Source organism: Salmo trutta, chromosome 31 (assembly GCF_901001165.1).
Source record: "Salmo trutta chromosome 31, fSalTru1.1, whole genome shotgun sequence".
Classification (NCBI taxonomy): Eukaryota; Metazoa; Chordata; class Actinopteri; order Salmoniformes; family Salmonidae; genus Salmo; species Salmo trutta.
In genome coordinates this window covers 13,187,071-13,331,249 of record NC_042987.1, presented here as the reverse complement: position 1 = coordinate 13,331,249, position 144,179 = coordinate 13,187,071, and the positions used below count along the sequence as shown (strand labels likewise).

The 144,179-nt window shown below is 41.5% G+C and overlaps 3 protein-coding genes and 1 long non-coding RNA gene across 9 annotated transcripts; 2 read left to right on the top strand and 2 right to left on the bottom strand.

Moving 5' to 3' along the window:
• Positions 1 to 38,231: 38,231 nt before the first annotated feature.
• On the top strand, positions 38,232 to 86,677 carry LOC115169580 (uncharacterized). Its single transcript, XR_003870889.1, has 2 exons — positions 38,232 to 38,482; positions 84,970 to 86,677. It is a non-coding gene; the product is annotated as an uncharacterized LOC115169580 (long non-coding RNA).
• A 166-nt stretch (positions 86,678 to 86,843) lies between these two features.
• LOC115169579 (synaptosome associated protein 47) lies at positions 86,844 to 92,799 on the bottom strand. 4 transcript variants are annotated; one of them, XM_029725319.1, is made up of 6 exons: positions 92,559 to 92,799; positions 91,543 to 92,072; positions 90,779 to 91,278; positions 90,282 to 90,406; positions 87,631 to 87,826; positions 86,844 to 87,240 (listed from the first exon to the last, which is right to left on the bottom strand). In XM_029725319.1, exons 2-5 carry the CDS (start codon positions 92,046 to 92,048, stop codon positions 87,680 to 87,682), a joined length of 1,278 nt encoding a protein of 425 aa, XP_029581179.1. In that variant the 5' UTR covers positions 92,049 to 92,072; positions 92,559 to 92,799; the 3' UTR covers positions 86,844 to 87,240; positions 87,631 to 87,679. The 4 variants fall into 4 exon arrangements, with proteins under 4 accessions (XP_029581179.1, XP_029581182.1, XP_029581181.1 ...); XM_029725322.1 differs by having other exon boundaries at positions 90,282 to 90,403; XM_029725321.1 differs by lacking the exon at positions 86,844 to 87,240 and having other exon boundaries at positions 87,637 to 87,826; positions 92,579 to 92,799.
• Positions 92,800 to 92,954: 155 nt separating this feature from the next.
• Positions 92,955 to 97,251, top strand: jmjd4 (jumonji domain containing 4). Its single transcript, XM_029725317.1, has 6 exons — positions 92,955 to 93,537; positions 93,782 to 93,947; positions 94,282 to 94,407; positions 94,501 to 94,768; positions 94,916 to 95,062; positions 96,717 to 97,251. Exons 1-6 carry the CDS (start codon positions 93,285 to 93,287, stop codon positions 97,050 to 97,052), a joined length of 1,296 nt encoding a protein of 431 aa, XP_029581177.1. The 5' UTR covers positions 92,955 to 93,284; the 3' UTR covers positions 97,053 to 97,251.
• A 7,252-nt stretch (positions 97,252 to 104,503) lies between these two features.
• On the bottom strand, positions 104,504 to 143,925 carry LOC115169576 (gap junction gamma-1 protein-like). 3 transcript variants are annotated; one of them, XM_029725316.1, is made up of 3 exons: positions 127,836 to 128,164; positions 112,950 to 114,103; positions 104,504 to 104,591 (listed from the first exon to the last, which is right to left on the bottom strand). In XM_029725316.1, exons 2-3 carry the CDS (start codon positions 114,081 to 114,083, stop codon positions 104,565 to 104,567), a joined length of 1,161 nt encoding a protein of 386 aa, XP_029581176.1. In that variant the 5' UTR covers positions 114,084 to 114,103; positions 127,836 to 128,164; the 3' UTR covers positions 104,504 to 104,564. The 3 variants fall into 3 exon arrangements, with proteins under 3 accessions (XP_029581176.1, XP_029581175.1, XP_029581174.1); XM_029725315.1 differs by lacking the exons at positions 104,504 to 104,591; positions 127,836 to 128,164 and adding an exon at positions 143,802 to 143,925 and having other exon boundaries at positions 112,109 to 114,103; XM_029725314.1 differs by lacking the exon at positions 104,504 to 104,591 and having other exon boundaries at positions 112,109 to 114,103.
• Positions 143,926 to 144,179: the final 254 nt, after the last annotated feature.

The following is a 144,179-nucleotide window of genomic DNA, read 5'->3' as shown; positions in this document are numbered from 1 at the left end:
GCCAACAGCATTGGTCAACCTGGCTGTACTCTAATGCCAACTGGTGATAGGACCAACACTGCAAAGTTCAACGTTTTCAAATACTTGAGCGTTTGCTTGAGTCTGCCGGGAGTGCCAGCTGTGCGGGATTTGCAGTTTTTGGGACTTTTGTATTGATTTATTAAGGCAGGCAAGTTGAAATAGTTTTTATTCTCACGTGCACAAGTACAGTGAAATGTCTTTCTTGTTTGCTCTTTCCCAACAATCAATATCAGTAGTACCAGAAAACATTTATAAAAAAAAGTCAAGTAGAACAAAAACACATGAGAAATAAGAACACGAGAAGGTAAGTAAGCTATGTACAAGGTAAGTTCCAGGGTCAGTGCCAATACCATTATTTACAATGTGATACTGGAGTGGTAAGGTTAGATATGTATAGGGGTAAGGTGACTAGGCATCAGAATATATGATAAACAGAGTAGCAGCAGAGTATATGATGATTGTATGTGAAAGTGTGTGCGTGTGCGTGTGTGTAGAGTAAATTAAGTGTGTGTGTGTGTGTGTTGGAATGTCAGTGTGAGTGTGTGAATGCGTAGAGTGTGCATAGAGTGTGTGAGTGTGCATAGAGTCAGTGCAAATATAAAATAGAAGGGTCAATGCACATAGTCTGTGTAGCCATTCTGTTAGCTATTTAGCAGTCGTATGGCTTGGGGATATAAGTTGTTCAGGAGCCTGTTGCTGCCAGACTTGTTGCTCCGGTACCACTTGCCATGTGGAAGTAGAGAGAACAGTCTATGGCTTGGGTGGCTGGAGTCTTTAACGATTTTCCGGGCCTTCCTTTCACACCGCCTGATATAGAGATCCTGGATGGCAGGGAGCTGGGCCCCAGTGATGTACTGGGCTGTCCACACGACTCTCTGCAGTGCTATGCGATCGATTGTCCTTTTGCTTGTTTGATGGCTCTGCTGAGGTCGTAGTGGGACTTCTTGTTCATGTCCTCAGCCATAGCTTCAGGGTTGGCTGCGATAGCCCTGTGTGTGAAAGCCCTGTCCTTTAGCTTAGCGCCAACCTCTGTGTTAATCCAGGGCTTTTGATTGGGGAAGCAGCAAACTTTCACTGTGGGGACAACGTCGACGATGCATTTCCTAATGAAGCCAGGGATGGAAATGGTTAGCTCGTCGATGCTATCGGAGGAGTCCCGAAACATACACTACATGGGTAAAAGTATGTGGACACCCCTTCAAATGAATGGATCCGGCTATTTCAGCCACACCTGTTGCTGACAGGTGTATCAAATCGAGCACACAGCTGTGCAATCTCCATAGACAAACATTGGCAGTAGAATGGCCCATACTGAGGAGCTCAGTGACTTTCAATGTGGCACCCTCATAGGATGCCACCTTTCCAACAAGTCAGTTCATCAAATATCTGCCCTGCTAGAGCTGCCCCGGTCAACTGTAAGTGCTGTTATTGTAAAGTGGAAACGTCTAGGAGAAACAACATCAGCCGAAAAGTAGTAGGCCCGATAAGCTCACAAAACGGGGCCGCTGGGTGCTGAAGCGAGTAGTGAGTAAAAATCATCTGTCCTCGGTTGCAACACTCACTACCGAGTTCCAAACTGCCTCTGGAAGCAACATCAGCACAAGAACTGTTCGTCGGGAGCTTCATGAAATGTGTTTTCAACAGAGTGCATCACGGGTACTTCCTGCTTGAGGTTCTGCTTGTAGACAGGAAGCAGGAGTATAGCGTGCTTATGGGTAAAGTAACAGCAGTCTAGGACTTTTATCACCCCTAGTGGTGAAGGAGACGTGTTGCTGGAAATTGGGCATTATGTGTCTTAATGACGCAGAATTAAAATCACCAGCAAAAAGGAAGCAGCCTTGAGGTGCATTGTTTCCTGCATGTTTATAGCCTCGTTCAGTTTGTATAGTGCCAATCGTGTTGTTTTTCTTGTCCTGAGGTGGAATATATACAGCAGTCATGATAACAGCTGAAAACTTTCTCGGGAAGTGAAGGGTAGGCATTTGACCATCAGGTATTCCAAGATGGGTGAACAATGGGTTGAGACTTCCACTGCGCTAGAGTCAACACACCATTTGCTGTTTATGAAGAGGCATACCCCTCCCAATCTAAATTTTCCTGAATCCAATGTCCTGTTTCATTGGTGAATGGAGAATCCATTGAGTTGGATAGCCGTGGGAGGTATATTGTCCGAAATACATATTTCATAAAAGCAGAGAATATTGCAGTTACAAGAGTCCCGTTGATAGCAAATCTGTGATCTGAGGTCATTCATTTTATTATCAAGAGATTGGCCAATAAAATGGAGGGAAGAGGAGGCCGGTTTTCCCTTCGCCTTAATCTCACCAGGGCTCCCCCTCTTCTGCCACTTCTTCGCCTGCGTTTTCTCTTGGATAGCCCGGAAATTGGGTCGGAATAACAACAACAAAACAAAGACTGCCAATGTGAAGTTCAAAGTTCTTGTCGGTCATAAGAAATGATAGCAGATACATTTCATGCAAAAAAAAGATACAGGGTCAAAAGAATCACAAAATAGCAAAATTGTGTCGAAGCTCACAAGACGGCAACCGTACAGTACGGTGCCATCTTACTGCATGCATACTAGGGAAAGATGGGAACTGCTGGAAAGTATACAGCTTTCTATGGTTTGATTCGATTTCCCAGATTAATTAGATTTCAAATGGACATTCAGGCTGTTTCTCCATACATATTGTGTCTGGCCACTGGTCTGACTGTGTTTTTGTGTGGTGTGTCTGACAGCAAAAGCACAGTGAAGCACTTCTCTTATATGAACAGGCTCTGACAGTGAATGAGGACAGTCACGGGTTGGAGAGAGGCTGAAGAATATACTGTACTCAGGTGAGTGCAAACACACACAGACATGGATGCAAACACACACACACACACACACACACACACACACACACACACACACACACACACACACACACACACACACAAAAGATCCTTAATTTTTTGTATATGAAATGGGAAGCCTACACTTACCATGCCTAACAATCCTTATTCAATCTTATCTTACTACCACTTCTACAAAATAAATCAGAGTCACAGGAAGCCCATCTCTGCAGTCAACTCCAACACTCCTGGAACGGCTTCCAGTTTTTCCATCTCTTCACCCTCCTCACTTCCCTGTAAAACTCCACCTTACGCCTCATCTCCATGCCTTTGTGGAACAGACTGTGTTTCTCCTGCTCAGACAGGTGCTGGTTTTGTTAGCAGAAGTTGGACATGTTTAGGAATTTCAAGTACCACTCAAAATGCGAGATCTCTGAGAAATCCGTGAGGACCTGAAAAGCAACATCAGGATTGCACTGTACAGTTCTGCTCTAAGAGCAACAAAATCGGTGTCTAGTTGAACAGCAGTGCTGCTAGTTTACATGAGCTGCCCTTAGAACAGCAACATAAAAGATGACACAGCACAGTTAATTTCTTAGAGCAGCAGAAGGCCCAGTGGACTCAAACGGGTCTTAAAGCAGCGATATGTAGTTGACACAGCTCTGTTCTAAGAGCAGCAGACACAGTTTACTTGTGCTGCTCCTAGAACAGTAACATAAGATAACACAATACAGTTCTGCTCTTGGAGCAGTAGAAGACCCAATTGACTCAAACTGCTCTTAGAGCAGAACGATCTAGTTGACACGCTTCTGTTCCAAGAGCATGGCCAGATGGAAGTCACTCCTCAGTAAAAGGCACATGACAGCCCGCTTGGAGTTTGCCAAAAGACACCTAAAGACCCTCAGGCCATTAGAAACAAGATTCTCTGGTCTGATGAAACCAAAATTGAATTATTTGGCATGAATGCCAAGCGTCACGTCTGGAGGAAACCTGTCACCATCCCTATGGTGAAGCATGGTAGTGGCAGCATCATGCTGTGGATATGTTTTTCAGTGGCAGGGACTGGGAGACCAGTCAGGATCGAGGCAAAGATGAACGGAGCAAGGTACAGAGAGATCCTTGATGAAAACCTGCTCCAGAGTGCTCAAGACCTCAGACTGGGGTGAAGGTTGACCTTCCAACAGAACAACAACCCTAAGCACACAGCCACGACAACGCAGGAGTGGCTTTCAGACAAGTCTCTGAATGTTCTTGAGTGGCCCAGCCATAGCCCGGACTTGAAACCGATCGAACAGCTCTAGAGAGACCTGAAAATAGCTGTGCAGCAACGCTCCCCGTCCAACCTGACATAGCTTGAGAGGATCTGCAGAGAAGAATGGAAGAAACTCCCCAAATACAGGTGTGCCAAGCTTGTAGCGTTGTCACGACAGTGACGGATGGTGGCGCCCCTCCTCGGCCGGGCGGAGCTCGGCGGTTGTCGTCGCCGACCTACTAGCTGCCATCGATCCCTTTTTGTTTCACTTTCGTTTGGTTAGGTCTAGGTAGGCACGCACCTGTTTTGGGTTAGTCATTAGAAAGGGGGGGTTATTTAGGTTAGCGTAGGATGTATGTGTTTGTACGTGATTGTGTTGCTTGTCCGGGGTTTTGTGCTAGAGGAACGTGTACTGGGGTTTTTTCCCTCTGCTTGTGGCTTATTTTCATTGTTTGTACACCACCGCAGAATCATTTAAGGGCTGCGCCCCTATACTTTTGGCGACCACATCCAGTTGTTTTTTAATAAAGAAGTGTGGTCGAGAACTCTCTGTCTCCTGCGCCTGACTCTACCTCTCCTGTTGTTTTCTCCAGCCAGCTCGTGACAAGCGTCATACCCAAGAAGACTCGAGGCTGTAATCACTGTCAAAGGGGCTTCAAGAAAGTACTTGGTAAAGGGTCTGAATACTTATGTAAATGTGATATTGTCATTATGGGGTATTGTGTGTAGATTGATGACGGAAAAAACTATTTCATCAATTTTAGAATAATGCTGTAACCTAACAAAATTTGGAAAAATTCAAGGGGTCTGAATACTTTCTGAATGCTCTGAACAGTGGAAAAAGCCTCTGAGCGAATGAAACAGTCCCCCTCTGTCTATGTATGTGTAAGCCATCTATGTGATGCTGTCTGGTCAAAAAGAGTATGAAATTGTTTCCGCCTGTAGCAATGAATGCAAGGGAAGCCAGCGAGCATTTGTTCTCTCTTGATTAAAAAAAATATAAAAATAATATCAGTGTTGAGCGAAACTGAACAAGCTCAACGATGAATGGTCCTGTCGCACCATAAAAAAGTGTCAAGGGAAGCCAGTTTGGATTTGGATTCACTCCAATCATATCTAGAGCAATATGTAATTGACAGAAACAACTTGAATTGTTGCATCTCATTGTGTTGTTGTCCTCCAGTGGCTATCTAGCTAGCTAAAATTAGTCCTTTCCTAAATTAGCCATGGATGGAGATAGGGATTGAGACTTGTGGTTTTACTTAATTCTCCATACTGGCCAATGATTATAACAGTGATTCTGATCCAACGGCAGGTAGCCTAGTGGTTAGAGCGTTGGGCCAGTATCCGAAAGGTTGCTGAATCGAATCCCGAGCTGACAAGTTATCATGTGTGCTCCCTCTCTGCCCTCTAGGTCACCAGGCTGCTCGTTAAGGCGCACACCTGTCACCATCGTTTACGCGCATTAGCGCAATATGACACTCACCTGGACTCCATCACCTCCTTGATTACCTGCCCTATATATGTCACTCCCCTTGGTTCCTTCCCCAGGCGTCATTGTTTCAGTTTCATGTCTGTGCGTTGTTTGTGTTTCTTGTTTTGGTTTATGTTGTGTTTTTTCATTAAAACACTCACTCTCTGAACTTGCCTCCCGACTCTCAGCGCACATCGTTATACAATGTTAAAATCTGTCATTCTGCCCCTGAACATGGCAGTCAACCCACTGTTCCCCGGTAGGCCATCATTGTAAATAAGAATTTGTTCTTAACTGACTTGCCTAGTTAAATGAATAAACAATAATAATAAATAATAATAAAATACAGTATGCCCCTGGACGGAGAGGATGGAAGTTCAATATGTAGCTAGATGAAGAATGCTAATGTTACTTGCTAATGTTGCCCATAAAAGGAAGTTAGGCTAGCGAGCAAGCATTTTAGCCAGGCAGCCTAGGACAACAAAAAATAAAAGCATGTACTGTATGAGTCATAGACCGTTTTGTCAACATGAAAGAGATGAGGATATCATTGACGTTTCTCTATAAGTAGGGTGAGTCAACATATTTTTCTACTTGCACGAATGCACGCACACACACACACACACACACACACACACACACACACACACACACACACACACACACACACACACAGAAATCAGAACCATGGACATCCACATCATATTTAGCTTACTTTGATTGGACTAAATTGTTTTTGGTATCTTTTAGTTGTCACTGTATTAGACTAAGCAGAGGTGATTTGATGTTGAAATGTTGAAGTTGAAATGGTGCTGGAATAGTGGAAGCAGCTTCTGTTTTCTTTGCAACTTGCGGTAACTCTCCATGGTTCTAAATCAATAGTTATTTAGTAGTCTGAAAATGTCGGAAACATGAGTTGCTTGACCATGCTGTACTGTAGGTCATGTGACTGTTTTTTTTTTTTACATGTAATATGCGTTGTGGACAGAGGTTGCACTCCAGTTTTGTGATGAAGGTTGAATTTATTCTGCCACTGCGTCTTCTTATTGTCTCTGCCTTTAGGCCTATATATCACGGCCGTAAGGCATATGAACTAACAGGCAAACAACTCAATTATCACAACACATAGGTTGTAATATGGCTTTTTCTTCTGGCTTGGCTTCTCCAGTGATTTTACCAACGCACCACCACTGAAGATAACACAGTACAGTTCTTCTCTTAGAGCAGCAGAGTAGCAGTATCTATTGTGGTTGACACAATTATGTTCCAAGAGCACCGGCGCTCCCTGTTTCATTCATGGCTAGCTACAGTAGTTAGCCTGCAGGCTTAAATACTAGAAAGCTAGTAAACTAAGGTTAAACTAGCTAGCTAGCCCAACAGTTGCTAAGCTAACTAACTTTGGATTGCATCATATTTAGCATTATTTATTAATAATATATTATTGATTATTAATTAATTATTTAGACTAGCTGAAAACAGGACATGAATGTGCAAAATTAAGAACTTGTTAGCTATGTTCAATTCAGCTTTCTTGCTGCTCGCTCCTGCAGAATTGTATTTTTCCTCTTCTTACCTCACTTTTTTCCCTCAAATATTTTAAATACTGTCATATGATACGTCTACTCCCCCGCCTGCTTTGTTTGGTATTCCCGCCTCCATTTTCATTGGTTGCCTGATTCAACCAATCATAAACCTTTCGGCTCTGAGAACATGTTTGAGTAAGTAAAACTCCCATGAGCTGATCTTGCGTATTCAATAAACACAAATACTGCATTTGTAAAGTATCTCTGAGTGTTAGTGTGCCCCTGGCTGTCCGTAATTTTTTTTAAATTAAATAACATTTCATAAAAGGAATTAAATATATAGCATTTACTTCCCACTTGGCACAGATGTCAATTCAATATCTATTCCACGTTGGTTCAACATCATTTAATTGAAATGATGTGGAAACAACGTTGATTCAACTAATGTTTTCTTAGTGGGTTTTTACTTTTAAATTACTATTTGTTTACTTTTTCCACCACTGTAAAGTACTTTTATAATTTTAGAACTTTTATAATTTTACTCAAAGTATTTTGCTGGGTAACTTTCACTTTTACTTAAGTCATCTTTTATTAAGGTATCTTTACTTTTACGTATGACAATTGAGTAATTTTTCCACCACTGAAGAAAAGAGAAGTTATTGTTGTTTGAGTTCCAAATTCCAAGACACTAAAAGGTCCATGGATTGTTCTTTTGCGGTGCCATTTGAGTTCTTTGCCTTTGCAAACATGAAAATCACTTTAATAACAAACAGTTGCACATCCTGTATGTACATTTGAAGTCGAAAATTTACATACACTTAGGTTGGAGTCATTAAAACTAATTTTTCAACCACTCCACAAAAATGCGAAAAGTGCAAATAAATCCCAGAACAACAGCGAAGGACCTTGTGAAGATGCTGGAAGAAACCGGTACAAAAGTATCGACAGTGGCGGAAAAAAGTATTTGATCCCCTGCTGATTTTGTACGTTTGCGCACTGACAAAGAAAGGATCAGTGTATAATTTTAATGGTAGGTTTTTTTGAACAGTGAGAGACAGAATAACAACAAAAATATCCAGAAAAACGCATGTCAGAAATGTTATAAATCGATTTGCATTTTAATGAGGGAAATAAGTATTTGACCCCCTCTCAATCATAAAGATTTCTGGCTCCCAGGTGTCTTTTATACAGGTAACGAGCTGAGATTAGGAGCACACTCTTAAAGGGAGTGCTCCTAACCGCAGCTTGTTACCTGTAAAAAAGACACCTGTCCACAGAAGCAATCAATCAATCAGATTCCAAACTCTCCACCATGGCCAAGACCAAAGAGCTCTCCAAGGATGTCAGAGACAAGATTGTAGACCTACACAAGGCTAGAATGGGCTACAAGACCATCGCCAAGCAGTTTGGTGAGAAGATGACAACATTTGGTGCGATTATTCGCAAATGAAAGAAACACAAAAGAACTGTCAATATCCCACCGACATAAAAAAGCCAGACTACGGTTTGCAACTGCACATGGGGACAAAGATCGTACTTTTTGGAGAAATGTCATCTGATGAAACAAAAATAGAACTGTTTGGCCCTAATCACCATCGTTATCTTTGGAGGAAAAAGGGGGAGGCTTGCAAGCTGAAGAACACCATCCCAACCGTGAAGCACGGCGGTGGCAGCATCATGTTGTGGGGTTGCTTTGCTGCAGGAGGGATCATGAGACAGGAAAATTATGTGGATATATTGAAGCAACATCTCAAGACATCAATCAGGAAGTTAAAGCTTGGTCTCAAATGGGTCTTCCAAATGGACAATGACCCCAAGCATACTTCCAAAGTTGTGGCAAAATGGCTTAAGGACAACAAAGTCAAGGTATTGGAGTGGCCATCACAAAGCCCTGACCTCATTCCTAGGGAAGATTTGTGGGCAGAACTGAAAAAGCGTGTGCGAGCAAGGAGGCCTACAAGCCTGACTCAGTTACACCAGCTCTGTCAGGAGGAATGGGCCAAAATTCACCCAACTTATTGTGGGAAGCTTATGGAATGCTACCTGAAATGTTTGACCCAAGTTAAACAATTTAAAGGCAATGCTACCAAATACTAATTGAGCGTATGTGAACTTCAGACCCACTGGGAATGTGATGAAAGTAATACAAACTGAAATAAATAATTCTCTCTACTATTATTCTGACATTTCACATCATTCTTAAAATAAAGTGGTGATCCTAACTGACCTAAGACAGGGAATGTTTACTAGGATTAAATGTCAGGAATTGTGAAAAACTGAGTGTAAATGTATTTGGCTAAGGTGCATGTAAACTTCTGACTTCAAATGTATGTTTTCATACATACAAGGAAGATGTGCTGGGTATTTCTACTCCTTTACTTTCCAATTGTTGATACGCAGGGTTTTTTTTCACTCACTGCACTGATACAGAATGTTTTCTATTTTTGAGAAATATTTTTTTATATGATGTCTGTTCCGACAATGAGGCATTGAAACTGTGGGAACGAGATGTGTGGTGTTAGGTGTTTTCAATATATCAAAATGATACTGCCATAGCAACCATGTTTTACCTCATGTATGAGTGACATGGGGAAAATTTCCATTTCCTTTTTAGACATAATTTCTCATCCCAGCAGGGTCCCTATAGATCAGAGGCTGCCAGAGTGCCTGGTTTGAAGTGCAGGACTGTATTACACAATGTGTTTAGAAAACCTGATCGGGTTGCCAGGAAAAGCCCTTGTAACGATTCATTAGACAATTTTACGGCATAAAATAGGTGTTTACACCATCGAATATGATTCATCCCAGAATCAACAATAACAATGATCTATTCTCACCAGACTAGATGTCTTAAGTAGACTCCCTTGTCCTGAAGTACAGTACATACTATACATACACCATTACACAATGGCATGTTTGACAGAATCCAACTGATCATCTAACAGACGTGCGTGCATCTGCATATCAGTGGCCAGTGCACTTGTTTATGTCAGCCATATTGGGTGTAAAGCACGCAAAACAATGCAAGAGTATCTCGTAAAGTTGTGGCTACATGATGGAATTATAGTGGAATAGTTTCTGCCCACTTGGATTGGAGAGGGACACTAATGAGTTTTGGAACCAGCAGATGTTAAATTCCTTTGATGAAAGTTTGTCATTCTCTTTCATAATCACATTTAAAGATTTAATCAGATTAAGCAGCATTTACAATACACGCTTAGACTATCCACTTGTGTGGTCTCCCTACCCCAACTCCAAATTAAATCCTATTATTCCACATTTTGATTACAGGATAATACCTGTGGGATATCGTAACATTAATATATTAACATCCAAGTGACTGAGGCACATGATTTGCATGTGTGCTGCCTTTTACACCAAGCAAAACATTGGGGAATGCCTGGTCAGGCCATGCTACAGTAAAAGGCCTACATTTGGACTGAAGGGTTTAAAAAAGCTTTCAGCTGTCAATCAGTGTGTACTGGAGAGAGAATAGAAAGAAAGAGAGAGAGAGAATATGCCCAGGCCATCAGCAGTGCAACAGGCCCAACCCCCACTATTACACCCACCCAAGTCCCATCTTGCGACCTAAGAGGTATATAGCAGATGCTCAACATGCTCTGCTCACACCTACTGTGATGGTCTGGGCCTAAACCATACAAAAACGACACTATGGAACACAAAGCTTTTACTATCTCATTCTGAAATATACAAGGTCTGAGGTCATCTGCCTTTGCCCTAAAGAGTAGAAATCCAGACTTCGTCAAAGAAATTGGAAATACAGACATTGTCATCCTACAAGAAACATGGTATAAAGGAGACGGACCCACTGGTTGCCCTCTAGGTTACAGAGAGCTGGTCGTTTCTTATCCACCAAACTACCAGGTGTAAAACAGGGAAGAGACTCAGGGGGTATGCTAATTTGATGTAGAGCAGACCTAACCCACTCTATTAAATTAGTCAAAACAGGAACTTTTTACATCTGGCTAGAAATTAATAAGGAAATTATCTCAACAGAGAAAAATGCCCTCATGTGAGCTGCCTATATCCCCCCAATAGAATGATGACAGCTTCTCCATCCTAGAGCGGGAGATCAACAATGTCCTGGCTCAGGGACATGTACTAGTCTGTGGCGACCTAAATGCCAGAACTGGACATGAACCCGACACCCTCAGCACACAGGGGGACAAACACCTACCTGGAGATGACGGCATTCCCTCCCCCATATGCCCCTCTAGACACAACTACGACAGCATAACCAACAAAAACGGGTCACAACTCCTGCAGCTCTGTCGGATGCTGGGTATGTACATAGTCAATGGTAGGCTTTGAGGGAACTCCTATGGTAGATACACCTATAGCTCATCCCTTGGCAGTAGTACTGTAATCTGCTTTATCCTCTTGGACTTACCCTAGGATAGGGGGCGCCACAGCACATTTTGAAAAAAATTCGTGCCCATTTTAAACGGCCTACTAATCAAACTCAGAAGCTAGGATATGCATATAATTAATACCTATGGATAGAACACACCCTAAAGTTTCTAAAACTGTTTGAATGGTGTCTGTGAGTATAACAGAACTCATATGGCAGTCAAAACCCCGAGACCGATTGAAACAGGAAGTGGAATTCTGAATTGTGGACTCAACTTCACATCTTTGCCTATTAATCACACCGTGAGCTATGGTTCATTGAGCACTTTCTATTGCTTCCACTAGATGTCCCCAGTCTTTACAAAGTGGTTTGAGCCTTCTACTGTTAAAACTGAATGAATGAGACGCTGTGGAAATTGGTCACAGGGGGAGGGCCATCACCATTATGACGCCGGCGGCCCTGTCTACCCCCTACTTTCGAAACGTTTTGAAACACAATACAATCGTCCCCCTCGAATCTTATTGGCTCTCTTGTTGAAACAGGCCCTGAAGATTTATGTTATACAACGTTTGACATGTTTGAACGAACCTAAATGGGGGAAAAATGTTTTTTTTTTTTCGAAACGGCTGTCCCGTGGCCGACGGAGCATTTGGATACAGCCTTCAGACGCGCTAACAACAGCAAGCTAATGGAACATAATGGATAGACTTTTTCGAACGAAAATACATTTGTTGTGGACCTGGGATTCCTGGAAGTGCTTTCTGATGAAGACAACTAAAGGTAAGGGATTATTGACAATAGTATACAAGATTAGATGTGATATGCGATTGTTCCAAGATGGCGCCGAGCTGTATTTACTAGCTAATTTTCTGAGTATCGCATCCCCTTTTATCGCAAAGTGTGATTACCCAGTGAAGTTATTTTTAAATCTGGTATGACAGGTGCTTTCAAGAGATATTCATCTATAAATCTTAGAATGACAATATTACATTTTAAAAATGTTTTCGAATAGTAATTGAGTAAATTCTAGCACTGTTTCCCGGGATGCATTTAAGGGAAAATAGTTAGTCAACGTCAGGCGCCGATGTAAAATGCTGTTTTTTTATATAAATATGAACTTTATCGAACAAAAGAATGCATGCATTGTGTAACATGATGTCCTAGGTGTGTCATCTGATGAAGTTTGTAAAAGGTTAGTGCTGCATTTAGCTGTTTTTTGGTTATTTGTGATGCATGTGGTTGGTCAGAAAATGGCTATGTTGCTACTTTTACCCTGTACTCCTCTAACATAATCTAATGTTTTGCTTTTCCTGTAAAGCCTTTTTGAAATCGGACGACGTGGGTCGATTCAGGAGAGGTGTATCTATAAAACGATATGAGACAGTCCTATATTTGAAAAAATATATATATTAAATTTCGTTATGCTAATGTCGATAGGAGTTTTTCGCTGGATGTTGATCCCGCTTACGGGACGAGAGCATCAAGAGTTAACACTGACCTCAACCCAGAGACTCTTAAAGCATTCACAGTCAGTCTGCTGACACCCCTATCAGATCACAGCAAAATCACTCTACTTGAACAGAGCTATGATCAATCACGAGGCATCAATTTACCAAAGATTGGAAAGCTGCCGCGGTCATCCCCCTCTTCAAAGGGGGAGACACTCTAGACCCAAACTGCTACAGACCAATATCTATCCTACCCTGCCTTTCTAAGGTCTTCGAAAGCCAAGTTAACAAACAGATTACCGACCATTTTGAATCCCACCGTACCTTCTCCACTTTGCAATCTGGATTCAGAGCTGGTCATGGGTGCACCTCAGCCACACTCAAGGTCCTAAACGATATCATAACCGCCATCGATAAAAGACATTACTGTGCAGCCGTATTCATTGACCTGGCCAAGGCTTTTGACTCTGTCAATCACCACATTCTTATCGGCAGACTCAACAGCCTTGGTTTCTCAAATGATTGCCTCGCCTGGTCCACCAACTACTTCTCTGATAGAGTTCAGTGTGTCAAATTGGAAGGCCTGTTGTCCGGACCTCTGGCAGTCTCTATGGGGGTGCCACAGGGTTCAATTCTCAGGCCGACTCTCTTCTCTGTATACATCAATGATGTCACTCTTGCTGCTGGTGATTCTCTGATCCACCTCTACGCAGACGACACCATTCTGTATACCTCTGGTTCTTCTTTGGACACTGTGTTAACTAACCTCCAGACGAGCTTCAATACCATACAACTCTCCTTCCGTGGCCTCCAACTGCTCTTAAATGCAAGTAAAACTAAATGCATGCTCTTCAACAGATCGCTGCCTGCACCTGCCCGCCCGTCCAGCATCACTACTCTGGATGGTTCTGACTTAGAATATGTAGACAACTACAAATACCTAGGTGTCTGGTTAGACTGTAAACTCTCCTTCCAGACTCACATTAAGCATCTCCAATCCAAAATGAAATCTAGAATCGGCTTCCTATTTGGCAAAAAAGCATCCTTCACTCATGCTGCCAAACATACCCTCGTAAAACTGACCATCCTACCGATCCTGGACTTCGGCGATGTCATTTACAAAATAGTCTCCAACACTCTACTCAACAAATTGGATGCAGTCTATCACAGTGCCATCCGTTTTCTCACCAAAGCCCCATATACTACCCACCACTGCGAACTGTACGCTCTCGTTGGCTGACCCTCGCTTCATACTCGTTGCCAATCCCACTGGCTCCAGGTCATCTACAAGTCTTTGCTAGGTAAAGCCCCGCCTTATCTCAGCTCATTGGTCACCATAGCAGCACCCACCCGTAGCACGCACTCCAACAGGTATATCTCACTGCCCACCCCCAAAGCCAATTCTTCCTTTGGCCGCCTTTCCTTCCAGTTCTCTGCTGCCAATGACTGGAACGAACTGCAAAAATCACTGAAGCTGGAGACTCATATCTCCCTCACTAGCTTTAAGCACCAGCTGTCAGAGCAGCTCACAGATCACTGCACCTGTACATAGCCCATCCAACTACCTCATCCCCATACTGTATTTATTTATCTTGCTCCTTTGCACTCCAGTATCTCTAGTTGCACATTCATCTTCTGCACATCTACCATTCCAGTGTTTAACTGCTATATTGTAATTACTTCGCTACCATGGCCTATTTATTGCCTTACCTCCCTTATCCTACCTCATTTGCACACACTGTATATATACTTTTTTTCTACTGTATTATTGACTGTATGTTTGTTTATTCCATGTATAACTCTGTGTTGTTGTATGTGTCGAACTGCTTTGCTTTATCTTGGCCAGGTCGCAGTTGCAAATGAGAATTTGTTCTCAAGTACCCTACCTGGTTAAATAAAGGTTACATAATAAAAACATTTTTAAATACCTTGTTGTCAAGAGACTGGACATTGGCTAGTAGTATACTCGGGAGTGGTAGGCGATGTCCACGTCTACGGAGCCTGACCAGGTGGCCGCTTCTTCTGCAGCGCCGTTGTTTTAGGTCGACTACTGGAATTATATCCATTGTCCCGGGTGGTGGTCCAAACAGAGGATCTGCTTCATGAAAGTCGTATTCCTGGTTGTAATGTTGGTAAGTTGACATTGCTCTTATATCCAATAATTATTCCCAGCTGTATGTAATAAGACTTAAGATTTCCTGGGGTAACAATGTAAGAAATAATACATAAAAAAACAAAATACTGCATAATTTCCTAAGAACTCGAAGCGAGGCGACCATCTTTGTCGGTGCCATCTAAGCTCTGTATTGTTTTAGTGATTCACCATATTGAAGGTGTAGGCTCAGGTTATCTGGGTCTCTATGTTTTTGGTTTGGATAGGTTTTGCAATTTCTTTCTTCGGTTTTTTGTATTCTTCATCAAACCATTTGTCATTGTTGTTGATTTTCTTCGGTTATCTGCTGACATTTTTAGATTTGATAGGGAAGCTGAGACGTCAAATACACTGTTTAGTTTTTCTACTGCCAAGTTTACATCTTCACTATTCACTATTACAGTTTGTCCAGGTAATTGTCTAGAACATTTACATTTACATTTACGTCATTTAGCAGACACTCTTATCCAGAGCGACTTACAAATTGGTGCATTCACCTTACGATATCCAGTGGAACAAGCACTTTACAATAGTACATCTATATCTTTTTTGGGGGGGAGGGGTAGGGGGAGGGGGTGGGTTAGAACGATTACTTTATCCTATCCCAGGTATTCCTTAAAGAGGTGGGGTTTCAGGTGTCTCCGGAAGGTGGTGATTGACTCCGCTGTCCTGGCGTCGTGAGGGAGCTTGTTCCACCATTGGGGTGCCAGAGCAGCGAACAGTTTTGACTGGGCTGAGCGGGAACTGTGCTTCCGCAGAGGTAGGGGGGCCAGCAGGCCAGAGGTGGATGAACGCAGTGCCCTTGTTTGGGTGTAGGGACTGATCAGAGCCTGAAGGTACGGAGGTGCCGTTCCCCTCACAGCTCCGTAGGCAAGCACCATGGTCTTGTAGCAGATGCGAGCTTCAACTGGAAGCCAGTGGAGTGTGCGGAGGAGCGGGGTGACGTGAGAGAACTTGGGAAGGTTGAACACCAGACGGGCTGCGGCGTTCTGGATGCGTTGTAGGGGTTTAATGGCACAGGCAGGGAGCCCCGCCAACAGTGAGTTGCAGTAATCCAGACGGGAGATGACAAGTGCCTGGATTAGGACCTGCGCTGCTTCCTTTGTAAGGCAGGGTCGTACTCTGCGAATGTTGTAGAGCATGAACCTACAGGATTGGATCACCGCCTGTAGAAGAGATTGCATTTGTCATTGCCTAATTGTTTTTTGGTATATTTCCAAAGTATGTTGCTTCCATCTATAGCATTTATTACCTATAGCATTTATTATCTATAGCATTTATTATTATTATTCAGTTCCTTTGGCTTTGATTTTTAAATTTTTTATTTCACCTTTATTTAACTAGGTGAGTCAGTTAAGAACAAAGGTAGATGAAAGGTAGATGAAATTCAAGCAAGGTTTGCCTTCCTGAGAGACATCAGAGATTGTAACATTCTCTGTTTCACGTAAACATGGCTCTCTCGGGATATGTTGTCGGAATCGGTTCAGCCACCAGGCTTCTCCATGCATCGCGCCAACAGAGATAAACAGCTCTCTGGGAAGAGGAAGGGCGGGGGCGTATGCTTCATGATTAACGACTCATGGTGTAATCATAACATACAGGAACTCAAGTCCTTCTGCTCACCCGACCTAGAATTCCTTACAATCAAATGCGCCCATTTTACCTACCAAGAGAATCCTCAGTTATAGTCACAGCTGTGTACATTCTCCCTCAAGCAGACACCAAGACGGCCATCAAGGAACTTCACTGGATAATATGCAAACTGGAAACCATACAACCTGAGGCTGCATTTATTGTAGCTGGGGATTTCAACAAAGCAAATTTGAGAACAAGGCTAAATTCTACCAGCATATTAATTACGCTACACGCATTGGCAATACCCTGTACCACTGCTACTCTAATAGGCTGACCAAAAATACATTTAGGAATCTATGTTATTCAATTATTGCACCCAGACTGTTTGCGCACGTCAATGAGCATCTGAGTTGACAAGGGCTAAAATAGAAGTAATTCCTATTTCTGACGCAGATCGCGCTGCAAGTCCTGCCTCTCCCATCTCCTCATTCGTTTAGAGAAGCAGGTACCAATGTGCCATCTCCTCATTGGTTATACCCATGTGGGTGATTGAAAGACGAACTGTTGTCGGTTGTCGTGGTAATACTATGAAAGTTTAGATGCCAATCACCATATAAGTTAAATTATGAAAAAGCCTGGAAGGAGGAGATGACTAGAAACGATTCGGTTGACCGTTTTTATGTGTGAATTAATTGTCGGAGTAGAGGACCTTGTGCATTTCAGGTAAAATAACAACCTAATGTTTATATCCCAGGACAAATTAGCTAGCAACAGCAAGCTAGCTAAATAGGACAAATTAGCTAGCAAGTGCAAGCTAACTAGCTAAATTGCCATAAATATTTAATTATTTTCGACCTGTCCCCAAATGAATGTCATTGGTTCAGAGTTTGTTTTGATATTTTAACCTGCGTGTCATGATCGCATTTGGTGTAAGGGGACAAAATACATTTATGCACGATGGCGCACACGCGCAGCCGGTTGGGTTCCGTGTAACTTCCGAGATGCATACAAAGCCCTCCCCCGCCCTCCCTTCGGCAAATACGACCACGACGCCATCTTGCTCCTACCGTCTTATAGGCAGAAACTTAAACAGGATGTACCAGTGGCGAGAACCATTCACCGCTGGTCCGACCAATTAGAAGCCACGCTTCAAGATTGTTTTGATCACGTGGACTGGAATATGTTCTGCTCAGCCTCAGAGAACAACATCGACCTTTACGCTGACTCGGTGAGTGCGATTATAAAGAAGTTCATTGGAGATGGTTGTACCCACCGTGACTATTAAAACCTACCCTAACCAGAAACTGTGGATGGATAGCGGCATTAGCGCAAAACTGAAAGTGCAATCCACCGCATTTAACCATGGAAAGAGGTCTGGGAATATGACTGAATATAAACAGTGTAGTTTTTCCCTCCGCAGGGCAATCAAACAAGTGAAATGCCAGTACAAGGACAAGGTGGAGTCGCAACTTAATGGCTCAGACACAAGACGTATGTGTCAGGGTCTACAGGAAATCACGGACTACAAAAAGAAAACCAGCCACATCACGGACACCGACGTCATGCTTCCAGACAAACTAAACACCTTCTTTGCCCGCTTTGAGGATAATACAGTGCCACCGTCGCAGCCCGCTAACAAGGACTGCACTCCCCCTCTCCTTCTCCGTGGCTGACGTGAGTAAAACATTTAAACGTGTTCACCCTCGCAAGGCTGCTGGCCCAGACGGCATCCCTAGCCACGTCCTCAGAGCATGCGCAGACCAACTGGCTGGTGTGTTTACGGACATATTCAAACACTCCCTATCCCAGTCGGTTGTTTCCACATGTTTCAAGATGGCTACCATTGTTTCTGTACCCAAGAAGGCAAAGATAACTGAACTAAAGGACTATCGCCCTGTATCACTCACATCCGTCATCATGAAGTGCTTTGAGAGACTAGTCAAGGATCATATCACCTCCACCTTACTGACCACCCTAGACCCACTTCAGTTTGCATACCGCTCCAACAGGTCCACAGACGACGCAATCGCCATCACACTGCACACTGCCCTATCCCATCTGGACAAAAGGAATACCTATATAAGAATGCTGTTCATTGACTACAGCTCAGCATTCAATACCATAGTACCGTCCAAGCTCATCATCAAGCTGGAGGCCCTGGGTCTCAACCTCGCCCTGTGCAGTTGGGTCATGGACTCTGACGGACCGCCCCCAGGTGGTGAAAGTAGGAAACATCTCCACTTCGCTGACCCTCAACACTGGGGCCCCACAAGGGTGCGTGCTCAGCCCCCTCCTGTACTCTCTGTTCACCCATGACTGCTTGGCCATGCATGCCTCCAACTCAATCATCAAGGTTGCAGACGACACAACAGTAGTGGGCTTGATTACCAACAACGACGAGACAGGCTACAGGGAGGAGGTGAGGGCACTCGGAGTGTGGTGTCAAGAAAACAACCTCTCACTCAACGTCAACAAAACAAAGGATATGACTGTGGACTTCAGGAAACAGCAGAGGGAGCACCCCCCTATTCACATCGAAGAGACAGCAGTGGAGAAGGTGGAAAGTTTTAAGTTCCTTGGCGTACACATCACAGACAAACTGAAATGGTTCATCCACACAGACAGAGGGGTGAAGGCGCAACAGTGCCTCTTCAACCTCAGGAGGCTGAAGAAATGTGGCTTGTCACCAAAAACCCTGACAAACTTTTACAGATGCACAATCAAGAGCATCCTGTCGGGCTGTATCACAGCCTGGTACGGCAACTGCACCGCCCTCAACCGCAAAGCTCACCATAGGGTGGTGCGGTCTACACAACTCATCACCGGGGGCAAACTACCTGCCCTTCAGGACACCTACAGCACCCGATGTCGCAGGAAGGCCCAAAAAATCATCAAGGACATCAACCACCCGAGCCACTTCCTGTTCACACCACTACCATCCTGAAGGCGAGGTCAGTACAGGTGCATCAAAGCTGGGACAGAGAGTCTGAAAAACAGCTTCTCTTTCAAGGCCATCAGACTGCTAAACAGCAATCACTAACCCCAAGAGGTTGCTGCCTACATTGAGACCCAATCACTGGCCACTTTAATAACTGGATTACTAGTCACTTTATACAATGCCACTTTAAATATTGCCACTTTAATAATGTTTACATATCTTACATTACTCATATCACATGTATATATTGTATTTTATACCATATATTGCACCTTGCCGATGCCGCTTGGCCATCGCTCATCTATATACTTACATGTACATATTCTCATTCACCCCTTTAGATTTGTGTGTATTAAGTAGTTGTTGGGGAATTGTTAGATTACTTGTTAGATATTACTGTAATGTCGGAACTAGAAGCACAAGCATTTCGCAACACTCGCATTAACATCTGCTAACCATCTGTATGTGACAAATAAAATTTGATTTGATTTTGATACAGAAATACACTACGTAAATTGAAGGAGCAGCACGTCTGAAATCAGCTCAATGTAATTGAAGAATCTAACCACTTCTGGGAAAATGTAAAACTCTAAACAAACAAAAGGCCTGTGGGGTTGATGGTATCCTAAATAAAGTGATGAAATATACAGACCACAAATTCCAATTGGCTATTCTTAAACTCACATCATCCTCAGCTCTGGCATCTTCCCCAACTTTTGGACCCAAGGACTGATCGCCCCAATCCACACAAGTACAGACACATTTGACCCCAATAACTACCGGGGGATATGAGTCAACAGCAACCTTGGGAAGATCCTCTGCATTATCAGTAACAGCAGACTCATACATTTCCTCAGTGAAAACAATGTACTGAGCAAATGTCAAATTGGCTTTTTACCAAATTACCATACGACAGACCACGTATACACCCTGCACACACAAACAAACAAAACAAAACAAAGGCAGTCTTCTCATGCTTTGTTGATTTCAAAAAAGCTTTAGACTCAATTTGGCATGATGGTCTGCTATACAAATTGATGGAAAGTGGTGTTAGGGGAAAAACATACAACATTATAAAATCCATGTACACAAACAACAAGTACGCGGTTAAAATTGGCAAAAAACACATTTCTTTCCACAAGGCCGGGGGGTGAGACAAGGATGCATCTTAAGCCCCACCCTCTTCAACACATATATCAATGAATTGGCGAGGTCAGTAGAACAGTTTTCAGCACCCGGCCTCATCCTACTACAATCAAGTCAAATGTCTACCGTTTACTGATGATATGGTGCTTCTGTCCCCAACCAAGGAGGGCCTACAGCAGCACCTAGAACTTCTGCACAGATTCTGTCAGACATGGGCACTGACAGTAAATCTCAGTAAGACAAAAATAATGGTGTTTCAAAAAAGGTCCAGTTGCCAGGACCACAAATACAAATTCCATCTAGACACCGTTGCCCTAGAGCATATAAAAAACCATACATACCTCGGCATTAACATCAGCGCCACAGGTAACTTCCACAAAGCTGTGAACTATCTGAGAGACGGATCTTCTATGCCATCAAAAATGACATAAAATTCGACATAACAATTAGGATCTGGCTAAAAATACTTGAATCAGTTATAGAACCCATTGCCCTTTATGGTTGTGAGGTCTGGGGTCTGCTCACCAACCAAGAATTCACAAATTGAGACTCTACATGCAGAATTTTGCAAAAATATCCTCTGTGTACAACGAAAAACACCAAATAATGCATGCAAAGCAGAATTAGGCCCATACCAGCAAATTATCAAAATCTAGAAAAGAGCCGTTAAATTCTACATCCACCTAAAAGGAAGCGATTCCCAAACCTTCCATAACTTGTTATGGATAGGGGGCAGTATTTTCACGGCCGGATAAAAAACGTACCCGATTTAATCTGATTATTACTCCTGCCCAGAAACTAGAATATGCATATAATTATTAGCTTTGGATAGAAAACACTCCAAAGTTTCTAAAACTGTTTGAATGGTGTCTGTGAGTATAACAGAACTCATTTGGCAGGCCAAAACCTGAGAAGATTCCAAACAGGAAGCGCCCTCTCTGACCATTTCTTGGCCTTCTTGATCTACTCTATCCAAAACAGGGGATCTCTGCTGTAACGTGACATTTTCTAACGCTCCCATAGGCTCTCAGAAGGCGCCAGAACGTTGAATGATGACTTTGCAGGCCATGGCTGAAAAACAGTAGCGCATTTGGTAAGTGGTCGATCTGAGAACAATGAGACTGGCGCGCACGTTTACGAGACGACTCCATGTTTACATTTTCAGTCTTTGAACGAAAACAACGACTCCCGGTCGGAATATTATCGCTTTTTTACGAGAAAAGTCACTTAAAAATTGATTTTAAACAGTGTTTGACATGCTTCGAAGTACGGTAATGGAATATTTTGAATTTTTTTGTCACGAAACGCGCCGGGCGAGTCACCCTTCGTTACCCTTCGGATAGTGTCTTGAACGCACAACAAAACCCCGCTATTTGGATATAACTATGGATTATTTGGAACCAAACCAACATTTGTTATTGAAGTAGAAGTCCTGGGAGTGCATTCTGACGAAGAACAGCAAAGGTAATCCAATTTTTCTTATAATAAATCTGAGTTTGGTGAGTACCAAACTTGGTGGGTGTCAAAATAGCTAGCCCGTGATGGCGAGCTATCAACTCAGAATATTGCAAAATGTGCTTTCACCGAAAAGCTATTTTAAAATTGGACACCGCGATTGCATAAAGGAGTTCTGTATCTATAATTCTTAAAATAATTGTTATGTTTTTTGTGAACGTTTATCGTGAGTAATTTAGTAAATTTACCGGAAGTGTTCGGTGGGAATGCTAGTTCTGAACATCACATGCTAATGTAAAAAGCTGGTTTTTGATATAAATATGAACTTGATTGAACAAAACATGCATGTATTGTATAACATAATGTCCTAGGAGTGTCATCTGATGAAGATCATCAAAGGTTAGTGCTGCATTTAGCTGTGGTTTTGTTTTTTGTGACATTATATGCTAGCTTGAAAAATGGGTGTCTGATTATTTCTGGCTGGGTACTCTGCTGACATAATCTAATGTTTTGCTTTCGCTGTAAAGCCTTTTTGAAATCAGACAGTGTGGTTAGATAAAGGAGAGTCTTGTCTTTAAAATGGTGTAAAATAGTCATATGTTTGAAAAATGGAAGTTTTCAGATTTTCGAGGAGTTTGTATTTCGCGCCACGCCTATCATTGGATTTTGGAGCAGGTGTTCCGCTAGCGGAACGTCTAGATGTAAGAGGATAACAAAGCCATCACCTATCAAGAAATTAACTTGAAGAAGAGCCGGTCCTGGGGCTCTGTTCACAAACACAAACAGACCCCACAGAGCCCCAGGACAGCAACACATTTAAACCCAACCAAATCATGAGAAAACAAAAAGATAATTACTTGACATATTGGAAAGAATATACAAAAAAACAGAGCAAACTAGAATGCTATTTGTGCCACACCCTGATCTGTTTCACCTGTCTTTGTGCTTGTCTCAACCCCCCTCCATTTGTCACCCATCTTCCCCTTTATTTCCAGTGTATTTATACCTGTGTTCTCTGTTTCTGTTGCTAGTTTGTTTTGTTCGGCAAGCCTACCAGTGTTTTACCCCTGGCTGCTGTCTTTCTCTAGTTCCTGTTTTCTAGTTTTCCCGGTTTTGACCATTGTGCCTACCTTGACCCTGAGCCTTCCTGCCGTTCTGTACCATTGTCACATCACCCTGGATTATTGATCTCTGCCTGCCCTGACCCCGAGAATGCCTGCCGTTCGGTACCTTATGGACTTATCTGGATTACTGACCTCTGCCTGCCCTTGACCTGTTGTTTTGCTTGCCCCCTATTCTAGTAATAAACTTTTGTTACTTCGACACTGTCTGCATCTGGGTCTTCTCCTGAAACGTGATAATTTGGCCATGAACAAAGAGTAGACAGTGGCAGAATACCTGAACACTGTGGCTGACCCAACATTAAGGAAATCGTTGACTATGTACAGACTAAGTGAGCATAGCCTTGCTTTTGAGAAAGGCCGCCGAAGGCAGACCTGGCTCTCAAGAGAAGACACACACTACCCACAAAATGCACACTACCCACAAAATGAGGTGGAAACTGAGCTGCACTTCCTAACCTCCTGCCAAATGTATGACCATATTAGAGACACATATTTCCCTCAGATTACACAGACCCACAACATTTTTTAAAACATCCAATTATGATAAACTCCCATATCTATTGGGTGAAATACCACAGTGTGTAATCACAGCAGCAAGAATTGTGACCTGTTGCCACAAAAGGGCAACCAGTGAAGAACAAACACCATTGTAAATACAACATACATTTACGTTTATTTATTTTCCCTTTTGTACTTTAACAATTTGCACATCATTACAACACTGTATTTAGACATAATGACATGTCTTCATTCTTTTGGAACTTTTGTGAGTGTAATGTTTACTGTTCATTTTATATTGTTTATTTCACTTTTGTTTATCTATTTCACTTGCTTTGGCAATGTAAACATATGTTTCCTATGCCAATAAAGCCCTTAAATTTAAATTTAAATTAGTGAGTGAGTGAGTGAGTGAGTGAGCACTAAGCGAAGGAAGAAACTCCGCCACACAGCAAAGGTGTGAAAGAGGAGAACAGATGTCATGTTGTCTCCCATGGTGAGGTCACCTTGATGACTTTGACCTCATAAGCACGAGTCAGCAGGACCCAGCAGCCAAGGTCATAAATACAGGCCCGGGATTCAGAGACAGACATTACCCACTGAGTAGTGAATTACCTAATCTGGCAAGGCTGGGTATAGCCAGTCGACTCAGTTGCATGTTGTTTTGGTTGTGCCCAATGCCCACGCTGCTCGTTTTCTCACTGTAACTGCAACTCTGTGTGCTATGCTGATTTAATCACTCAATACACATTCAGGCAGGTGTACTATTGTGTATTGCACAGGTATAAGTGAAATTGAATGTAAAGTGTTATACATGAACACACATGTAAGCTCAAACACAACTATTTTCCCAACAATGCCCCAACAAACCCTTCAACAAAAGATTTTGGTAGCAAGCATTCCCATGATGTGTTGTCAAGATATTTGACTGAAAAGATAGTTAAGTCTGGAGGCCTGTTAGTTGAGAAATATGTTCTATACCACTACTTAAAGGGACTAGTATTGTTCCTTCAATTTCATCAAATATCCTTGACCTAATACAAATGAAATAACAAATAACAATGACATGTTGAACTACTCTGTATGCCACAACCTTAATTAGGAAATTGGTTTGACCATGTTTCCTTTCAGCCCTGCATTGTCTGGCCTTGATCAGCTGTGAAAAAACAATATTATTTTCTCCAGACTTTTGGATAGGCCCATTGGAAGACACAGTGATACACTGCCCACCATTGGTAAGAATGTATCATTACAATACACCACTACTATTACACCCCATATCCATCACCAAGCCCCAACAGAGGGTTCAAGGGGTCTGCTTTGTGTGAGCATTGTTGTCCTGAAATGACAAAGTGTTTAGGGACTCTACAGTCTGATGACGTGCACACCCAGCACTCTCACATTCTTCTTCCCCCTGTTGTTTTCACACACAAAAAATGACTGCATCAGCGGGCCGGGCAATCACGTCCCAAACAGCAGTCGTGGAAAAAGTACCCAAACCCCATACTTGAGTACAAGTAAAGATACTTTAATAGAAAAAGTGAAAGTCCCCCCGTAAAATACTACTTGAGTAAAATGTTTTCAAGTATTTGGTTTTAAATATACCTAAGTATCAAAGTAAATGTAATTGCTAAACTATACTTAAGTATCAAAAGTAAAAGTATAAATAATTTCAAATTCCTTATATTAAGCAAACCAGATGGCACCATTTTCTTGTTTTTTTTAATTTACAGATAGCCAAGGCCACACTTCAACACTCAAGACATAATTTAAAAATGATGTGTGTTTAATGAGTCCGCCAAATTAGAGACCATAGGGATGACCAGGGATTTTCTCTTAATAAGTGCATGAATTGGACCATTTTCCTGTCCTGCTAAGCATTCGAAATGTAAAGAGTACTTTTGGGTGTCAGAATGTAGTAAAGTAAAAGTAAAAGTTGTCAAAAAATATAAATAGTAAAGAAAAGTACAGATACCCCAAAAAGCTACTTAAGTAGTACCTAAAAGTAGTTTTACTTAAATACTTTACACCACTGCCAAACAGGTCAGCAGGCAATTCCAGTTGCTCAGCCGCTCAGAGCTCAGCCTCAGCCTTGGCCACATGCATAGAGGATTTATTAGAACCAGATGGGCTGTGCTCCCTTACAAGCTCGGCTCGGCGGAGGGAGTCAAAAAACCCTCGGCTGCTAGCTTCTCCCAGCCCAGACAGGCCTAGCTCTGGGGGAACAAACAGGAGGGAGGGAGAGAGCAGAGGTGCTGGTCCACCCATTTCCTTTCCTTGCCCTTCCCAGGCATGTCAGAGGGGAGCCAAGCCAACAAAAATCAGACATGCAGTGGCTTTTGGACAGGGCCAGGACTCAACCAGTGTGGTAGTTATGGATGGCAAGAGGGAAGGTGTGTGGTGAAGAGGGGCTGCCAGGCGGAATCAGACCCATGCCAAGGAGCTTCAAAGATCCACAAGGGAACTGAAAGAAAATAAAAAAACAGATAGCTCAAACTGAAAAGTCAGGTTAGAAGTTAGAAAGCAACGAACGCACTGTGCTGCGCTTGATTTTTTGTGACTTTCCCTGGACAGGAATGCAGTCGAGGCAGTGGTGGTGGTAGTGGTGTTGGAATCTCGTTGATGATAAACAGTGACAATACAAAAGACAGCAAAAGTGGTTGGGGTTGTGGTCGCTGACGTGAGAGAATGTCAGAGAGCTGGACTGTCAGAGAGCTGGACTGTCAGTACTCATAATGTTGTAGCGACCCACTAGCTCTATCATGTGGGGGCATCATGGGAAAAGTATGGGGGGAGGAGTAGCCACTAGGTCAGATAGCTGATAGGCCACTAGTTTTGGGGGTGGAGGGGGATCTGAGCATGAACGAGTCAGACGGTGACTGAATGGACCACAAAATAATGTCTCCTCAGAGTTCCACCAAGTTATTAGACTAACCAGATGCTTTTATTGTTTTGGGCAGCCCTCCTAAACCTCTGTTAGACTGTACTTCGAGGGCATTAAAACCTACTTCGCCGGTTCAACTTGTGCTACTATCTCCTCGTTCTTCTTGTTAGTTATCTAGCTAAGGAGTGGACCCGCTAACAGCAACAATATACTCTTTGGTTAGCAGATCCTGTATCTCTTTCTCTCCCACTTGCAAGGCTGATTCCTATCATGTGCCCTCCTTCCTCCAAATCCACTTTCTCCCATCAGTGTCAAATTCCTTCAATTATTGCCAGCACCAATTTACACTTGTTCTTACAATTCATTCACTTCTGGCCAGGCAGCCACCTGTTTCTCATTGGCTGGACATACTTCTGGTATCCCTCCACATCTCTTAGCTAACGCAGGCTCTAATAGTACGACTGGGACTAGGGTTGGCAGACATAGGTATAGGTCCGGGTGGTTTTCAACAGCACTTTTCTTACACTTTGCAGGACCCAAAATGAATTCATGCTCTGCTATCTAGTACAGCAATCTAGTTTACATAAAATCAGTATCGCAAGGAGTAAACACTATAGCCTAGCCTGCAATTGAAAACATACTGTATCTCCTGTTGTGATAATGTGAACAAGTGTTGTTTTATGGTGTGATGAGAATGGCACAATGTTTGAACACTGTATTCTATATTGTGTTTGATGGTCTACCTGCTTATGAATATCAATAACACATATGATTAGTAACACATATGATCAGATAGAAAATGTATCATTGCACAGTTTTGTTGCATGAGAAGCACAGTATGTTTCCATACATTTCACCACACTTGCCGTTGTCGACCGAGGCATAAGCCCTGTAAAGTTGCTTATGATTGGGTGGACCCATTTGAGATGGCTACAATGAGATGTAAAAGAGCTGGAATGAGCTTGGCTCAATTCTACCATCCTCCCAATGAGTCTCTGTGGCTTTGAGATATCTGCATGAATCGCAAGCAATATGTGTTACCCAAAGATGAATCTACAAGATGATTCATATTCTCCAGAATGGAGTGCTTCGGACCTAGGGCCAAACTTTATTTGCTCATTAAATTTCTTGTTTAAGATATTTCACAGGGACCCAAAATGTTTAAAATACATTTCCAAACAGGTGGAGAAACTTATGAGACTTGAGTGGATTTCCTGTGGAGGAGAGGCATTAAATAAAATAGTGCAGAAGAAAAATGGAAAAGCAGTATAGGGTCCTATTAGTTGGGCTCACCTGGCCTGAAATGCTCTCCTCTTATTTGTAGAAAAGCGAGTGGAATAATCTAACGTTACAAAATATTGTTTGGGTGGCCTTGAGTATCCCCCCCCCCCGCCCCTAAAATAAAAACAGGCAGTGTTTAGGGAATGGCTGAATATAATTAACTGCCCCAGGTAGATTTTCCATGATGGGAAACATGTCTCAGAAGGGAGCCTGCAAGGAAGGCCTGGCCAGAAATACATTGTTGATTTACTCCTTCAGGTTGTCCAAATGAGAGGGGCTTTTTAGTGTTAGTCACAGATTGAGGAAACAGGTGAACGTCAGGGCCAAACCTAGTAAAGCAACTTTAAATAATATTTGTAAGCTCCTGTTTTTCAAGGTTATAGCCTACATAGTAAACTGAGATTGGGAGAACATTGTAAATATTAAACTTACTGTCCTCAGTGGAACATTTTGGGAGAGAGGACAATGATTAGGGTCACCAGCGCTACGAGTTTGGGCTGTTTGGGCAGTTATATTCAGTGGTGTAGTGGAAGGTAAACGCAAGTAAACACAGTTTACCCACTTATTTTTTGGGCCGGACAGTTTACCCACCCTTTGCGGAAAAATGCATTGAAAGTATAGGGAGCGTTACTTTCTTCACCGTTACTGGCGATCAGTTTACCCACATATTTGTTTTTACCACTACATCACTGGTTATATCGTCATTTTTACTATAGTTTTCTGTCTACTGTTTAATGTATGTGTTTGGTGCATTTGATTAATTTCTAGCTAATCCCACTAAGCACTGGTGTGAGATCAGTAGTATTAGATTTACATGACTTTTAAGTGCACTCTAGCGTGCAACTGTACTGTACCCAGGAGCAGCCAACACTCTAATATGATGTTAAACAGAGCAATTAAAGGGCAGTTGTCTCAGATGTGCCATTCAGCGTGAAGGAATCGCCAGTCCAAGTTAGTCACCTAGAGGTGTGTGGCAGGGTTGGCGTCAATTCCATTTCAATTAAGCAGTGGCATTTCCTCAATTCCTCATTTACTTTTTAATGAAGAAAATTGGAATTATAATTATAATTTTAGTTTTTCTTCCTGAATTGAAATGGAGTTGACCCCAACCCGGGTGAGTGGGTCATGGCTGTCGAAAGGTACAGTATGCACCTTGGCAGGTCTAGACTTTGTGGTTTCGCATTAAATAAAGCAGGAGAGGGAGTATAGTATGAAGCCAATATTCTTAGTGTTAATGTTGACGTTTTGCCACCTTAACACCACTGAAAGTCATCACATACAGTACTCATCAAACGAGACTGGAAGTCTATAAAAGAGAGGTAAAAAAGAGGATGAACTGAGATGGACGGAGGAAGTAGGTTAAAGATGAACAGAGAGAGTGGTTTACAAGCGTTGCCTGCAGTGTGCGCAGTTCACTGAGGTCAAAGGCAGGTCATCCTGAATGTTGGACTTATTCGCATCTGTGTTCATTGGCTTGTAAAATGACAAGGAACAATGTACCGTAAAACACAACCACTACTATTTTTTATTGTGGAAGTCTATTGAATGTATTTGTGTGAGTTAAACTGGGTTCTTAACTTGACATTTGTTAATGGGCTAACGGTGTAGAGTAAGTACATTCAAAGCCAATTAGACTTTATTTAAATATAGAAAATAAACAAGCTACCTTCAGAGTAGCAGGTGTGGGAATTACCAATAAAAATGATGGGTCAAAATTAGTATAAATCATATTACTTTTGGATGTGTTGTGTTAAAACTTGTGAAAGTTGGCATGGAATGCACACAAATAGCACACAACCAAGCATCTCCCCTCTCTCCTAAAAGTTGGCACGGGTGTTCTTGTCGAAGCAACAGAGAGCCTCTTGATGTGGTCTGTCATTTCCTCTGAGCTGGCTGTGCTACAGAACGGGGGTTTGAGGGGTGTGGGAAAAAGCAGTATGAAAGAGAAGAGAGGAAGTGTGTATTTATCTCTGTTGGTGGGGCATGATTCCCACTTTGATCTGTCTGACCAATGGACGGACCGACCAACTCCCTGACTGATCCTGGCAGGAGCAGGACCAGTGCGGAGGCCAGGGTCCCTCTGCCACCTGAAGAGATTATAAGGGGATGCCTAATTGTAACACCTGTCTATATAAAAGCCCAGTCAAACTCTTGGGGGTTTTCATCTCAAATCTCACATTTGAATAAAACAAAAAATCTCTTATCTGTAAAAATGAAAGTTAAATGAGCTTTTTTTCTTTGTGATATATGAGTTAAAAGAATGGTCAACATTAGTCAAATGAAAACAACAAGTCCTATAGTATCACAGTCAAACACAAACATCTTCATTGAGAACACAGGGTTGGTCATGGGTTCCATATGCAACCCTGATGACAAGACAAACACTTCTCCACAGCAATAAAGTAAGGGGAACCACCAAGGGGTTTCATGGAAGGATATGAAATCATGGGGCAGGGTCTCCTTCTTAGCCATTTATTGAGACGTTTCCATCCATCCCAACTCCGTCATTGTGCAAACAATTCCTCTATTTGTCTTCTCATTTAACAGGGAGAGGCTGATTCAATGATTTACTTTCCATTGTCTGGAAGATGGAATATTCAATTACAGGCTTCAAGTCAACACCTCCCCTCACATTACAGTATGACATAATACAGTCCCTCAGACAGACATGTCCATATGGTTTCAAGTGTAACATGTGCCTACTGAAAGCTCATGCTGATGTGCCAAAAGAGCTCTCTGTCCCTCCTCATCTCCATGCAGGAAATGTGTCTCCCTCCTACAGTTCAATCACATCATATTTGATGTTTTAGAATCCCATACGTATATGCCCTATCCCTGGTCAGGATTTCAAGCTCAACTGTGGGTACACGCAACACAAGCCCTCTCCTTCCACCTCCTTGTGAGTTCCTGCCTGCGTAATGAGGAAGTTGGCCAGGGAGAGTGCAAGTGGCACATGGCAGTGGATGGCGGCCTGGGAGCAGATTAGCTGGCTTTGTGGCTATCTGGTGATGACAGTTCACACAGAGAGTTTTTTCCACTGCCCCTGGGCGTATCAACACCCAGTTTCCCTTCTCAGAGGACTATCTTTCTCCAGGCAAGGCATGCCTCAGCTTTCAATAGAAACAGTGCAGGAGAAAGATTTGCCCCCATACAAATGTGTGGGTCGATTAAAACATAAATTATATAGAGCGATACGTCATGTGATATTTTAAATGAACAAATATTGGAATTGTCATTCACAACGAATCATGGATAATCAACAACAAAAAAGCTTCATAACTGTAGACTGCTCATGTTTCAATGACTGACAGTCTTTCCTTCCTCAGCTGTACAGTCGTGGCCAAAAGTTTTGAGAATGACACAAATATTAATTTCCACAAAGTTTGCTGTTCAGTGTCTTTAGATATTTTTGTCAGATGTTACTATGGAATACTGAAGTATAATTACAAGCATTTCATAAGTGTCAAAGGCTTTTATTGACAATTACATGAAGTTGATACAAAGAGTCAATATTTGCAGTGTTGACCCTTCTTTTTCAAGACCTCTGCAATCCGCCCTGGCATGCTGTCAATTAACTCCTGGGCCACATCCTGACTGAGGGCAGCCCATTCTTGCATAATCAATGTTTGGAGTTAGTCGGAATTTGTGCGTTTTTGTTTGTCCACCCGCCTCTTGAGGATTGACCACAAGTTCTCAATGGGATTCAGGTCTGGGGAGTTTCCTGGCCATGGACCCAAAATATCAATGTTTTGTTCCCCGAGCCACTTAGTTATCACTTTTGCCTTATGGCAAGGTGCTCCATCATGCTGAAAAAGGCATTGTTTGTCACCAAACTGTTCCTGATGGTTGGGAGAAGTTGCTCTCGGAGGATGTGTTGGTACCATTCTTTATTCATGGCTGTGTTCTTAGGAAAAATTGTGAGTGAGCCCACTCCCTTGGCTGAGAAGCAACCCCACACATGAATGGTCTCAGGATGCTTTACTGTTGGGTAATGAGACAGGACTGATGGTAGCACTCACCTTGTCTTCTCCGGACAAGCTTTTTTCCGGATGCCCCAAACAATCGGAAAGGGGATTCATCTGAGAAAATGACTTTACCCCAGTCCTCAGCAGTCCAATCCCTGTACCTTTTGCAGAATATCAATGATGTTTTTCCTGGAGAGAAGTGGCTTCTTTGCTGCCCTTCTTGACACCAGGCCATCCTCCAAAAGTCTTTGCCTCACTGTACGTGCAGATGCACTCACACCTGCCTGCTGCCATTCCTGAGCAAGCTCTGTACTGGTAGTGCCCCGATCCCGCAGCTGAATCAACTTTAGGAGACGGTCCTGGCGCTTGCTGGACTTTCTTGGGCGCCCTGAACCCTTCTACACAACAATTGTACCGCTCTCCTTGAAGTTCTTGATGATCTGATAAATGGTTGCTTTAGGTGCAATCTTACTGGCAGCAATATCCTTGCCTGTGAAGCCCTTTTTGTGCAAAGCAATGATGACGGCGCATGTTTCCTTGCAGGTAACTATGGTTGACAGAGGAAGAACAATGATTCCAAGCACCACCCTCCTTTTTAAGCTTCCAGTCTGTTATTCGAACTCAATCAGCATGACTGAGTGATCTCCAGCCTTGTCCTCATCAACATTCACACCCGTGTTAACGAGAGAATCACTGACATGATGTCAGCTGGTCCTTTTGTGGCAGGGCTGAAATGCAGTGGAAATGTTTTTTGTTTTTTGCATGGCAAAGAGGGACTTTGCAATTAATTGCAATTCATCTGATCACTCTTCATAATATTCTGGAGTATATGCAAATTGCCATCATAGAAACTGAAGCAGCAGACTTTGTGAAAATTAATATTTGTGTCATTCTCAAAACTTTTGGCCACGACTGTACATGGGGCAATATTAGTTCAACATATTCTCTTGTGCAATGCATGCAGTAAGACAACCCAACCATTACCAATAGGGGGCAGCTTTGACAGCTTTGACAGCTTTGCACACTCTTCGCATTCTCTCAACCAGGTTCACCTGGAATGCTTTTCCAACAGTCTTTAAGGAGTTCCCGCTTATGCTGAGCACTTGTTGGACGCGTTTCCTTCACTCTGTTTCACCATCTCAATTGGGTTGAGGTCGGGTGATTGTGGAGGCCAGGTCATCTGATGCAGCACTCCATCACTCTTCTACTTGGTCAAATAACCCTTACACAACCTGGAGGTGTGCTGGGTCATATTCCTGTTGAAAAACAAATGATAGCCCTACTAAGCGTGAACCAGATAGGATGGCATATTGCTGCAGAATGCTGTGGTAGCCATGCTGGTTAAGTGTGCCTTGAATTCTAAATAAATCACAGACAGTGTCATCAGCAAGCACCCCCACACCATCACACCTCCTCCTCCATGCTTCACGGTGAGAACTATACATGCGGAGATCATCTGTTCACTTACTCTGCGTCTCACAAAAACACAGCGAAAATCTAAAAAATCTCAAATTTGGACTCATGAGACAAAATTACAGATTTCCACCGGTCTAATGTCCATTGCTCGCGTTTCTTGGCCCAAGCAAGTCTCTTCTTATTATTGGTGTCCTTTAGTTGTGGTTCAACCAGAAAGGCCTGATTCACACAGTCTCCTCTGAACAGTTGATGTTGAGATGTGTCTCTTACTTGAACTCTGTGAAGCATTTATTTGGGCTGCAATTTCTGAGGCTGGTAACTCTAAGGAACTTATCCTCTGCAGCAGAGGTAACTCTGGGTCTTCCTTTCCTGTGGTGGTCCTCATGAGAGCCAGTTTCATAGCGCTTGATGGTTTTTGCTGCACTTAAGAAACTTTCAAAGTTTGAGCTGTTCTTGCCATAATATGGACTTGGTCTTTTACCAAATAGGGCTATCTTCTGTATACCACCCCTTCCTTGTCACAACACAACTGATTGGCTCAAATGCATTAAGGAGGAAAGAAATTCCACAAATTCATTTTTAACAATTAACAGGCACACCTGTTAATTGAAATGCATTCCAGGTTAAATATATATTTCTAACTTAATCAGATGTAGTTTGATAGAGATGTTGTTATTATGCTAATTACTCGAGCTAACTCTAGTGGGTTTTAAAGTGACCTTTGGAAAAACAAATCTTGTCAAATAGCAAACTCCCAAGAAGACCCATTCCATGTCATTTCAAAGACCAAAAATCAAGTCTTGCAAACATCTGGGGGAACTATGAACAATGGTCTTTATTTGTATGTGCAATGTCAACGTGTCAACAGATTTGTCATCGTAATTATATCCAAATCTCCACATTGACACCAAATCCATCACACATGGCTCCTGGAACTCCTAGGCCCCGACTGATATTATTCTGCACTTCTTTTGGCAATGGAGGGCCTTCTTGTGGCCCAAGAAGTATTTGTTTATTATGGCTATTTGAGGTCAAAAACATGCTGTGGTAAGCAGCCTGTTTCTACATTAGAGGCCCACACTACCCCCGAACCCCCCACTGACTTCTCAGCATAATGTGTCACAACAGAGCCATTAGACAGAGCCATCTGCTTCATTATCTTTATTAATGATGTTCCTTTTCTTTCTATCTCTTTCTCTCTCTCTCTCCACATCAGCAGTTTTCACTTATGTGTTCTTGTGATGCCGTTCGTTATGGCAGCTCAACGTGTGGGATTCCATCTGGAGTGTCTCACATTGAAAACCTTCGCTGACAGGCCACAGAGGTTGCTTGGGCTCCAGTAAACTTTCAACAGTCCCACTCAACCAAAGTTCCAACGTTATAGAATATGGCATGGGGGAGCCAAGGAGTCTATGAATGTGGATCTCCGTGCATCTCTAAGTATCTGTGTGTATCTGAATTAGGATAGCAAAAGAAGAAACACTTAGAAAACAGTCAAAGGGAAAATTGGGGATTCACCTCAGGAATAGTTTGTTAATATGATAAGTGAGGACAGAGAAAGATAATTTGTTTCAGCAAGCCTTTTTGAATAGGTGCCGGCAAGAGTAGCTAGAATATCCCTTGGGAACATGATAAACGCATTAATCTAATGCCTCCTTCCCATTTTTAATGATTTCAGCAGCAACATCACCTCACCTCGTCAGCAGCTATGAAGAGGGGGAAAAAAATCAAATCTATTACTGATTATTATAAACAAATGAGAAATAAATGGTAGCATTGGGAGCCCTGACATAGATGGAGTGGTGATGGTGTTCCATTCACAGTCACGCACAGTAATGTCATTGCTCTGAGGGAATTACACCCCCTGGCCACAAACAGAAAAGAGAGGAGGGCTGGAGCTAGAGTAGCCCAGGGGTTCAATCACCTGACATCACAACACCACAGCGGCCATATCTAACTCAGATCCAACTCCAGTTCCCCCTTCCCTTCGAACCAATGAGATTAGTCGTTTGATGTGCTGGCTTGGAAATGGGCTCCTTTATATAGAGTGGCAAGGGTGTGGTGCTCAGAGCTCTGAGACCATTAAACTGTCACCACTATTTCTGAGGTGGGACTACTTGTTTTTTTCTTCTTCTCTCTAGCCTTCGCCTGCAGCATAGGTCGTGATGAGATTTCTGGAGTTAAATTACTCACCTAGATTTTGTTTGTAGTCAAAGCTCAAAATTGTATTTGTAACCGCCAGTGGGCTGCAAACAGTGGCAAAGTTCTATGTGTTTGTCGGATTGGGAGGAAGGTGGGGCAGGGGAAATGAAGTTTCAAGGAGAGCAAAAGTGTAACAATTCAGTGATGTAAGGTTCCCCAGATCACATCAATTCTCGAACTGACAGACGGAAAATCTCCATCTCTTTAATAAAGTAGAATTATAGCCCTTTCTGTGGAATAATTAAGACAGATTAAACCTAATTACCAGGTACTGTATCTCTGTAGTAGAGCCTGCTACACTGATCTCTGTTTTAATGTATACCAGACAGGTTACTATAGCAGCAAATGGTTTATGTTAATCACAGTCAACTTACAGTTTACAGCTTACTCAAATCAACGGTTTCAGCCTAAGCAATGCTTTGGTCTTATTGCCACCTTATTTAAGACCAAGCTCGGTTGACAAACACGCAATGTTGTCATGGAGAAAATTGTATGTTGATTTTGTGAAGGAAACATTTTTCATGCAATGTTTTCTAAGGCAATCTGGAGACCAAGTGGTGACAACAAAAGGACAAAAACTGAGAGATCTCAAGATTTCAACATACTGATGCACAAGTAGCTTTACTTTACCAGACTTTTGAGTTAATTTGACAGGGACAATGCACATAAATCAATGTCTGTACATTAGCCAGATTGAGCCAGCTGGCGATTTTTCAAATATAGTCACTGGGCAGGTAGATACAGTAAAGGCGGAGGTAAATGTGCTGATTTTCATGGGCTTTCGAGTATGAGTCGGCTCCTATGGCTTACTGAATCACACTGTCCTGCTGGCTACCCACCTGACAGGAAGTCAGCACTGTTAGTGAGGTCATAAAGCAATGCTGACCTTAAACACATGCCCTTCCCCAGGAGGTGTCCTGTCCTCTATGCATTATGTATTTCTTTTTATTTAACCCTTATTTTACCAGGTAAGTTGACTGAGAACACATTCTCATTTATAGCAACGACCTGGGGAATAGTTACGGGGATGATTGAGCCAATTGTAAGCTGGGGATGATTAGGTGACCATGATGGTATGAGAGCCAGATTGGGAATTTAGCCAGGACACCAATGTTAACACTCCTACTCTTACAATAAGTGCCATGGGATCTTTTAGTGACCACAGAGTCAGGACATCCATTTAACGTCCCATCCGAAAGACAGAACTCTACATAGGGCAATGTCCCCAATCATTGGACTGACCAGGACCAACTCTGCTTAGCTTCAGACGCAAGCCAGCAGTGGGATGCAGGGTGGTATGCTGCTGGCCAACAGGACTGTACAGCACCACCTTGTGTTGTAACAATAATTCAGAGTTTTGTTATGTTCATCTGCATGTTATTTTACTTTGAGTGACACTTTGAATGATTTGTTGTGAAGAATACAGAGGTGGCCCAGTATGCCACCATTGTCCTAATCTGAATTTGTATTATGCAGGATAATATAACAAACCTAGATGTATCATAATGCACTTCGACAAATGTCTGAAATCATAGCTGTACAGATATCAAGAAAGACAAAGTTGATTGTGTAGATATTAAATCACAATAATCTAACAGTTTATCTGAGGTGAGACAGTAAATGCTGCTTAAAGAGTGTCAACTCTGCCATTTGTCAAACTCTAACAAGAGCATGATGGCATGATGAGGACATCACTTTGGCCCTTTGTGTCTGTCTCACCCATTCAACAGAGTTAAAATGGCTTGTGTTGGCTCCTCCACCGGTTGGCGAAGTGCAGCCAGCAGACACACAGAGTAGTTGCACAGCGTACGACCGTCTGGCATAATTAGAAAGTTCTGCAGATGTCTGAAGCATTACCTCACCTCACGCTGGAGAACATAGAGGCTTCCCCAGCTTCAGCTAGATAAATGCCTCAGCTGCTTGGATCCCTCCCCGGACCGGCCCCACTCCTCTCCTGGCCTGATCAGTGGGGAGCTCCTCTGTTCCATAACGACCACTGGTTATGTATATTGTACAAATAAAAATGCCGGGTGTGTGTATGTGTACCTGTGAGTGTGTGTGTTTTGGGGAGGGTGGGGGTCAGGTTTTCTGCTTCGACAACCCTCCTTACACTCTGAGTGAGCACCAGCCAGATGTCCCGCACAAACTTGGACCTGGTGCAAGTGGCGTGCGTTTGTATGAAGGCCTCACACCCAAGGTCGGGCTGAAGACATGGTTTTCTCATTGCAGACATATTCGCCGGGCTGGGGCGTTACTTGCTTGCCTCCTCTTTCAATGGTAAGGGCCTGGACGTCTCTCCTTCTCTGCCCTCTTCCCACTGTAAATATACGCAAGCTAACACATCCCACTTGACTGTCTACTTCATAAACATACACAAATATAGTCCATTTCCATGTAACCTCAATGCCTGTTTCTGTGAAAACACACGAAAATCCCATAACATTGATAGTATAACTATTACAGATACTCCATGACATTTAGAATATCGTACAGAGATTTCATTCACTCACAGAGATTTCGAGAATAAATAAGTTTTACAATATATAAATACATTATATCAGAATATTATGATGGCAGCCTTATTACGTGTGCATGTGTGTTCCCCAGCGGTGTAGTATTACTACTCTACTAGAGCCTCAGAATGAGTGCATGCAAGGGATCCGAGGGACAGGCTCTGGAATCCAGGCCGTCTGTCTCCAAGGTCTCCCAACTGCCTGAATCTTAACTTAAGGTCATTCCTCTGCTGCTGGACCAATTACACACGCACATACACAGCCCTGCGGATTCTCAGCCAGACGCCTTGCAGGGTGAATTGTTCCAGCACATCCTCCTGTGGGTTTACATTGGAAATATGGCCTGCCAAGGGCTGAAATTATTCCATTTTACCACCGATACTTACAAAAAGAAGGCAAGGAGACAAGGTAGGGTGGGCGTTTGAGATTGATTTTGTACATGCCAATTTAGCGGCTGTATGTCTGACCTAAACTGGCATTGTGGCTTTGCAGTCTATGCTTTACTTTTGTTTTGGTGTGACATTTACTAGTTGGTTTAAACGAGCGCGCGCGCGAATGCACACGCACGCACCTTGCTGGAATGATTCAAACTCATTCCACGGAGGGCAGAGTGTCTGCGGGTTTTTTGTTTTTTCCTTTCAATTAAGACCTAAACAACCAGGTGATGGAAGTTCCTTACTAATTTGAGAACTTAATTCATCAATCAAGTACAAGGGCTTTAACTGTTTTTATGATGGGAGGAGACATTTTGATATGTCAAGACAAACATACTCCATGTTGGAAATGACAAGACCTCTTTACTTGTGTAAAGTAATATTAATGACCAAACACAACCAGTGGGAGGGACTGGCGGAACAGTGGTGACATCAACCAAGACATACACTTTACAAAATCAAGCGTCTGTCACGCCCTGACCGTAGAGAGCCTTTTTATTTCTCTATTTGGTTAGGTCAGGGTGTGATTTGGGTGGGCATTCTAGATTATATATTTCTATGTTTTGTATTTCTACATGGGAGGAGATCCTGGACGGCAAGGGGCCCTGGACGCAGATTGGGGAGTATTGCCGTCCAAGGGAGGAGATAGAGGCAGCAAAAGAGGAACGGCAACGCTACGAGGAATTGACACGGCAACAACAGAAGCCCGAGAGGCAGCTCCAAAAAATGTTTTTGGGGGGGCACACGGGGAGATTGGCAGAGTCAGGGTTTAGACCTGAGCCAACTCCCTGTGCTTACCGTGGGGAGCGTGTAACCAGTCAGGCACCGGGTTATGCGGTGATGCGCACTGTATCTCCAGTGCGCATTCATAGCCCGGTGCGCTCTGTGCCTGCGCTCCGCATTTGCCATGCTAGAGTGAGCATTCAGCCAGGACGGATTGTGCCGGCTCAGCACTCCTTGTCTCCGGTGCGTCTCTTTGGCCCAGGATATTCTGCACCAGCTCTACGCACGGTATCCCCAGTTCGCCAGCACAACCCAGTGCGGCCTGTGCCAGCTCCCTGCACTTGCCGTGAGACAGGGGGTATTCAGCCAGGACTCGTTGTGCCAGCTCTACGCTCCAGACCTCCAGTCCGCCTCCACGGCCCAGGGTATCCTGCGCCGGCTCTATGCACTATGTCTCCAGTGCGCCTTCACAACCCAGTGCGTCCTGTGCCAGCTCTCCACACTTACAGAGCTAAAGTGGGTATCCAAACAGGACGTGTTGTGCCTGCTCCATGCAGCCAGCCTCCAGTGATGATCCATGGCACGAAGCCTCCAGTGATGATCCATGGCACGAAGCCTCCAGTGATGATCCATGGCACGAAGTCTCCAGTGATGATCCATGGCACGAAGCCTCCAGTGAGGATCCATGGCCCGGAGCCTCCAGTGATGATCCATGGCCCGGAGCCTCCAGTGATAATCCATGGCCCGGTCCGGAGCCTCCGGCAACGATCCAAGGTCCGGTCCCTCCGGCGATGATCCACGGTCCCTCCGGCGACGATCCACGGTCCGGAGCTTCTGGTTACAATCCACGGTCCGGGTCCTCCGGCGACGATCCACGGTCCGGAGCTTTCGGCGACGACCCATGAAAGAGTCGCCACCAGGGATGGCGGATCCGCAAGCAGAGCGGGGTCTACGTCCCGCACCGGAGCCGCCACCGAGGCTAGATGCCCACCCGGACCCTCCCCTATTGAGTCAGGTTTTGCGGCCGGAGTTCGCACCTTTGGGGGGGGTACTATCACGCCCTGACCGTAGAGAGCCTTTTTTTTCTCTATTTGGTTAGGTCAGGGTGTGATTTGGGTGGGCATTCTAGATTAAATATTTCTATGTTTTGTATTTCTATGTTGGCCTGATATGGTTCCCAATCAGAGGCAGCTGTCTTTCGTTGTCTCTGATTGGGGATCATATTTAGGCAGCCTTTTCCCACTGGGTTTTTGTGGGATCTTGTTTTTGTAAAGCTGCTTTGAAGCCTGCAGAACTTTACGTTTGTTTTGTATTATTTTGATTTGACGGTGTTCATTTTAATAAAGGAAAAAATGTTTGCCTGCCACGCTGCACCTTGGTCTCATCCTTCAGACGAACGTAACAGCGTCATTAATAACAGTGAGATTAATCGGATAAAGGTTTGAGTAACTTGGTTTTATACATGATGCTGCTATGGGGCCCTCGTCTGCTGGAAATGTAGGTATGGGTAAAGTGACTATGCATCACAGGAGGTTGCTGGCACCTTAATTTGGGAGAGTGGGCTTGTGTTAATGGCTGGAGCAGAATAAGTGGAATGATATCAAATACATCAAACACATGGTCTCCATGTGTTTGATGCCATTCCATTTGCTCCATTCCAGACATTATTATGAGCTATTCTCCCCTCAGCAGCCTCCTGTCCTACGAATAGATAATAAACAGCGAGTAGCAGCAGTGTAAAAAAGGGTGTCAATGCAAATAGTTTGGGTAGCCATTTGAATAACTGTTTAGGAGTCTTATGGCATGGGGGTAGAAGCTGTTAAAAAGCCTTTTGGACCTAGACTTGGACCTAGACCATACCAAGTGGTGATGCAACCAGTCAGGATGCTGTCGATGGTGCAGCTGTAGAACTTTTTGAGGATCTGAGGACCTATGCCGAATGTGACTTGTGTTAGGAAACTAGGCATACGTCACAGGTCACTACTTCACAGGAGAGACATTTGAACATAAACATTATTTTATCAAAATGCGTTTATTGACAGAAATGCCTTCTGGAACATGTGAACTTTCATGTCCCTTAATAACAAACGTTTATGCCATCTGTAAATACAAATAAAATTGTTAAATTATGAGCATTTGCATTGCTCGTTATAGCCTAATGTTAGCTAGCTAGTTAACATTGAACCTGGTGTGTTAGATACTTGCAGATTCATGCAGGGTAGTAACGTTATGAGTTGGGATTATGGTTCATTGTTTAGCTAGCTAGCTACATGTCTAAACAAAAGACTCCACTATGCAAGTAAACATTTCACTGTACTGTTTACACCTTCTGTATACTGTGCATGTGACAAATAAACATTGATTTTATTTGGTATAGTATGTGTTTACCAGAGACAGTCATTTGAAGAACAACATGACCAGCACCACTTAGGCCAACAAGACAGTGTCCAAGTTTTACAATTATCCGGTAAAATGCCCTGCTTTTATTTCGTCACACTCACAACCGTAAGCTATTTTCTGAAATTGTCTCGCCATTAACTTGTAAATAATTATCTTGTTGTGAGTTTATTTTTGTAGTAATAAATACAAATGAGTTAAAGTGAAAACGTTGCCACACAGTCATGGGTGAACAGGGAGTACAGGGGGGTACTAAGCATGCACCCCTGAGGGGCCCCCGTGTTGAGGATCAGTGTGGCAGATGTGTTCTTGCCGACCCTTACCACCTGGGGGTGGCACGTCAGGAAGTCCAGGGTTTCCAATTGTAGAGGGAGGTGTTTAGTCCTAGGGACCTTAGATTAGTGATGAGCTTTGAGGGCTCTATTGTGTTGAATGCTGAGCTGTCGTCAACAAATAACATTCTCACGTAGGTGTTCCTTTTGTCCAGGTGGGAAAGGGCAGTGTGGACTACAATAGAGATTGCATCATCTGTTGATCTGTTAGGGTGGTATGTGAATTGTAGTCAGTCTAGGGTTTCTGGGATGATGGTATTGATGTGAGCCATGACCAGCCTTTCAAAGCACTTCATGGCTACAGACGTGAGTGCTACAGGATGGTAGTCATTTAGGCAGGTTACCTTGGTGTTCTTTGGCACAGGGACTATTGTGGTCTGCTTGAAACATGTAGGTGCTACAGAATCGGTCAGGGAGAGGTTGAAAATGTCAGTGAAGACACTTGCCAGTTGGTCAGCGCATGCTCTGAGTACACATCCTGTAAATCCACCTGGCCGTGCGAATGTTGACTTATTTAAATTAAAGATCTTACTTACATCAGCTACGGAGAGTGTGATCACACAGTCATCTGGGAAAGCAGGTGCTCTCATAAATGGTTCAGTGTTGCTTGCCTCGAAGCAAACATAGAACATAGAAGGCATTTAGCTCATCTGGTCGACTCGCGTCACTTGGCAGCTCGCGGCTGCGTTTCCCTTTGTAATCCGTAATAGTTTGCAAGCTCGCCACATCCTGCCACATCCGACGAGCGTCAGAGCCGATGTTGTGGGATTTAATCTTAGTCCTGCATTGACACCTTACCTGTTTGATGGTTAGTCAGAGGGCATAGCAGGATTTCTTATAAGCTTCCGGATTATGGTCACGCTCCTTGAAAGTGGCTGCTCTGGCCTTTAGCTAAATGCAGATGTTGCCTGTAATCCATGGCTTCTAGTTGGGGTATGTACATACGAAGCACTTATTGATGAAGCTGGTGACTGATGTGGTATACTGGTATAAATATTCCAGTCTGTGCTAGCAAAACAGTCATGTAGTTTAGCATCTGCGTCATCTGACCACTTCCGTATTGAGTGAGTCACTGGTACTTCCTGCTTGAGTTTTTGCTTGTAAGCAGGAATCAGGAGGATACAATTATAGTCAGATTTGCCAAATGGAGGTCGGATTAGAGTTTTGTATGCGTCGCTGTGTGTGGAGTAAAGGTGGTCTAGAGTTTTTTTCCCTCTGGTTGCACGTGACATGCGGGTAGAAATTAGGTAAAACAGATGTAAGTTTTCCTGCATTAAAGACCCCGGCCACTAGGAACGCCACTTCTGGGTGAGCATTCTCTTGTTTGCTTATGGCCTTATACAGCTTGTTGAGTGTGGTGTTAGTGCCTGCATCGGTTTGTGGTGGTAAATAAACAGCTACGAAAAATGTAGATGAAAACTCTCTTTTCAATCCTCCCTTGTATTTGATTGACGAACTGAGGTAACTAATTAGTAAGTAACTCCTTTCACCTGGTTGTCTAGCGCATAATTGAAAGGAAAACCTGCAGACAGTAGGCCCTCCATGCAAAGAGTTTGACACCTCTGCTATGAAGGAAAATTGACATTCTCTTGTCTGTTCTTATTGAATCCCCCAAGACAGACTGTGTCCATTTTGATTCATGGAGAGGAAATATTGCATTCTCCTAGTGGGTGGGCCTATTAATACCCCTGTCCTGTCCCCCTCTCTCTGGCCCTGGTCAGCCTTGTGCTAGCAGCCTGCACAGGCTTACTCACACACATAGGAGGTCACCATCCCCAACAGTCAGTCACAGGTCTTAAATTACGGGCCTGGGGTGACGCTCACTGCAGAGAAACAGCCCCAGATGTGCCTTTAGTTTGAGGAGTCAACCAGAAGGAAGTTACTCTACAAAAATCCCCCCAATTCTCAGCAGAACTAATGGTACTGTGTTGAATTAATTTTATTGGAATGAATGATGTCCCTCGGTGGTTTTAAGAGAAAGACACTAAACTAATGCCTGGCACTGATCAGAGATATATGAATAATGGTTTCTCATCTTTCAAAAAGGCAAGAAATACCATTGGGTTGGGGTATCGAGATTATGAAGACACAAGCTAATTAAAGTTCCACCAGGTAATCTAAAATACTCCCCCCAAAATTTCACAGACCTTGACTGTGAATGGAAAAGTTAAAGGTTATGACTTACATTTGTAATAACAAAACCAGACGCAGTAGTTTCATAGTTGAGATCACTCATTAACTGCATCTATGCCTCTGAGTACTTCTTGTATGGATTGTAAAAAAGCAGTATTTGTCCTTCCCATGAATTCCCATAATATCGACAGTCGTTATTACCTCCCCAAAGACCTAGTCAGACAATGTATCTGGAGCAGGTGTGCACACATTATAAAAAATATTCCTAAATCGCAGCAATATGGCTTGCAGCAAAACTGAGGAGATTAAATAACTTTATTCAACACCTGGAAGATATTATAATAATAAAGCACAGTGTGTATATGAAACGAAAAGGATGGTGTTATAGGGGTCTATGAGCGTAAGAGAAATATTATGGAAAGGTGCTCCAACAGGTTCAGGTGCCTTTAGATGTCTAGTCTAGAGAACAAAAGGAAACATTTTCTTCAGGATAATCAAGAGCTTGCTGACTCGAAACTGCTTATGACATATCTCTTGGCACAATGGTACCAGAGACGTGCTCTAGACCTAGGCCTAATTATGACTATGTGGTGGATTGAGATTTGATAGCACCTCAGTATACAGTCATGTTCTCATGCGATCATTGAGCAACGTCTTTGTATGCTCTGAAGACTGTGGACCCTATTGGGAGGAAGCTGCTTAATGGTTTAGTAACTGATCTAAACAAGCCCCAAATTTATTTTTCATATTCTCATAAAGGTCAGTTTTCTGGCGGAAAACAAATTGACGAGGACCAAACTAATAAATTCTAGTTTATATATCGTGAAATGCTAGACGCTTATAAATCACGTTAAGAGACTTGTGACAATGGGTGTGAGCGAGTTGAGTGACCCACGGAACACTGCTGCTTCACTTATTGGAGTTATGTTGGAGTATATTGAAGAACTGTGTTTTAGATACGATATAGTGCTTATTACCTGGTGATGTGCTCAAAACAATGTTACTACTATAATGTTTTGCTGGCCTATGGAGTTTCTTGGGAAACTATTGAAACCATCCAATGATAGGATTTATACACTGAACAAAAATATAAACATAACATGCAACAATTTCAAAGATTTAACTGAGTTACAGTTCACATAGCGAAATCAGTCAATTAAAAAAAAAATGAATTAGGCCTTAATATATGGATTTCACATGACTGGGAATACAGATATGTATCTGTTGGTCACAGATACAGTACCTGTTAGGGCTAGGCGGTCCTGTCGACACCTTCCGGTGAAATTGGAGGGCGCGCAATTCAAATAAATAATCATAACAATTATGGATATTAAACATTTAGGTACATTAAAGTGTCTTATATTGGTTAAAAGCTTGTTCATCTAACTGCATTATCCGATTTACAATAAGCTCTACAGTGAAAGCATGCCATGCGATTGTTTGAGGACGGCGCCCCAGATCAAAATATTTTTCAACCAGCACAGGCTTCATAAAATCACAAATAGCGATTAAATATTCACTTACTTTTTGAAAATCTTCCTCTGATTTGCAATCTAAATGGTCCCAGCTACAACATGCGTGGTTGTTTTGTTAGATAAAATCCTTCTTTATCTCCCAAAAAGTCCGTTTAGTTGGCGCCATCGATTTGTGTAATACACTCGCTGAACATGCAGAGAAAATAATCAAAAAAACTACTGCTAAACTTTGTTAAAACAAGTCAAAATACGTTTCTATTTAATCCTCAGGTACCAAAAATGTAATTAAACTATAATATTTCATACGGAAAGAAGTATGTTCAATAGAAAGCAAAATAACCAGGTGCGTGTCCTCTTCGTCGCGTGCGCACAGACTGATTTCAAACTCTGACTCCCAGTGCTAAAACTCAAAATTCTTCCTCATTTGGGAAGAAACAAGCCTTGAACAAAGACTGTTGACATCTAGTGGAAGCCATAGGAATTACAATCTGGGAGCTGGATTTGGATATGACCCTTTACGTTCCATTGGAAGAGCATGGGCTCTCCAAAAAATATTTTTTCTGGTTGGTTTTTCTTTGGATTTTCTCCTACCATATCAATTGTGTTATAGTGTTATATCATATTTTAACATTTCTACAAACTCCAAAGTGTTTTCTATCCAATGGTACCAATTATATGCATATCCTGGCTTCTGGGCCTGAGTAACAGGCAGTTTACTTTGGGCACGTCAGTCAGACAGGAAGTGGAGAAAAATAGACCCTAGGTGTGACCACCATTTGCCTCATGCAGCACGACACATCTCCTTCCCATAGAGTTGATCAGGATTTTGATTGTGGCCTGTGGAATGTTGTCCCACTCCTCTTCAATGGCTGTGCAAAGTTGCTGAATATTGTCAGGAACTGGAACACGCTGTCGTACACATTGATCCTGAGCATCCCAAACATGCTTAATGGGTGACATGGCTGGTGAGTATGCAAGCCATCGAAGAACTGGGACATTTTCAGCTTCCAGGAATTGTGTACAGATCCTTGCAACATGGGGCCGTGCCTTATCATTCTGAGACATGAGGTGATTGTGGTGGATGAATGTGCCTCAGGATCTCTTCACGGTATCTCTGTGCAATCAAATTGCTATCGATAAAATGCAATTGTGTTTGTTGTCCGTTGCTTATGCCTGCCCATACCATAGCCCCACCATGGGGCACTCTGTTCACAATGTTAACATCAGCAAAAGGTTTTTCCACACGACGCCATACACGCTGTCTGCCATCTTCTCGGTACAGTTGAAACCGAGATTCATCCATGAAGAGCACACTTCTCCAGCGTGCCAGTGGCCATCGAAGGTGAGAATTTGTCCACTGGAGTCAGTTACGACGCCGAACTGCAGACAGGGTAAGACCCTGATGAGGACGACCAGCATGCAGATGAGCTTCCCTGAGACGGTTTCTGACAGTTTGTGCAGAAATTCTTTGGTTGTGCAAACCCACAGTTTCATCAGCTGTCCGGGTGGCCGGTCTCAGATGATCCCGCTGTTGAAAAAGCCTGATGTGGAGGTCCTGGGCTGTCGTGTTTACACATGGTTTGCGGTTGTGAGGCCAGTTGGATGTACATCCAAATGCTCTAAAACGAAGTTGGAGGTGGCTTAAGGTAGATAAATTAACATAACATTATCTGGAAATAGCTCTGGTGGACATTCCTGCAGTCAACATGCCAATTGGACACTCCCTCCCCAAAACTTGACACATGTGGCATTGTGTTTTGTGACAAAACTGCCCATTTTAGAGTGCCCATTTATTGTCCCCAGCGCAAGGTGCACCTGTGTAATGATCATACTGTTTAATCAACTTCTTGATATGCCACACCTGTCAGGTGAATCTTGGTAAAAGAGAAATGCTCACTAACAGGAATGTAAAGACATTTCTGCACATCATTTTTGAGAAATAGGTTTTTGTGCATATGGAACATTTCTAGTTTATTAAGATTGAAAAACAGAAATAGCTTGTTTACATAAGTATTCAGACCATTTGCTATGAGACTCGAAATTGAGCTCAGGTGTGTCCTGTTTCCATTGATCATGCTTGATGTTTTTACAACTTAATTGGAGTCCTCCTGAGGTAAATTCAATTGATTGGACATGATTTGGAAAGCCATACACCTGTCTATTTAAGGTCCCAAAGTTGACAGTGAATGTCAGAGCAAAAACCAAGCCAAGAGGTCGAAGGAATTGTCCGTAGATCTCCTAGACAGGATTGTGTCGAGGCACAGATCTGGGGAAAGGTACCAAAACAATTCTGCAGCATTAAAGGTCTTCAAGAACTCAGTGGCCTCCATTATTCTTAAATTAAGTTTGGAACCATCAAGACTCTTCCTAGAGCTGGCCGCAAAGTACAGAGAGATCCTTGATGAAAACTTGATCCAGAGCGCAAAGGACCTCAGACTGGGGGCGAAGATTCACCTTCCACCAGGACAACAACCCTAAGCAACACAGCCAAAACAACACAGGAGTGGCTTCAGGACAAGTCTCTGAATGTCCTTGAGTGGCCCAGCCATAGCCCGGACTTGAACCCAATCGACTGTATTTAACACCAAGGAAACCCTTTAAAATGAAATTGTCCCCAAATCCCAACTGTTCGCTGTGTCCCCTAAATCAAGCAGGCATATTCCATCATATGATGTAGGAGTGCCCTGCAGTTAAATGCTTCTGAGTTATAAAAAGTTACAAAATTCCTTTTGAAGTGCATGAATGTAAATATGAAATGATTTGCATCTACTATGTTACTTAACGGTGATAGCCCCTGGAATCTCTCAATCAGTCAGAGACAATTACTGTTGGCAGGCAGTATTGCCGCAAAAAAAAGACGTTGGCTCTTAGATGGCAATCACCTCACTGTCTCCCAGTTCGTCAGTTGATACAGTTACTATTAGAAGTTATAACATTAGAATTATCGTAAGCGAGAATGAATGGTGCTAGTCAAGGAACCTGGTTCTGATGACTGAAATACACAAAGTATTTCATTCTATGACATCATCCATCTGCAGGTTCAAGCCCTCCTATTCACATGTGAATCAATTGAGACAGTTTTAATATGCTCACTAAATGTAGGAGCGAGCAACCCTCCTGCCATTTTATCTACAGTACCAGTCAAACGTTTGGACACACCCACTCATTTATTTTTACTATTTTCTACATTGTAGAATATTAGTGAAGACATCAACACTATGAAATAACACATATGGAATCATGTAGTAACCAAAAAAGTGTTAAACAAGTCAAAATATGTTTTAGATTTTAGATTTTTCAAAGTAGCCACCCTTTGCCTTGATGACAGTGTTTTCCTCAAACATGTGGCTCTATCCCTAGGCTACAGCGAGCTTCCATTATTGTAGTGCGCTGAGCAGAGAAGCCGAAACAGTCGAAACACTATGCTAATACTGACTTACATTTTTCCAGGCTGTATTTTAACTGGACGGGGTTCCTTGAAGGAACAGGTGATGGCATACAAATAGCATTGTTTTAATGGCAAAATATTTCCGATTCAAATAAATCACGTCTCACTCACGGAGGGCTTGACTGAGTGTTATTTTATCATTAAAATCATGTTCAGTATGCAGACAAGACTAAGATGGTGTAACAACCAGATCTCTTTCCAAGCATCGTGAAAAGGTCAGGTCTAGAAATGTAGTACTTGGTCAAGCTTTGAGTCATGCAGTACAATATCCAAGCACATTATATCCCCATTGTGCACATGAAACGGCCAATATGCAGATACGTTAAGCCTGTTTAAAATGACAGTCAACTCAAGATGATGACAGATGCATCAGCTGACTAACATTCCAAGAAGAGATCCAAATCCTTCTCGTACAGTATATAACAATTTTGTGAAACGTGACAGTGCAACGTAGGTCTCAAACCCTGGTCTCTCGGCCAGTAGACCTGCTATCCACTGCTCCAATAAAGATTAAACCTTTAGGGGGATATCATAACAGGCCTACCTACGCAAGGTTAATTTCAGTATCTCTCTTACCTAAGAGATTATGTTTTCTGTATCTGCACTGTACATCCTTATGGTAAATACACTATCGGGGAAAAATTCGAAAGTATGTGGACACACCTTCAAATTAGGGGATTTAGCTGTTCAGCCAGACCCATTGCTGACAGGTGTATAAAATCGAGGCACACAGCCATGCAATTTCCATAGAAAAACATTGGCAGTAGAATGGACGGTACTGAAGAACTCAATTACTTTTAACGTGGCACTGTCATAGGATGCCACCTTTCCTACAAGTCAGTTCATCAAAATTCTATCCTGCTAGAGCTGCCCCGGTCAACTGTAAGTGCTGTTATTGTGAAGTGGAAACGTCTAGGAGCAACAACGGCTCAGCCGCAAAGTGGTAGGCCACACAAGCTCACAGAATGGGATCGCCGAGTGCTGAAGTGCGTAGTGTGTAAAAATAGTCTGTCCTCGGTTGCAACACTCATTACTGTGTTCCAAACTGCCCTGGAAGCAATATCAGCACAATAACTGTCCGTTAGGAACTTCAGTAAATGGGTTTTCAAGGCTGAGCAGCCGCACACAAGCCTGAGATCACCTTTCGCAATACAAAGCGTCGACTGGCATTTTGACGGACAAATCTGGGTTTGGTGGTTGCCGGGAGAATGCTACCTGCCCCAATGCATAGTGCCAACTGTAAATGTTGATTGAGGAGGAATAATGGTCTGTGGGGCTGTTTTTTCATGGTTCGGGCTAGGCCCAATAGTTCCAGTGAAGGGAAATCTTAGCGCTATAGCATATAATTCTGTGCTTCCAACTTTGTGGCAACAGTTTGGTGAAGGCCCTTTCCGGTTTTAGCATGACAATACCCCCGTGCACAAAGCGAGGTCCATACAGAAATGGTTTGCCGAGGTCGGTGTGGAAGAACTTGACAGGCCTCAATCCCATCAAACACCTTTTGGATGAATTGGAGCGTTGACTGCGAGCCAGGCCTGATCGCCCAACATCATTGCCCAACCTCACTAATGCTCTTGTGGCTGAATGGAAGCAAGTCCCCAAAGCATTGTTCCAACATCTAGCGGAAATCCTCCCCTAGCAGCAAAGGGGAGACCATATTAATGCCCATGATTTTGGAATGAGATGTTCGACAAGCAGATGTCCACATACTTTTGGTCATGTAGTGTATTTTAAGCGAGTATCTCCCCTACATCGCAACTCACAAGCCACAAACACTTCACCGATGCAGCTATCATGAACAGTAAATATGTTGTCTTCACAGTGTACGCTACAACTTACCCAGTGCCATATCAAGCCTCTGTCGATCTAGAAAGGATATCGCTCTCTCATTCTGTTTGCAGATGTAAGGAATATTTGATGATACTGCCCCTGTAATTAGGGGATTAGGGCTCCATTACAAAATAACTTTAACTTCATAAAATATAGATCTCGCCGGTCCAGAAAACCACATGGCAGGAGAGAAGGGAGGAGAGTGACGCACGTTGCCATATGGGTTTTTCTTTATTCTTACTATTTTTTACATTGTAGAATGATAGTGAAGACATCAAAACTATGAAATAGCACGTATGGAATCATGTAGCAACCAAAAAAGTGTTAAACAAATCAAAATGTATTTTACATTTCAGATTCTTCAAAGTAGCCACCCTTTGCCTTGATTACAGCTTTGCAGACTCTTCCCGTTCTCTCAACCAGCTTCATGAAGTGGAATGCATTTCAATTAACAGGTGTGTCTTGTTAAAAGTACATTTGTGGAATTTGTTTCCTTCTTAATGCGTTTGAGCCAATCAGTTGTGTTGTGACAAGGTAGGGGGGTATAAAGAAGATAGCCCTATTTGGTAAAAGACCAAGTCCATATTATGGCAAGAACAGCTCAAATAAGCAAAGAGATCATTACTTTAAGACATGAAGGTCAGTCAATGCGGAACATTTCAAGAACTTTCAACGTTTCTTCAAGTGCATTCGCAAAAACCATCAAGTGCTATGATGAAACTGGCTCTCATGAGGACCGCCACAGGAAATGAAGACCCAGAGTTACCTCTGCTGCAGGGGATAAGTTCATTAGCGTTACCAGCCTCAGAAATGGCACCACTACTAAACCACTACTAAAGGACACCAATAAGAAGAATAGACTTGCTTGGGCCAAGAAACACAATCAATGTACATTAGACCAGTGGAAATCTGTCCTTTGGTCTGATGAGTCCAAATTTTAGATTTTTGGTTATAACCACTGTTCGTTTGTGAGACGCAGAGTAGCTGAATGGATGATCTCTGCATGTATGGTTCCCACCATGAAGCATGGTGTCGGGGTGCTTCACTGGTGACACTATCAGTGATTTATTTAGAATTCAAGGCACACTTAACCAGCATTGCTAACATAGCATTCTGCAGTGATACCCCATCCCATCTGGTTTGCGCTTAGTGGGACTATCATTTGTTTTTCAACAGGACAATGACCCAACACACTTCCAGGCTGTGTAATTGCTATTTGACCAAGAAAGAGAGTGATGGAGTGCTGCATCAGATGACCTGGCCTCCACAATCACCCAACCTCAACCCAATTGAGATGTTTTGGGATTAGTTGGACCGCAGAGTGAAGGAAAAGCAGCCAACAAGTGCTCAGCATATGTGGGAACTCCTTCAAGACTGGTTGAAAGAATGCAAGTGTGTACAAAGCTGTCGTCAATGCAAAGGATGGCTATTTTGAAGAATCTAAAATATATTTTGATTTGTTTACACTTTTTTGGTTACTACATGATTCCATATATGTTATTTCATGGTTTTGATATATTCACTATTAATCAACAATGTAGAAAGTGGTAAAAATAAAGAGTAGGTGTGTCCAGACTGATACTGTATATATGGAGTTATTCCACGTCTTCTCCCCCAGAATGGAAAGAATGTCTTGATGGAACCTTCCCTGTCCAACACATACAAAAGAAGAAAACAAAAACAACTCACTCAACCTCCATAGAAGAGGTAGAGTTGCAGATTCCTGTTTTATTTTATGATACAAGTGGACTTAATGGCAATGGTATTGTGCAATACAGACTATATTAAGTGTCCCAATATTAGACTGTAGTAATGGATGCACATGTTGCTATTGTTCAAAATGAACGTACTAGATCAGGGATGGGCAACAGGCGGGAGCGGCTAGTGGATCAGTTTCCAAAAAGTAGGAACTCAGTCGGGGTTTCAGCTTACTGTTGAGAGTTAGAATAGTATAATACATAAGGTGCAATTTCAAAATGTGGTTGTGCATCAGCAGTTAATCATCTCTTGTTATATTAGTCACTGACTGTCACTCAATTAGCTCATGTCAGCAAATCATTTTAAGATTAATTTACCAATCTAGCCAGCTATCTCAATTTGATTTTGTTTGTCACTCAAACTCAGATAGCATATTCAAAACTGTAAAAATGTCTCTCCACCCTATGGCAAAATGAGTAGAATTGCAGGAAATTAGCTGTAAAATTGCTATTTTTTCACTGCGCACCATGGCCACATGAGTAGAATTGCATGAAATGTGTTATAAAATTGTGAAATCTTCTCTCCACCGATGACAAAATGCGTAGAATTGCAGAAAACTTACTTTAAAATGCCGCTGTTAAAATGTTTTGCTTGCAAGGTTGTTTTGAGCTATGAAAACAGTGACATAATATCCTTCCTCAATCTGCTACTACTCAACTCTGACACGAAATGATCTAATCAAGAAGAACTTGCCATTTTCATTCATGAATTATTACCACAAATGTGGTTATGGCACAGGGCTTAGCACAAGGGGCAATAATGGGAGACTGACAGCACAGTTGTCCCTTAATGGCAGGTGGCCCTCATCCCTGATTACCATATTTTTCTATGTTTGTTTTCATGTTTTGTTGCAGAATTTGGTGCAAGGCAAATGCATATCTTTGAACGGGGTATGGTAGTAGGTGCCAGGCACACCGGTTTGTGTCAAGAACTGCAACGCTGCTGGGTTTTTCATGCTCAACAGTTTCCTACAGTGAGGGAAAAAAGTATTTGATCCCCTGCTGATTTTGTATGTTTGCCCACTGACAAAGCAATGATCAGCCTATAATTTTAATGGTAGGTTTATTTGAACAGTGAGAGACAGAATAACAACAAAAAAATCCAGAAGAACGCAGGTCAAAAATGTTATAAATTGATTTGCATTTTAATGAGGGAAATAAGTATTTGACCCCTCTGCAAAACATGACTTAGTACTTGGTGGCAAAACCCTTGTTGGCAATCACAGGGGTCAGACGTTTCTTGTAGTTGGCCACCAGGTTTGCACACATCTCAGGAGGGATTTTGTCCCACTCCTCTTTGCAGATCTTCTACAAATCATTAAGGTTTCAAGGCTGACGTTTCGCAACTCGAACCTTCAGCTCACTCCACAGATTTTCTATGGGATTAAGGTCTGGAGACTGGCTAGGCCACTCCAGGACCTTAATGTTCTTCTTCTTGAGCCACTCCTTTGTTGCCTTGGCCGTGTGTTTTGGGTCATTGTCATGCTGGAATACCCATCCACGACCCATGTTCAATGCCCTGGCTGAGGGAAGGAGGTTCTCACCCAAGATTTGACGGTACATGACCACAACACTTTCACCAGTTGTCCTCTGAATCATTCAGATGTTCATTGGCAAACTTCAGACGGGCATGTATATGTGCTTTCCTGAGCAGGGGGACCTTGCGGGTGCTGCAGGATTTCAGTCCTTCACGGCATAGTGTGTTACCAATTGTTTTCTTGGTGACTATGGTCCCAGCTGCCTTGAGATCATTGACAAGATCCTCCCGTGTAGTTCTGGGCTGATTCCTCACCGTTATCATGATCATTGCAACTCCACGAGGTGAGATCTTGCATGGAGCCCCAGGCCAAGGGAGATTGACAGTTCTTTTGTGTTTCTTCCATTTGCGAATAATCGCACCAATTGTTGTCACCTTCTCACCAAGCTGCTTAGCGATGGTCTTGTAGCCCATTCCAACCTTGTGTAGGTCTACAATCTTGTCCCTGACATCCTTGGAGAGCTCTTTGGTCTTGGCCATGGTGGAGAGTTTGGAATCTGATTGATTGATTGCTTCGTTGGACAGGTGTCTTTTATACAGGTAACAAGCTGAGATTAGGAGCACTCCCTTTAAGAGTGTGCTCCTAATCTCAGCTCATTACCTGTATGAAAGACACCTGGGAGCCAGAAATCTTTCTGATTGAGAGGGGGTCAAATACTTATTTCCCTCATTAAAATGCAAATCATTTTATAACATTTTTGACATGCGTTTTTCTGGATTTTTTTGTTGTTATTCTGTCTCTCACTGTTCAAAAAAACCTACCATTAAAATTATAGACTGATCATTTCTTTGTCAGTGGGCAAACGTACAAAATCAGCAGGGGATCAAATACTTTTTTCCCTCACTGTATGTGTATAAAGAATGGTCCACCACCCAAAGGACATCCAGCCAACTTGACACAAACTGTGGAAAGCATTAGAGTCAACATTAGGAAAGTATCCCTGTGGAGCGAAGGTGTTCCTAATGTTTGGTATACTAAATGTATATAGTAGGTTAACTGACAGGTAAAATTGAGCTGGAGCAGAAGCACCCTAGTCTGACTGCCTAACATGGTCAGATGTGATTGCTGTCTGAAAATGTTTTTGGATAAACTCCTCCTCAAAAGAGACCAGAAGAGCACAAATATTCAATGTTTCTGACTCTCAAAACATTGGTCTACCACAGGTGCAAGTTTTCCATACCAATTAGCAAGTGCTCCACCCGCATATTTTCCATCAAAATAAACTGGATACACATAACAAAATCACATTAAAATGGGAGTGATTGTCTTTGATATTCAATGCTTTAATTGAAACCAGGCCGCATGCAGAATTACAGAGCAACTGTTTTGATGGCTCCATGGTTTCCATCAGTGAAGGAGGGGATTCCTGACTGATATCCTGAGAGGAACACTACATTTCCTCAGGAGGAAAACCAACCAACCGACAGATGACGTAGCACGTCATTGTTTTCCATTAGCTTTATGGTCAATAGACATTGAGGGTTTTTTCTTCTTTCTTTTCAATCTGTAATGAACACTCCAGGTCAAAGGTTCACACCCCTCTTCTCTCTCTCCCGCTCTCTCTCTTGCTACCACTCTCTACCCCATTTGCACACAGTATCCTCCACATCACTCACATATGGTAGGACTGGACTGGGTAAACATCTGGTCATCTTTATTTCAGCCCCTCAATAGGCTCACCAGGCTAGTCTAGTGTGTGTACTCAATCTTCTCCAATTACATAGTTACTGGCTGCTCCCCTGAGGTTACGTGGACAAACCGTTTGGGATTGCGGAAGGGGTTTCCACAAAATAGGTGTTGCCCAAAAATTCCTTGCAGTTATGGAAATAAACCCACAGAAGGAGGAAAGAGTGAAAAAAGAAGAGGGAGATGGATTGTGGAGATACTGAGAGAGAAAAAGAGAGGGAAAGACAGATGGAAGGAAGTGCAGAGAGGGGGAGAGAGAGAGAGAGAAAAGAGAGAGAGAGAGAGAGAGAAAGGAGAGAGAGAGAGAAAGGAGAGAGGGGAGATAAAGAAAGATCTGATGAACTGGGTGAGGCATTTTCTCAAAGAAATATGGCAAAAGTCTTAGCAGCCAAATCTAAACTAGAACTTGATTAACAGAAATCTAGAACACTACGTAATTATGCAGTTAAATTAAATCATAAGAAAAAAATATATATTTACAAAAATGCTTATTTGATTGTAAAAATGATTTTAAAAAGGTATGGAATACAGTTAAGGGCTTACTTGGTACATCTATGTCATCATGCCTAGTGTCATGACATTGCCCTGTTGGGTGAGGTTTATGACCCCCTCATAAATACCTTTCCCCCTTTTCTCTCCACTCTACAGAATGGACTCTTGGAAAGCCCTTTGTTAACATACAGAGAGTATGGTAACATCAAACGGTTGGGGAATGGAACAATATTTCCCTTTCTCAACCAGTTGAAAGTGTCCGTTGGTACTTAACTTCTTTCATCTAGGCGTTCCGCTAGCGGAACCCTGTTCCGCCAGCGGGACCCCTAGCCAACAGCCAATGGAACAGCAGGGCGCGAAATTCAAAACATCAAAAATCTAATAATTTCTATTTCTCAAACATATGACTATTTTACACCATTTTAAAGATACACTTCTCCTGAATCCAACCACGTTGTCCGATTTCAAAAAGACTTTACAGCGAAAGCAAAACATTACATTATGTTAGGACACCACCTAAACAAGAAAAGCCACACAGCCATTTTCCTAGCAAGGAGATGTGTCACAAAAAAACAAACTCCAGCTAAAATGAAACACTAACCTTTGACAATCTTCATCAGATGACACTAGGAGTGTCATCTGATGAAGATTGTTTCACAATCATGTTACACAATACATGTATGTTTTGTTCGATTAAGTTCATATTTATATCCAAAAACAGCATTTTACATTGGCGCATGATGTTCAGAAAATGATTTGCCTCCAAAACTTCCGGTGAATGTGCACATTCATTTAAAGAAATACTCATCATAAACGTTGACAAAATATATAACAATTATTTAAAGAATTATAGATATACTACCTCTTAATGCAATCGCTGTGTCAGATTTCAAAATAACTTTATGGAGAAAGCACATTGTTCAATATTCTGAGTACAGAGCTCCGCCATCAATGCAAGCTATACAGTTAGCCGTCAAGCCACGGTGTCGTCAAAACTCTAAAATACTGTTATAAATATTTTCTTACCTGACTGATGATAGGACGACATAAATTGTATCTTGGAAAGTCTACACATTCTAGTTATCAGATTCACATGGAATTGTTGTGCAATTTAAATGTTTAAATATGAAACTATTTGTGAAAAGATTAAATGTAATTTTATCTTCTAAATGAGAGAATTGTTTTCATAAGTAAACTATGCTCACACAGTGGCCACACCCAAGTGAACAGACATTGGTTGAGAACTATGAAACACGCCCTTCTCTCCCCCAGTACAAAAGCCCGTTGACGGAAGTCAACCTTAGTTCCCGATGATGTGAGGACTGGTGTCCATACGTTTAAAAGGGCTAATTTCAACTACAATCTAACAGAATTAACGTTTAATTCCAGAAATGTTAGGACTGCTGTCCTAATGTTTAAAAGTGCGAATTTCAATGTGGAGGTGACAATCACCACGCTGGAATGGTGAATTTCGACTAGACCAGCCAGAATACAGCACGAGCTGATTATGGCAACTTGGTATGAACTCTGAACAATTACTCACTAAAGAAGTGATACATCCTAGATGTCGAGTTATCAGCTGCAGCTGTAAATGTACGTGGCCTAGGAAAGGACAGACAATCTCCGAAGAAAGAGAGGGTACTTTAACATATCCGCTCTACAACACTACGACCAGAAAGATTAGTCAAAGGACAATGGCGATCTCTGCTGGGTAAACCAGTCTTCCAGCTTCGAATCTATTGAAGCGCAGCTCAGAGTAAATATATATATCTTGCATTTTCCTTTTCCGAATGGGCGGTTATTAGAATGCATAAGATTCTGTATTTACGGTAGCATAGCTTCTCAAGGTCCTATAGAGACCCAATCCCTTTGTCCCTCAGTCTTCCCACTCTTTCATTCAAACCAAACCCCCTTCCTTTGTGTAACCAGCCGTCATATCGGGTTAGCCCACTAGGGGCTTTTCATGACATGATTAGTAATTGATGTGTGATCTATCCTGTGTGTATATATATGTAATTCTGTGTGCTTATTTAGGTATTTAGTAAATAAATAATTAAGCCAATTTGTGTATTGCTGATTCAAGTTATTAGCTAGGGTTCGTGCAGATAACCAAGTACTTACGACATTCAGAATGAGACCGATCGAGGTGACGATTAATAATTGACTGCTATTGATATAAAAGATCTTCAGATCTTTAAGAGTGGATTCGGGAGATAACCACTCTCTATAAATGTATGCTTCCGTGGCGCCCCAGGTTATTAATGGTTTAATTGTTGCATGGTTTAATTCAATCACGTAATCAATTAACCTGTTGGGGATAGGGGGCAGTATTTGCACGGCCGGATAAAAAATGTACCCGATTTAATCTGGTTACTACTCCTGCCCAGTAACTAGAATATGCATATACTTATTGGCTTTGGATAGAAAACACCCTAAAGTTTCTAAAACTGTTTGAATGGTGTCTGTGAGTATAAAAGAACTCATATGGCAGGCAAAAACCTGAGAAGATTCCTTACAGGAAGTGGCCTGTCTGACCATTTCTTGCCCTCCTTGATCATCTCTAACAAAAACAGGGGATCTCTGGCATGACGTGACACTTCCTACGGCTCCCATGGGCTCTCAGAAGGTGGGAAAAAGCTGAATGACGTAATTCCAGGCCCAGGCTGAAACACATTAGCGTGTTTGGCAAGTGCTCTATCAGAGGGCCATCAGACTGAGGCTCGTGCATGAGGGGATAGCATGCTTTTACTTTCACTCTCTTTGTATTAAAAAACGATTTCCCGGTCGGAATATTATCGCTTTTTTACGAAAAAAAATTGCATAAAAATTTATTTTAAACAGCGGTTGACATGCTTCGAAGTACGGTAATGGAATATTTAGAAATGTTTTGTCACGAAACGCGTCGTGCTCGACACCCTTATTTACCCTTTCGGATAGTGTCTTGAACGCACGAACAAAACACCGCTATTTGGATATAACAATGGATTATTTGGGATCAAACCAACATTTGTTATTGAAGTAGAAGTCCTGGGAGTGCATTCTGACGAAGAACAGCAAAGGTAATAACATTTTTCTTATAGTAAATCTGAGTTTGGTGAGTGCTAAACTTGCGGGGGGCCAAATAGCTAGCCCTGTGATGCCGAGCTATCTACTTAGAATATTGCAAAATGTGCTTTCACCGAAAAGCTATTTTAAAATCGGACATATCGAGTGCATAGAGGAGTTCTGTATCTATAATTCTTAAAATAATTGTTATGTTTTTTGTGAACGTTTATCGTGAGTAATTTAGTAAATTCACCGGAAGTGTTCGGTGGGAATGCTAGTCACATGCTAGTCACCTGCTAATGTAAAAAGCTGGTTTTTGATATAAATATGAACTTGATTGAACAGACATGCATGTATTGTATAACATAATGTCCTAAGATTGTCATCTGATGAAGATCATCAAAGGTTAGTGCTGCATTTAGCTGTGGTTTGGGTTTATGTGACATTATATGCTAGGTTGAAAAATGGGTGTCTGATTATTTCTGGCTGGGTACTCTGCTGACATAATCTAATGGTTTGCTTTCGTTGTAAAGCCTTTTTGAAATCGGACAGTGTAGTTAGATCAACGAGAGTCTTGTCTTTAAAATGCTGTGAAATAGTCATATGTTTGAGAAATTGAAGTAATAGCATTTCTAAGGTATTTGAATAACGTGCCACGGGATTCAACTGGCTGTTGAGTAGGTAAGCGTCCCACCTAGCCCAGAGAGGTTAAACGTTAGGTAATCAATATGATAAAATTGCACGGCATATAATTTAATCATCGTCAGACACGACACTAGTGTGGAGGTTGACGGGAGAACAATAACAAAAACAATTTTTTACAAGGAAAATGTATTTACTGAGCAATAATGTAAACACCCATTCGTCCAAACAAGCTATTGTCCAATGGATAGATGATCATATTATGAGCAAAAAACCTGCTCTTTTAGTCTACAAATGGTGTCAGTAGAGGTAGTAAACCTATTGAAGTCATTACCCAATGGTAAATGTACAGGTTATGATCTTATGGACAATGTTTTACTTCGCTATGCTGCTCCCCACATTGCAGCTCCACTGAAATACATATTTCCTTGGTCACTGGAAAAGGGGAAATTTCCAAATGTATGGAAGCATGCTAAACTGTGTCCAATCCTGAAAAACAGCAAGGAACCCACTCTTCCTGCCAATAGTCGACCAATTAGTCTACTCCCTTCACTCAGTAAGATATTGGAGGGTATTGTGAGTAGACAAATATGGGAGTATATGAAATGATCTGATCACAGCCAATCAGCAAGCTTATCCCAAAACCAATTCCACTACCAAAGCATTGGTTGACATGACTGACCAGTGGCTCAATGCTATGGATAATGGCAGGTGTGTGGGTGTACTATTTTTACATTTTAGTGCAGCATTTGATTAAGTGGATAATTAAATAATTTTGACAAAATTATTGCATTATGGGTTTAAGGAGGCAACATTGAATTGTGTACAGTTATTCTAACTGACAGGAAACTGTTCACCCACAGTACCAGACAAAAGTTTGGACTCACCTACTCATTCAAGAGTTTTTCTTTATTTGTACTATTTTCCACATTGTAGAATAATAGTGAAGACATCAAAACTATGAAATAACACACATGGAATCATGTTGTAACCAAAAAAGTATATTTTATATTTGAGATTCTTCAAATTAGCCACCCTTTGCCTTGATGATAGCTTTGCACACTCTTGGCATTCTCTCAACCAGCTTAATGAGGTTGTCACCTGAAATGCATTTAAATGAACAGGTATTCCTTATTTCTTTCCTTCTTAATTCGTTTGAGCCAATCAGTTGTGTTGTGACAAGGTAGGGGTAGTATACAGAAGACAGCCCTATTTGGTAAAGACCAAGTCCATATTATGGCAAGAACAGCTCAAATAAACAATGAGTAAAACGACACTCCATCATTACTTTAAGACATGAAGGTCAGTCAATACGGAACATTTCAAGAACTTTGAAGGTTTCTTCAAGGGCAGTCTCAAAAACCATGAGGTGCTATGATGAAACTGGCACTCATGAGGACCGCCACAGGAAATGAAGACCCATAGTTACCTCTGCTACAGAGGATAAATTCATAAGAGTTACCAGCCTCAGAAATTGCTGCCCAAATAAATGCTTCACAGAGTTCATGTAACAGACACATCTCAACATCAACTGTTCAGAGGAGACTGCATGAATCAGGCCTTCCTGGTCAAGTTGCTGCAAAGAAACCACTACTAAAGGACACCAATAAGAAAAATAGACTTTCTTGGACCAAGAAACATGAGCAATGGACATTGGACTAGTGGAAATCTGTCCTTTGGTCTGATTCAAACCGCTTTGTCTTTGTGAGATGCGGAGTGGGTGAGCGGATAATCTCTGCATTTGTAGTTCCCACCGTAAAGCATGGAGGAGGAGGTGTGATGGTGCTTCGCTGGTGACACTGTCTGTGATTTATTTATAATTCAAGGCACACTTAACCAGCATGGCTAACACAGCATTCTGCAGTGACACGCCATCCCGTATGGTTTGCGCTTAGTGGGACTATCATTTGTTTTTCAACCGGACAATTACCCAACACACCTCCAGGCTATGTAAGGGCTATTTGACCAAGAAGGAGAGTGATGGAGTGCTGCATCAGATGACCTGGCCTCCACAATCCCCCGACCTCAACCCAATTGAGATGGTTTGGGATGAGTTTGCCGCAGAGTGAAGGAAAAGCAGCCAACAAGTGCTCAACATATGTGGGAACTCCATCAAGAATGTTGGAAAAGCATTCCAGGTGAAGCTGGTTGAGATAATGCCAAGATTGTGCAAATGTTTCAGGACTGTCCTGTGAGGATCACTTTGGGTCAAATCAGCTTAGCAATGGCTGACAATAACCAAACCTTCTCTTACCCGGAGAGGGGAGGAGAGAACTGGTGTGCGGGTTTTGACACCTCCACACCCTGTCGTAAATTTAACCTCTGGGCGGGCTATCCAGCAAAAAAATCCTATCCCCATTAGCATAACAAAATGTAATATTTTTTTTTTCAAAAATAGGACTATGTTATATCGTTTTATAGATACACCTCTCCTGAATCGAACCACGTTGTCCGATTTCAAAAAGGCTTTACAGCAAAAGCAAAACATTAGATTATGTTAGAGGAGTATATCGTAAAAGTAGCCACATAGCCTTTTTCCGACCAACCACATGCATCACAAATAACCAAAAAACAGCTAAATGCAGCACTAACCTTTTACAAACTTCATCAGATGACACACCTAGGACATCATGTTACACAATGCATGCATTCTTTTGTTCGATAAAGTTCATATTTATATATAAAAACAGCATTTTACATCGGCACGTAACGTTGACTAACTATTTTCCCTCAAATGCATCCGGTGAAACAGTGCTACAATTTACTAAATTACTATTCGAAAACATTTTTAAAATGTAATATTGTCATTCTAAGATTTATAGATGAATATCTCTTGAAAGCACCTGTAATGCCAGATTTAAAAATAACTTTACTGGGTAATCACACTTTGCGATAAAAGGGGATGCGATACTCAGAACAATAGGCTAGCAATAGCAATAGGCTAGCCATCTTGGAACAATCGCATATCAAATCTTGTCTTGTATACTATTGTCAATAATCCCTTACCTTTGATTAGCTTCATCCTTAGGCACTTCCAGGAATCCCAGGTCCACAACAAATGTATTTTCGTTCGAAAAAGTTCATCCTTTATGTTCCATTAGCTTGTTGTTGTTAGCGTGTTCTGAAGGCTGAACCAAAAGTTCCGACGTGCGCGGGGCTACTCTTTCAACAAAATGCATTTTTTTCTTATTTAGGTTCGTTCAAACATGTCAAACGTTGTATAACATAAATCTGTAGGGCCTTTTTCAACGAGAGCTCCAATAAGATTCGAGGGGGACGATTGCATTGTGTTTCAAAACGTTTCGAAAGGGGAGGGTAACCAGGGGCGCCGGCGTCATAATGGTGATGGCCCTCTCCGTGTGACCACGCTCCACAGCGTGTCATTGTGTCAGTTTTCACAGTAGGAGACTCAAATCACTTTGTAAAGACTGGGGACATCTAGTGGAAGCAATAGGAAGTGCTCAATGAACTATTGCTCACGGTGTGATTTATAGGCAAAGTGATGAAGTTGAGTCCGCAATTCAGATTTCCACTTCCTGTTACGATCTGTCTCGGGGTTTTGACTGCCATATGAGTTCTGTTATACTCACAGACACAATTCAAACAGTTTTAGAAACTTTAGGGTGTTTTCTATCCACAAGTATTAATTATATGCATATCCTAGCTTCTGAGTTTGAGTAGGAGGCCGTTTAAAATGGGCACAAATTTTTTTCAAAAATCGCTGTAGCGCCCCCTATCCTAGGCGACCGTCAAGAGGTTGTTTAAGGCTCTTTCTTCCCCTTTAGTATCAACTAAAGGAATATCTTTGTTCCACAGACAGTTTTCCATTTGAAACTCTAACACGGTCAAACGTGGGTAATGGAACAACATTTTTAACATAACAATGTGGGGAATGGTCAGTGGGGAGCTATGGAAAATGAATGTAATATTGCTTTTCATTTTGTGATGTTATACAAAATTGTATGGCTGGAACATAACTTGGAAAGTATAACCCCTTTATCTGTCAAGTTTCCATCCAATTTGTTGTGCATATAATATGAAACAGGATGAAAGTATTTTTGTTAAGATATGAATGTGATTTTAGGAGCTATAAGATAATCTATCTCCTATAAACTGTGCATAAGTAGCCACGCCGCGAGTGAGGTCGGAGAGAGTGTCAGAAGGACGGAGCCTTCCCCTTCTGCCAGAGTGCATAAAAAGCCTTGGTAACGAAATTAACATGAGATGAACATGAGACCAGGAAACATGAGATGGTAGCTTCATATTTGAAATGTTTGGAACTTTGAAACTCAACACGAGGTGGAGAAATAAACTCACCTTCTTTTAGAAAGATGGGGAGCAGTAGCCCACATCTAAAGTGGTTTAAATCCTGACTATCAACACGAGGAGGAAGAGGCGAGAAGCTCACCTCAGACAATCCCTGGTACAGCTGATTAGCTGTCCTAAGACAGATATTGAGAAAAGCGAATCTAAGTGAGACTATCCTCCTACGCTCATCACCAATGGGAACCGTCGACATGGCTGGCTATCTTCCAGAGTGAACAACAGTAGAAGACAGGAAAGGGGAGACCCCTTTCGGACAATCAGAGCCATACAGCTTGCCACTGAAAGGCCAACAATCTTCCTAAGGAGGGCTGGTTCCCAACTGAAAAAGGCACTCACACGTAAATACATTCATGATTTCTTATTCCAAACGTTCGGCGGTTCGTGTGCAAAGTATATGAATAATGTGAGAATAGTTCTGAAATGTATCCACGATAAGTGTCCCTTTTTCTCTCTCTCTCCTCCCCACCCCTCTTAATTTGTTGTGTAATAGCCACCATATTTTGTCAGTCCACTAAGGACCTTTGTCTCATGTAATGGGTGTATGTTTATTCTGTTATCATTTAGTTTGCTAGTAAATAAATGATTAAACCAACTTGTGTAGTACTGAATCATGAGTGAGGCTGTTTGTTTTCAGATGCATGAGGTTACGACTGTTCAGAATGATGATAAGAGGTAATGATTAATAAGATGACTGTTTGTTGATGTAATAGGTAAAGACCTTATAGAGTTTAATTCAGGAGATGGTAACTCTTTAAACAACCTCTTCCGCGGTGCCCCAAATTCCTTAAGAGTTAATTGTTACATGATTATTTTAATCGGGTAACAATTAACCTCTCTGGGCTCGGTGAGACGAAATCGTCCCACCTATGCAACAGCCAGTGTAATCCCGTGGCGCGTTATTCAAATACCTTAGAAATGCTATTACTTTAATTTCTCAAACATATGACTATTTTACACCATTTTAAAGACAAGACTCTCGTTAATCTAACCACACTGTCCGATTTCAAAAAGGCTTTACAACGAAAGCAAAACATTAGATTATGTCAGCAGAGTACCCAGCCAGAAATAATCAGACACCCATTTTTCAAGCAAGCATATAATGTCACATAACCCAAACCACAGCTAAATGCAGCACTAACCTTTGATGATCTTCATCAGATGACAATCTTAGGACATTGTTATACAATACATGCATGTTTTGTTCAATCAAGTTCATATTTATATCAAAAACCAGCTTTTTACATTAGCATGTGACGTTCAGAACTAGCATACACACCGCAAACATCCGGTGAATTTACTAAATTACTCACGATAAACGTTCACAAAAAACATAAATTATTTAAAGAATTATAGATACAGAACTCCTCTATGCACTCGCTATGTCCGATTTTAAAATAGCTTTTCGGTGAAAGCACATTTTGCAATATTCTAAGTAGATAGCCCGGCATCACAGGGCTAGCTATTTAGACACCCACCAAGTTTAGCCCTCACCAAAGTCAGATTTATAAGAAAAATGTTATTACCTTTGCTGTTCTTCGTCAGAATGCACTCCCAGGACTTCTACTTCAATAACAAATGTTGGTTTGGTTCAAAATAATCCGTAGTTATATCCAAATAGCGCCGTTTTGTTCGTGCGTTCAAGACACTATCCGAAAGGGTAAAGAAGGGTGACGCGCCCGACGCGTTTCGTGACAAAAAAATTCGAAATATTCCATTACCGTACTTCGAAGCATGTCAACCGCTGTTTAAAATCAATTTTTATGCCATTTTTCTCGTAAAAAGAGCAATAATATTCCGACCGGGAAACCGTGTTTTAGTTCAAAGACAGAGCAAATAAAAACATGGGGTCGCCTCGTGCACACGCCTCAGTCTCATAGTACTCTGACCGACCACTATCCAAACGCGCTAATGTTTTTCAGCCAGGGCCTGCAAAGCCACCATTCAGCTTTTTCCCGGTTTCTGAGAGCCTATGGGAGCTGTAGGAAGTGTCACGTTACAGCAAAGATCCTCAGTTTTCAATAAAGAGAGCCAAGAAGGCCAAGAAATGGTCAGACAGGCCACTTCCTGTAAGGAATATTCTCAGGTTTTTGCCTGCCATATGAGTTCTGTTATACTCAGAGACACCATTCAAACAGTTTTAGAAACTTCAGAGTGTTTTCTATCCAAATCTACTAATAATATGCATATTCTCGTTTCTGGGCAAGAGTAGTAACCAGTTTAAATCGGGTACGTTTTTTGACTGGTTCTGTATATCAATGGGTAGTTTTCTTCCCCCTCATGCTTTAAACTGTGGAATACCTCAGGGGAGGTGCCCTGGTCCACTTCTTTACTTCATATATAACAACGACCTTCCTTATGCCTTATCTGAAACTCAAGCAACTATATTTGCAGATGATACTTCAATTTATACAGCAAGACAATCGGTTCAACAGGTACAGCAAGCTCTACAAGTAGATCTTGAAAAGAAAACCAAGGTTATGTTGGTCTGTTCCACCAGGAAAAGGCCAACACAGCATGGGATACAATGAAGTATGGGGAGTACAAATTGAGGAAGTGGCAGAAACCAAACTACTAGGAGTGCATCCAGATAACTGCTTATAATGGTCGTCTAAAATAACTAATTTATGCAACAACAAAAAATATTACAACTGCATGCATGATCAGATGGATAGAAAAATATTTACCAGGAAAGATTCTTAAGCAAACAACCCAAGCATGAAATGGGAGTCAGGTGAACTACTGTTCTGTGGTCTGGGGAAATGCATCAACAAAATGCAATTAAGAGGCTGCACATTGTACAGAACAAAGCAGCATGGATTGTTTTAAGGTAGAGATATGATTCTTATGTTTTAGTCAGTTTATAAATTCAAACAATACTTTAGAACCATTTAAATATAAAAAATTGGAAGGTTGTGCAGGACCATGGTAGATGAAGGAATCAATCTTTTCAGACTGTTAGAGTATTTATCTGGTCAATATGCAGTTTTTTTAATGTATGTTTGTAACAGTGTGTTATGTGTAAAAATATGATTTTATTTTAAATTTTATTAGAATTTTTAAGGATTCTTAGAAGATTAATCCAAATGAGGACTAAAAGAGATACTAATAAAATGAATCATATAAAGAAGGAGAGAAGGACAGAGAAAGACCTGCGTGGTATATTCAATCTTGGAAATCTTCTGATTTAAACGGACTCCATCTGTGAACCATGTGTTCTGCTATCTCCTTCTTGAGCAACTTGGTCAATGGTCACCTTACTGTGTCCTCTGTCACAATTTGTGTTAAAACTTGAAAGTTCTTCACAAATATATGGCAAGTTACAGTAATGGGAATATTTTCATCATCTGAGCTTCTAAGAAAACTCTGAAAACCATGGCAAGAAACACTCAGGGAGGGAGGAATGAGGTCAAAAGATTACAACAAGCTCATTTGTAAAAATCTGACGAAGGAAAATGAGAGTGCCAATAGATTCTGAGCCAAGGCCCAAGTGCAACTAAACAAATAACTCACACAACTATCTTAGCAGGAGTGTCACTACATTTCCTCAATTAAACCTGTTGTTGGTATAACAGTGATTGGTGTTTATCCTTAGCCTCTTGTTGAAGGCTGGCTCTATGCAACCATTGACACCTCACAGACCTGGGATCAAATAGTATTTGTTTACTTTCAAATAATTTAGCTGCACTTAATTGGCTTTGCCTGGCACAATGGAATCAATGGATAAGTCTCCAAAGTGCAAAATCCTCCCCATCTTGCGCTCCAGAAATGCTCGATCAAATGCTGGCAGTGTTTGAATGAAATCAAATACAATTTGAACCCAGGCCTGCACCTCAGCGCCAACAGGCCGGCAGCTTCCTTCTGGAAGTTCTTAAAGGGCCACGTCACAATCTCTCTGACATGACCTTGTCGGTCCACACCCTCATTTAATTTGAAACCCTTGTGTCTGGCACGGCTTTACTTTGTCAAACACGCTCCTGTAGTCCCTGCATTCATTATGTTGTGCACAACTTGTAAATTATTCTGTCCGTCTCTTTATGTATTATTTGCATTTGGACATTTTTAAGTGCATCTGGACAATGACTTCACAGGTCGGTTGCACTGTCAGGGCTCTGCTTACCATGCTGGCCAGTGGCCAGACATAGCACAGCGGATGGCCGAGCTCCCTTTTCCCAGGTCCCACCCAGATGCTGCGTGCACCGTCATCCAGCTGAAATGTAAACCCCACATTCAGCTGTGTTTGTTATGGTTGCGCCGCCGGCCCTCTCGGTGAAAACACAACGCAGCTATAACAGCGGGGCAATATTTCAACAACAATCTGTTTGGTCAGCTGCAATTAAACTGAACAAAAATATAAACGCAGCATGCAACAATTTCTTTGTGTGATGAATGGGTTAATTCATATTGTTACTTGTGAGCATGAGATAGAGCATGAGGACAGTTGGGAACATGGCTACTTAGTATACAGTCACATGTCATTTGTTACTTGGCATTTATGTTAATAAATGTGGTAACACATTGAAAAGAACCTACGGATAAAAGTCTCTTCTATTTAGCTATAACCAAGGCCATTACACATTGATTTTACTGAGTTACAGTTCTTATGAGGAAATCAGTCAATTGAAATAAATTCATTAGGCCCTAATCTATGGAGTTCACATGACTGGGAATACAGATATGTATCTGTTGGTCACAGAAACCTTTAAAAAAATGGGCCTCACAAGGGGCCTCAGGATCTTGTCACGGTATTTTTGTGCATTCAAATTCCCATCGATAAAATGCAATTGTGCTCATTGTCCGTAGCTTATGCCTGCCCAAACCATAACCCCACCACCAACAAGGGCACTCTGTTCACAACATTGGCATCAGCAAACCACTAGTTCACACGATGCCATACACATGGTCTGTGGTTGAGTCCAGTTGGAGGTACTGCCAAATTCTCCAAAAGGACGTTGGAGGCGGTTTAGGGTCGAGAAATGAACATTCAATTATCTGGCAACAGCTCTGGTGGACAATACAGAAGTCAGCATGCCAACTACACCCTTCTTCAAAAGTTGAGACATCTGTGGCAATGTGTTCTGTGACAAAACTGCACATTTTAGAGTGGCCTTTTATTGTCCCCAGCACAAGGCGCACATGTGTAATGATCATGCCGTTTAATCAGATTATTGATATGCCACACCTGTCAGGTTGAAGGATCATCTTGGCAAAGGAGAAAGGCTCTCTAAAAGGGATGTAAACAAATTTGTGCACAAAATTCGAGAGAAATACGCTTTTTGTGCGTATGGAACATTTCTGGGATCTTTTATTTCAGCTCATGAAACATGGGACCAACATGTTGCGTTTATATTTTTGTTCAGTGTACATCACTAGGTGGTCAAACAAGTTAACACCAGCAAGCATGATAATTAAGATTATTTATTTTGGTAGGTGGTCTTAGGCAAAGGCAGCACTTATTTGGTAACTATTATTTCCCTTTGCACCTGGACATCTAATACAGCAGTTTAAAGTAAAGTACCTTTAAGTGTGTTGTCATAATGTTTGAACTTGACCCCATCTGAGTCTGGTAGAAAGAGGGTGTGGCATTGTGCTGGATGAAAAAGGGCCACTCAATTTGACAATAGCGTATAGAAGTTGTATCATGTATATTTTAATCATACAAAGCATATTCAGAATAGTAGTGTCTATATTGAATAGCAGTACTTTGGAGAGTTAGGGGTATTGCCCTAGAGAAGGGATATTCAACTCTTACCCTTCGAGTTCCGGAGCCTGCTGATTTTCTGTTCTACCTGAAAAGTAATTGCACCTACCTGGTCATCGAATAGAGGAAAACAATGGACAAACACAGTGGAACCGGCTTCGAGGTCCAGAGTTGAGTTTGAGAGCCCTAGAGTAGTGACCTCCACCAACACTAATGGTTGTTTATCTATTTTCCTCCAGAAAATCAAGAGCCAAACACTCAACTTTATCCTGACACGAACCCAATCTCAACCCGGGGGGGAAGCCAGAGAGAGCACTATGTTATCTCTTGCCTTTATCACACTTCACCAGAGGACACTACACCCTAGTACAACAACCCCATTCTCATGTTGCATTTGAAAACTAATTTGCAAATGTACTGTACTGTAGTAGCACAGTTACCATTAAACTCTGTCCATCTCTGCCTCTGAGAAGACCTAATGTTGCACATCATCATTCCATCATCCATAATGGCTGCATTGCGCAATCCAAACACTGCTGCTATGTGTGTGTGTCTCTCTGACCGGGCAGAGTGGCAGGGCTGGGGGCCTGTGCAGTGTGGCATCACCATCATTGGCTGCAGGGTAATTTATTGTAAGAGCTAAGTGTTTCCATTTGCAGCAAGCGCCACTAAAAACAGTCTCGCTGAAGGTTTCTGGGGGGCCCACTCGTAAAAGTACTGATGCGGTGTAAGCTGGCTCCCAGCCTGACAACTTGTTTGGGGAGCAGTATAGATGTGATTTTAATGAATACATAATCCAGTCATCACAAAAAGACCCTGTCCCTAGCTTCTCAAACTGTGCCAAAGGTAGGCTACACTCTCAACCATTGTGTTTTCATTCAGCAGTCACAAGGAAAAGTACGAGGCGTTCCCTTTCAGTCAGTCAACTTCAGTACAACATACTATTGGGAGTCGCACTCTCACGATTTTGGTTAAAAGATCTACAATCACACCTGACAAGGCCAATGAAATGTGCAACTCGCTGTAAGCCCTGCCTTCCACAGGTGATAAGCGTGAGGCTCGGATTAATTCCTTCAATTATTTCGCTCTTCATCTCGATTCACCCTACTAAAACAAACAATTGGAAAATGAGAAGTCGCGCCATCTAAACCATCCCATAGTGGTAGAGCATGCTCACCTCCTGGACTTTGTGGGCTGAAGGCCTCATGCAGGCTATACAGTCTCACGGAAGCACAAGCTTGTCCATGTTTAATGCTGACCGCTATGTTACCCCACATTCCATGTGGTTCAAGGGGTATATCAATCTCCCCAGGGTGAGAGTGAAAAGTTGGGTCACTGACCACAAGGGAGTGCCCCTCCCCAATAGGTGGCTAATTGCTGGTATCATTCCTAATTCCTGCCTGTAGCTCACTAGTCCCTATGAGGTGCCTAGTGATACAGGTTATGGGCTCTACAGGCGATTAGTTGTTGGTAGGGGAGTCGCGGGAACGAGCAGGGTTGGACATGACAATCCCAAACATAGTCTCTGTGGCCTCCAGCTCAACAATTTTCATTAATGGGAATCAAATTAGAACAGAAGGGGTCCGTTTTTCAGAGCTGTCTGTCTCGTTTCCAGTTAGGTTATAAGGCGCTTTGTCGCCAGTACCTATGACTGGTCGGTAGAGTAATAAAGTGCTAAAGTTTTTTCCCTGGGTCTATTTTTAATCAGTGCGGTCCAGAGCTGGGTACCAGCCGGTTACCGAAACGCATCTTCCCCTCTAAAACAATGAAAGCTCGTTGTGACAACAGTACCTCCAAGTCGCACGGCCAATCGGGGTACATCCCTGATCGTGTGTTAAAAAGTGATGTCTCCCATATGTGAGTTTGATAAAAAGTGTTCCTTCTCCATGTTCAGACACTCTGTTGTCAAGAGTGGTGTAAATGGAAGAAGAACCAACCTCTCCCAGTCCACAAGGTGGCGTCCTGCCCCTTCAGATGGCATTTCACTGGAGTCTCCCTGTCTGCTCCGACCAATGGCGCACATGCGCAGTGTCACCCTGGATCATGCAAACAGTGACAACAGGGTACAGACTACAATTTTTTGTGAGTGCCCTAGGCTTCTGTAGCGTTATCAAGTTGACTGTTTCCGAGGCTTCAGTGGCCATTTTGAGGGCGGAAATATCCTCCTGTCTCAAGAAGCAGGCAATCCGAGTGGTTCCTATGTCGAAGATCCGGGACTGCTGGTACAGACGGTATTCCTGGTTACGAAAAGGGCGGGACTTTGGGTCCCATTCTAGACCTACATGCCCTCAGCAAGCACCTCATATTTTACAAACTCAGAATGCTCATGAGCTGTCGGCTATTACAGCGATTAGCTGGTGGCGGCTGAGTTGAGGGGGCAAGCGGTGTTACACACATCCATGCTACTGTCTCATTTTAGTCTCCAGGCTTCATAAGAAACCAGAAACTCCATCTCGGCACATTCCATACCCGGGTCTCGAGCTAGACTCACGTATCACGCTTTTCTATCCCCACGGAGGGTGTCCGGGTTCTGGCTCTGCTTAGCCAAATTTTGTCTGGTTCACACAGTGCGTATTTGCCAGTGCCTATGCCTATTAGGGATGATGACTTCTGTGATGGAAGTCATTCCCGTGGGGCTATTGTTGATACGGCCCTTCCGGCGCTGAGTGCTAGCCACTCACCTGGATGCATCTCGCAGTCTAGGATGGTCGCTTCAGGTTCCCCGTCAGGCCTACTGGCCATGGACCAGTGGTGGGAGCCTTTGCTATTGTCAGGGGGCTCCCATGGGCTGAGTTGAATCCCGCAAAGGTTATCATGACAGACACATCCCCCCGATGGTGGGGTGCGCTGTACCAAGGTAAACGTAGTCTCAGACCGGTCTCTAACCTATTGCGCCGACATGGGACTTGGCGCTGGTTTTGGACTGTGTGCTGCCCCCACTGAAGATCTGAAGATCCTCTCCTACATAACCTGCCTGCTCATGTTATTGGCCTCGGCTAAACTTGTTGGGGACCTCCATGTGTTATCAGTACACCCTTCCTGTACTCAGTTCGCCCCGGACAACTCTAAGGTCACGTTGCGTCCAAATGCGGCCTTCGCCCCGAAAGTCATGGCAATGTCTTACAGTTCCTCGTTTTTTTTTTTTTATAGCTATTTACCTTTTCGACTCATTTTGCTTCTGAAGAGCAACAAAGGTTACATGCCCTGTGTCCGGTGCGAGCTTTATGTACATACGGTACATTGAACGGACACGGGATATCAGGAAATGTGACAACTTTTGTCTGTTTTGCTAATCCAGCTTGCAACAGTTCTCTCCCACTGGATTGTGGAGGCATAAAGCAGCAAGGGTTACCTGGGGCAAGGGTTACCTGGGGCAAGGGTTACCTAGCGGGGTACGCGCCCACTTTTTTTAAAGGGTTTACTATAGGAGATATTTGTGCTGCGGCGAGTTGGGCATCACCACAACATTTTGTGAAGTTTTATTGCTTGGATGTCACTGCTCCCAGTATAGTACACAGTGTACTTACGGCTGGGACAGGGGAAAGTCACTAGCCAGCACGTTGTGTGTGCAATACCCAGACTGCCCCATCTGGCAGGGTCAGGTCTGGTCTGCCATGGGCTGTTTCATTTAGTATCCGTTAGGGTCGGCTAGGGGCATGATTATATTTCCCCATTGTATGTTGTACCGAAGTTGAATGACTGAAAGGGAACGTAACGTTATGACTATAACTACTGCTCCCTGAAGGAGTGAAGGAAACGAGGTACAACACCTGTTTGGCCCAGCACCGCCCGTTCCTGCGCTCGATGAAGAGCGGTATTAAATTTAAGGAATGAATCCGAGCCACAGCATATCACCTGTGGTATGCGTGGCTTCCAGTGAAGAGGGGATTTCATTGGCCTTGTCAGGTGTGATTGTAGATCCTTCAACCGAAGTCACGAGAGTGACTCCCCAAAGTACTGCATGTTGTACCTCGTTTCCCTCCTTCAGGGAACAGTTGTTATAGTCATAATGTTACATTTTAATGTTCAGAAAGAAAACAAGACCTGTTTAGATATTTTTTGGGGAAATGGTTTCCAATTTCCATTACCCTGTTCACTGTAAATGTTTCATAATATGAAAGAGTAGAATTTATAGAAAGAACAGTGACTGGGCCGTGCTTCTACATCTGCATTGCTTGCTGTTTAAGGTTTTAGGCTTGGTTTCAGTCTAGCGGCTGATGTAAAAAGGGCTTTATAAATACATTTGATTGATTGACTCTCCAATTGGGGGTAGATTTTTTTATCTTACAATATAAGTGACCAACCACATCGATTCGGTCTTCTGTTGTACGATTTGAAATTGTGTTTTTTTTTTACATTGGATAAAAATAGAGACTCAGAGCTACAAAATGGTATGTAATACATAGCAGTTGAGGAACAATTGGAAAGTATTTCTGCTTTGAAAGTTAATAAACTTAGAACCCCACTTTTGAGAAAATGGCCCTTGAACGTTTTGGTACACCTACTGGAGAGCTCTTCTTTTTCTACACCTATTAAGCATCGTTCACACCCTCTTAAGCCTAAACCCTACCTATCTCTTTAAGGATTCACATGTGAGGCCTTGCGCTAAACAGAGTAAGGTAGTGTAGTAAACAACCAAAGATTTCAAGACTAAAAGAGTTGAAAGTAGTAGCCTACAATAAGGAAAAACTCTAGGTAAAAATACACTTGATCTGTCTACCAAAGCATATTGGAGTTTATCCTGTCTGGGCTAGGGGGCAGTATTTTCACGTCCGGATAAAAAACGTACCGATTTAATCTGGTTACTACTCCTGTCTAAAGTTTCTAAAACTGTTTGAATGGTGTCTGTGAGTATAACAGAACTCATATGGCAGGCCAAAACCTGAGAAGATTCCGTGCAGGAAGTGCCCTGTCTGACAATTTGTTGTCCTTTTGTTGCATCTCTATCGACATTACAGCATCTGTGCTGTAACGTGACACTTTCTAAGGCTTCCATTGGTTCTCTAAAGCCACCAGAAAGTGGAATGGGGTGTCTGCTGTCTCTGGGCAAAGTACAGCAGCAGAGTTTGTAAGTGGCCTGCCTGGGGACAGTGAGACTGAGATGCGCATTCACGAGACTTCTCAATTTTTTCGGTCTTTGAATGAATACAACGTTGTCCGGTTGGAATATTAGCGCTATTTTACGAGAAAAATAGCATAAAAATGTACTTTAAACAGCGTTTCACATGCTTCTAAGTACGGTAATGGAATATTTTGACATTTTTTGTCACGAAATGCGCTCGCGCGTTACCCTTCGGATAGTGACCTGAACGCACGAACAAAATGGAGGTATTTTGATATAACTATGGATTATTTGGAACAAAAACAACATTTGTTGTTGAAGTAGAAGTCCTGGGAGTGCATTCTGACGAAGAACAGCAAAGGTAATCCAATTTTTCTAATAGTTATTCTGAGTTTAGGTGACCCCAAACTTGTGGGTGTCAAATTAGCTAGCCTGTGATGGCCGAGCTATGTACTCAGAATATTGCAAAATGTGCTTTCGCCGAAAAGCTATTTTAAAATCTGACATAGCGTTTGCATAAAGGAGTTCTATATCTATAATTCTTAAAATAATTGTTAGGTATTTTGTCAACGTTTATCATGAGTAATTTAGTAAATTCACCAGACGTTTTCGGTGAGTATGCTAGTTCTGAACATCACATGCTAATGTAAAAAGCTGGTTTTTGATATAAATATGAACTTGATTGAACAAAACATGCATGTATTGTATAACATAATGTCCTAGGAGTGTCATCTGATGAAGATCATCAAAGGTTAGTGCTGCATTTAGCTGTGGTTTTGGTTTTTGTGACATATATGCTTGCTTTGAAAATGGCTGTGTGATTATTTTTGGCTGGGTACTCTCCTGACATAATCTAATGTTTTGCTTTCGCTGTAAAGCCTTTTGAAATCGGACAACGTGGTTGGATTAACGAGAGTCTTATCTTTCAAATGTTGTAAAATAGTCATATGTTTGAGAAATTGAAGTTATAGCATTTTTGAGGTATTTGTATTTCACGCCACGCGATTCCACTGGCTGTTGAATAGCCCAGAGAGGTTAAATTAAATAATGAAGATGAGCTGAAATTTGAGGGTATTTACATCAAAATCGGGTGAACAGTATAGGAATTACAGCACTTTTTATATGTGGTCCCCCCATTTTTAAGGGAACAAAAGTAATTGGACAATTGGCTGCTCAGCTATTCCATGGCCAGGTGTGTGTGTTATTTTTTATTTAATTTATTTAACCAGGAAGGGCTCATTGAGATTTAAAATCTATTTTTCAAGAGCGTCCTGGCCAAGATAGGCAGCGCCAAGTCATTACAAAAATTACAGACAAACAACATGAAAAACTACAAGTAATCTAGTAAAAACCATAGAATTAACAAAGAATATAACAAAATCAAAAACAGCAAATTAAAAACATTGACAGGTCAGGGAATCAGTCTCCAGATCATTCATCCGTGATTTAAAAATACCAATCGGGACAAGTTCATCCAGTTTAAAAGTATTTTGTAAGGCATTCCAAGACGATGGCGCAGAGTACATAAAAGCCCTTTTACCAAATTCAGTTCGGACATTTGGAACAGTTAGCAGGATAAAGTCCCGCGAACGAAGAGAGTACCCACCACATTTCTGAACAATAAAAATGCCCAAATAAAAAGGTAGTAAACCCAAAATGGCTTTGTAAATAAAAGTATACCAGTGACTGAGCCTACGAGTGACTAGAGAAGGCCAGCCAACCCTGGTATACAAAGTGCAGTGGTGCGTAAGGGTTTTGCAATTTAAAATAAATCTCAGAGTGCCATGGTAAAGGGTGTCAATTGATCTCAAACACTGAGCGGAAGCATTCATATATAAAATATCCCCATAGTCTAGTAAAGGCATAAATGTAGCTGATACTAGCCTCCTTCTGGCTTCAAAAGAAAAACAAGCCTTATTCCTAAAATAAAATAAAATCGTAATTTCAGCTTAAATTTTTTTGTAAGTTGTTGAATATGCATTTTAAAAGAGAGGCCATCATCAATCAAAATTCCAAGATATTTATATGAGGTTACAACCTCAATCTCCTTGCCCTGACAGGTAGTAATAGGTGAAAGGTTCAGAGGTCTATTTCTTGCTTTAGAAAACACCAGTAGTTTTGTTTTGTTAGTATTGAGGATAAGCTTCAATTGAGACAAGGTATGTTGAACAGTATTAAAAGCAGTTTGCAAGTTCTGGAAAGCTTTTGTAAGAGATGAAGCACAACAGTAAATAACAGTATCATCAGCATAAAAAATGAAGTTGTGCATTTTGGACATTTTTGTCTAAATTATTTACATTTACATTACATTTACATTTAAGTCATTTAGCAGACGCTCTTATCCAGAGCGACTTACAAATTGGTGCATTCACCTTATGATATCCAGTGGAACAACCACTTTACAATAGTGCATCTAAATCTTTTAAGGGGGGGGGGGGTTAGAAGGATTACTTTATCCTATCCTAGGTATTCCTTAAAGAGGTGGGGTTTCAGGTGTCTCCGGAAGGTGGTGATTGACTCCGCTGTCCTGTTATTTATATAAATAGTGAATAAGAGAGGACCAAGTACAGAGCCTTGGGGCACACCATTCACATCAAATTGAGTGCACTGAGTTCTATCAGACAGATAGTTAACAAACTCTGAAAGACCTACACTCGACAATCTCTGCCTTAGTATAGCATGATCAACTGTATCAAAAGCCTTAGAGAGATCAATAAAAAGTGAGACACAATGCTGTTTTTTGTCAAGAGCTTCAGTGAGCTTCAGTGATATCATTTAGTTATTCCCTCATTAGTTAATTTACAAGTAAGCATATAAAAGGTCTAGACTTGATTTCAAGTGTGGCATTTGCATTTGGAATCTGTTGCTGTTAACCCTCATTATGAAGTCCAAAGAGCTGTCCAGCAAAACAAACCATCATTAGGCTGAAACATCAAAACACACAGAGAGACAGCAAAAACATTAGGTGTGGCCAAATCAACTATTTGGTACATTCTTGAAAAGAAAGAAGGCACTGGTGAGCTCAGGAACACCAAAAGTCCAAGAAGACCACGGAAAACAACTGTGATGGATGACAGAACAATTCTTTCCCTGGTGAAGAAAAAACCCAGTCACAACAGTTGGCCAGATCAAGAACAACCCCTAGGAGGTAGGCGCACCTGTGTCAAAGTCAACAATCAAGAGAAGACTTCACCAAAGTAAATACAGAGGGTTTACCACAAGATGTAAACCATTTGTAAGCCTCAAAAACAGCAAGACCAGATTCGAGTTTGCCAAAAAAACATCTAAAAAAGCCTGTACAGTTCTGGAACAACATCCTATTGACAGATGAGACAAAGATTAACTTGTACCAGAATTATGTGAAGAGAAGAGTATGGAGAAGGGGAGGAACTGCTCATGATCTGAAGCATACCACCTCATCTGTGAAGCATGGTGGAGGTATTGTTATGGTGTGGGCATGTATGGCTGCCAATGGAACTGGTTCCCTTGCATTTACAGATGATGTGACTCCTGACAAAAGTAGCAGGATGAATTCTGAAGTATTTAGGGCTATATAATCAGCTCAGATTCAGCCAAATGCTTCAAAACTCATTGGACAGCGCTTCACAGTGCAGATGGACAATGACCCGAAGCATACTGCGAAAGTAACCCAATACTTTTTTAAGGCAAAGCGGAATGTTCTGCAATGGCCAAGTCAATCACCTGATCTGAATCCAATTGAGCATGCATTTCATTTGCTGAAGGCAAAACTAAAGGCAAAACACTCTAAGAACAAGCAGGAACTGAAGATAGCTGCAGTAAAGGCTTGGCAGAGCATCACCAGGGAAGAAACCCAGCATCTGGTGATGTCTATGGGTTCCAGACTTCAGGCAGTCATTGACTGCAAAGGATTTGCAACCAAGTATTAAAACTCACAATTTAATTTATGATTATGTTAGTTTGTCCAATTACTTTTGAGCCACAACAATTGTGGGGCTATGTATAAAAATGGTTGTAATTCCTACAGGGTTCATACAATAATTTTGACAAAACCCTTAAATTAAAGAACGAAGTCTACACATTGAATATCTTGATTGTTTCCTTTCAAATCCATTGTGGTGGCGTACAGAGCCAAAATTATGCAAATTGTGTTACTGTCCAAATACATATATCCTAATCTGACTTTGGTGCAGTTCATGTTGTTCTTCTCATTACCGTCACTGGAAAACCCACACTATATCAAATAAAAAATAAAAAAATCAAATATACAGAAGGTGTAAATGTAGTGAAATGGTAACTTGCATATTTGCATAGTAGCAATATCAAAATTTTGTCCAGATAAAAAAAATGTGTATAAATATTTTAGAATTATTAGATAACGCTTAGACAGACACACTTGTCAAAATTGATGGGTCTTGTGAAATAAATACTTTAACCAGCCCCCCCAGCCACATCTAGCTAAGTAGATGGGTCAGTATTGTCTAGACATGTATACATGTTCATTAAATACAATAGATGGCTGTAATCACCCCCAGACACACCTGGCTAACTTGATGGGTCATGTAACAATCTGGCGAATTGGAGTCTTTTGTTTAGACATGTAGCTAGCTTGTTAAAAAATGAACCATAATCCCAACCATGCATGAAATGCTGTAGTATGAATCTACAGGTAGCTAAAGCTAACCAACTACACTGAAAAAAAATATTAATGCAACATGTAAAGTGTTGGTCCCATGTTTCTTGAGCTGAAATAAAAGATCCCAGAAATGTTCCATATGCACAAATGTGTTTACATCCCTGTTATTGCAATTTGCATGCTGACTTCAGTAATGTCCACCAGAGATGTTGCCAGATAATTGAATGTTCATTTCTCTACCATAAGCCACCTCCAACGTCGGTTTAGAGAATTTGGCAGTACGTCCAACCGGCTTCACAACCGCAGACCACATGCATGGCGTCGTGTGGGCGCATGGTATGCTTATGTCAACGTTGTGAACAGAGTGCCCCATGGTGGAAATGGGGTTATGGTACAGGCCAGCATAAGCTACGGACAACAAACACAATTGCATTCTAACTATGGCAATTTGAATGCACAGAGATACCGTGATGAGATCCTGAGGCCCATTGTCGTGCCATTCATCTGCTGCCATCACCTCATGTTTCAGCATGTCGAAAGGATCTGTACACAATTCCTAGAAGCTGAAAATATCTCAGTTCTTCCATGGCCTGCATACTCACCAGACATGTCACCCATTGAGCATGTTTGGGATGCTCTGGATCGACAAGAATGACCGCGTGTTCCAGTTCCTACCAATATCCAGCAACTTCGCACAGCCATCGAAGAGGAGTGGGACAACATTCCACAGGCCACAATCAACAGCCTGATCAACTCTTTGCGAAGGAGATGTCACGCTGCATGGTGGTCACACCAGATACTGACTGGTTTTCTGATCCACGCCCCTACCTTTTTTTAAGGTATCTGTGACCAATAGATGCATATCTGTATTCCCAGTCATTAATTTATTTCAATTGACTTATTTCCTGATATGAACTTTAACTCAGTAAAATCTTAGAAATTGTTGCATGTTGCATTTATATTTTTGATCAGTTTTGGTTCAATGTTAGCTATCTACAAATAATATTCCAACACAGATCAAACACAAAACATTAGCTAGCGAGCCAGCAAGCTAACGTTCGCTAGCTAGAGAACAGTATGCTTTAACATGAAATGGAAACGACTTTCTGACAAAATTAGAAACGTATAATATGTGAAAATGTACATTTGACGTCGGAAGTTTACATACACTTAGGTTGGAGTCATTAAAACTCGTTTTTCAACCACTCTACAAATTTCTTGTTAACAAACAATCGTTTTGGCAAGTCGGTTAGGACATCTACTTTGTGCATGACACAAGACATTTTTCCAACAATTGTTTACAGACAGATTATTTCACTTATAATTCGCTGTATCACAATTCCAGTGGGTCAGAAGTTTACATACACTAAGTTGACTGTGCCTTTAAACAGCTTGGAAAATTCTAGAAAATGATGTCACGGCTTTAGAAGCTTCTGTTAGGCGACTTGACATAATTTGAGTCAATTGGAGGTGTATCGGTGGATGTATTTCAAGGCCTACGTTCAAACTCAGTGTCTCTTTGCTTGACATCATGGGAAAATCAAAAGAAATCAGCCAAGACCTCAGGAAAGAAATTGTAGACCTCCACAAGTCTGGTTCATCCTTGGGAGCAATTTCCAAACACCTGAAGGTACCACGTTCATCTGTACAAACAATAGTATGCAAGTATAAAGACCATGGGACCACACAGCCGTCATACCGCTCAGGAAGGAGACGCGTTCTGTCTCCTAGAGATGAACGCACTTTGGTGTGAAAAGTGCAAATCAATCCCAGAACAACAGCAAAGGACCTTGTGAAGATGCTGGAGGAAACAGGTACAAAAGTATCTATATCCACAGTAAAACAAGTCCTATATCGACATAACCTGAAACGCCGCTCAGCAAGAAAGAAGCCACTGCACCAAAACCGCGATAAAAAAAGCCAGACTAGGGTTTGCAACTGCCCATGGGGACAAAGATCGTACTTTTTGAAGAAATGTCCTCTGGTCTGATTAAACAAAAATAGAACTGTTTGGCCATAATGACCATCGTTATGTTTGGAGGAAAAAGGGGGAGGCTTGCAAGCCGAAGAACACCATCCCAACCGTGAAGCGCGGGGGTGGCAGCATCATGTTGTGGGGGTGCTTTGCTGCAGAAGGTACTGGTGCACTTCACAAAATAGATGGCATCATGAGGCAGGACAATTATGTGGATATATTGAAGCAACATCTCGAGACATCAGTCAGGAAGTTAAAGCTTGGTCACAAATGGGTCTTCCAAATGGACAATGACCCAAGCATACTTCCTAAGTTGTGGCAACATGGCTCAAGGACAATAAAGTCAAGGTATTGGCCTACAAACCTGACTCAGTTACACCAGCTCTGTCAGGAGGAATAGGCCAAAATTCACCCAACTTATTGTGGGAAGCTTGTGGAAGGCTACCCAAAACGTTTGACCCAAGTTAAACAATTTAAAGGCAATGCTACCAAATACTAATTGAGTGTATGTAAACTTTGGACCCACTGGGAATGTGATGAAAGAAATTAAAGCTGAAATAAATCATTCTCTCTACTATTTTTCTGACATTTCACATTCTTAAAATAAAGTGTTTGGCACTACTGCCAAAAAAACGCATTTTGATAAAAATGTATACAATCACTGACCTAAGACAGGGAATTTTTACTAGGATTAAATGTCAGGCATTGTGAAAAATTTGAGTTTAAATGTATTTGGCTAAGGTGTATGCAAACTGTAGCTAGACCCTTACCCGTATACATGGATGAATGCTTCACGGCAGACTGGAACCCCAGTTTAACTAAGTAAGACATCCTGTATTGTTTCTGTTTTATTTGTACCTACAGCTTGGTTGGCCCGTTGTGTCAAGTCACTCCGGTTCACACTGACCGTGTGCAGAAAGTAGTCAATCACAACTTTTCCCACTGATCTTTGACGATATCGCCTGTTAAATTCTGGGCAGCAATGTTGTTGAGAGCTGACCGTGTGCAGAAAGTAGTCCATCACAACTTTTCCCACTGATCTTTGTCGATAGCGCCAGCTAAATTCTGGCCAGTTGATCCATAGCAACACTTTTGCAGTTCTCCATGGCTAATGTTATATCTTTCAAAAAGCTGCGATAGCAAGGATTATCTACACATACTGAGCAGCTCATGTTATAGACAGAAGCATGCTACATGGCAGACCAATCCGAACTCATCTTGCGGGAAGTCCTGCCCATCTATTATCTCAGCTAATCATGGCTAGCGGTAAGATTCTTGTCTTTTTCCGTGGCTAAACCACCTACGCTCATAATTTCACAATTTTATTCATATTTACAGATGGTATACACGTTTGTTATTGAGGCACATGTTAGAGAAGACACTACTGCCAAAAAAACGCATTTTGATAAAAATGTATACAATTACGTTCAAATGCCTCTCCTGAGAAGTAGTGATGCCTAGCTTCCTGAAACTGATCAAATAAGGGTAACTCAATAAGAAGCCAGTTGAAAAATCTAGTTCAGAGTGAAGTAGCGGTTTTATCATATATACTCTGTGATGTTACAAAAATCTATCACAACTTCATCATGAGGACTTCAGATACAGCAAAACACAATATGAACGTTTATTAAAATGGCCTCGTCTCTGAGGGAAGATCCTCGGAGCCAGATGCTTTAATGGCAGGTATCCCTATGCGGGGCAGCTGGCATCGAACCTTCATACCAGCCTTACTGATATAAACTACATTAGAACACCAGGCCCAAATACTGAAACTTCGGGAGATCTAATAATTGTCTATCAATTAACTATTTCAGCCCAATATGACCTTGAATAATAAACTCACTGCTGCCCTCTACTGAATATCAGAGGGCTTGCCCTCCTTTCACAGCCAACAAGTGTCATGATGATACATAACGGAGAACCACTGGGGAAAAACTGGTTGAATCAACATTGTTTCCACGTATTTTCAACAAACAAAATCAATGTGATGATGTTGAATCAACGTGGAAAACTGATTGGATTAACAAAAAGAAATCAACGTAAAGGAATTTAGTCTTTTTCACCCAACTTTTAACCTAAATCCAATGATTTTACCTTGAATTCACATTAGTTCACAACTCAACCAAATGTAAATCAAAACTAGACTTTGAAATGGCGTCTGTGCCCAGTGGGGAGAATCATTGGGATCCTATCTCAAATAAAATCTACCTGTTATCAGACTTCAAAAAGAATGACTAAATTTCTTTATTTTAATTCATGAACATTGGCACAGGTCCTTGAGATGAATCAGAATCATGTAGGCTGTAAGATGTTTACTGTGTAAATATTTAATCATGGTTTACCAATCCCAGACAGTTTTTAGCTAAAAAGTGAAAACCAATCTGACACTACATTCAGTGCAAGTCTGCTTTTTAATTATTTGTTACTTTTATTTCTTATTTTTTAGGTATTTTTCTTAAAACTGCATTGTTGGTTAAGTTTGTAAGTAAGTATGCTTGTAAGTAAGCATTTCACTGTAAGGTCCACACCTGTTGTATTCGGCGCATGTAACAAATACAATTTGATTTGAAGTCAATGAGATTAATATTCTTCTAAAGAATTGTGAGCTACATGAAAGACAGTGGACACACACAACTATTTCAGCTGCTCAATACAGTAGACATGTGCTGTTCACACCCATGCTTATGGAGTAATAGACTAGACCCCTCATCTGAGTTGAGTTGGAGTTTACTTTGGCCAAGGCGACTCGCAGTTAACTCCCTCCAGCAGAGATGAGAGGAGTTGCTCTCTGAATAAAGAGAAACAGAAATCCAACAAAGTGCATCTCTGTCTGAAGACCAAAGAAAAGACAATAACATATGCAAGTGGCGTGTGATATCATTCTGTCTCTCAGTATCTGGGAAAGTACCACAATAACAGTCAAACAGAGGGCATCTTCCAATGGGAAAAGATATTCATTCAGAGCCAAATCCTCAACAACAACATGTACATAAAAAGAGCAACGTTCTAGCCAATGCTTATCACATTAACAATCAAAGTAAATGTGGTTATAGAGGGATATTATAATAATGGATTGAAAACACATAAAATGTAATTTATGTATTGTAAGTGTTCATAGAAGTACAACACAACTTATTGTAGAACTTGTACACCAGTGTATGTATCAATCCCAGTAGACCCATTCATTTATTTATGTTTAAAAAAATTTTTTAAAACACTTGACACCAGAATCCACTTTCAACCAAAGTGTTCTATAAGAAGCAAGTGTTCTATCTTTTCTCTTATAGAGAGTGAATCCATTCCGCCTCCCAGTTGGACTCAACCACCTTCCAGGAACTTTTCCTCCCAGTTCCAAGATTAACCAACAGGCCTGATTTCCTGAAACTGGAACCTCCCTCTGCATGTGGAAATGAACACAGCAGCAGCAGCAACACCTGCACCAGCAAGAGGTCAGCCAGGAAGTGAGTCAAGAGTCCAACCGTTACAGACAGACACACAGACATGCTCTAATAGTGTATTGCTACACAGGAATAAAATAGTGTATTTCTCTCATTTCCAATTAGAGAACGTGGAATCCATTCCCATGAATTACATTAATGAAGATCAACATAAAAACCTTTACCAACATTGACAAGAGTTTAATGTGCATGATAAACTGAAAACGTGTCAGTTGAAGATATTCATTGTTATTACGTTGTGAAATTAAAGGGGTAAATTTGCCCAGCTAGACACATTACAATGGTAAATAACAAGGGATGTCATGAGATGTCTTATGCATTTCTGAATTGAAATAGACGTTTTCCAAAAAGCAAAAACATCCACCTCAAAGCCGAATGGGAAATGACAACTTTGTATAACAATCACATGGCTCCTTATTTTAGAGTTAGAGAGCATGGAACAACCCACATGTGCCCTGACAGAATCCCACAGCCTTTGCGTAGCTCTTTCCCAGACAAACTTGATTGATTGGCCATCAAATGAGACATGCTCCTTGTTGGAAAGAACAACCTCACCACAGGGACTATCTAGTAAACAGACGTGGATGTCAAGGCCTGCATGGTGTCTCCACTCTCCATACCATCCGCTAGAAAGGCAAAGCCGGATCTCATGTATCTGTGGTCAAACGAGACCAACACCACTTCCTTTTATTGCAAGGCTGCTTCAAAACCGCGGCAGAATGTATTCCCTCTCCCTTCCTCACATCTTTTTAGAGGCTAGAAATTCACATAACCATGTGGTATGCTTCTAGTGTTCGGGACACGAGGACTCCGAAATGAATGTAACGGTTTATCGCTCAAATCATCAAAGAAATAAACAATCTCCAGTTTACCATCTTTGATCAGACTTGAAGAAGTATTTGGTATAACCCTCCTTTTCTCTGGCAACACTTTTCTTGTCATGTAACGCTTATGACAAGTGTTCATTCTAAATCTATTTCACCTTTACTGTAGGATCAAGTCCCAGTGACTGACCCGGGCCAAGACATTTGAGAGGTCGTCAGTCTTCTTTAAAAAAACAGTTTAGCAGTTCAACTTCGTCCGGAGTCTTGAGAGCTCTGCCACCCCATCGCCTGCAGCCAAATCAAATGAATCTGGGCTCTTGGCTCCTGGTGGTCCCCCTCTCTCGTGAAAGCTAGCGGCCCCTGCCCGCAGCCCCCACAGGAGTGGTGAGCAGATGCCAAACCAACTCCTGTTGCCAACAGGATGTTATAATAACAAGCCTGTTTACAAAGGGACTCTGCACTCGCTTTCATTCAACAGGCCAGGGACCCACTCGCATGCAGCACTACTTTCAATAGTAAATAGCTTCCGCTTCCATTTCGTTCACCAGTGTTCTGACGTTCTCCATGCCAATTTGTCACGTGAAGCTTGTTATTATTGGGTGTTGCCTTGCTTTGCATTTCTCTGAGTGTTAAGACATTTTTGTTGCCTGTTTTGTTTTCTATTCATTATTATTCTTTAATTAATAAAGGAAACTATATTGCCTTTTATGACCTGGGCGGGTTGTACTGTACTATTTAAGCCAGTCGTCTGTCTTCTATGTGAAAGTGTTTTATTGGATAATTAGGCACCACTCAAATACTTACTCTACTGTCTACAGTACATTAGCATGGGGAACTTCAGGCATGAAACGTAGGAAGAAAAACATGATTTACCAGATATTTCGGGTTTAAATCACAGTTTATCAATGATAAATAGACGATAAATAAATTACAGTACAACACAGAGTACAGCATAGAAATATGCAAGTCATTCATACAAATAAGATCATACCGATATCCCCAAATGCAGTGTCAATGTTAGCAAGATTGTGAGTTGCTGTCTGCTTTTTCTTGTACTGTACATTATAGAATAGGAAGTGACCGAATAGTATTCTGTGAATTTCAAGGGACACAGTTTCAAGGGACTTTGTTACATACCCACTGCAAACTGGATTATAATACAGTGATCCCACTCGATGCATCCCTTACTCTGCAGCAACATGGGGACATGCAACACTTGGAGCTGGAGGGAAACCATGTGCAGGGAGGGAGGGGATGGCTTTACTGACACCTGCAACTGAAAAAGAAGAAGGGAAAAAAACACACATTTAGTAGCAGTGTGACAATCATTCCTCACAGTGATTTAAGTACAACATCAGAAACCACTCTATACTTATGTGACAGACCCAGAGATTCGATCCTCCGTCAACAACAACAACCAGGTATGGATCTATTCATGGTTCTTCAGTGCGGGAGTGAACACTTGCTTAACTTGGTGTAAATGCCATCTGGTGGACTGGTCGGTAATTACCACATTGAGAGGAACATTGATTTCTATATTTTACACATTACAATAACGTAAGGGTGTACGACTACACCTGAGACTCAGACATTTGTTACAAATGTAGAGGTTCAGAACAAAAACTTTCTTAGAGCATACATTTGTCGTAAGGTAACAACAACTCACAGCACATTTCTGGATTGGGCTGTAGTGAGCCGGTTGGCTGGTGTGTGAACTACAGCAGCCTCTTCATGCGGCAGGTGTGTTTGTCTATGTGCATAGTGGCCCGGTCCGTAGAGCTGGTCAGAATATCCAGGGCCTCGTCTTGCCTCTCCAGCTCAGTCTCAGCCTCCAGAGCCAGGTTTTTCAGCTGCATCAGCATCTGAGAGAGTAGGCAGAGAGCCATATAGGCGCACAAACACACACATGCTTGATTTAACTTGTGGTTGGCCCTTTTGAATCTATTTCCTCTGTTCCATTGTACAGGGCAAAGTAAATCAAGCTCAGCTCAAATATTTGACATATGTATTTGACCCAGGTCTGTGGGAGTAATCTCTTGATTCTTGTAGTGGTGGGGAAAAGTGTCTTGTCTAGGGTTATGTCCCGAGAGGACATGGAGTGAGTGAGTCAGTCAGTGGAAAAGACAGGGGAGATGAGCAGAGAGGAGGAATAACACTTTTTTCTCAGCCATAATTATTCTTCCACTGCTTGTCAGAGCCAAAAAGACAGAATGGCTGTTAGCTGTAAAATTAAAAACAATGAAGGGACTGCCAACAAAACCAAAACGATCTATAATAACTGTACTTCCATCGTTAGGTCATGACACAATCGCCGTGTGACACAGTATTCATGTGACTAGTATACAATACTCAAGCACATGGTGGTTATACAGAGGTCTCTCTGGTCTCTTGAGGTCATCGATAACAGACAAGTCAATGACAATTTGTTATTTCAACTTTCTGTGTGTTCAGGGAATTCTGCAACTCCATCTCCACGCTCCAACAACTGTGTACGTTATGGTCAATGGAACAACTTAAATCAACCTTGTGCCAAGCAAAACTTAATAGACACTCACTCCACACCCCAACACGTGGTTTCTAAACTAATATTGTGTTATCCTACACATGCTCACACACACACACCCATTGACGTTATGTCAGTTTTCAGAGGCCAGTAATCGCAGACACAGCAACAGTGCACAGGAACTGCTTCAGACAGCAACGAGCAGACAGATAGTATTTCAACGCACTCCTTAATGACAACTGCATGCATTCACTTTCTTAGGTTTCTTCAGTTTGGGAGGAAAATATGATAAATAGACTGATATCAATGCTTCAAAATATACTGTAGTGTAATTATGGGATTCTGGTGCCATATACTGTAAAATGGACCTTTATCTAAATTCTACTGTTGAAGGTCAATTTTATCACACCACTTCTGAACATTTGGTTAGTTTTTTTTCATTCAACATACAGTCAGACATGTAGGTAAAATACACTCAAGTTTAAAAAAAGTAGGCTAATAACCTAATTAAACTGATGAAAGGTGAGGTGAGTTGTAGGAAATGTGTTTAGGACATAAAAAAAGGTAAATATTCAACTGATTTGAACAATAAACCGACTGATAATCTGAAGGTATCAAATATCTTTTGACAAAAGGGGCTATTTGCTGTACACTTGGGTAGGAAATCAGGTTAAAAGTGATTCCCAACGAGGGGCTCTCACTAATCATTACATAAATTAGGTGCGTCATAAAGTGTACTACTTTACCACTTCAGAAAGCGGTAGGCTTTGTAGTTCAAAAGAACCATTATGACTTATCGGCACAAAATAATAAGCCATTGATAGAGAAACAAAACACATGTCCCTGAATTGTAAACAGACTAATTGCGAAAAATGTCACTAACATGATCGATTTGTTTGAAAATGATTTTATATTCAATTATATTGAGATACAATCGTATTGATACCGTTCTGAAGTAGCCAATACTTGTAATATCTAACTAAATATGCCATTGTAAACGCAATTTCCACAAAAGCCTCAATCAACCTCAGCTTCAATCAGCTTTACAGAACTGCTTATGGGACTGTAAGAAACACCCAAGCCTCGAGAGACTGTAGCCTGTGTTTCATGAGGATTCTGAAAATGACAACATACCTGTAACGGATTACCAACCAATTACATAGACAAAATGTTGTGTTTTGAAGAGGTTTAACATGGAAAACACCATTCTGAGCAACCCATAATAATGTGTTAAACGAAAAATGATTGACTGCATTTGCGTCACTGTTTATGTCTTGCAACCATCGACCATGCATGGAGCTCACTGTTCAACATTATGAGACTTTGAATGGAAATACTTTATACACTGTCTGACCAGAGAAGTCTAACCAAATAACTGGCCATGTCTCTTTCCCTCTCTCCTCTCTCTTGTAACCCGATGGGAGTTTGGTTTGTGGTCTTACCGACTAATATATAAAATATATAGCACGTAAAATAAAAATCATTACAGTGAATCTCTGGTTTGGACTGGAAATAGAGCATTTATCTTCCCATGATTTTCATAGAACGTAAGAAAAGTTACACTTGTTCTTTAAAACCTGCTATTGAAATGGCATACATGTAATGCATCATAACATGGATATTCAATCATGCATTTCCTCTGAATTCAAAACAGATGTCTACAAGACAGGTATAAACGTTATCTGAACGCAAAAAAGAGAAAATGTTAGGGCAGTATAACTTCAGACTGTTATAAAGCATTTGATCTCATAGGATAAAATGCTTGAGTATACAGGAAGAGGCATCAGAAGCCAGATTCCAATATTGTATCTCACCTGTCGGATTTCCTGAGCCTCAGCCTGAGTGACCTCTGGCTTAAGGACATGCACCTGCACCTGGGACAGCTCTCCTGCTGGGACTGTAATGGGGACCTCTGTCTCCTGGTACTGCAGCAGGCCTGCTGCCAAGGGAGGGGGCAGAGATATAGTGAGAAGGCCCCTCAAACAAACACATTATCTTCTTATGAGTGTAACAGTAACCCTATGATAATGTAATGGGGAAAGCTCGAAACAACAACAAAACACGGCATGCATCAGAATTGGGTAATAAATCAATAAGCTATGTAATAAATCAATAAGCTAGAGTGTATAATGAGATTTCAGCCTCAAGAGAGCCTAAAGTAATTTCAAAGATGTGTATTGAACAATATGCCATGCTAAAACCCACAGATCTTTACTGCCACTTGGTGGCCAAACACAAACCATTGTACAGAGCAAAATAAACAAAGAAGAACCCCCGACTGGGACCACAGAGAGTAATCTAAACTTCTTACCTGCATTCCATACTGAACCTTGATCCTGGTCACATGGCGTCGTAGCTGGGGTCGTCATAAAGGCAGAGTACTCACTTGTGTACTCCACCTTCTTCTTATACTGCATCTCTAGCACTGACATGGCCTCCGGCATCTTAGCCGACAGGAGTCGGAAGCATATGTCTGGCTTCCCTATGAACCTCTGCCTCACACTGATCTCATACGGATTGTGCACCCGGATGTCATCCACCTCATCCCTCTGAAAGCGGTGGAGGAGCACATAGTTTGTGTCTCGGACTTCTAATGAGGAGACCATCACCATCAAGCAACCAGGCTTCAGGTCTGAGTCTCCACCTCTGGAGACGATGGCTGGTACGCTGGTGATCACTCTGTGCTTGCCTGTTCCTGTACCCTTACAAGCAGCCTCTCTGGCAGCATGCTCAGCCTTGACATCCTGCTGACTCTTCCAGGGTAGTTTGCCAAAAGGCCACCAAGGGGGAGACTCCAGTTCAGACAGTAGCCTGCAGAGATAATGGTGACAGAAGTTAGAGGAATGCATCCAATTCAGTGACGGTTCACACAAATTAAGAGATTAAACATGTTCTGGATAATAGCTATCCAATCTCAAATAATTAACCACTACTATATATTAATGTATATTTAATCATCATGTGGATAGAATGGCATCAAAACTTCGGAAAATCTCCATGATTAGCTACAATATTCGAAAACAATAAAACAATGGACTGACAGGGCCCAGAGGTAGAATTCAATATCCACCTTACCTGTCTGCCACGCCCAGATCAGAGTCAATCTTGCCTAGGCCATGCATGACGTTATCAAACTGCTCTCCCTGGTGGTGGAGGACATTCCCTGTGTCCTCTAGCCGTCTCTGAGCCCCCGCAACCAGGTTAATCAGCTCCCTCCCCTTGGTCGGCTGTGCCTCGGCCCCCTGAACCTCAGCAGATGGGGACAACAACCTCTCCCTCCAGAAATGCTCCAGGACATTGTAGACCACCACCCGGTTGGGCCTCAGCGAGCCGAACCAGTGCTTGATATTCCCATGCTCCAACACGGTCAGAGTGCTGAAGATGAAGCTGGACGACTCCATCTTGATCTCCATGATCCTTGAGAGGCGGAAGCCAACCAGGTTCTCTTTGCTCTGGTCTGAGGTGAAGCGCAGCATGGTGCGGGTCAGGGACAGGGTGCCGGCATCCCAGCGCTTCTCACTGTTGATGTAGTAGGAGCCTGGCCAGCTGTGGATGGGGATGTCTCGGGTTGGGCATGTCATTTTGGCTTGGCTTCAGATGCTCACCTAGGTAGAGAGGGGTGAACATGTTAAAATGTTGTATTGTAAATAATATTTGAATCAAGGGCAATATGTTAATCGAGATAAAAGATTAGAGACTAAAACGTTGGAACTGCTAGCTAGGAATTTCAATCAACCCGGCAGTAAAGCTATGTTATGTAAGTAGCTAGCTGTCATGGTAATCAAGGTATTTTGGACAAGCTATTTAGACCTACTATATGGACAGTACAGCTAGCTAGATACATATGTTACTGTGTACTAGCTACTTTATTAGAGTGCCACTATGTCAATGCTAAGCTTGCTAACTGACTAGCAAAACATGCAAAATCATAACATGTCAGGAAGCTAGCTAGCTAGCAGCCCTCTTCATAAGCGTTCCTCTCAAATAAAAGAAGATAAGAAAACGCGTATTTGGAGTAAATTACATTCGTGTTCAAACAAACAAAATATGTAACTAGCGATCATTCAACATTGTTTGACGTTTTTGTTTACTTTTTAAACAAACCTGGCACCTGAGCTCCTGCAGGGTTATGACTATTCCAGGAAATCAGTAGCTACAGTTGTGTAATGTTGCGTAAGACGACAATATTATCGATTGTGCAAAAGCTAGTAGTCATACATTTGAGTACAGCTGCTCTGCGTGGAAACTGTTAATATATATTTTAAGGTGCCACTTTAATAATTGTAAAAAAAAAAAAAATGAAGAAATGTAAGAAAAAAATCTTTTCGCAGACTGGTTCCCAAGCGAGTGATTTGTTTGGACGTGAAGAGACGTCACTTCCTCAGGACAGACATGTTTACAGTCCGTCTAGAAACAACGATCCTGCTATTTGAAATGTGTAGATTAACATTATTAATGTCTAATTTCAAAGTGTATATTTACTAAAGGCATTCAACGTTGAATTAGCAAACAGTACGGAAACAATCATGTGTAAAAAAAGAGAGAACAAATTAAAGCAAATATTGGGCGTGTGCATCTATAAATGTGGTCCCCTAAAATGCAAAATAGCATAGCCATAGGAAGCTATTTTTAGGCTCGAATGAACGAACCAGCTTCTCCACATTTTTGACCTATCTTTGCAATATAAATTCAATAATAATGGTGGAAAAGCAATTAATATGACACATCATGTCACTATAGTTTAGGTACGTCGCTTGCTTGCGAATTAGTTAGCTAGTTAACGTTACACCCAGGACTTGTTTACATCATTCAGTATCATGGACAGGGAGTCTTATCATAACTGCTGCAGCCTCGTTAAAATATCAAGGCAATCCTATGAACAATTTTGGTCTTCGCACTTTGTGGATTACATAGAGAAGGATTTGAGCTATTCCAAATTCTTTAAAAAGTACTTACTTCCTAACCACCCATGCATGTTCTCGAGGAAATTTACTGAAGACTGGAAATGTAGGAAACAGTGGGTCACTGAAGAGGGGAAGCCAAACTTCCAGAAACTGCTGCAGCAATTTGGTAAATAAATGTTGTTAGCTACATATCTATTACAATGTCCAGTAACTTTGATGTCAAATGAATGAGTTTGATTAGCCTATAGATGGGCTGTTCTGATCTGTGATTTGACCACCATTTCTCATTGTTTGTGTATTTATCTGATGTATATATATTTGGTAATGAAACATGTGTTGCCGTTATGATGAACCAATAACCCATTTATTAAATTGTGTTTTCAAAGTATTTCTCTTTTTTCCTCTTGCAGATGAGACTCCGGTTCCAGTTGCAAACTGCAATGCGAAAGAATACAATGCGAACCCCAAACAAATTATTCCTTTCAAGGAATTTATTCACTACTGGAGAGAGTACATACAGAATGGACACTCGTCACCAAAAGGATGTCTCTATCTGAAAGATTGGCACATGTCAAGGTATTGAATTCACCTGTATGTTGCCTCTGAAGTAAGAGCACACTGTATATAGACTGTATATAGACTTTCTTCTATTGTGTTACTGACTGTATGTTTGTTTATTCCATGTGTAACTCTGTTGTTTGTGTCGCACTGCTTTGCTTTATCTTGACCAGGTCGCAGTTGTAAATGAGAACTTGTTCTCAACTAGCCTACCTGGTTAAATAAAGGTGAAATAAATAAAAAATGATTGGAATGTTTTTTACAGTATGTAAATAATGTGTATATACTGAAGGTAGCTGTATCAAGAATAAGCTAAACATGGCTCAATGGTTCCGTCCTCTGTCTTTCACAGGGATTTTCCTGAACACAATGTTTACACTACCCCAGTCTTCTTTTCTTCTGACTGGCTTAATGAGTATTGGGATACTTTGGAGGTGGATGACTACCGGTTCGTCTACATGGGACCCAAAGGCTCATGGTATAACAAAACATTTAATTATAGAATCTATAATGGATATTCTCTTAAATCTGTCTCTAACATGTACTTTCTTTATTTCTCTTTTTGCTATAGGACGCCATTCCACGCTGATGTGTTCCACTCCTACAGCTGGTCAGCGAACATCTGTGGCAGGAAGAAATGGCTCCTGTATCCCCCAGGCCAAGAAGAGTTTCTACGAGACAGCCATGGCAACCTTGCTTATGACGTCACTGCCCCTGAGATTCGAGACAAGTTGCAATTCCCACACTGTGATGAGGCTTGCCAACCACTAGAGATCATTCAGGAAGCAGGGGAGATCATATTTGTGCCCAGTGGTTGGCACCATCAGGTTTATAATTTGGTAAGTACTGCAGTTTGGATGTGGGACAAATTAAGTGGTACATTTGATCAAGAGGTTTTTTACAAATCATTATCAGTTAAGCACCTGTATGGTTCATATGGCTAATTTTGAACTAAGTAACCTGACTTCTGTCTCATTATCCTGCAGGAAGACACCATCTCCATCAACCATAACTGGCTGAATGGCTGCAATGTGGACATTATGTGGCAGTTCCTTCAGAATGAACTGTCTGCTGTCCAGAGGGAAATAGAGGAATGGAGGAACACTATGGATTCATGGCATCAGCACTGCCAGGTGTATAAGACACTTGGAGATAGACATACAGTGCCTTTGGAAAGTATTCAGACCCTTTGACTTTTTCCACATTTTATTATGTTACAGCCTTGTTCTAAAATTAGTTTCCCCTCCTCATTAATCTTTGCACAATACCCCATAATGACAAAGCAGAAACAGGTTTAGACATTTTTACTAATTTATTAAAATATCACATTACATAAGTATTCAGACCCTTCACTCAGTACTTTGTTGAAGCACCTTTGGCAGTGATTACTGCATCAAGTCTTCTTGGGTATGAGGCTACAAGCTTGGCACACTTGTATTTGGAGAGTTTCTTCCATTCTGTAGATCCTCTCAAGCTCTGTCAGGTTGGATGGGGAGCGTCGCTTCACAATATATTTTCAGGTCTCTCCAGAGATGTTTGATTGGGTTCAAGTCCGGGTTCTGGCTGGGTCGCTCAAGGGCATTCAGAGACCTGTCCCGAAGCCACTCCTGCGTTGTCTTGACTGTGTGCTTAGGGTCATTGTCCTGTTGGAAGGTGAACCTTTCCCACAGTCTGAGGACCTGAGCGCTCTGGAGCAGGTTTTCATCAAGGGTCTCTCTGTACTTTGCTCCCTTCATCTTTGCCTCGATCCTGACTAGTCTCCCAGTCTCTGCCGCTGAAAAACCTCCCCACAGCATGATGCTGCCAGCAAGCTTCACAGTAGGGATGGTGCCAGGTTTCCTCCAGATGTGACGCTTGGCATTCTGGCCAAAGAGTTCAATCTTGGTTTCATCAGACCAGAGAATCTTGTTTCTCATGGTCTGAGAGTATTTAGGTGCCTTTTGGCAAACTCCAAGCGGGCTGTCATGTGCCTTTTACTGAGGAGTGGCTTCCGTCTGGCCACTACCATAAATGCCTGATTGGTGGAGTGCTGCAGAGATGGTTGTCCTTCCGGAAGTTTCTCCCATCTCCAGAGGAACTCTAGAGCTCTGTCAGAGTGACCACCGGGTTCTTGGTCACCTCCCTGACCAAGGCCCTTCTCACCTGATTGCTCAGTTTGGCTGGGCTGCCAAGAGTCTTGGTGGTTCCAAACTGCTTCCATTGAAGAATGATGGATACTACTGTGTTCTTGGGGACCTTCAATGCTGCAGACATTTTTTGTTACCTTTCCTCAGATCTGTGCCTTGACACAATCCTGTCTCTGAGCTCTACGGACAATTCCTTCAACCTCATGGCTTGTTTTTGCTTTGACATGCACTGTCAACTGTGGGACCTTTATATAGACAGGTGTGTGCCTTTCCAAATCATGTCCAATCTATTGAATTTACCACAGGTGGACTCCAATCAAGTTGTAGGAACATCTCAAGGATGATCAATGGAAACAATGCACCTGAGCTCAATTTCGAGTCTCATAGCAAAGGGTCTGAATACTAATGTAAATAAGGTATCTGTTTTATTTTTAAGGTAAATAAGTTATTTTTAAAACATGAAGAAAAACCTGTTTTCACTGTCATTATGGGGTATTGTGTGTAGATTGCTGAGGTTTTATTTTATCCATTTTAGAATAAGGCTGTAACATAACAAAATGTGGTAAAGTCAAGGGGTCTGAATACTTTCCAAAGGCACTGTCTGACAAAGCAGATGTATTTTAAAAAGCTGTGTAATCTGAGTTGGTATTTTGTTTTACAGGTCATCATGAAGTCTTGCTCTGGGATTGACTATGGGGAATTTGCCTCTTTCCTGAAGATTATCGCTGACAACCGCATGTCCTTCTTGAGTTCTTGCTCCGAAAACAACTCCTCAAATTACCCACGTCATCTTTCAGAGACCCTTGCCACATTGGGACTTCACCATGCTGCCTTTGACCTGCAGAGGGTGGCTCACATTCTAGAATGCATGCTCTGCAATGAAGACTTTAAGAGACTTGATCATTCAACTCTGAGCTCACAACCTGAAAGTTTGCTGCAGCAGATTCGAGAGACCATGCTCTCCACTAGAGGGCAGCACTCCCTTTACCAGGAATAGGCCACCCAGTATCCCTTTATGAGCGTCTTTATCAATACATTTAGTTGATAAGGCTTTGGTTTCAGAGGTAGCCTAAATGACTTACCTGATGTTATCTTGACCCCCCCCCCCTCCCTGCCAAATAAAAAAAGTCATCCTTTGTGAGTTTGAGTGTATTTGTATGTTCTGAATGAGATGTTGATAAAATGACAAACATCCATACTGTGTCCTCGTATGTTTATTACACCAGAGATACATAAAGTAATATTTAAGATAATAGCTAGCAACTGGCAAACAGTGCACAACTGGTAAACAGCATAGTGTCAATGAACTCAATATTTAAGGCAATCGCAATACTGCAAACAAAGAAACTATTCATGGACGACATGGTTGGTAGTGCTACCAGTGAAATACTGTACTAGGTGATTTGGAATAAGAACATTTTAACTTTATGTACCCTATCCATATAAATATGATATGGCTCATTTCAACATGTGTGCGTTTCATATTGTTGGGGTCAAATACCTCTATCTTCATTTGGCTTTAGTCTTTGGGCCACCAGTATCGCACGGATGCCTCCAGAGACTGTGTTGTCCTGAGAAGCCTTGAGTGTTAATGGCTCTTTGGCATAAGCCAGGCGAATGAGGCTCATGCCCAGATCTCCAACCCAGGCCCTGTGCTTCCCGGCTGACTTGTCAGACTGGGTCTGTAGTGCCGATCCTTCAGCTAGTGCCGACATGCGTACGGCATCAGATGCTTCCGTACCACCCCAGTGTGATGAGTCTTGGCTGATGTAACAGCCCTTACTAAAGCTGATGCCCTGCATGTAGACCTGGTTGAACTCCAAAGGAAGAGCCACCCTGGGAGGAAGGTCCTTCAGTCCCTCGGGAAGTCCTAGGAGAAACCACTAGAGAAATATTATAGGGTTATTACAGGAATAACATCAATTCAACAGCCATGCTAGCCATATCCCATATTGTATCCTGCAGCCATCTCGTCCATATTGTATATAGCATGACAAGTATTGCATAGTGGTGCCTGTGGTAGTCTTCTGTGTTGCCCTGCTGACACCAGTGGTGACCTGTCATTCAGGGCAGGTTGCCTGTTTGGCATGTTATTATCAGTTTGCAAACAATGTAAAAAAAAAAAACTTTTTTTTGCTTTATTGAGTAAGGCAGATCCAAAATGCAGGCGTTTCAGCCTAGTTCAGTGGTTTCTGTGGTGGTGGGGCAGCCAGGGGAAAATACGGACCGTAGGGGTTGGTAATGTTCAATAGTTGCACTGTGATTGGCTCAGTGTTCTGTCACTCATGGGGACACTACGTCACCATAACATATACGGGGAGAGCTCAAAAATTCAAGCCCGTTGAGTGCTGCCATAAAGTTACATTAGAAGTGCCCATCCAAGAAAGGTCAAGGTCATTGGCCACAGATAAAATTACGTCAAATCACGTTATATCTACCATAGCTTTGATTGATCATGCCAACATCATACTTTCAAAATCTTAGCTAGCAAGCTAGCAGTCATCATCATGAATCAAGTCGACAATGTACTGGCAAATCCTTTTTAATCCTTGACATATGAATAGAAATTATGAAGAGAAATTATAGATAAAACGTATCGGTGCTCTTCGGCAATTGGACATAAACACTACACAATAGGTTGGAAATCACAAATTCAACAATGAGTGGTGTGGAAGGAATCAGTGGCTAACTGCAAGCATTGCAAAGCAATCACTAGCCTGCTATTCAGTGGAGTGGGTGTGTGGTCCAAGTCTGGGTTTAAGGGTCTCTTTTCCAAGCTTAAAAGGATAAACATTCAACATTGGCCATGCTGTCAATCCAGCATGACTTCTGCCGCATTCAAAACAACTGCAATCTCGGAACTGGGAAATCTCAGACATGAAGAGTCACTGTAGTACCTGGATCGAATCCAGGCTGTATCACATCCGGCCGTCATTGGGAGTCCCATAGGGCGGCTCACAATTGGCCAAGTGACGTCCGGGTTTGGCCTGGGAAGACCGTCATTGTAAATAAGAATTTGTTCTTAACTGACTTGCCTAGTTAAATAAAGGTTACATTTGAAAATAAAAACATGGGACCATGGTTAAATTTAAAAAAACACCATGGGACCACACAGCCATCATACCGCTCAGGAAGGAGACGCGTTCTGTCTCCTAGAGATGAACGTACTTTGGTGTGAAAGTGCAAATCAATCCCAGAACAACAGCAAAGGACCTTGTGAAGATGCTGGAGGAAACAGGTACAAAAGTATCTATATCCACAGTAAAACGATTCCTATATCGACATAACCTGAAAGGCCACTCAGCAAGGAAGAAGACACTGCTTCAAAACCGCCATAAAAAACCCAGACTACGGTTTGCAAATGCACATGGGGACAAAGATCGTACTTTTTTTTAGAAATGTCCTCTGGTCTGATGAAACAAAAATAGAACTGTTTGGCCATAATGACCATCGTTATGTTTGGAGGAAAAAGGGGGAGGCCTGCAAGCCAAAGAACACCATCCCAACCGTGAAGCACGGGGGTGGCAGCATCATGTTGTGGGGGTGCTTTGGTGCAGGAGGGACTGGTGCACTACACAAAATAGATGGCATCACGAGGGAAGAAAATGATGCGGATATATTGAAGCAACATCTCAAGACATCAGTCAGGAAATTAAAGCTTAGTCGCAAATGGATATTCCAAATGGACAATGACCCCAAGCACTTCCAAAGTTGTGGCAAAATGGCTTAAGTACAACAAAGTCAAGGTATTGGAGTGGCCATCACAAAGCCCTGACTTCAGTCCTATAGAACATTTGTGGGCAGAACTGAAAAAGCGTGTGCGAGCAAGGAGGCCTACAAACCTGATTCAGTTACACCAGCTCTGTCAGGAGGAATGGGCCAAAATTCCCCCAACTTATTGTGGGAAGCTTGTGGAAGGTTACCCAAAATGTTTGACGCAAGTTAAACAATTTAAAGGCAATGCTACCAAATACTAATTGAGTGTATGTAAACTTCTGACCCACTGGGAGTGTGATGAAAGAAATAAAAGCTGAAAAAATCCTTCTCTTTACTATTATTCTGACATTTCACATTCTTAAAATAAAGTGGTGATCCTAACTGACCTAAGACAGGGAATTTTTACTAGGACTAAATGTCAGGAATTGTGAAACTGAGTTTAAATGTATTTGGCTAAGGTGTTTGTAAACTTCCAACTTCAACTGTATGTTACCAATACAACTTGATTTATAGTCTGTTTTTGAGAAATGTCATCATCGAATATTGCAAGAGCTTTCAGTGTCTGCTTATATGCTCCCTTTATTTATCCTACGGATCTGACTTGGTGTACAGGGAGAATACTGTAAGAACGGCCCATGTTCTGAATTCTGTCGTTGTACGTTTCAAAAGTGCTGAACAAATAGTTATATTGACTATGTCCGTCCTAGCTTGCTCATTAAAGTCTTAATCGAAATTACAGATTGCCTTTTAGTTTGTACATCTCAATTGTCAGTAGAAACCACATTTGTTTAAGCAAGTCAGCAATATCAGCTAGGCAGTAAATGAGGCTGAATGAACTATTTTGCTGCCGGACAAGGCTCTGCTGATAGCCAGGTGTAGTAGTGGCAAGGATTCACTCCATGGTGCTGAAAAAAAGTTATTCTGTTGGGACAGCTTTCTGTAGGCTCAAACAGTTTGTGGGCATCGTTTGTCACCGTTATAGTGCATACAGAGTTTGCCCCACCAAGATTTACATGCTAAAATAGCCACTGGCTGACACGATGGAGTAATTTCCAGACTTCTCAGATCTTCCTACCACATCAGAGCTTTTTCTGGGGAAGTGAGATCTGACTTGGGCCTCCCCTGGCTTGGGGCTGTTCCCTGCAAGGATGCAAACTGGTGAGGGCCCAAATAGGTGACACTTTTTCTTTTTGATACTGAAACATGCAAAAAAAACGCAGGTTTTAACTAATTAAACAACAAAGACTATGATCTACATGATCAGTCTCTGTGTGTAAAATAAAAAGTGGTTAATGTGAACCTAACACAACTAAAAACTGTAAGGAAAGCAATCCAATGTAATTTGTTGCCTAGACTTTACTGCAAATGCCACTCAAGTCTTGGGGAAAAAAACAATACACTAATATTGCAGTTAGCCATGACAGCCTTTATATTAGAATGTTTTTGACCACACATATCTAAATATTGCATTTAGGGAAAAAACAACTTAACCCTAGGATGCATAATTTATATTTAATTTATTTCACCTTTATTTAACCAGGTAGACTAGTTGAGAACAAGTTCTCATTTGCAACTGTGACCTGGCCAAGATAAAGCATTGCAATTCGACACATACAACAATACAGAGTTACACATGGAATAAACAAAACATACAGTCAATAATACAGTAGAACAAAAGAAAACAAAAAGTCTACATCCAGTGAGTGCAAATGAGGTAAGATAAGGGAGTTAAGGCAATAAATAGGCCATGGTGGCGAAGTAATTACAATATAGCAATTAAACACTGGAATGGTAGATGTACAGAAGATGAATGTGCAAGTAGGGATACTGGGGTGCAAAGGAGCAAGATAAATAAATAAATACAGTATGGGGATGAGGTAGGTAGATAGATGGGCTGTATACAGATGGGCTATGTACAGGTGCAGTGATCTGTGAGTTGCTCTGACAGCTGGTGCTTAAAGCTAGTGAGGGAGATATGAGTCTCCAGCTTCAGAGATTTTTGCAGTTCGCTCCAGTCATTGGCAGCAGAGAACTGGAAGGAAAAACAACCAGAGGAGGAATTGGCTTTGGGGGTGACCAGTGAGATATACCTGTTGGAGCGCGTGCTACGAGTGGGTGCTGCTATGGTGACCAGTGAGCTGAGATAAGGCGGGGCTTTACCTAGCAGAGACTTGTAGATAACCTGTAGCCAGTGGGTTTGGCGACGAGTATGAAGCGAGGGCCAACCAACGAGAGCGTACAAGTCACAATGGTGGGTAGTGTATGGGGCTTTGGTGACAAAACGGATGGCACTGTGATAGACTGCATCCAATTTGTTGAGTAGAGTGTTGGAGGCTATTGTATAGATGACATCACCAAAGTCGAGGATCGGTAAGATGGTCAGTTTTACGAGGGTATGTTTGGCAGCATGAGTGAAGGAGGCTTTGTTGCGATATAGGAAGCCGATTCTAGATTTAATTTTGGATTGGAGATGTTTAATGTGAGTCTGGAAGGAGAGTTTACAGTCTAACCAGACACCTAGGTATTTGTAGTTGTCCACGTATTCTAAGTCAGAACTGTCCAGAGTAGTGATGCTGGACGGGCAAGCAGGTGCGGGCAGTGATCGATTGAATAGCATGCATTTAGTTTTACTTGCGTTTAAGAGCAGTTGGAGGCCACGGAAGGAGAGTTGTATGGCATTGAAGCTCGTCTGGAGGTTAGTTAACACAGTGTCCAAAGAGGGGCCAGAAGTATACAGAATCGTGTCGTCTGCGTAGAGGTGGATCAGAGAATCACCAGCAGCAAGAGCAACATCACTGATGTATACAGAGAAGAGCGTCGGCCCGAGAATTGAACCCTGTGGCACCCCCATAGAGACTGCCAGAGGTCCGGACAACAGGCCCTCCGATTTGACACACTGAACTCTATCAGAGAAGTAGCTGGTAAACCAGGCGAGGCAATCATTTGAGAAACCAAGGCTGTCGAGTCTGGCAATAAGAATGTGGTGATTGACAGAGTCGAAAGCCTTGGTCAGGTCGATGAATACGGCTGCACAGTAATGTCTCTTATCGATGGCGGTTATGATGTCGTTTAGGACTTTGAGCATGGCTGAGGTGCACCAATGACCAGCTCTGAAACCAGATTGCATAGCGGAGAAGGTACGGGTCCAAATGTGTGTGTGTTATATTAAACATAGAAGAAGGGGTAAAAAAATGTCGGCAAGCAACTACTGGTCGAATAAGACATGGGAGAGATGACGAATTTTGGCAAAAATATTTATTTATAGACTATTACACTTGAAACAAATAGCCAAACTGAAAACTGCAGACATTACTAGTCGCTCCCCCGCGATCAAACCGACATAAAAAATAAAATGAAACGCAGCCTAACGTGAACAGAAATCTCAACTAGCAAGCAAGTCGCAGCAATGAAGAATTAAGTGCGTGCGCGTTCATGCGAAGGTAGGGGGGAGATTTTCGGCACAACACCGGCAAGGAGTTGTATACCAGTTAATACTATAGCGAATTGGTTAGGTTACTAACGTTAGCTGTCTGACTTTATTAGCCAGTTAATTTTCACACAATAAACTCAGTTATTTGATCAGCTAAGCAGGCTAATGTTGCTCAACATTTCTCTGGCTAGCTAAGGCTTACGTTATCGTTCAGGGGGACGCGCTGCTGTAACTGCCTTTGCACTATCTGCTGTCTTTCCAGAGCGCACGCTGATCCTATAACTAGCAAATTGGTTGTCTCTTGTCTCTTCAGTCGCGTGCAGCATTCTGTTGTTATGTGAACAATTGGCTGAGCCTTGGATACAGCCAGTATTGCTCCAAAGGCGCATCACTCGTTCGCTTACAGACAGAAATGATCCAACCCCCTCCCACACAAATTTTTGTCATCGGATCTACACCACTCACGTAGGTCACCTATTTTGGAATCAAAACGGTGAATTTCGCCGAAAGGTGACTAGTTTGCATCCCTGTCCATGAGGCAACACAGCCCATAGAAAAGCTCTGAACGGGCTGATCTTCACCTGACGGCAGATTTTATAAACCTTCAAATGTTTAAAAATGGTGTCTTTTATGGTGTTGTCACACTCGACCAGAACACCACAGCCCACTTCTGCTTCTTTCAATCTAAATAACAATAGGAGAAAGAACATGTCAACCATCATATGGGGGTGCTTCAAATGAATATCATGCCTGGGTTTCTAGTAGCTAACTTGAATTGAAACATTATCTAACTGCTGCACACCAGTGGAGGCTGGTGACTTGAAAAATTGAGGATTGGAGACCCACGGTATAGGCGCGGAAGGCACGGAGACCACAAAGCGTGTTTCAAAAATTGACAAACACTAATTATTTTAACCTAAAGCATTTAATAAAGCCATTTATAGTACAATATTATGGGTAATGGGAATGAGCGGCCTACTTGCACAGTGTTGGAAAGGGATCACAGCAGTGATTGACTGAGGGTATGAGGCATGAGTTGAGGTGTTCAGAGGCTTGACCAGTGCAGGACAGGATTTGACTGGAAGACAAAAAGCAATAACACAAGACACTACACAGTTAGACAAAAGAGCTAAGAATGAGTTAGTCCAAGCAAGGAGTAAAATCATTGATGTGTAATAATGTGATTGTGTATGTGATTTACTCTACATACAGTAATGAGAGAAAATTGATAGCGGTACTCACAGTGTTTGGAGAGGAAACATTCAATGTGCCAGTGGATGAGCGGGCACATGAGACGTCATGGCTTCAGTTCATGTCAGGAGAATGTTGACAATGGTAGAGGAGTGGAGTAGAAATTACCTCTTAATCAGGGAACAGGAGGGGACTTAGCTGTAAATACAAATAGCAGATACATTCCATTACAGCTGCACCATCGTAGGTTTGGACAACGAGTTTCTCTGACAGTTTCTCTGACAGTTTCTCAGACATCTCCAAATTCACGAAGTCAAACACAGACTGCGCATCTCGCCCACTTGACACATCAAAGTAGCCCAAGAAATGTTCCTAAATAAAGCCCTTATCATCCATATACCTGACGATAACTGACACCTGCAAGCAGACTGGTGGCACCATAGGTCCCAGAGCAGTGGGGCAATTGTTACCCCCTGATCACATTCACATTTTCTCCTGACAACCAAATGGACTATAAATACATGACGTTATTAATTAGTTGGCCCTGTACAGATGGACAGGGTGCATAGGCTGTTATGCAGCTGCTCTTATTAGTAGCCTACAGTTGATAAGACTGAAAAAAGTATTGTTTTCATCCCATACAGCATGTCAGATTTCTAATGTTTAGGTGTAGCCTAGGCTGCAGCAACATTTATGTCATTAGTTTTTGCTTCTGTCTGTCTGGAGTGATTATTTTCATCTTTGCTAAATAAATACAAGAGCAAAGTGCAAAGCCTACTTGAGCTCACGCGAAAAAAATGCGTCAACCTATCTCTTTAATCAAACTTTTAACGGATGATGCGATGGAAGATATCAAATCATTCAGAATTGTTTTCGACATCCCACGAAAAGATGTTCAGCATGTAAAGCATTGTGAAGTGCAGTTACAGGCGGCTTGATGAAAGGTTCCCTGTTAATTAACCAGCTATACATTTGATACCAGTTGGTATTGAACGCCCTCACCTTTTCATCCTTCTTCATGAAATCAATCTCAGGCAGAGATCGACCCTTGCTTTAACACATAGAACCCCCATAATGCTCTGTGGCACAATCCCGATGCGACACACTAGGTTCATTCTCTGATCCTACTTCTATGATTGGATGGACATGTCATGACGTGGCCCTCTTTGGGTATAGAAAGTAACCCTCCCTCTTTCTCTTACCACCACTCTCTCCCTCCTACACCCAGGCTCTGTTATCTCAGGTCATAAATTCCATGAGGAGACTCTCTTCCCCCCGGCCATGCGGTATAGAGAGAGGGTTCACAGTAGAACAAAGGAACTTCTTCTACCTCACAGAACTTGAGAACTGAACAATATCCATGTTTTGGAGAATGTGTAAACGGTCGGTGGAGAATCCAGCTACGACTGGTCCATTTTGTTTAATGTTGGTGACCTCATGAGAGACAATACAGCCACATTACCATAACTCTGTTTATATAAGAGTCTCCGTTATGAGATTTGCATCTAATTATTGTATAAAATGAATGAGTAAAGATGAAACTATTGTGAAATTATGTCATGTGATTTTAAACTGTTTAATGAAAGAGAATCCAATTCCCTTTAAAGTTTAACTAAGTCACTGGCCCGCCCCATGAGCAAAGACATTGATCTGGCGTTATTGGACAGACTTTTCTTCTGTTCCGAATATAACCCCCACCTGGAGAAGCCCACCTCAGACCATGCGTACCTCGGTTACCGAGAGGGCTAAGGTTTGAGTAGAGACCATGCATTCCTCGTTCATCTGAGGGAGCTAAGGTTGTAATGGTTGTTGAATTCCTAAACAAACCACGTGGAGCATTGGCTACACTGGTGGAAATAGTTCAACTCTGACACTATCGATACCGACAGAATAAGAGCAAATCTAATTATTCTAATTATTAGTCTGCAGCTATAATTTATGTCGACCTGGAATGCGAAGACCGACAACCGCCGAAACATCTATTCTACAAGAATATTTCTGAATGGGACTCTGAAGTATCCTTTCTAACCACGAAAGACTCCAGAGATGCAAAGAGAAGTTCAGATTAACTTTTCAACAGAAAGACTGACGATTCCAACAGAGATCACGACGACACACTGAGCGTAAATATATATATTGATTGCAATTATTCCCGAATGAGTGAGCGTTCATGTGCAAAGGATTGGCATTTCAGTTAATATAATTATCAACTGTGTAGTGTCTTTTGTCTTTCGCGCCCTTCTCAGTCTCTTTGTCTACCAAGCCGCCATATCGGTTTAGCCCACTAGGGAACATCCCTTATCATTTCCTTGTAACCATATCTACTTTGTTTGTTTGTTTATGCATTTCTGTGATTATTTAGTTAGTTAGTAAATAAATTATTAAGACAATTGACGTATGGATGATTCATAGTGAAGGCTGGGTTTGTGCAGATAACCAACAATTTACGACGTTTGGAATGAAACTATTGTGAGCTAAAGAATAATTCATTAATTAGAAGACTAATTGATCAGACATTAAAATATCTGAAGAGTTATATTAGGAAAAGTATAACTTTGTAATCTGAAGATTTTCCTTGGTACCCCGACTTCCTAGTCAATTACATTTACATGATTAGTTTAGTCACGTAATAATAATTACAGAGAATTAATTTGATAAAATAACAGTCTTCACTTTAATGATGCCAAAGACACGACAGACAACATGTCAATTCATTCTGCAAAAGCTTTGATTGGTTGGAGGACGTCCTTCGGAAGTCGTCATAATTACCATGTAAGTCTATTGAAGGGGGCGAGGCCTACCAGCCTCCAAGGTTTTGTATTGAAGCCAATGTAGCCAGAGGATAACGGAAGCTAGCTGACCTACACTATGGTTCTAGCCTCGACAGTGCTGTTGAAGTTAATGTAGACCTTCATTGCAAAACAGTATATTTTAACCAATTATTTGGTGACATATGAACATATTTAGTATAGTTTAATCTAAAAAGGATAACTTTTTAAATGTTTCACTTTTTTATTTTTATGAGATTTCTGAAGAGGATGGTCCTCCCCTTCCTCCTCTGAGAAGCCCCCACTGCTGCACACTAACTTTAGTGTGTAATTCAATGGCTAGATAAGCAAGCTACGCCCATAAATGAGGTTCTGATGTAAACATGTCAGTAACAGCATACAATAAAAAGGCATTAGTGTGTGTGTGTGTGTGGTTATTTCTATGCAATGACATGTAATTAGAGACACACCAAGCATTTTCATCTAGGTTTATTATTAGTTTTAATAAAACACAGGAACAATCTTAACCATTTGAGGCACTTTGGAGTATCATAATGCTAAAGGCAGAATTATGTATCTACAATAAACAACGCAGAAAACAACTTGATTAATTTACACTAGCTATGTTTCCATTAACTTGGCCAGAGATTTTTTTGGTCGACATTTAGAAAGTTTGCATAAAAAATAAATGCAACAATTGGCTGAAAACCAGCAGGCTCCGGACCTCGTAGGGTAAGAGTTGAGTATCCCTGACCTAGAGTGTCAAACACAAATTAAATGGTTGAAGTATTTCCATTATCCATTTAGGCAAATTGCGCATTAATAAATTGCCTGTGTGCCCTTCCATCTATCTGTTTCATGCCTCAGGTAGCCCGCAAAACCCAGCATGGATAGTATGCAGTATGCAAGAATTGACTAATATTTGCCATTTCTAATCATTCTAATTTGCCAACGTATCGCCACAGTCCGTGCAATGGTTGAACTTGCACTCTTGTAGAAAAAAAATAATTGGATGGTGATACTTGGGTAACACTTTACTTAACAGCCAATGTCATAACACATTATGACACGGTTATAACCATGTCATAATATGTCATAACAGTTTATAACCTGTCGTAATATGGTCATAACACTGTCATGACCAATATATTTACACCTGTTGTGACATATATTGCCTCATTTTATGGCTGGTTAACACCCCTACTCTTATGATAAGAGAGTCATGACACCCATTTAAAAATCCACCCCTGTCGAACAGATAAAAATGTTGTCGATCTTTCGAACATTTCTCCTATGGCTGCCATTTCCATTCAATGTGTCGCAATGTTTTTGTTGTTGTTGCAACATTGCTTTTGTCTAATAAATCTGGGTAAATGGAAACATGCCTTCTGAAAGTTTTAAAGGCCCCGTGCAGTCAAAATTCTGTATTTCCTGTGTTTTAATATCATATTGTACAACACAGCTGATGAAATTTAAGACTATAAAAGTGGGACTTAACTTGACTCATCGCGCTCTAGCGACTCCTTTAGGCGGGCCGAGCGCTTGCAGACTCATTTCTGTTGTCAGTTTAAAAGTGTTTCCTCCGACGCATTGATGCAGCTGGCTTCCGGGTTAAGCGAGCAAGTGTTGAGGCGCGGCTTGGCAGGTCATGTTTCGGAGGATGCATCAGTTGACCTTTGCCTCTCCCAAGCCCGTTGGGGAGTTGCAGCGATGAGACAAGATCGAAACCAAACAAGGGGGGTAAATTGTGATAGGTGAGATGGGCTGAGAGTGGCTGAGTGGTTGGATTAAAGAATTTATGTTTGGTAATGTATTATTGTTATGTGATTGCTTTATATAAAAGTATCATGTATGTAAAATGTGTATGCAAAATGTGTATGTGAAATGTATGTATAGCAGAAAAGTTGTAAAAAATGAAAAAGACATGTCCTCCAAAGATGGGTTAATAATTAAATATATATACATTTTTTTATATCATGAAATTGAGGAGAAAAAGGGGGTAAAAATAAATTAAATCCTTTTCTTTTTCAAGACAGATGCCTAAATATAAGAAAATATGGAGTCAACTTAAACTTATGAGGATATACACTGAGTGTACAAAACATTAAGGACACCTGCTCTTTCCATGACATAGACTGACCAGGTGAAACCAGGGGAAAGATATGATCCCTTATTGATGTCACTTGTTAAATCCACTTCAATCAGTGTACAGTGCCTTGCAAAAGTATTCATCCCCCTTGGCATTTTTCCTATTTTTGTCACGATCGCTATCTTTGAACTCCCGATCATAAATAAACCAAGGCGCAGCGTGCATGGAATTCCACATCTTTTTAATGAAAATGAAACTCACCAAAACAACAAACAGAAGAAAAACGTGACATTCTGGGGCTGCTCAAAGGCAGCTACACAAAAACAAGATCCCACAACTAAAGGTGGAAAAAAGGGCAGCCTAAGTATGATTCCTAATCAGAGACAACGATAGACAGCTGCCTCTGATTAGGTGTTTGCAACGCCAGGGTTGTGGGTTTCATTCCCATGGGGGACCAGTAAGGAGAATTTTTTTTAATGATATGTATGAAATGTATGCATTCACTACTGTAAGTCGCTCTGGATAAGAGCATCTGCTAAATGACTCAAATGTAAATGTAATGTAAATGAACCATACTCGACTCAACACAATGAAATAGACAAACTAAATTTTGTTTTATTACAACCTGTAATTTAACTGGATTTTTATTTGGATTTCATGTAATGGACATACACAAATAGTCCAAATTGGTGAAGTGAAGTGAAAAAAATTGCTTGTTTAAAAAAAAAATATATATATTAAATGGAAAAGTGGTACGTGCGTATGTATTCACCCCCTTTGCTATGAAGCCCCTAAATAAGATCTGGTGCAACCAATTACCTTCAGAAGTCACATAATTACTTAGATTGCACACAGGTGAACTTTATTTAAGTGTCACATGATCTGTCACATGATCTCAGTATATATACACCTGTTCTGAAAGGCCCCAGAGTCTGCAACACCAATAAGAAAGGGGAACCATGAAGCAAGCAGCACCATGAAGCCCAAGGAGCTCTCCAAACAGGTCAGGGACAAGTTGTGGAGAAGTACAGATCTCGGTTGGGTTATAAAAAATATCCGAAACTTTGAACATCCCACGGAGCACCATTAAATCCATTATTAAAAAATGTAGAGAATATGGCACCACAACAAACCTGCCAAGAGAGGGCTGCCCACCAAAACTCACAGACCAGGCAAGGACGACATTCATCAGAGAGGCAACAAAGAGACCAAATATTACCCTGAAGGAGCTGCAAAGCTCCACAGCAGAGATGGGAGTATCTGTTCATAGGACCACTTTAAGCCGTACACTCTACAGAGCTGTGCTTTACAGAAGAGTGTCCAGAAAAAAGTAATTGCTTAAAGAGAATAATAAGCAAAGGCGTTTGGTGTTTGCCAAAAGGCATGTGGGAGACTCTCCAAACATATGGAAGAAGGTACTCTGGTCAGATGAGACTAAAAGTGAGCTTTTTGGCCATCAAGAAAAACGCAATGTCTAGCACAAACCCAACACCTCTCATCACCCCGAGAACACCATCCCTGTGGGGATGTTTTTCATCGGCAGGGACTGGGAAACTGGTCAGAATTTAAGGAATGATAAATGGCGATTAATACAGGGAAATTCTTGAGGGAAACCTGTTTCAGTCTTCCAGAGATTTGAGACTGGGACGGAGGTTCACCTTCCAGCAGGACAATGATCCTAGGCATTCTGCTAAAGCAACACTTGAGTGGTTTAAGTGAAACATTTAAATGTCTTGAATCTGTGGTATGACTTAAAGATTGCTGTATACCAGCGGAACCCATCCAAATTGAAGGAGCTGGAGCAGTTTTGCCTTGAAGAATGGGCAAAAATCCCAGTGGCTAGATGTGCCAAGCTTATAGAGGCATACCCCAAGAGACTTGCATCTGTAATTGCTGCAAGAGGTGGCTCTATAAAGTATTTTGGGGGGGTGAATAGTTATGCACGCTCAAGTTTTCAGTTTTTTTGTCTTATTTCTTGATTGTTTCACAGTGAAACATATTTTGCATCTTCAAAGTGGTAGGCATGTTGTGTAAATCAAATGATACAAACCCCCATAAAATCTATTTTAATTCCAGATTGTAAGGCACAAAATAGGAAAATGCCAAGGGTGAATACTTTCGCAAGCTACTGTAGATGAAGGAGAGGAGAAGGATTTTTTAAGCCTTGAGACAATTGAGACATTGATTGTGTATGTGTCTCAGACAAAAGATTTAAGTGCCTTCGGACGGGGTGCTGTAGTAGGTGCCAGGCGCACCGGTTTGTGGCAAGAACTGCAACGCTGCTGGATTTTTCATGCTCAACAGTTTCCTGTGTGTATAAAGAATGGTCCACCACCCAAAGACCAACTTGACAACTGTGGGAAGCATAGGTGTCAACATGGGCCAGCATCCCTGTGGACACTTTCGACACATGTACATTTATACATTTTAGTCATTTAGCAAATGGGTACAACTCAATATTAGGAAAGTGTCCTTAATGTCTTGTTCACTCAGTGTACATCTTCTACTATGTGCATTGTACTGTATATGTACAATGTGTTAAAATGTAGCAAAGTAAATTCATTCATTATCTGCCCCACAAAAACAGCAGAAATTATCAGAAATTGGTTGTTCAAATTTTCAAAACAACAACCTACTTACATTTTTCTTTCACTTCTTCTTTAACTAATCTTACAACAAAGCTTTGAAAAGTAGAGTGAAATAAAATCTTACTCTATGGAGAACAGTGTTGCTTAAACTTCTGCTGATGAAACACCATTTGTCCTATAACATTTCACATCTTATCTTTCAATATAACCCATACATATCCAGCAATTCTTCCTCAAATAAATTATTAATGCATATTTTTTTAAATGTCTTAATACAACTCAAAATTAGTTAAAAGGTTCCAAGTGCAAATCTGAACAGTTAGTAATTTCTAGATTACTTTTCACATTTGGTTCACTGTCCTTTTCTTAAACAACATCAGGATTCAATCGTAGTGCCATTAAAATGTGCTTACCACGGTATTGCTTTTAACTAGTTACAATTTAAAAAAGACAGACTTGCAAATTGTCATAGTTTTAAAGACATTATAAATATATTCTGTCAAATTAATCCAGTTCAAAAGCAAAAGTAAACATAATTCAAAATATATTGCCATCATGGTTCATTTTATATCTCCCTATATTCGTAAGTAGCTAAAATTAGAAATGTTTGACTAAGCAACATATGCATATATTAACTATGTTCAAGCTATGTTATTTAAAGCACAAAAAGACACCCTAATAATAGGATACACTACTACTGTATTTAGTGATATCTTCATGTTTGTTTTTCCTTTTTGTTTACCATTGTTTTGATATCACATGTAAATAGTGCCTATTTTGTGTGCTCCTGATCCGACACGTCACACTGCTGGTTTCTCCTTGTGACAAAGCTAAATCTATTCAGGCAGTGCAATCGATTCACGCTCCAATGCTTTTAACTATCTTGTCTCATTTCACATCTTCCATTATCCACAGAATATGGTCCTGGAGATTGAAAATTACTTTTCACTAAGATTACTGTACCACGTGAAGTTAATAATTCCTAAATCCATACAGAACTCTTTCCATTTTTTACAACGGTCCCAGCTTTCTCTGTAGTGGCTGATTTCGGCCTGGCTCCTTGTTTCTCCTGGGTTGTGTTGACCCTGATTTGCTCTGCCATGGTGCTTACAGGACTACTTGTCCTCGAGGTGGGCTGGTTCTTGTTGGTGTTGTAGGTCTGGAAGGCCATTTCGAGCTGCTCCTGGGCCACCCGTAGGTGGCGGTGCAGGCTGGCCAGGTCCGAGGGGATGTTGTCATCTGGACTGGTGCACTCTTGGTTATGTTCCTGGACATCGTTGGCCATGTTCTGCTCATGGTGCATAATTAGACTGTTGGGGATAATCCGGTTGGGCCTGTCTGACTTCATGACCAGGTTGTACCCGGGGGGAGAGGCGGGGATGTTATGGGAGTACGGGTAGCTGTACGAGGGCCGTCGAGCCCCCTGATTCCTCTTCTTGCGGAGAGTGTCTCGGAATGTTCCAATGCTCAAGTGGAACATCTCACACACGTTGAGGAGAAGGCAGAGGCAGCTGACGACATACATGATGAGCAGGAATATGGTCTTCTCCGTCGGCCGAGATATAAAGCAGTCTACATTGTGGGGACAGGGCACCTTATTGCACACATATGATGAATTAACACGGAAGCCGTAGAGAAGATACTGGCCCGCCAGGAAGCCGATCTCAAACACGGCCCGGGACAGTAGCTGAAGGACATAGATTCTCATCAGGCCCTCTTGCATGATCCGCCGGCGGCCGTCATGTTTCTGCGGCTTGGTCGGCTCAGGCTTGACTTCTTGGGCTTCCACCATCTCCTCCTGGTAGATCATAGGCTCTACGTCGTTGTCCTCATCCTCCTCCAGCACCTCCTCATGCGGGTGGCTTTCCATCCACCTTTGAGCGTGAATGAGCTTCTTCCGGCGGTGGAACTTCCGGCGCTCCAACTCGGAGGTGCGGGCTATCTTGTGGATGGCGTAGCCCAGGTACATTACCGAGGGGGTGGAGATCATGATGATCTGGAAAACCCAGAAGCGGACATGTGAGAGTGGGGCGAATGCATCGTAGCACACGTTGTCACAACCGGGCTGCTTGGTGTTACAGGTGAACTTGGTCTGCTCGTCAGAGTAGATGGACTCGCCCCCCACGGCGGTCAGCACAATGCGGAATATGATGAGCACTGTGAGCCACACTTTCCCCACAAAGGTGGAATGGTTGTGGATCTCTTCCAGAAGACGTGTGAGAAAGCTCCAGCTCATGGTGGTCATAGAGGCATTTCAACTACAATCTGGAAACACATAAAAAGTATAATTAACGGTTTAGTTGAATAAAAGAGATACAAGAACTAACAGAACTACACACAACTCATACACAACACTCAACAGAACTAGTCACAGCTCATACACAACACTCAACAGAACTAGTCACAGCTCATACACAACACCAAATCAAATTTTATTGGTCACATACACATACAGTTGAAGTTGGAAGTTTACATACACCTTAGCCAAATACATTTAAACTCAGTTTTTCACAATTCCTGACATTTATCCTAGTAAGAATTACCTGTCTTAGGTCAGTTAGGATCAAAACTTTATTTTAAGAATGTGAAATGTCAGAATAATAGTAGAGAGAATGGTTTCAGATTGTATTTCTTTCATCACATTCCCAGTGTGTCAGAAGTTTACATACACTCTTAGTATTTAGTAGCATTGCCTTTAAATTGTTTAACTTGGATCAAACGTTTTGGGTAGCCTTCCACAAGCATCCCACAATAAGTTGGGTGGATTTTGGCCCATTCCTCCTGACAGAGCTGGTGTAACTGAATCAGGTTTGTAGGCCTCCTTGCGCGCACACAATTTTCAGTTCTGCCCACAGATTTTCTATAGGATTGAAGTCAGGGCTTTGTGATGGCCACTCCAATACCTTGACTTTGTTGTCCTTAAGCCATTTTGCAACAACTTTGGAAGTATGCTTGGGGTCATTGTCCATTTGGAAGACCCATTTGCGACCAAGCTTTAACTTCCTGACTGATGTCTTGAGATGTTGCTTCAATATATCCACATAATTTTCCATCCTCATGATTCCATCTATTTTGTGAAGTGCACCAGTCCCTCCTGCAGCAAAGCACCCCCACAACATGATGCTGCCACCCCCACGCTTCATGGTTGGGATGGTGTTCTTCAGCTTGCAAGCATCCCCCTTTTTCCTCCAAACATAACGATGGTCATTATGACCAAACAGTTGTATTTTTCTTTCATCAGACCAGAGGACATTTCTCTAAAAAGTACAATCTTTGTCCCCATGTGATATAGATATATTCCTGACATAGATATGTTTGTACCTGTTTCCTCCAGTATCTTCACAAGGTCCTTTGCTGTTCTTCTGGGATTGATTTGCACTTTTCGCACCAAAGTACATTCATCTCTAGGAGACAGAACGAGTCTCCTTCCTGAGCGGTATGACGGCTGAGTGGTCCCATGTTGTTTATACTTGCGTACTGTTGTTTGTACAGATGAACGTGGTACCTTCAGGCGTTTGGAAATTGCTCCCAAGGATGAACCAGACTTGTGGTCTACAATTTTTTTTCCGTGGTCTTGGCTGATTTCTTTGGATTTTCCCATGATGTCAAGCAAAGAGGCACTGAGTTTGAAGGTAGGCCATGAAATACATCCACAGGTACACCTCCAATTTACTCAAATGATGTCAATTAGCTTATCAGAAGCTTCTAAAGCCTTGACATCATTTTCTAGAATTATCCAAGCTGTTTAAAGGCACAGTCAATTTAGTGTATGTAAACTTCTGACCCACTGGAATTGTGATACAGTGAATTATAAGTGAAATAATCTGCCTGTAAACAATTGTTGGAAAAATGACTTGTGTCATGCACAAAGTAGATGTCCTAACTGACTTGCCAAACCTATAGTTAGTTAACAAGAAATGTGTGGAATGGTTGAAAAGCAAGTTTTAATGACTCCAACCTAAGTGTTCGCAAACTTCCGACTTCAACTGTATTTAGACAGATGTTCTTGTGGGTGTAGCAAAATGTTTGTGTTCCTAGCTCCAACAGTGCAGTAGTATCTAACAATACACACAAATCTAAAAGTAAAAGAATGGAATAAAAAAAATATATAAATATTTGATTGAGCAATGTTGGATTGGCATTGGTTAAAATACAGTACAATAGAATACAGTATATACATATGAGATGAGTAAAGCAGGATGTAAACATTATTAAAGTGGCTAGGGTTCCATTATTAAAGTGGCTAGTGATTCCAAGGGCAGCAGCCTCTAAGGTGCAGGGTTGTGTAACCGGGTGGAAGCCGGCTAGTGACGGCTATTTAACAGTTTGATGGCCTTGAGACAGAAGCTGTTTTTCAGTCTCTTGGTCCCAGCTTTGATGCACCTGTACTGACCACGCCTTCTGGATGATAGCGGGTGAACAGGCCGTGGTTCGGGTGGTTGATTTACTTAATGATCTGTTTGGCCTTCCATTGACATAAGGTCGCTGTAGGTGTCCTGGAGGGCAGGTAGTTTGCCCCCGGTGATGCGTTGGCCAGACCGCACCACCCTCTGGACAGCCTTGCGGTTGCGGGCAGTGCAGTTGCTGTACCAGGTGGGGATACAGCCCTACAGGATGCTCTCAATTGTGCATCTGTAAAAGATTGTGTTGGTTTTAGGGGCCACAACAAATGTCTTCAGCCTCCTGATGTTGAAGAGGATCTGTTGTGCCTTCTTCACCACACTGTCTGTTTGGGAGGACCATTTCAGATCAAGAGTGATGTGTACGCAGAGGAACTTGAAGCTTTCAACCTTCTCCACTGCGGTCCCGTCGATGTGGATAGGGGCGTGCTCCCTCTGCAGTTTCCTGAAGTCCACGATCAGCTCCTTTGTTTGGTTGACGTTGAGTGAAAGGCTATTTACCTGGCACCACTCTCCCAGGGCCCTCACTTCTGCCCTGTAGGCTGTTTCGTCATTGTTGGTAATCAGGCCTGCTACTGTTGTGCGGCTGCAAATTTGATGATTGAGTTGGAGGCGTGCGTTGCCACGCAGTCATGGGTAAACAGGGAGTACAGGAGGGGGCTGAGCATGCACCCTTGTGGGGCCCCTGTGTTGAGGATCAGCAAAGTGGAGGTGTTGTTTCCTACCTTCACCACCTGGGGGTGGCCCATCAGGAAGTCCAGGACCCAGTTGCACAGGGCGGGGTTTAGACCCACGTCCCCAAGCTTAATGATGAGCTTGTATGTGTGCAGTGCGATGGCGATTGCATCTTCTGTGGATCTATTGTGGCGGTAAGCAAATTGAAATGGGTCTAGGGTGTCAGGTAAGCGAGAGGTGATTTGATCCTTAACTAGCCTCTCAAAGCACTTCATGATGACAGAATTGAGTGCTATGGGGCAATAGTCATTTAGTTCAGTTACCTTTAGTTTCTTGGCTACAGGAACAATGGTAAACATCTTGAAGCAAGTGGGGACTGCAGACTGGGGTAGGCAGAGATTGAATATGTCCTACTCACAGCTCATACACAACACCAACATAACTAGTCACAGCTCATACACAACAGCAACAGTGTCACGCCCTGATCTGTTTCACCTGTCCTTGTTCTGGTCTTCTCGTCCTCCGGATTTTTGACCCTTGCCTGTCCTGACCCTGTACCCGCCCACCTGACCACTCTGCCTGTCCCTGACCCTGAGCCTGCCGTCCTGTACCTTTGCTCCATGTCTGGATTACTGAACTCTTCCTGTCCTTGAGCCTGCCTGCCATCCTGTACCTTTGCTCCTACTCTGGATAATCGACCCCTGCCTGCCTTGACCTGTCGTTTGCCTGCCCCTGTTGTTACAATAAACATTGTTACTTCACACAGTCTGCACTTGGGTCTTGATTCCTGATAAACAGAACTAGTCACAGACCACACACAGCACCAACAGAACAGCTCAGTTTGTTGTTTTGGAAAGTTTGTTGTTTTGAAAGCGTAATGAAAAGTTTCTTAGTAGCTAGCTACCTTTTGAGTTTGGATCCCGCGAAGCAGTTGGCATCAGATGCTGGAACTGCTACTCTCCGTCCAGTGATCCTGCCAACCAAGGCAAGGTCTGAGGAGCTATTTCGCATAGTGGCTAGCCTAGCTGCTAGCTAGCTGCCTATCAAGCTAGCTGAGTTTTCTTGAGGGCTTGAACGCAGCCAGCAATGCGGTTAGCCATTGTGGCTGGGAATGTGGATTGTACTGGGCTTGTGGCTGTCTAGATCCCTGCTGTTTGTTGTTGTTTTCAATCTTCCCAGCGACCTGCCCTGTCTGGAACTGCGAGGAGTAACAGTGTAACCTACGTTTCTAGCTACCATGGTAAAGCACAAAGCCGGCAGGAGGAATGTTGAAGACAGTGGTGTCTCTCAATCACAGGTGAAGGATTTTTTTAAAGAACAAAAAGAGTTCTACAAGTAGTTGTTACAACAACAACAAAAATACCTTAAAGTGTTTTGTTCAAATACTGGTGGAGTCAACTAATAAAAGAATAGAAGACCTGACCAGAGAGGTCCAGGACCTGAAGAACAGTTTGCAGTTCTACCAGGGTCAGCTTGATGAGTTTAAACAGGAGAACGTCAAGATGACAGCAATCTGTCAGTCATTGAGAGAGGACATCAGTTCTGTGTGTGAATCCATGATGACAATGATAGAGAAATCAGATTATCTCGAGGGACAATCAAGTCGGAATAACATGGTTATGGGCAGAGTTGCAGAATCTCCACATGAGACCTGGACGGAGTCTGAGGACAAAGTGAGAAAATGAAGATGGACCACAGGAAGATTGAGGTGGAGCGTGCCCACAGAACTAGAAAACCCAACACCGGCCCAGGTGACAGGCCCAGGCTGATAGTCGTTGAGTTTCTGAGGTTCAAGGACAAGGTAGCTGTTCTGGAAAGAACCAAGAACTAGAGAGGAACATACAGTATTTCTTCCTCAATGAGGTCTATCCTGAAGCTGTGCGCCAGAAGAGGAAAGAATTTATCCCAGCAATGAAAGCTGCATGGGGACATTGCTTACATCCGCTATGACACTCATTGTCCACCCTCCCCCTCAAAAGCCTGGAAGAGATGAGAGAGCCAAGCCTATGGGTTCGTAGCTTCAACCCCACAGCACACACACCAACTGATTAATGGACTGCTGAATGCATATGTTTTTCTCTTGCTTTGTTTGCTCTTTTCCATATTATGTCTATCTCTGATAAGCTACCCAGGAAAGGGCTGAAAACAGCCCATATTAAAAGTAATTAATTATTCTTAGTGCAAGGCCCATTTTTCTCAATTTCCGCCTGAATGATGTGCCCAATGTAAACTGCCTGTTGCTCAGGCCCTGAAGCCAGGATATGCATATAATTGGCACCATTGGAAAGAAAACACTTTAAAGTTTGTAGAAATGTTAAAATAATGTAGGAGAATATAACACAATAGATATGGTAGGAGAAAATTTTGTTGAGAGAGCGACCATGGTCTTACAATGGAAAGTATAAGGGCATATTGGAAATGAGTGTGTCAGCAGTCTATGTTCAAGGTTTCAGGCTTGTAACTTCAAAAATGAAGAAGAAATACTCGTTTTAGTACAGGGACACAGTCTTGGAAATTCATGTTTGCGCGCATCATGAAGAAAGGACACACCTGCTAAAATCAGTTTCCTATTGAACATACTTCTTTCCGTAAGAAATATTATAGTTTGATTACATTTTAGAGTATCTGAGGAGTGAATAGAAACATAATTTGATCTGTTGAAACAAAGTTTCTGCGTAGATTTTCGGATTCCTTTCTCGGCTTGTTGAACGAGTGGATTACTCAAATCGATGGCGCCAACTAAACTGACTTTTAGGGATATAAAGAAAGATTTTATCTAACAAAATGACACTTCATGTTGTAGCTGGGACCCTTTGAATGACAAATCAGAGGAAGATTTTCAAAAAGTAAGTGAATATTTAATCGCTATTTGTGAATTTATGAAAAATATTTTGATGTGGGGCGCCGTCCTCAAACAATCACATGGCATGCTTTCGCTGTAATAGCTACTGTAAATCGGACCGTGCAGTTAGATTAACAAGAAATTAAGCTTTCAACCGATATCAGACACTTATATTTACCTAAATGTTTAATATCCATAGTTTTTAGGATTATTTATTTGAATTGCGCACCCTCCAGTTTCACCGGAAGTTGTCCCGCTAGCGGGACAGCTAGCCCTAAGGAGGTTCATGAAATCAATAACTTGCTAACATCAGATAAAATTCATATATTAGCCATTTCTGAGAATCCATTAGATAATTAATTTGATGATACAGTAGTAGCAATACAAGGATATAACATCTATAGAAGAGACAGAAATGCTTATGGGGGAGGTTTTTCTGAATATATTCAAAGCCATATCCCTGAAATGCTTAGAGAAGATTTTATGTTTTGAAGTCTTGTGGTTGCAGGTTAACTTGGCACATTTAAAGCCTTTTCTTTTGGGTTGTTGCTATAGGCTACCAAATGCAAACAGTCAGTATCTAAATAAAATGTGTGAAATTCTTGATTGTGTATGTGATGTAAACAGAGGTCTACTTTCTTGGGGACCTGTATATTGACTGGTTTTCATCAAGCTGTCCACTCAAGTGAAGTTTCTCACTGTAACCTGTGCCTGTAATCTGGTTCAGGTTATTAATCAGCCTACTAGGGTGTTTACAAACACTACAGGAACAAGATCATCCAGATGTATCGATCACATTTTTACTAATACTGTAGAACTTTGTTCTAAAGCTGTATCCGTACCCATTGGATGCAGTGATCACAGTATACGGGCTATATCCAGGAAAGCCAAAGTTTTGAAAGATGGGCCTAAAATAGTCTATAAGAGATCACACAGAAGATTTTACTGTGACTCTTATGTGGATGATGTAAAAAATATGTGTGGGTATGATGTGATTAAAAAGGAGGATCCAGACACTGCACTTGATGAATTTATGAAATTGCTACTTATTGATAAACATGCACCTGTTAAGAAACTGACTCTTAGAATTGTTGACCTCTACAGGATTGGTGTCCCTAAACCGGGATGGTTGTTGCTAATGTGCGCTAATGTGACTAGAATGACGTATACAACAGCCAACTCTCCGGGACATAGACATGTCTTATATGGGCAGAAAGCTTATATTCTTGTTAATCTAACTGCAGTGTCCAATTAACAGTAGCTATTACAGAAAAAAAGACCATGTTATTGTTTGAGGAGAGTGCACAACAACAAAAAACATTTATCACGTCAACTGGTGTGATACATTCACCTCTGAAGGTAAATGATGTACTTACATTCAGTAACCTTGCTCTGATTTGTCATCCTGAGGGTCCCAGAGATAAAATGTAGCATAGTTCAGTTTGATTAAATCCCTTTTTATGTTTAAATGTAGGATTTGGGGTCTACAGTTTGACCCCACTGCTGTCTCTGGCTCCACTCCCACTCCGCCCGGACATCTAGATGTGTGAAAGTTAGTGTATAAGCTAATGGTCCATCATGTATGACATTCCTGGGAGTGTGTAAACTTACATTTTGTATTACCATAGCATTTGTGTATGTTCTCTATAGTTATGTACTTGAAAATGTATCAATTGACCAATTCGGCACATTTAGGCAAACCTCTGGCAGACTTGATACAAAATATTTGGTAGTGATGTAATTCTTCACTGGATCAGTCTTAAACTTTGTACACACACGGCTGCCTTCTGGTGTCCAAAATCTAAATTACACCCAGACTCCAATCTGAAAGTATGGTCTTTCTATTTTATCTTTTACCAGATCTAATGTGTTATATTCTCCTACATTAATTTCACATTTCCACAAACTTAAAAGTGTTTCCTTTCAAATGGTATCAAGAATATGCATATCCTTGCTTCAGGTCCTGAGCTACAGGAAGTTAGATTTGGGTATGTCATTTTAGGCAAATATTTTAAAAAAGGGTCAGATCCTTGCTTCATGGATTGATGAGGAATTGAAAAACTGTATGGTTGAAAGAGATGGGGCAAAGGGAGTAGCTAATAAGTCTGGCTGCACATCTGACTGGCTGACTTACTGAACATTGAGATATTATGTGACTAAACTCAACAAAAAGAAGAAGAAACTGTATTATGAAGCCAAGATCAATGATATAAGAATGATATATACACACAGGGGCGGAAATCCCGGGGGGGCACGACCCCCCCATCCTTGGAAAAATATGATTTGTCCCCCCCAATATATCACAAAAACATAACTATGTAATTTAAATAATATTAATAATACGCAATGAAAACAATTGTGCTGATTATAGACACTTAATAGCGCGTTTTTAAGTTTCAAAAGATTGCGACCCCCCCACCCTTTGCCTCACAATGTTTTGATCCACTGCCAGTTCCTTAGTTGGCAAGATAACAGAGGGGTCGTATCTACTGTCTGAAAGGCACTCAATGCACGTAACTGACGTGAGGTTAATCCAGTAAATCGCGCACACACACTAGCTGAATATGCAGAGCATAGCGTGCAAATATTAACTATTAAGCTAGCTAGTACCTATTCCATTTATGTGGCCTCGTCAAAAATGGAATCTTTGCTATCGTCAATTTATTCCAAGATCCAAGATCAGCATGCAGATGATGTAAGTTAGTGCTTCAAAGTCCCTGCGATAAGGTTAGCGATAAACTGAAGTCCAAACTGAACAGAACTACACTCTCTTCTACCATTGTCTTAAATATATTTAATGGTCTCGTTGCAAAAGCTAAATTGTCGCAAGGGAACTTTTATTTATTTATTTTATTTCACCTTTATTTAACCCGGGTAGCAAAGATTATAGCAAACATCACTGAAACGGAATTGGTGCTCGCTAGCTTTGCAAATTCAGCTATTGTTGGAAGCCAGCCAATATGAAACAAACTATTAAAATTACAAAAGGTGAACTCATACAGCTGTCAACTCTTGTCATTTTAATCCGTTTCACATTTGCTAGCTACCTTTTAGATCGAAGCCCAAATAGAATGATAAAAGATAAGATGATAGAAGCCCATCTCCTACTGTAAATAACCTACACACTGTGTGTGTGTGTAGCCAGCCAGCCAGCAAGGTAGAAAAATGGCAGAAAAATAAAAGACGGACATCAGAGTATTTTTCAGTACACCAAAACGCAAAGTAAGAACCCTAGTAGCCTAATATCTCAAAGACTAGTTGATAAAATGTTCATAAGAAAGAAATTATATTCTAATGGAAATGTTTCACAATGATGTCATTAGGCAGAGCAGGCAACAGATGGCACACAGACAGCAGAGTTGGGGACAGATATGCAGGGACAGACTGGCAGAGACAGGGAGTCTCAGGTAAGTTTGTTGAGTCTTTGTTTAGCAACATTATGAAAGGTTCTCCATTTTTTTGACTTGTAAAATAGGAACATAATTGGAAAATGCCATGGATACCCCCACTCTCAACTTAAACTGGTGACTGAACTAAGATTTGTTAAAGGCAATGGTATTGCTGTTGTGATTAGTTGTGTAGTTTTGGGTACCGGTAGTTAGGAGTACGGCAAACACCTTATTTCTTTGGTTCCTCAATATACATTTACCATATTACAATGTAGGCTATGTGTTACAGCACTACTTTTGGTGTCCCCCTCAGGAATTGCTCTTGAGAAAATGTAATGTAATTGTCCCCTCCAAAGTTGATATCAGATTTTCGCCCCTGTATACACACTGTCTATGGTTATCCCAACACCACAATCAAGACCATCCGGCCTATACACCATGTCTATTAGTTTACTCAAATACTCAAAACACTGGTACCACCTACATGTACTCACACAACCACAAACCCCCCTGTCTGTCCCACTCAGAGTTTATTGATGACGGAGGACAACCCAAACCAGAGGGTTTTTGCATTTTCACATGACCACCTGTACTCCTAAGCTCTGTATTAAAGTAACTGTCCAGTGAAAATCTTACTTTTAAAAGTTCATATTCTGTTAACTCATTCCCAAATAATGTTGCTGACTCGTCCTATTCTCGTATTTGTGGCCAAAGCATAAATTGGAGAAAAATACACTTAAAAAACCACACCTCAAACAGACCATTTACATTTTTTTTCCTATTTCATCAAATAACATGATCTCATGTTGGCTCATTGGCTGTGCTGTTCAATCAGCAGTCTACTTGAATGAATATTTTTAATGACAAGTGTATGCCCAGTCGCCCTCAACATTCTGTTGTTGGGGTATGCCCACACCATTACAACACAGAAAAGCTTCTTTTTAACATAGTGAATTCCATGTTTTTGGAAGGAAAACTTGTTCACTCATATTGGAAACACTAGACAGTTACTTTAAAACTTTTACTTCAACCAGATCCTAGAAGTCAAGTCTCTTCTTTTACCCTTTTCAAAGTCAACTTGTTACTGCATATTTACCTTAATCAGTTGATTAAACCTTTTGCTTTCTTTTAATTTACCAAATTACATGATACAGAGCAATTGTGTTATGATCCTCATATTCCTATAAAATATGTTTGTGTACTTTTTGCAAACATTAAAATATTTATTTGAGATGAACAATTCCACTCTAATCCCAACATGTAGGCAAAATAGATTTAAATAATATATTTGCACACAACTTTTGCTGTAATAGTACATAATGACAGCGCAACACAACAGACTAATGTTAATTAAAAGCAACAACTGTGAACATAATCGCTGGGACCCATTTGAAATTAATAAACAGATTGTTCTCACTCGCTTCCATGTGCAAAAAATGTGGTTCTAAATTAGCATTCTTGGAATCTTTTTTCTTAAACACTATAATTATAAAACACAAATAAAACTATTGGAGTGCATTCTTTTTTTTTTTAAGTAATTCTAATTATCAATTCAATTTAGCAAAAGACTTAAAAAAAACTGCTGACATACTGTATCACACACAGTGGTATAGTGGTGTAAACGCAAGTAAACACAGTTTTGTTCGCAACTTTTTTATTTTGCGCAACAGTTTACCCACCTTTTTGTGGAAAAATCCATTAAAAGTATCGGGAGCATTACCTTAGACAAGTAACGCATATGCATAAATAGTGAGAGGATCTGTACATAACCTTGTGTATAGATTACTCAAAAGCTTCTACTATTCTCATACTGTTTAATGATTAATGATGCAGCTTCTCGATGACTGAATGAAGGGATATTCAGATGAATTCTCTCCAAGCTAAAAGAGGGTTGTGAGTGACACCTGGGTAATATCAAGATAGGAGGCATATGGGGGAGGAGAGAGAACGCAGATGTGGAGGTGTCTCTGTGTGCTATACTCTTATTCAGAGAGAAAATCCCTATACTGTAGGTTCCCCTGAATGTTGACCTGGGACTCTCAGATTGAGTTTAGAGGAAGAGAAGTAGGCCATCTATAGCTTCTCCCAGGATGTTCTCCCACTAGTGTCCCTACTCCCCTCACACACAGAGCAGACTGACTGCCTGCTTTGTGAGTTGATAGTATCATGACTGTGTAGCAGCACTGTCTCCGCTAGCTGCCATCTGAGTGAAAACAGTGAACAGGAGAGGCTTGTTCGTCTGTCTAGCTACCACGAGGCCACGAGTCCTGCCCTCCAGACCAACCCGACCCTGTGCTGCTGCTGTCTCACACTGGGGAGAAAGGGGCAGCTAGCACCATATGGCCAGGCCACAGACGGCAGCTACCGTGGGCAAAATAAGATGGGTGAGCCCTCATGTGAAACACATATCTAGTATTATAAGTTAGTAAACTGTTCATAAAAATGAATAAAGGTGGGTAAACTGAGTTTACATTTTACTTCAATACATCCCTGCCCAGAACTTGAGGATAGGCAGGTTTGTTTAACTGAAACCCAGTAAGGATTATAGCTTGGCTTTATTATGAAGGGTGCCCCATGAGAGCATGCTTTGGAAGTGGTAGGCTGCTGTGTACAGCAATTCAGTGGTTCAAAGCAATTCAGTGGTTGGTGGGTAGTTTGCAATATTATTTTATGCAATTGGTTGAACTGGAACTGGAAAAGAGAAAACGTTTGTGTGTAACTTGTTCACATTACTCTTTCGCTGTGTGATATTGCCGTGTTTTATTTTAGGATCTGTACATGTTAATTCCATGCTAGATGTCAGAAGTTACTCATGCAAGAAAGCAATAAACATGTTTCATGCTCATGCCCTATGGGGATTACTAAATATAAATATTTCATTTCTGTAAACAACATGTTTTAACAATAATATTGGAAAAATTATGATAGAACAAATTGATTTGAGAATGTTGTATTAATGAATGCAATTACTATATGCATGTGTAAGTTTTAATTGTAGGCACTACTACCAGTTTTAGTTTTTTTCCCCTTAATTAGGGTTGCAAAGGGAGGTATATTACTGGAAACTTTAAAAGTTTACCAGTAAACTACCAGAATTGTGCTATCTTTCAAGGATTTTATGTAATCTATCTCAAGACCCTTTTGGGTACTTCAGATTATCACAGGTGTCTGTAACTATCTCTGTCCCTCTGTGTGGCCTTACCACGTGTACAATATTTGAAATAATTAAATTAGAGGATTTTAAAATAAATAATAGAATGACAAATCTGTAAAACATCCTAAATATACACCATGAACTCAGTCAGTGAACATCATTGGTGTTAAATATGAGGCTTTCAGCATGAAATATACTTTATATATATTTATTTTACTATGTCAATATGTATTTGTTGTCAATCTTTTGGCATCAAACTGAGGGCAGTTGTGAAGAAAAGTCAATAGTTAGAAGAGTTGCAGTTAATTTAAAATAAGGCTATTTTCACTTAAATCGTATGGTCTATCTACTTGAAACACATGGACAATATGGACACAGATATAAAAAATGAAAACGATATATGAATATATATATTTTTTTAAGTTATTGATGTACAAGCTTTGCAACCCTATTCTTAATATCAATCAATCTTGTAAATATTGATTTCAGTATCCGCACTTAGCTGAAGGAAAATAAATGACTGTGTGATATGACAAAATAAATGGTTTGTTTTTATGTAGGCTATCATTCCATTTCTGTATCACAACATAAGATTTGTTCTCCCATCAAAGGTGATCCCACCTGACTTGCCCTCATGACCTTGACTTTTGACCTGTGTCCTAATATGAATAAGTCATGTAAAATTATAGTTTATCACTTTTATTCATCATTAAACATAATCTAACCCAATATTTTAAAAACATGTCAAATATATTTCAAATGGTACCAATCTGTATAACAAGAAAACAATAATGAGAACTACATCTCTATATCTTATAGAACAAGTATTTATTAGCCTGGTGTAAACAAGTTGCAGTAACACCTTGCCGTAATTGCGTGGAATTCTTCTCTGCATTTTATATATTTTTTATTACATGTTTTATTTATTTATGGTAACACAGCCAAGACACAACAGTAAGGATTAAAGAAGACATTCAAAATACCCACCCATCCCCCCTCCCCAGCCCACATAGGACCACGTTTATTGACGATATCAGAGCAGTTCTCTTAATATTAGTCCATAACTCAACATTTTCTCTCTATCCCCATTGTTGCAGCGGCAACATCACCATCTATGGCCAACTGAGAACAACCAATTTGAGAAATTAAGAAAGGTTTAGGTTGTAGCGACCTAAGAGAATATACATGATAAAGAATTACAAATGACCTGGTGTCAGATTATTATTTGCTGCAAAATAATATCCTTCCAGCTTTACACAGTGGGACTAAAATATGTATATGTTTTGAAATAAAACTGGTGCCTGAGGAGACATATTGGGCTCATTTCAATACATATTTCTGCACCATACTTTTACCCTGTTGATTTAAAACCATGCTACATTTGGCATACAATTAAAATGTAACATTCTACATCTGAATTGTGCATCAAATGATTGTAATGTCATTTCAAATGTTCAGTCTACAACACCTACAGTATGACAGAGAAAAGAGCTACGCATCCTAGAGAATGAAGAGAGAGAGAATGAACAAAACCCACCTGGAGAAGAAGTTGCACTGCACGCTCTGTTCAGACATAACTTTGTCCACATTTTCACGGCCAACCCGTGCCAAGTCCGTGCCGATGGCATGGAGGGTCCATCCTGATCCTGATCTGATGCTGTGACACACTAGCTAACAACAACATAACCTCCCACACATAGTAAAAACAACAAACATTGTATAAGAAGACTACTTAGCCTTTTCTGCTTATCCTTTCCTGACTTATCCACACTGTGAGGACAGAACTGAACTCTTTCTCCTGTGAATGCCTCACATTCTGACTCGTGTCTGTTTTCTATTACGCCAGCCTTTTGCCCAAGAAGGAAGTATAAAAAAAGAGAACGAGAAAGACAAGGAAAAAATCTCTCCCTCCCTACCCTGGCAAGTGACCCTGACCAGAGGGTCAAATTTAAGGACATCTGACTGCAGATTGAAATTAACACCCACTCAGCTGAGGGAGGCTTGTTAGTGGCAACACCTCCAGCCTTCCCTTCCCCACCCACTCCCTAAAGCTCAACACTGCTAAACACTCACCACCCTATAGCTCAACACTGCTCAACATTCAGCCACCTATAGCTCAACACTGCTCAACACTGCTCAACAACCAACCCCTATAGCTCAACACTGTTAAACACTCAGCCTCTATAGCTCAACACTGCTCAACACTCAGCCCCTTGTAGCTCAACACTGCTCAACACTCACCCCCCTATAGCTCAACACTGTTCAACACCCACCCACCTGTAGCTCAACACTGTTAAACACTCAGCCTCTATAGCTCAACACTGCTCAACACTCAGCCCCCTGTAGCTCAACACTGCTCAACACTCACCCCCCTATAGCTCAACACTGTTCAACACCCACCCACCTGTAGCTCAACACTGCTCAACACTCAGCCTCTATAGCTCAACACTGTTCAACACCCACCCACCTGTAACTCAACACTGCTCAACACTCACTCCCCTGAAACTCAACACTGCTCAACACTCACTCCCCTGTAGCTCAACACTGCTCAACACTCACTCCCCTGTAACTCAACACTGCTCAACACTCACTCCCTTGTAACTCAACACTGCTCAACACTCACTCCCTTGTAACTCAACACTGCTCAACACTCACTCCCCTGTAGCTTAACACTGCTCAACACTCACTCCCTTGTAACTCAACACTGCTCAACACTCACTCCCTTGTAACTCAACACTGCTCAACACTCACTCCCTTGTAACTCAACACTGCTCAACACTCACTCCCTTGTAACTCAACACTGTTCAACACTCACTCCCCTGTAACTCAACACTGCTCAACACTCACTCCCTTGTAACTCAACACTGCTCAACACTCACTCCCCTGTAACTCAACACTGCTCAACACTCACTCCCTTGTAACTCAACACTGCTCAACACTCACTCCCCTGTAACTCAACACTGCTCAACACTCACTCCCCTGTAGCTTAACACAGATGATGACAGCTCGTCCTCTCTCTGCCACTTCTCTGATCTCAGCAAGACATGGTGCACCACACCACTGCCTCTCCTCACTTCCCCATGCCTAGGGTATCTGTAAAGCTAAGTTGTGGATGAGATAGCTTGCCTTGAAAATACACAATGTGGAAAGTAGATGCATCTGCATAGTGGTTGGCATATGGATGGTGATGCATATAAATATGAGTCTTCTCTCTCTTCTCTCTCACTCTCTTTCTCTCAGTCATTTAAATATACAAACACTCACACAGACCAACACCTACTGGAATTGTATATTTATATACAGTACAACAGATGTCCTTGATTATAACAAACAACAATGGAGAGAGAGAGGGTTAGCCTGCTGGGATATCCACTCTCCAAAGTGCCACACAGAGATAAAAAACACATTGCCTTAGAGCAGATCCGCTTCAATGTATCCAACAGGTACACTCAGTCATATCAAGTGTCCAAATATTTAGATGTTCCATCCAGGCGAATGGCCAGAGATGGGACTGGTGGACAGGTCCCACTCCACACTACACTCGACGTCTTTTCCCGACATGGTGTTAACACTCAAGGCTTTTTGTCAGGCCGTAGAACTGGAAGCACAATGTTACTTAGCGCATGTGACCGCTTTTTTCATATGACTAAAATGCATCTATGAGTACAGTAGAGGCAAACCATGTGCCTCATTCATACCACATGGTTCTTTGCCCATAAATATTTGTCTCCATGAAGAAATCCGAGCTGATATACTTAATTTCTAATTGAAAAAATTGTTCCTCAATCACTTTTATTGTGAGCCAGCCATCGTACTACTGTTTAATACTGGAAGTGACTGTCAGCTAAACTGAAATTGGTGCACAACAGGAAAGAGACCAGTATCTGGCTAATGCCAGTGCTACAATGACCATATGACTGTGGTGTGGAGTGACTTACAGTCTTCCTCAGAAAGATACTCAGAAGTCAAGAATCATCATTAAATTACATATATCTGGATACAGAGCAGGTACAAGCCTTATATCAATCTCTTTCATAAGCAAACTGGGGAGTGTGGATAACAAATGTCACTTTTATCACCTGTATTTTGGATGATTCCCTTGCTAATACCTCACTGACTTGGCCAATTTATCAACATTTTATTTCTGCTCAGACATCACTGGAAACCTCTGACACAGAATAAGGGTTACTGGTCATTCTTAAATTATCATTTTTCACCTAAAGACCAGTATTTTCCAAAAAGACTCATGAAATATACACTTCTTTAAACATTCATTCATGAGAGTGTGATATGAGAGTCGCGTGAAAACTGAGCGGGCTGAAGAGAGTGTGGAGAGCTCTGTGAGAGTGTGCAAGATGAGCATCTTGGCCATTTTAGTGTTGAGATGTGAGGGTGTGTGAGTGAGCGGACTGAGTGGGCGCTGGCTCTGAAACCAAGCCAGCTGGACCTGAAGGACCCACCCATCCTCCAGAGGCTTTGCCTCCAAACATCCCCTCCTCCTTCCATCCCTTTCTCCCCCCATCCCTGCATCTGACTGAGGAGTTCTGGCATTGCATGTACCCCTGCTGGGGGTCAAGGGAAGGAGGAGATGGGATGCTGCTGGAATCACTGGAGCATTTGGGGTTCATCTAGACAGCCATGTGCTGTGCTGTCCCTAGGGGGGAGCAACACAGTCAGACCATCACGTGGCTTCTTCTCTTAGTCGGATCACATACACAGCTCTAAACTCTTGCTGCCACCCAAAAGACACAGATGGTCAAGTAACTAGCCTAATCTATTTATGTTATTTTCTGGTTATAATAAGTTAGTCATTATATAATAAATTATGTTCATTCAGTTAATATTTATTCAATGATCTGTTGAGTTGATAAACCACCTGCAGATTCCTTTTATAATCATTTGTTGCTGCACAAAATGGCACATTCTGTTCAAACGACAGCTCCACAAGCATTTGCTCGTGGTCAGTTATTTGTCACCTCGAAGAGGTCAGTGAGAGTTGTGCTGTCTGACTGCAGTGGAGTTGGAATGATGCAACAACAAGGACACATGGACAGAAGAGTAGTGAACACCTCGACAGCTCTCCTCTCCTCAGCCCCTTGCCAATGTCACTTTCCCGGAGAGTTTTTCCCTCGCTGCAGAACTAAGTTGACGGGAGCCGACTAGAGGCCACGGAGGTCTGTGTTTATGTAACAGATCAAGCAAAGCCATGTGACTTGGACGTGGCCCCCAGAGAAAAGAGTGACACAAGACACCAGAGCAAAGCATGCGACTCGGCCGGTGCTTTCCCCCGTTCTCCTCTCCCCCACATCATCCAACTGCCCTTACCGGGCAGTGCAGAGCAGAGTAGGGAATATCCTGTAGGCTGCCTGAGAGTAGTGGCAGTCCTCTTTCATTTGTTCACTTTTCTCTCCGTTTTTCAGCCAAGCCTATCCTATCCTACCCCTTGGGTCTGTGCATCCCTTGCCAGTTTGACAGAGGCTCAAGTCCACCGAAGCGATTGGGGTGAAGAGCCTAGAGGTGGATGCCAACATTATCCAAGAAAAACTTCCTTCAGCTGAACTTGGATGTCTACTCTTAGTCAACAAGGCATTGCAGTATAGCTGTGAAGGACGTGGACATGGTCCAACTATAAAAAGCAGGTGGACTCAAACTTTAACAAATGTAACATGCTGCAAATGTTCTCTGGCATTTTGCTATATATTTATATAACTTAAAAGAATGTACATCTGATGTAGATTGTAAATTGCCTGTAAAGTTTGACTGCCCTAAACAATTTCAGAATGCAGTGGAATGGTTGAAATGCTCTTGCTCCACTGAAACCCTTGCTTATCCTTACGTAAGGACTATGTATACACTGTAACAACATTTCTTAGAACAAAAACGGACAAAGAGTGCATTTTTACATACAGCCCCCAAAAAATATGTTCCATGAGAACACTAGGCCTGCTAACTATCTAACTGGAGGTTTTGGTTTTACTGTGTTCAGATAGTATAAACACACTAAGAATTAAGTCTTCTCTACGCAGAAATTCTGTACGACAGTATACTGAGACAGAACTGAACAGCCTCAAGACTGACATTGCCTTTAGGTAGAACATGATGAGCAGACATTAATATCCCTTTCATTTTTATGTAAGTTGAGAGAAATAGTGGGAATGTAATGAAAAGCATATATTGCCTTGTCTATTCTGTTGTCAGTAAGAAGTTATGTATCAGTACTCTGGCTTTCAGGCAGATGTTGCACTTGACCTGAGGTGGATGTAAGGATAAGGACTCTGGTTTAAATGTTGTTGATGCAGATTAAGTGTTATTTGTTTGTTCATTAAATGGATGATGCCAAAAATGGGATAAGTCTTACTTGAGCTCCATCAATCCTCTGGTTTAGCTTTTTTTCTACAAGTTTGGTATATCCCAGTAAACCAAATTTGGTTCTGTGAAAGTTCCCAGAACATTCGTTAGGTTGCAGCTAATGTTCTCATAACAAGAATGGTCCAGTTGTGCTGATGATTATACAATGTTTGTATAAAACATTTGCTTAACGTTGCAAGAATGTTCCCAGAACACACCTTGTCTGTTCTTTAAAGTTTCAAAGAATGTTTCATTAGTTTGTGGGAACATGGTGGGGACATCACAAAAGATATGTTCCCAAAACACAAAAACTGTCGAGTTGTGCGGATGATTAAACGTTTCATTTAGGGTGAAAAAAACATTCACCTGATGTTACAAGAATGTTCCCAGATTGAAAAAAAAACTTTTTTTAAAGGTTCCCAGAACATTTAATTAGGTTGTGGGAACAGTGTGGGTATATCACAAGAGATAGGTTCCTAAAACACAAAATCCAGTTGTGATGACATTATTACAATGTTTACATCAGGGTGCACAAAACATTCCCTCAATGTTCTTAGAATGTTATTCCTTATTCCTATGTTCCCAGAATGATACAATTAAGTTTTGAACAGTCCACAGAGGTTTGTTTCATGCGTTAGTGTTATCTTATTGTTGAGGAAGTTAGTTCTACAATAATCCATGTAAATCAAATCAAATTTTATTTGTCACATAATTCATAAACAACAGGTGTAGGCTAACAGTGAAGTTGAAAAATATATGGCATTTATTTGGAATCACATGACAATGTATAATACATTTATTGTACAAACATAGTTTTGACATATAGTCCAAAGCTGGGATTGAACCTGGGAGCTTTGGAGTGCTATCCCTGAAATTAATCCATTGTGCCACTGGAATAGTCCTAACATAAATAAAAAGTTGTTTACACCTTTACTCTGACTTCCAGGTTGTTGTTTTTGTCTTCGCAAAAGATAGGTTAACTAAATCTAGAAAAATAAATATCCTCTAATGTTTCTTACTCTACCAGTCCTGTTTACAGTATATATTGACTTTTATTTTCCCTACAAACTTGATTTCAGAAGTCATGTTAAATTATTGCCTGTTGTGAGGTGTACACAGATGTGCATATGTACTAAGACATACAGTAGCCATAGTTTGGATCATCATTTAAGGATTTCAGTACAAATGGAAATCCAATAGAAACATTAGGATCCTTGTTGTGCAGCAGACTAAGTATCCTACAGGGCTTGAAAATGGTAGATCGCAGGTTCAAATCTACTTGATTGTCATTCTTTAAAAAAGCTATAGCTATGTATGACAATACTCTTATAAAATATAATGACGTAAGTGCCCTTTTTTCAAAGTTTGGTAACTTCATATAATAATGTTAAATTACACATCAATATTAGCAGAACATTGCAGCAATGTTTTCAGAACTACTTCCATCATTGAAGTATGTTTTTAGAACAATTCTGGATCATCATGTTATAACCCCCCCCCCATGTCAATGCTTTGTTAGAGCCACCTTTTGCAGCAATTACAGCTGCAAGTCTCTTGGGGTATGTCTCTATAAGCTTGGCTCATCTAGCCACTGGGAATTTGCCCATTCTTCAAGGCAAAACTGCTCCAGCTCCTTCAAGTTGGATGGGTTCCGCTGGTGTACAGCAATCGTTAAGTCATATCACAGATTCTCAATTGGATTGAGGTCTGGGCTTTGACTAGGCCATTCCAAGACATTTAAATGTTTCCCTTAAACCTCTCAAGTGTTGCTTTAGCAGTATGCTTAGGGTCATTGTCCTGCTGGAAGGTGAACCTCCGTCCCAGTCTCAAATCTCTGGAAGACTGAAACAGGTTTCCCTCAATAATTTCCCTGTATGTAGCGCCATCTATTTTCCTTGATGGCCTAAAGGCTCAATTTTAGTCTCATCTGACCAGAGTACCTTCTTCCATATGGTTGGGGAGTCTCCCACGCCTTTTGGCAAACACCAAATATGTTTGCTTATTTTGTTCTTTCAGAAATGGCTTTTTTTCTGGCCACTCTTCCATAAAGTCCAGCTCTGTGGAGTGTGCGGCTTAATGTGGTCCTATGGACAGATACTATCTTTGGTCTCTTTGTTGCCTCTCTGATTAATGCCCTCCTTGCCTGGTCCATGAGTTTTGGTGGGCGGCCCTCTCTTGGCAGGTTTGTTGTGGTGCCATATTCTTTCAATTTTTTTATAATGGATTTAATGGTGCTCCGTGGGATGTTCAAAGTTTCTGATATTTTTATTATAACCCAACCCTGATCTGTACTTCTCCACAACTTTGTCCCTGACCTGTTTGTAGAGCTCTTTGGTCTTCATGGTGCCGCTTGCTTGGTGGTGACTCTTGCTTAGTGGTGTTGCAGTCTCTGGGGCCTTTCAGAAAAGGTGTATTTAAACTGAGATCATGTGACAAATCATGTGACACAGATTGCACAGAGGTGGACTTTATTTAACTAATTATGTGACTTCTGAAGGTAATTGGTTGCACCAGATCTTATTTAGGGGCTTCATAACAAAGGGGGTGAATACATATGCACGCACCACTTTTTTATTAAACAATATTTTTCATTTCACTTCACCAATTTGGACTATTTTCTGTATGTCCATTACATGAAATCCAAATAAAAATGTATTTAAATGACAAGTTGTAATGCAGCAAAATAGGAAAAACGCCAAGGGGGATGAATACTTTTGCAAGGCGCTGTATGTTCAGGGACCTTTATTAGAACCATCATGTTATAACGTCACTATAACTTTATGAGAACATTTTAGGAATATTCCATGATTGTTGTTATGGGTCTTTTGAATAACATATCAATCAGCATTGGCAGAACGTTCCTGCAATGTTTCCTCAGAACAACTTTTATTGCTCCCACATTTTGTTGTGGCAGTATGTTCCAAGAACATTACCGGAACATTGTGTTATTACATTCCTTGGAAACCTAATGAGAACCTTAGGGGAATGTTGCTTTGTAGTAGTTGTTACAGATTTTGTGAACAACATTTTAATGAATGTTAGGAGAACATTTCATTTAAAACATTTTCTTAAAAAATATATATTGGTGATCAAAAACATTCTTTGAATGTTTGTGGGATGTTATCATCCTAATGTTAGCTCAATCCCTAACTGGAACTTAATTGGAATGTTAGCTAATGTTCTGGGAATGATCCCAGTTTGCAGGGCTGTTTGTTGTTATCAATGTACATCATTGGTTGTTAGGCCTATACAGGATCTTAATTAGACCACCCTGTTGCAGGACAAATTTTCCTGCACCACAGTAAAAAAAATGTGTAGTGTATTCAAGGTTTAAAAATTCTTAAAGTTTTTAATTACCACTTTAACATTTCAGACTTGATTTGCCCTAACAAAAAATGTATTAACCCATTCCAACATTTCAATTAAATATAATAACCTAGTAATTCACATTACTAGGATTATTTTCCTGCTGTGAGAAACTGGTCAAATTAAGATCCTGTACATAGGTAGGTGTCTCGGATGACATCTCCATTAATGTTAGCAGAATGTTCCAGTAATTTTTTCTCAGAACCAATTGAATTGAATCCAGACATGATTTCTGAAGAATGTTTAGGGAACGTTATTGGAACAATCATGACTGTCAAGTCCTGACCATAGAAAGATGTTATTTTCTATGGTAGAGTAGGTCAGGGCGTGAGAGGGGGGGGTTTCTATGTTTTCTATTTTTAGGTTCTAGTTTTGTATTTCTATGTTGGGGTTTTGTTTGGGATGATCTCCAATTAGAGGCAGCTGGTCCTCGTTGTCTCTAATTGGAGATCATACTTAAGTAGGGGTTTTTCCACCTGGGTTTTGTGGGTGATTCATTTTGAGTTGTGTATGTGTTCATCTCTGCGTCACGGTTTGTTGATTTTTGTCATTCAGTTTATTTATGTATTGCATAGTTTCACAGTATAAATAAAATGTGGAACGACACACGCTGCACTTTGGTCCGCTCATTCCTACGACAGTCGTGACAATGACACAACGTCACGCTATAACTTTTTGAGAGCATGGTGGTTGTTGTTATGGGTGTTTTTAATAGAATCTCCACCAACATTAGCAAAACATTCCCGTAATGTTTACTCAGAAACATTTCTATTGCTCTCACATTTTGTTGCGACAGTATGTCTAAAAACATCACTGGTATATTCCGTTATTACGTTACCTGGAAACCTAATGAGAACGTTTGGGGAATGTTCTGTGGTGGTTATTACAGCTGTTTAGCACAACATTTTAGTTAATGTTAGTAGAACATTCCAAGGATATTTAATTGAAAACATTTTCTGAAAATGTTATTAAATCATTTTATTTTTTTATCATTCTTTGAATGTTTTTGGGTTATCATCCTAATGTTAGGTAAACCCTAACTATATCTTCATGGGAAGCTGTCACGTCCTGACCATAGAAGTTGTTATTTTCTATGGTAGAGTAGGTCAGGGCGTGACGGGGTTGTCTAGTTTAGATTTTCTATGTTATGTTCTAGTTTCTGTATTTCTATGTTGTTGTTTTTTGGGATGATCTCCAATTAGAGACAGCTGGTTATTGTTGTCTCTAATTGGAGATCATACTTAAGTAGTTGTTTTTCCTACCTGGGGTTGTGGGAGAAGGGATTTTGAGTTAGTGTATGTTGCACCGCTTCGTCACGGTTTGTTGTTTTGTTTATTAGTTTATTTGTATGTATTGCATAGTTTCACAGTTTAATAAAGAAAATGTGGAATGATACACACGCTGCGCTTTGGTCCGCTCCTTCATCATACGACAACCGTGACAGAAGCTTAGCTAATGTTGTGGGAATGTTTCTTGATTGCTCGGGAATATCTAAAAAGCATTTTTACAGTATCTTTCCTCACCCATATATGTTCTAAAGAGTGCCGAGTACTGTCTACTTGGCATGGACCATGTCTTTCGCTTATATCAAAGACACTCTAAGCCGCTTCATGTAAAAATGCATGAAAATTGCCAGAAGAGCACCACATTTTCCATTCACCTGGGTTCTGAGGTGAAAGCACCAGGCATTGTTATAAACTTTCAATAAGGCAGCAAGCAAGAGAAAGGCAGTGCTAATATCTAAGTTGAATCTTAAGAGAAAAAAATGGATTTGAAAGTGTTATATCCTACAGCTCACAATTAAGATATTGTCTGTCAAGATGATTAGATGTTTGTGAAGTTACTAGCTGACTTCATGTCATCCTTATGCGACCCACATCACAACCTTTGGTCACTTCACACTCCCCTGCTCTTCTCACACACATTTTTCGCACTTCCCATTATTATATTGTACATTGCCTATCATAGACTAAAACTCAATTTCAAATGTCTTCAAGCTCCTGCTTTACCCTAATTTAAGAAGATGACCAATTAAGTACTTTCTGTTATAAATGTGCAATAATCATATTCTGGATTATATAATGATGCCCTCCATACAATTAAAAAAATACTCAAACATGATTCTGCCATGCGATCCACATATATACACATAAATATTACATTCATATTTATACAGCAAAAGAATGACTATAATGTTCTAATATTGATGTGCTCTGAAATACATTGCATGATTATCAGGTCAAGAGGAGAATCACTCCACACAACTTCCCCTTAAAACAAACCAAGCAACAAACAACAAAGCTTGCTTGGAGTGCTGGAGGTCCTTAAACTTTAACATTATCTTGTCATAACTGACCATGTCATGGGGTGGACCCAGGCCTGGCCCGAAGAGCAGCAGACCTATTCGGGGTCATTTGGATTTCAGTAGCAGAGAAATGCTTAGTAAAGCAACACCCCCAGAGCTCTTAGTAAGCTAGCCTTTTACTGCAGTGTAAGAGACAGAACCACCAACTCAGTGAACTTCAGCCACTGGCAGCGCTCCCACAGGCCTAATATGATAGCATCAGCCAACGCTCCCTAGCTCCTCCATGCCGTGTTGTCTTACACAACAATAGCTGACAGCAGAATCGTATATCTATGACTCTTGCTCCTGCCACCGTCTAAGTGATATTACATGACTAGTACAGTAATAAGATCAAGGTGTTGATGTCAGCCCGTTAGGGCCTGTTTATGGTTTTATGTGGAGTATGTTTGATAGTTAGATAATGCTAGAGTATAAAAAGATGATGCTGATTTCATAAAAAAATACTTTGATACAGATAAGAGGTCAGAAAATACATGATAATACAATATTTATAAGAATTTATGTGGTGTATAACCTCATTAAAATCCACTTACTAATGCATTGTTGCATGTTTTACATTTTTTATTTTGATTGGTCAAACAATAACATATATTGTATTCACAGGTAGGGAGAGAATACATCATGTGCAATATGCAAATAATATAATCGTATTCTTAAATGCAAGAGGTCATATTCATTGTTAATGGTACAGTATGTAATTTCGACCCATCACATCTGTTTTCGCCACTGGAGGTTTTAAAACACTAGGTGGCATCCATGTATCTGAATGGTCATGCATGCATTGCTGTCTCAGGCTGAAACAATATGACAAAAGGCTATCTTGTACCACTACACAACCCTTAGCCTAGCCTGTAACAAATGCTACAGCAAATGTTTGGTCAGAATTAGGCAATCAGATCATATCAAGCCTACTTAGTAAGAGAATTAACAAGCTTTTATTCTGCTTGGACTGTAGCTACACCGTAGAGTTTCAAAACGTACGTGTTGTTGAGATTCATGGGACGCAATTAAAAGCTGGTCACTAATTACACATCTACATCACATCTACATTGCATATATTTATGCAAATGGGTATAGAAACACATTAGCTATACTTAAATAATGTGTTGAATCTGATGGCTTAGTCTATGGTGCATCTTTCACACGGTCAGAGCCTTGAAAATGGGCACACGACGTCACTTCAATGTGGATAATTGGGTAATTTTTGGTTGAAACATTGATCAATGAGATTACAACCTATATTCACCCAATCAAAAAGACAGCCAAAAGTTTGTTGAATTTCCAATGCGTTATCACTATGCAGTGTCTGATTTTTGGTTTAGTTGTCACTGAAATGCTCTTTCAACCATTTAAAAGCATATCAAAGTTCAAATGGGAATACAATGTCATATATTTTGTTTATTTATACAACATACAGTATTAATGTGTTATCACTATGCTTCTCACTATTAGCACAGCCAAATGACCTGGATTGCAGTGTGCAGTGTGCAAGTGATCGATGCCGTTCGAGATTCTGCACAGATTATTACAGCGATTGTGAAGATCTCATAGACCTGCGATGACCTATGAATGTTATCTTGAACATGCACACTTCATATATAGAAATGATGACCATGGATGTGTTACTCCTTCTCCGTGGCCGACGTAAGTAAGACATTTAAGCGTGTTAACCCTCGCAAGGCTGCCAGCCCAGACGGCATCCCTAGCCGCGTCCTCAGAGCATGCGCACACCAGCTGGCTGGAGTGTTTGTGGAGATATTCAATCTCCCCCTATCCCAGTCTGCAGTTCCCACGTGCTTCAAGATGTCCACCATTGTTCCTGTAGCCAAGAAAGCAAAGGTCACTGAACTAAATGACTAAACACCCTGTAGCACCCACTTCTGTCATCATGAAGTGCTTTGAGAGGCTAGTTAAGGATCATATCACCTCCACCTTACCTGACACCCTAAACCCACTTCAATTTCCTTACCGCCCCAATAGATCCACAGATGATGCAATCGCCATCGCACGGCACACTGCCCTATCCCATCTGGACAAGAGGAATAGCTATGTAAGAATGCTGTTCATTGACTATAGCTCAGCATTCAACACAATAGTACCCTCCAAGCTCATCATTAAGCTTGGGACGTGGGACTGAACCCCGCCCTGTGCAACTGGGTCCTGGACTTCCTCACGGGCCGCCCCCAGGTGGTAAAGGTAGGAAACAATACCTCCACTTCGCTGATCCTCAACACAGGGGCCCCACAAGGGTGCATACTCAGCCACCTCCTGTACTCCCTGTAATGAACACGATGGGAGACAGAGAGCTGGTTTCAAGCGCAGAGCGCAGCAGGTGATTATTGCAATGGACCACAGGAGGAGGCAGGTAGCTGGGTCCAGGGGCAGGCAGAAGGTCATACACAGGGGGTTCAAAAGGGCAACAGTACAGGCAGGGAAAAGGCTAGTAACGTAGTCTGGGAAATTAGGAAGTAGGTAGATAACAGGAAATCCGATAGGCTAAAATACAGACAGGGAATAGGCAAAAGGTGTCGTTAGTGAGGCAGGCAAAAACTATCATACACTGGAGGAGTAAATCACGAGAAACACAGCGCTCCAAAAGACGTGTGTCACAAAACAAACAATACCTCACAGTGATGGGGTGCAAAGAACTGAACTAAATAGTGTGTAAAAATGACATATAGGTGTGTGAACAGGTGATTAGAATTCAGGTGATTGGGATCTGGAGAGTGAGCTGCGTTCAGGGGATCCAGGTGTTTGAGGGTGTGAGTTGGAAGCAGACGTTACACTCCCTGTTCACCCATGACTGCGTGGCCACGCATGCCTCCATCTTAATCATCAAGTTTGCAGGTCCCGTGTGGCTCAGTTGGTAGAGTAGTTGGTAGAGCATGGTGTTTGCAACGCCAGGGTTGTGGGTTCGATTCCCATGGGGGACCAGTACGGAAAAAATATGTATGAAATGTATGCATTCACTACTGTAAGTCGCTCTGAATAAGAGCGTCTGCTAAATGACTAAAATGTAAATGTACAGACTACATAACAGTATTAGGCCTCAACACAAGCATTTTGCTACAGACACAATAACATCTGCTAAATATGTGTATGTGACCAATACAATTTGATTTGAATGTTAAATTAGTGTGTAAGAAGGCTGTAAAGGTCATATTGTGTTTGGTTGACAATGCAACCAAATATCAACATTTAAAGGAGTGGTATCTACTGCTTGGATAGTTCCATTTGAGCCACTGGCTTAATCCCATTCTTCAACTTTTATTTTTGGTTGAGTTGGTGACGTGAGTCCAACATATAATTTGTTAACTTGTCGACAATAGGCTATTTATTGTATTTCAAAAGTGATTTTGAATTGTGTTTGGTTGTCAATGCAAGGAAATGTGTCTACTGCTTGGATCGTTCCATCTGTGCCACTGACTTAGTCTGGATTTAATTCCAGTTTGTCTACAAATTAATAATTGATAGGTTGGAATAACGTCTCCATCTCAACCAAAAGTCTAAGTTAAAGAATAGGACTACATCAAATCAAACTTTAAATGCACTTTAAATAAAGTTTGATTTGATTCAGTCCTATTCTTTAACTTAGATTTTTGGTTGAAATGCAGACGTGCATCTTCATTGAAAGTTGGTTACTATGGTGACAGAATCCTGTGGTTGAAGTTTCACCCGGAAAAAGCAATAATTTACGTTGATTACTATTTTCGACTTAGATTCCACCTCAATACTTTGACAAAGGATGTTGAAAAATGTTTCAACCAGTTTGTGCCCAGTGGCTTTGTTCCTGCAAAGCAAAAGCCCAATTATTTTCCCATTTGTACACTGAGAATATAGAAGATATTGTTTATTTTACGCATAATCATTCTTAAAATAAGGGATCAGTATTTTCTGACTTGTTGGTTCAGACTCACAGGAAGCATCAGGTGGTTGGCCTGAGGTGAGCCTACACTGAGCATATTCATCTGTACAGTAGGACACTGCATGCAATACTATGAGCAAGGAAGGCCTAGTGACATGCAATCGCCAGTGTAGAAATGCCAGCAGAATAATAGATATGAATCTCAATAGGTTTTATTGCCACTATGTAACTATTACTTTGTCAACACACAGCACATGTCTAGAGGTTTGCCATACTGAGAATGTTGATTACATACAGACTACCAATGAAGTCATTGAACATGTGCATAATAATACTGAAATGCCCTAATACTGTACGGCAGCAATGTCCGGCTGAAAAACATTTGAATAGTAATGTGTTTTCAGAGAAGATAACATTTTTGGGAACTTTCTGTCAGATTTCAAATGTGCTTCAGTGTCAGGTCAATGACCTAGAGTGTCAGGTCAATGACCTTGTTGCTTTGCTGATATACAGCATGTACTTTTGAATTGTGCCAACAGGTAACTGGAGGATAACCTGAGGTACCATTTAACTGGCTGATGACCAAAGGCACCCTTTAATAATGTAAGTGACCTGGTCTGGTCTATGAGAACCCAAGAAAGTTTTGTTGGAAATAACACGTTTTTTCATGTAGAGGGTGTCTGCCTTATCATCCTGGTGCCTTTTCTGGAATAACAGCCTGGAGAGTAAATAATATTGTATTTTCATATATTGTCACGTCCTGACCAGTAAAGGGGTTATTTGTTATTGTAGTTTGGTCAGGACGTGGCAGGGGGGGTGTTTGTTTTATTTGGTTTGGGGTTTGTTGATATATGTGTTTATGTAGAGGGGTGTTTGTTCAGAGTATTCTGGGGTTTTGGTTATGTTCTATGTTGTGTATTTCTATGCTCTATCTATGTTGTGTATTTCTTTGTGTTGGTCTGGTATGGCTCTCAATCAGGAACAGCTGTACATCGTTGTTGCTGATTGAGAGTCATACTTAGGTAGCCCTGTTTTCACCTGTCCCTTGTGGGAAGTTGTTTTTGCACTGCTGTGTTAGCCTGCAATACTGTTCGTTTTGTTCGTTAAGTGTTCAATAAAAGATAAAATGAGCACTCAACCCGCTGTGCCTTGGTCCACTATATACGACGACCGTTACATATATTTTAATATATATTCAATCATTTTCATATCACATAAAATATCTATAATGATAAAGGAAATATATTAAATATTCTGTAATAAAATAAATAAAACAAAGTAAAAAATATGATTATTTTGCACATTGCCAGCCAAGAAAGTTTGACTATAAAACTATATGATTATTATAATCTACATTATCATTGCATGTAGTACTTGTATGGCAGACTGAAGGATAATACAAAACGATTCTCCACGAGGAGATTGATTCTCCTCCCATACGCTTTAGTGGACTCATATCTAACTACAGTACATAGCATTACATTAAAAGAAATACATCACAAGAGCCCCCTGAGGTAAAACAAGCGCATCGCAAATGGATAATGGAAAAAAGCACCTACCTCTCCATGGGGCCGGCTAGGTTTGACCAGACTAGTATTCTTCACAGTGAGCATTCTGGGATGGCTTCCAGAGACGTTGCTTAGCTTCCCCGAGGGACGGAAGCAGGATGACAGAGAGACAATGGCTCATTTTTCTTCAAAACTCCTCACCACCAAGTACAGGCAGGACACTCAGGACTCCTGCCAATGGCCCCATTGTTCCCTGGCTTGGTCAGTCAGTCGCCTTCATGACTGGTGCTCTAGCTCTACTACTGTAGCTCTACTATTTGTTTATTTCATCCAGGATGACTTCTGTTCTGTCACAGCCATTCATTCATCCAGAAAGGTTTTACTGATGCTACTCTGAACCTCGAGTACAGAGCCTTGTGACTTAACTAA

Excerpts from the sequence above, each read along its gene's own strand:
- LOC115169579 (XM_029725319.1), bottom strand. The coding sequence starts at position 92,048 with ATGACATGCCCAACCCGAGACATCCCCATCCACAGCTGGCCAGGCTCC. Across the intron at positions 91,279-91,542 it reads GATCTGGGCGTGGCAGACAG|GCTACTGTCTGAACTGGAGT; the intron begins GTAAGGTGGATA and ends TTATCTCTGCAG. Across the intron at positions 90,407-90,778 it reads AGGTTCAGTATGGAATGCAG|CAGGCCTGCTGCAGTACCAG; the intron begins GTAAGAAGTTTA and ends CTCCCTTGGCAG.
- jmjd4 (XM_029725317.1), top strand. The coding sequence starts at position 93,285 with ATGGACAGGGAGTCTTATCATAACTGCTGCAGCCTCGTTAAAATATCA. Across the intron at positions 93,948-94,281 it reads AAAGATTGGCACATGTCAAG|GGATTTTCCTGAACACAATG; the intron begins GTATTGAATTCA and ends TGTCTTTCACAG. Across the intron at positions 94,408-94,500 it reads ATGGGACCCAAAGGCTCATG|GACGCCATTCCACGCTGATG; the intron begins GTATAACAAAAC and ends TTTTTGCTATAG.
- LOC115169576 (XM_029725315.1), bottom strand. The coding sequence starts at position 114,083 with ATGACCACCATGAGCTGGAGCTTTCTCACACGTCTTCTGGAAGAGATC.